The 144,179-nt window shown below is 41.3% G+C and overlaps 3 protein-coding genes across 7 annotated transcripts in view; 2 read left to right on the top strand and 1 right to left on the bottom strand.

Annotated features, from left to right (window-relative positions):
- Positions 1-2,452, top strand: part of MRLN (myoregulin) — a 16,945-nt gene extending 14,493 nt beyond the window's left edge. For both annotated transcript variants that reach the window (XM_027530908.1, XM_027530907.1), the window contains exon 3: positions 2,222-2,452. In XM_027530908.1, coding sequence (XP_027386709.1) covers positions 2,242-2,382 — 141 coding nt within the window. In that variant the 5' untranslated portion in view covers positions 2,222-2,241 and the 3' untranslated portion in view covers positions 2,383-2,452. The remainder of the gene's footprint in view (positions 1-2,221) is intronic.
- A 21,987-nt stretch (positions 2,453-24,439) lies between these two features.
- SLC16A9 (solute carrier family 16 member 9) lies at positions 24,440-110,055 on the top strand. Of its 4 annotated transcripts, none has more exons than XM_027530601.1 (6): positions 24,440-24,944; positions 61,854-62,086; positions 80,000-80,143; positions 99,822-99,917; positions 106,074-106,991; positions 107,926-110,055. In XM_027530601.1, the coding sequence occupies exons 2-6, from the start codon at positions 61,891-61,893 to the stop codon at positions 108,111-108,113; spliced, it is 1,542 nt and encodes a 513-aa protein (XP_027386402.1). In that variant the 5' UTR covers positions 24,440-24,944; positions 61,854-61,890; the 3' UTR covers positions 108,114-110,055. The 4 variants fall into 4 exon arrangements, with proteins under 4 accessions (XP_027386402.1, XP_027386406.1, XP_027386404.1 ...); XM_027530603.1 differs by lacking the exon at positions 24,440-24,944 and adding an exon at positions 25,518-25,596; XM_027530604.1 differs by lacking the exon at positions 24,440-24,944 and adding an exon at positions 60,453-60,763.
- Positions 29,381-31,655, bottom strand: LOC113885336 (zinc finger protein 322-like). The gene has a single exon (XM_027530606.1). It carries the CDS (start codon positions 31,214-31,216, stop codon positions 30,008-30,010), a length of 1,209 nt encoding a protein of 402 aa, XP_027386407.1. The 5' UTR covers positions 31,217-31,655; the 3' UTR covers positions 29,381-30,007.
- Positions 110,056-144,179: the final 34,124 nt, after the last annotated feature.

Here is a 144,179-nt window from a genome sequence, read left to right as displayed (position 1 = left end):
TTGCAAATTCATGTGTTATTCTTACCCCTTGTTTCCCAAACATGGAACAAGGAATTGTTGAACTTAAGGGAAATTCTAGGTGTTTACTTTGCCAATGTGGGCTTCCCTGGTGGCTCAGCAGTAAAGAATCCACCTGCAATGCAGGAGATGCTGGTTCCATCCCTGTTGGGAAGATCCCCTGGAGAAATGGCAATCCTCTGTAGTATTCTTGCCTGGGAAATTCCATGGACAGAGGATCCTGATGGGCTCTCTGTGGTCACAAACCACCACCACCACCATCACCACTTGCCAATGATTGCTGCCAAATTTGGGGCAAATCATCCCCTCCTTTAGGGAGGGGTTAGTTATCACAGAGATAAATCAAGAGGGAGAAGGTATCAATCAAAAGAGGGAGAAGGTATTTGTATACATCTCATTTATCTCCCTGGAGAAGGCAATGGCACCCCACTCCAGTACTCTTGCCTGGAAAATCCCATGGATGGAGGAGCCTGGTAGGCTCCAGTCCATGGGGTTGCTAAGAGTCGGACATGACTGAGTGACTTCATTTTCACTTTTCACTTTCATGCATTGGAGAAGGAAATGGCAACCCACTCTAGTGTTCTCGACTGAAGCGACTTAGCAGCAGCAGCAGCATCTATCTCCCTGTTTCTCTTTCATGTTCTCTCCTAAAACTCTACCTGCCTTTTTGGGCTTGAGCAAAAAATAGCAGAAAATATTTTCCCACCCCAATCTTGCCACTTTTTAAAAGTATTGATGCTCATTTTAAGTTGAGTGTATATAAGGGACTTGGATACAAGGCTTTGAAAATTACTTAACTCATTTGAACTTACATTCCTGGAAAAAGGAGTTGGAAATGGTTCTAAATTCCCTACCTGACAGGCATTCAGTAAAACATTCTAACAGTGTGCTCAACAGACTACAAATTAATACCTTTTGCAATTCCATAATACTTTAAAAAATTCCAGATATTTTTAAAAAAACTGATTAACACAGAAAGTAAATGTTAGTTGCTCAGCAGTATCCAGCTCTTTGCAACCTCATGGACTGTAGCCTGCCAGGCTCCTCTGTCCATGGGATTCTCCAGGCAAGAATACTGGAGTATGTAGCCATTCCCTCCTCCAGGGAATTTTCCTGACCCAGGGATCAAATCCAGGTCTCCTGCATTGCGAAGGGATTCTTTACCATCTGAACACAGAAGTGTGGTGGAAATGAAAATATTTAATGTCTTAATAAGTGACCAAAATAACCAGTCCATTCTAAAGGAGATCAGTCCTGGGTGTTCTTTTGAAGGAATGATGCTAAAGCTGAAACTCCATTACTTTGGCCACCTCATGAGATGAGTTGACTCATTGGAAAAGACTCTGATGCTGGGAGGGATTGGGGGCAGGAGGAGAAGGGGATGACAGAGGATGAGATGGCTGGATGGCATCACTGACTCAATGGACGTGAGTCTGAGTGAACTCCGGGAATTGGTGATGGACAGGGAGGCCTGGAGTGCTGCAATTCATGGGGTCACAAAGAGTTGGACACAAATGAGCGACTGAACTGAACTGAACTGAAAATATAAGAAAGAGGATTTTGAGGAAAGATCAAGGAAATGAAATAAACCTTTTGTTGTTTAATTTTTAAAAATTTTATCACCTGCCTTTTTGCATGACTTCAAATTCTTATTTCCTGGTAATACTGGCTATAGGTTAGAAAAGTGGCAATTTCACTGATTCCATAAAAATGGTTATAAGTGACTTTGCAGAAAAGACTTCAAAAATAAACTGATAATTTATAACATTGGGAAGAGAGTGGTAATTCTGATAGTTCTTAAGCTTTTAAAAAAATTTTTGCTTATTTTTTTTAAAGAAAGAAAGACAAGAGAATTCTCTAGTGGTCCTGTGGTTAGGACTCTATGCATTCACTGCTGCAGCCCAGATTTGATCCCCTCTTGGATCCCACAGGCTTCACAGCTCAGCCAAAAAATAGACAGACAAATAGAAAATTCAATGATTATGACTTAAGATGGTCAGAATTAGTGGATAAAAGTTCGTTAATTCATTAAGGAGAAAAATATTTTAGTTCATTGATTGGTTACTAAAATGTACAAAGTCCTGACTGAAAGACATGTCTTGATCACTGTTTCTTTACTGTGCAAATTATTAGATTGAGTTTAAAAAATCAGGATTACAAATGTGTTTATTTAAGGATATTTTCTCTTTATTTTACTTCTTAGGAAGCAGAAGCATTTTGGATATGACGTGTAAAAATTGGATATTAATTTCTACTACTACCCCCACAAGTCTAGAAGATGAAATTGTGGGAAGACTTCTAAAAATTTTGTTTGTAATCTTTGTTGACTTCCTGTCTATTATATATGTTGTTATAACTTCTTAGAAAACTGATTTCCTTTACTTTACTTGTGAATTTCATATTGAACTCCAGTGAATAAAATTTTATAATTTAATACGTTGAGTGATTTTAATTTGATGACATTTCCAGTTATTCTAGAAGCTAATAAGACATTGCAATAAAAACAACATTGTCTGTTATTTAGAACTTTATGGTTTATAAAACATTCACATAAATTGAAATGGAATTTTTTTTCAAAAATCTATACTACTGTCATAAATTTCTTAATTTATGAATTTAAGAATTTATGAATTTATGAATTTAAGAATCAAAAAATTCTTAATTTTTACCATGATTGATTGATATAGTTAATAGATTGACTACAATGTGTACAATTATGAGTGATTTTTTTTTTATTACGGATGCATGCCTATGTGAAATTTTATATGGTTCTATTTTTAAATTTTTACTTTGTTTTTAAAATTTATTTTATGAAGTGTAGTTGATTTACAGTGTTGAATTAATTTCTACTGTACAGCAAAATGTTAAATTGTACATATATAACATTCTTTTTCATATTCTGTTCCATTATGGATTATCACAGGATATTGAATATAGTTTTTTCTCCTATACAACAGGACCTTGTTGTTTATTATGTGATTCTATTTTTTAACACACCAAACTTAGCATAAGATAATCTCTCCATATGATATGCTAATAGTTTATTCTCATTTTCTTATATATACATTTCATCTGTGTGTAGGTAGATTGTTTTTCTTAATCCCCACAGTTTTATGTTTCTACCAACAAACAAATCTTTAAGTTAGGAATAGAAATGCTTAAAAAGAGATTCTTTTAGGAAAACAGAACTTATAAGAAAGAAGAGAATACAGAATGCAACCTGCGTTGATTTTCTGTTTGGAACTAAATGCTCACAGTATGTCATTTAACATATGACTCCCAGTAATCCTAGGAGGCAAGGGTGTGTTGTCCATTTCACAGATGAGCACGCCGAATACTGGAAGAATTATGCTAGCTGGAGACCATTCCTAGGGAGTGGCAGACCCAGGCCTTGTGCCTTCACAATCCATCATATCATGCTGCCCCCAAAGGTAATAATAATGAAACAAGTGCAATTAAAATACAGTTCAACTTTTTTGACAGTAATGTTTTATTCAAGACCCTATGGGTATATTTTAGTATTGTCCTGATTTATTTTCTTATTCCACATTTAAGAATCTTCTATCAAAAACAGATTAAGTTTACCCTTTTCTCATATCCAACTGAACAATGTGTTCTCTTCCTCTGTTTTTTTGACTCCCTAGTTTTCTGACAGTATTAAACTATAACTTGAATTCTACTCTTTAAGTCTTTGAAAAATGGAGTTCTCTCTGTCCTTTAGACTTTTTAACTTTTTACATTGGACACACACGCTTCACAAAATCCTGATCTCTTCCGTGTGATGAGCATCTTCTCAGCTTTGGTCCAGACATTAGTGCAAGGTTTCATGAGAGACCTAACGAAGTGTGAAAGGAAGCTGAGACCTTTGAGACTTCTTACTTCACTGACTCTTACTTAACCTTTGAGTGGAGTTGTATATTTAACCATAAGCCAAATAGAATCACACTATGAGAGCATTTGCTGTAACAGAATCTCTTTTCCAATGCTATATCATTGGACATCCTTTAGGATATAATGTGGATATGATATGTTTTTTCCCAAGCGCCTCTATTTGGGATTTGTTGGAGCCTTTTATCAGGTTATTGAGTGGAGAGTCGAGTCACTCCCAGGCCTGGGCAATTGCTTCTTGTCCCCGTGTATTTCTAGGCAATCAACGATATGGTTAGAAGCACTGATGCTGAAGGCACACTGCCTGGGTCCAGATCTTGGCTTTATCTCCTACGGTTTAACAACCCTAAGTCTCTGCTTCCTTACCTATTAAAAAAGTGCCTGTGTCATAGGTTTGTCCAGAGGATGGCATGAGATGACAGGTGCAAAGTGCTTAGTTGAAGGCCTGGCATATGAAAAAGGCGCCGTCCACGGAGGACTGGGGTTCTCAGCATCCACAGGTGGTGCTGAGTTCCAGCGAGCCTCCATCACCCTGACTGGTCCACACCTTCCCCTTCCCTTGGAATGACCTTAGGTTAACCAGTCCCGGAGGCCCAAGGATGTGATTCTGTCCCCCGGACCCCTTACACTGTTCTGTAGCCAGTATAACCTGGTTGACCCTATGTGGCTTTTATTTGGTTATTTTGTTCCCTGGCAATGACAACTGGGTATCATAATGTGACTCCAGACAACAAAGGATACTTGATGAATAGCCTTTTAAAAGACTGATTAAATGGCTGATTCTTCTTTAATTGTTTACTTTATATTGGACTATAGTTGATTCATAGTTTTGTGTTTTGGGTGTTTAGCAAAATGATTCAGTTATACATATACATATGTGTATTCTTTTTCAAATTCTTTTTCCCATTTAGGTTATGAAAGAATATTAAGCAGATTTCCCTGTGCTATACAGTAAGTCCTTGTTGGCTATCTATTTTTAAGGTAGTAGTGTATATATGTTAATTCCAAACTCCCAATTTATCACTTCCCTCCAGTAACCATAAATTTGTTTTCTAAGTCTGTGAGTCTGTTTCTGTTTAGTAAATAATTTCATTTGTATAAGAAATCACAGACTTAATTATTATGGCTGTGTAGTTGGAAATAGGTCACTTAACCTTTCAAAAATATTCATTTGGTTTCTTTTTTGGCATGCATGGTGCTGGGTGGCCAGGTCAAAGCAGTGAATAAAACCTAGTTCCTGCTCTCATGGAGCTTGATAGGTTAGTGGTGGAAATTAGTGAATACCCAAATACTACAACTGCCATCGGAGGAGATAGTAGGATGGACACATCTGGGGTGTCATGAAGGGTGTGGGGAAAGATGTTCTGAGGACCTCCAGTAGCAACAAGTCCTGGGAGATTAGGAAACACACAGGATCCTAGTTTTGCCCTTCAATCCCCCAGACCTATTAAATTCAGAATCTGCATTGTAACCAGATCCCCAGAGATTACTAGGCATTTGAGAAATGCTGATGCGGAGGGAAGTTCACGGACTACGTGTTCCTACTGTCTGGCTACTGAACAGTTCTGTGACCTCAGATTACACTGCTTCTCTGGGTCTCCTGTGCTTCCTGTGTCAAAACAGAACCAAGAAAAGATCAAAAGTGGCATTAATATCATTGGCTTTGCATATCACATAGAAACACCATAGTTACTAAATGAACTGGACTGCTATTTGCAGGAAGACATATAACAGAAAGGAGTTCTAGAAATCTAAGATGTTGTTTAAACATCAAGAAGACAGGAGTAGCTCTGTGAAGTAAGGGACCTGTGACTACCTTCAGTAGGATTGGGAAAAGATTGTTTTCCTAAGTGGGGACAATATCCACCCAATATCCATGGCATATTTGTATGTATGCAGTCTGGGTTAGGTAAACAGATAACTGAGTGACAAGCACTGTACAACTGATGAAACATTAGTGATTAAATATTCACTTGAATGAAATGACTTGCAAGAAAACTAAGCCAGAAAGCCTGAGTTTTATGATGGTTATAAATGGATATTTATAAGTTATAATGAGTTATAATGGACAGAAGAACTGTACAAAAAAGATCTTCATCACCCAGATAATCACGATGGTGTGATCACTGACCCAGAGCCAGACATCCTGGAAGGTGAAGTCAAGTGGGCCTTAGAAAGCATCACTACAAACACAGCTAGTGGAGGTCAAAGAATTCCAGTTGAGCTATTCCAAATCCTGAAAGATGATGCTGTGAAAGTGCTACACTCCATATGCCAGCAAATTTGGAAAACTCAGCAGTGGCCACAGGACTGGGAAAGGTCAGTTTTCATTCCAATCCCAAAGAAAGGCAATGCCAAAGAATGCTCAAACTACTGCACAATTGCGCTCATCTCACACGCTAGTAAAGTAATGCTCAAAATTCTCCAAGCCAGGCTTCAGCAATATGTGAACCGTGAACTTTCAGATGTTCAAGCTGGTTTTAGAAAAGGCAGAGGAACCAGAGATCAAATTGCCAACATCTGCTGGATCATGGAAAAAGCAAGAGAGTTCCAGAAAAACATCTACTTCTGCTTTATTGACTATGCCAAAGCCTTTGACTGTGTGGATCACAATAAACTGTGGAAAATTCTGAAAGAGATGGGACTACCAGACCACCTGACCTGCCTCTTGAGAAATTTGTATGCAGGTCAGGAAGCAACAGTTAGAACTGGACATGGAACAACAGACTGGGTCCAAATAGGAAAAGGAGTACATCAAGGCTGTATATTGTCACCCTGTTTATTTAACTTATATGCAGAGTACATCAGGAGAAACGCTAGACTGGAAGAAACACAAGCTGGAATCAAGATTGCTGGGAAAAATATCAATAACCTCAGATATGCAGATGATACCACCCTTATGGCAGAAAGTGAAGAGGAACTAAAGAGCCTCCTGATGAAAGTGAAAGTGGAGAGTGAAAAAGTTGGCTTAAAGCTCAACATTCAGAAAACGAAGATCATGGCATCCGGTCCTATCACTTCATGGGAAGTAGATGGGGAAACAGTGGAAACAGTGTCAGACTTTATTTTTTCTGGGCTCCAAAATCACTATAGATGGTGACTGCAGCCATGAAATTAAAAGACGCTTACTCCTTGGAAGGAAAGTTATGACCAACCTAGATAGCATATTCAAAAGCAGAGACATTACTTTGCCAACAAAGGTTCGTCTAGTCAAGGCTATGGTTTTGCCTGTGGTCATGTATGGATTTGAGAGTTGGACTGTGAAGAAGGCTGAGCACCGAAGAATTGATGCTTTTGAACTGTGGTGTTGGAGAAGACTCTTGAGAGTCCCTTGGGCTGCAAGGAGATCCAACCAGTCCATTCTAAAGGAGATCAGCCCTGGGATTTCTTTGGAAGGAATGATGCTAAAGCTGAAACTCCAGTACTTTGGCCATCTCATGCGAAGAGTTGGCTCACTGGAAAAGACTCTGATGCTGGGAGGGATTGGGGGCAAGAGGAGAAGGGGACAACAGAAGATGAGATGGCTGGATGGCATCACTGACTCGATGGACGTGAGTCTGAGTGAACTCCGGGAGTTGGTGATGGACAGGGAGGCCTGGCGTGCTGCGATTCATAGGGTTGCAAAGAGTCGGGCATGACTGAACGACTGATCTGACCTGATCTCTGGATGAACTGAGTTTTATGATGGTTTTAAATGGATATTTATAAGTTATATCTGAGTTATAATGGATATTTCCTAACTTTGGGGTATGATGTGGATGAACTGCTACTATAAAGACTGAGATCAAATTATATTTTATATTGGAGTAAAGTTAACAATGTTGTGTTAGTTTCCCATATACAGCAAAGTGATTCAATTATATATACACATGTATTAAATATCTATTCTTTTTCAGATTCTATTCCCATTTAGGTTATTACAGAATACTGAGCAGAGTTCTCTGTGCTGTATAGTAGGTCCTTTGAGAGAGAATCGGAAGCATGTGATATGTGTGTGACCACACAGACGTAGGCTGCTGTTCTGGGTGGCTTCTGCATGGCTATCGTTTGCTGTGCTTCCTGTGAGCAGTCCTACTAATGGAGCAAGCTGAAGGCATGCTGCCATATAGGCCACTCTGGGGTCAGCCATGAGCCCAGATTTATTTATAAACCCACAGGAAAGGCCCCAGAGCCATCCACCACCTGATCCGGGACCACAGTGAGGGAAGATTAGTGCAGGAGCAGAGGAAGCCCTTGGTGGCCAACTGGGCTTTCAGTCTCAGCCCTTTGCCCTTTCAGCTTGGACGTGGCTGCAGACTGTTCTCTGAAGAGTCAGTGTCCCGGGACTCCTATCTGAGGTGTGATCTCAAGGTACAGAGCCTGACCTTTCAGGTGTTGCTTACGAAGTTGATTATGACTTGCCCCATGGAGATCATATACTCAATTTTTCTCAAGCATTCACTACCTATCTGGTAGCTCTGTGGGCACAGGGAAATATTTCAGTCCCTGTTCTTGAAGACAAACCTGGCCTCTGTATGGCAACATCGAGTTAATTTTTGGAGGCAGAGTTTTGAGTGAAGTAAAAAAGAATCCCAAAGAAAGGCAATGCCAAATAATGCTCAAACTACTGCGCAATTGTGCTTATCTCACACGCTAGTAAAGTAATGCTCAAAATTCTCCAAGCCAGGCTTCAGCAATAGGTGAACCATGAACTTCCAGATGTTCAAGCTGGTTTTAGAAAATGCAGAGGAACCAGAGATCAAATTGCCAACATCTGCTGGATCATGGAAAAAGCAAGAGAGTTCCAGAAAAACATCTATTTCTACTTTATTGACTATGCCAAAGCCTTTGACTGTGTGGATCACAATAAACTGTGGAAAATTCTGAAAGAGATGGGACTACCAGACCACCTGACCTGCCTCTTGAGAAACCTGTATGCAGGTCAGGAAGCAACAGTTAGAACTGGACATGGAACAACAGACTGGTTCCAAATAGGAAAAGGAGTACGGCAAGGCTATATATTGTCACCCTGTTTATTTAACTTATATGCATAGTACATCATGAGAAATGCTGGGCTGGAGGAAGCACAAGCTGGAATCAAGATTGCTGGGAGAAATATCAATAACCTCAGATATGCAGATGACACCACCCTTATGGCAGAAAGTGAAGAGGAACTCAAAAGCCTCTTGATGAAAGTGAAAGAGGAGAGTGAAAAAGTTGGCTTAAAGCTCAACATTCAGAAAACGAAGATCATGGCATCCGGTCCCATCACTTCATGGGAAGTAGATGGGGAAACAGTGGAAACAGTGGCTGACTTTATATTTTTGGGCTCCAAAATCACTGCAGATGGTGATTGTAGCCATGAAATTAAAGGACGCTTACTCCTTGGAAGGAAAGTTATGACCAACCTAGATAGCATATTCAAAAGCAGCGACATTACTTTGTAAACAAAGGTCCGTCTAGTCAAGGCTATGGTTTTTCCAGTGGTCAGGTATGGATGTGAGAGTTGGACTGTGAAAAAAGCTGAGTGCCGAAGAATTGATGCTTTTGAACTGTGGTGGAGAAGACTCTTGAGAATCCTTGGACTGCAAGGAGATCCAACCAGTCCATCCTAAAGGAGATCAGTCCATCCTAAAGGAGATGCTGGGTGTTCATTGGAAGGATTGATGTTGAAGCTGAAACTCCAATACTTTGGCCACCTGATCTGAAGAGCTGACTCATTTGAAAAGACCCTGATGCTGGGAAAGATTGAGGGCAGGAGGAGAAGGGGATGACAGAGAGTGATATGGTTGGATGGCATCATCAATTCGATGGACATGGGTTTGGGTGAACTCTGAGAGTTGGTGATGGACAGGGAGGCCTGGTGTGCTGCGGTTCATGGGGTCACAAAGAGTCAGAAACGACTGAATGACTGAACTAAACTGAATTGAAAAAAGAATAGCTTTATTGCTTTGCCGGGCAAAGGGAGCCACAGCAGGCTAATGCCCTCATAACTGTGTGTCTCAGCCTGGAGAGTGCGGTGAGGAGTTCCATGGTAATGGTTCAAAGAGGTCGTGATAAGCTTGTGGACATTCTTCTGAGTGGTTAGCGGTGAGTTAAGTAGGAGGGGCGGCGGTTGGGAGGAGCAACCCCACGTCCAAGGAGCCGTGGCTACGTGGGCACAGGAGGGCCTAGAGGAGCTATCCCATGTTGAAGGTCAGGAAGGGCGGCGGTGAGGAGATACCCCTTGTCCAAGGTAAGGAGCAGCGGCTGCGCTTTGCTGGAGCAGCCGTGAAGAGATACCCCATGCCCAAGGTAAGAGAAACCTAAGTAAGATGGTTGGTGTTGCAAGAGGGCATCAGAGGGCAGACACACTGAAACCATACTCACAGAACACTAGTGAATCTAATCACACTAGGACCACAGCCTTGTCTAACTCAATGAAACTAAGCCATGCCCCTGGGGCAACCCAAGATGGGCGGGTCATGGTGGAGAGATCTGATAGAATGTGGCCCACTGGACAAGGGAATGGCAAACCACTTCAGTATTCTTGGCTTAAGAACCCCATGAACAGTATGAAAAGGCAAAACGATAGGATACTGAAAGAGAAATTCCCCAGGTCAGTAGGTGCCCAATATGCTACTGGAGATCAGTGGAGAAATAACTCCAGAATGAAGGGATGGAGTCAAAGCAAAAAGAATACCCAGCTGTGGATGTGACTGGTGATAGAAGCAAGGTCCGATGCTGTAAAGAGCAATATTGCATAGGAACCTGGAATGTCAGGTCCATGAATCAAGGCAAACTGGAAGTGGTCAAACAGGAGATGGCACGAGTGAATGTAGACATTCTAGGAATCAGCGAACTGAAATGGACTGGAATGGGTGCATTTAATTCAGATGACCATTATATCTACTACTGAGGGCAGGAATCCCTCAGAAGAAATGGAGTGGCCATCATGGTCAACAAAAGAGTCCAAAATGCAGTACTTGAATGCAATCTCAAAAACGACAGAATGATCTCTGTTCGTCTCCAAGGCAAACCATTCAATATCACAGTAATCCAAGTCTATGCCCCAACCAGTAATGCTGAAGAAGCCGAAGTTGAACGGTTCTATGAAGACCTACAAGACCTTTTAGAACTAACACCCAAAAAAGATGTCCTTTTCATTATAGGGGACTGGAATGCAAAAGTAGGAAGTCAAGAAACACCTGGAGTAACAGGAAAATTTGGCCTTGGAATACGGAATGAAGCAGGGCAAAGACTAATAGAGTTTTGCCAAGAAAATGCACTGGTCATAACAAACACCCTCTTCCAACAACACAAGAGAAGACTCTATACATGGACATCACCAGATGGTCAACACTGAAATCAGACTGATTATATTCTTTGCAGCCAAAGATGGAGAAGCTCTATACAGTCAGCAAAAACAAGACCGGGAGCTGACTGTGGCTCAGACCACGAACTCCTTATTGCCAAATTCAGACTTAAATTGAAGAAGGTAGGGAAAATCACTAGACCATTCAGGTATGACCTAAATCAAATCCCTTATGATTACACAGTGGAAGTGAGAAATAGATTTAAGGGTCTAGATCTGATAGATAGAGTGCCTGATGAACTATGGAATGAGGTCCGTGACATTGTACAGGAGACAGGGATCAAGAGCATCCCCGTGGAAAAGAAATGCAAAAAAGCAAAATGGCTGTCTGGGGAGGCCTTACAAATAGCTGTGAAAAGAAGAGAAGCAAAAAACAAAGGAGAAAATGAAAGATATAAGCATCTGAATGCAGAGTTTCAAAGAATAGCAAGAAGAGATAAGAAAGCCTTCTTCAGCAATCAATGCAAAGAAATAGAGGAAAACAACAGAATGAGAAAGACTAGAGATCACTTCAAGAAAATTAGAGATATCAAGGGAACATTTCATGCAAAGATTGGCTTGATAAAGGACAGAAATGGTATGGACCTAACAGAAGCAGAAGATATTAAGAAGAGACGGCAAGAATACACAGAAGAACTGTACAAAAAAGATCTTCACGACCCAGATAATCACGATGGTGTGATCACTGACCTAGAGCCAGACATCCTGGAAGGTGAAGTCAAGTGGGCCTTAGAAAGCATCACTGTGAACAAAGCTAGTGGAGGTGATGGATTTCCAGTTGAGCTCTTCCAAATCCTGAAAGATGATGCTGTGAAAGTGCTGCACTCAATATGCCAGCAAATTTGGAAAACTTGGCAGTAGCCACAAGACTGGAAAAGGTCAGTTTTCATTCCAATCCCAAAGAAAGGCAATGCCAAAGAATGCTCAAACTACCGCACAATTGCACTCATCTCACATGCTAGTAAAGTAATGCTCAAAATTCTCCAAGCCAGGCTTCAGCAATAGGTGAACCATGAACTTCCAGATGTTCAAGCTGGTTTTAGAAAATGCAGAGGAACCAGAGATCAAATTGCCAACATCTGCTGGATCATGGAAAAAGCAAGAGAGTTCCAGAAAAACATCTATTTCTACTTTATTGACTATGCCAAAGCCTTTGACTGTGTGGATCACAATAAACTGTGGAAAATTCTGAAAGAGATGGGACTACCAGACCACCTGACCTGCCTCTTGAGAAACCTGTATGCAGGTCAGGAAGCAACAGTTAGAACTGGACATGGAACAACAGACTGGTTCCAAATAGGAAAAGGAGTACGGCAAGGCTATATATTGTCACCCTGTTTATTTAACTTATATGCATAGTACATCATGAGAAATGCTGGGCTGGAGGAAGCACAAGCTGGAATCAAGATTGCTGGGAGAAATATCAATAACCTCAGATATGCAGATGACACCACCCTTATGGCAGAAAGTGAAGAGGAACTAAAGAGCCTCCTGATGAAAGTGAAAGTGGAGAGTGAAAAAGTTGGCTTAAAGCTCAACATTCAGAAAACGAAGATCATGGCATCCGGTCCCATCACTTCATGGGAAGTAGATGGGGAAACAGTGGAAACAGTGTCAGACTTTATTTTTTCTGGGCTCCAAAATCACTGCAGATGGTGGATGCAGCCATGAAATTAAAAGACGCTTACTCCTTGGAAGGAAAGTTATGACCAACCTAGATAGCATATTCAAAAGCAGAGACCTTACTTTGCCAACAAAGGTTCGTCTAGTCAAGGCTATGGTTTTTCCTGTGGTCATGTATGGATGTGAGAGTTGGACTGTGAAGAAGGATGAGCACCGAAGAATTGATGCTTTTGAACTATGGTGTTGGAGAAGACACTTGAGAGTCCCTTGGACTTCAAGGAGATCCAACCTGTCCATTCTGAAGGAGATCAGCCCTGGGATTTCTTTGGAAGGAATGATGCTAAAGCTGAAACTCCAGTACTTTGGCCACCTCATTCGAAGAGTTGACTCATTGGAAAAGACTCTGATGCTGGGAGGGATTGCGGGATTGTGGGCCGGAGGAGAAGGGAATGACAGAGGATGAGATGGCTGGATGGCATCCCTGACTCGATGGACGCGAGTCTCAATGAACTCCAGGAGTTGGTGATGGACAGGGAGGCCTGGCGTGCTGAGATTCATGGGGTCGCAAAGGGTCGGACATGATTGAGCGACTGATCTGATCTGATCTGATCTGATGTTTTCATTTCTCTTGGGTATACATCAATTTGTGAAATTATTGCGTCAGACTGAACTGGACAGAACTGATAACTCTTCCTTTAAACTTTTCAGAAACTGCCAGACTATTTTACAAAGCAGATGCCCCACAAGTATAATCTTTGAGAAGGTTGTCTCCTGATCTCTAAAGGAAAGAGAACATTTTTGTCATCCTGATAATCCTCAGGATTTCAAATATTAAACAGGTAGGTTATGAAATAAAGGCTAAAGATGAAAGTATTTACTCTTTTCCCCTTCATTACAGTTTTAAAACCTTCATCGATTTTCTTTAAATCTCTATTTTATGCTGTCTATCTATCAGAACTCATTATTTGGTCTCCTTAAGTACCAATTCCATATCAAAGAATTCATTACATAAGAAATCTATCACATTTCTTTCAAGTACTGTAGGTCAGATAATACAGATCCAAGTTAATGTGAGTTAATTTTTAATTGATGAAGATTAGGTTTATTCAATTAATTTTCCCTGGATACATACTCTAAGCCAGGTATGTTTGAGATGCTGGATATTTTCTGTGCTGTTTTCAATTCTAGGAGGTTCAACTTCATTCAGTTCAGTTCAGTCACTCAGTTGTGTCCAACTCTTTGCGACCCCATGGACTGAAGCACGCCAGGCTTCCCTGTCCATCACCAACTCCCAGAGCTTACTGAAACTCATGTCCATCAAATCAGTGATGCCATCCAACCATCTCATCCTCTGTCATCCCCTTCTCCTCCTGCCTTCAATCTTTCCCAGCATCAGGGTCTTTTCCAGTGAGTCAGTTCTTCGCATCAGGTGGCCAAAGTATTGGAGTTTCAGCTTTAGCATAAGTCCTTCCAATGAATGTTCAGGACTGATTTCCTTTAGGATCAACTGGTTTGATCTCCTTGCAGTACAAGGGACTCTCAAGAACCTTTTCCAACACCACAGTTCAAAAGCATTAGTTCTTTGTGCTCAGCCGAAGAATCAGACTTCTTTATACTCCAACTCTCATATCCATACATGAGTACTGGGAAAACCATAGCTTTGACTAGACGGACAGACCTTTGTTGGCAAAGTAATGTCTTTGCTTTTTAGTATGCTGTCTAGGTTGGTCATAGCTTTTCTTCCAAGGAGCAAGTGTCTTTTAATTGCATGGCTGCAGTCAGCCATCTGCAGTGATGAAATCAACTTCATTAGACATATGGTTATGGTGCAAATGACTCTTAAATGTCATTTTCCATGAACAGTCTTTTTGCCAGTTGAGTTTTTACCCTTTGATATCTATGCTGCAAACTTCTTATAAAATATGCTCTTTGGCCACACTCAGTAAATCAAACATGTTGTAGATTATAATTATCAGCATGATAGGAGTTCCATTCTGTATTTCTTTTTCCACCCACAGCAACATTCATTTTTTGATTTCTTTGTAGCTATACTGTAACCCTGTCCGCTAAAGAACCTGTTGAAAAATAATCTTGACCAGCCAAAGAAAAGTTGAACTAAGAGTCTTGCCAAAAACGGCATCTGAGTCAAACATCTTCAGTTCATTAAGACCATAGTTGACAGAAGATGGACTCAAGTTGTAGAGAGATTCATGTGATGTGGAGTGAGGCTAACACTTGAGGAGCAATTAGGATCTACTTCTTAAAAAGGATCATTTTCAGACTTTGTTGGTCACTGGACTTTATTGATTTCCTGGGTTGGTTATCATACCTGCCTGTCACTACAGGAGCTCTTCTTGAGTGAATTTTAAGAACTCAAATGTGGGTTTTGATAAGACATCCTTAAAGGATATTATATATGACAACTATCTGTAATCATTGTAAATTTGCGACTAGGTAAAAATTTCCTCTTTTAACTATGTGTAGGGAAGGTAGGATCAGTTTCCCAGTTGAAGTGGGGTCATGAATATAAACATTTATATGACACTTATTATCTGTTAGGAATACTTTATGTGGTTTAATGCACTGATCCTTCTTAACTGTCATACGAGATAGGTATCACTCTCTGCACAGGGAGAAGGAACCTTGTCCAGGTTACAGAGCTAGTCAGTAGTCTGGCTTCAAGTCATGCGCTCATATCCTCTACACTTTCCACCTCATCATTCAACCTCTTGGGGCCTCTGTTTCTTCATCTGAAAAATTATTAGATTAAATGCTACAGCAAGTATGATAGTCTACCTGCTAATCTTCAAGACCTCTTCCAGTTCTTAGACTCTGATTCAAATTCAGCTGTCTCTAAAGAAGCATTCATGACTGTGTGTAACTAAGAGAAATAATGAAGACACAAAGTATGTTGTTGAAATACCCAGGAGCGGCCTTTTTGGCTCTCCAACAGGGTCAGGAGGAGCAGGTTCAATGGAAGGAAATGCCTGCAATTATTATTGTCCATGATATTGAGAGTTAATTCAGCTTTCACTTGGTGAGCTCCAGGGTCTGTTTGATCAATCCAAGCATTTATACTGTGGGTCATACCACACCAGATTTAGAAACGTAGATTTTTCTTTACATACAGACTGATGGCTTTGGTTGTGGATATCTTGTTTGTTGATATTAGTGTTGGCATGTCTCCATCTGAGCCAGCTGTACATCTGGTATTTTATCGATGCTTGCTTGTTGCTGCCAAAGGATCTGGCCCCTTCCTTCTAAGGTCTCTTTAACCTGATAATCAACCCAGATTCTTCTCAGTTAGGATAAGCCTGCAAAACCCTAGCATATACCTTGCAGGCACCACTACTCATTATGTGTGTGTGCGTGTTAGTCACTCAGCTGTGTCCATCTCTTTGCAACCCCATGGACTGTAGCCCACCAGGCTCCTCTATCTATGGGGTTTCCCAGACAAGAATACTGGAGTGGGTTGCCATTCCCTTCTCCAGGGGATCTTCCCAACCCAGGGATCAAACCCAGGTCTCCCACAGTGCAGTCAGATTATTTACTGTCTGGGCCACCAGTGAAGCCCACTACTCACTATACTGATATTGAATGTTTCCTGCTTTTTGTTTCTGTTGCATATATTCACTCATCTATGATCATATTATCCATACCAGAAGTCAGGAGAGTCAGACCAAAGAACTTTGAACCATACCCAACTGCAAAAGGAATGTTAGAGATGTATTTTAACTTGAGGTTTCTTGAAAAATTTTTAATGTTTTATTGGAACAATGAGATACAGTGTTTGAAATTTGGACTATTCTAGAGGATTATGGTTTTTCCAGTAGTCATGTATGGATGTGAGAGTTGAACTATAAAGAAGGCTGAGTGCCAAAGAATTGGTGCTTTTGAACTGTGGTGTTGGAGAGGACTTTTGAGAATCCCATGGACTGCAAGGAGATCCAACCAGTCCATCCTAAAAGAGATCAGTCCTGGGTGTTCATTGGAAGGACTGATGTTGAAGCTGAAGCTCCAATACTTTGGCCACCTGATGTGAAGAACTGACTCATTTGAAAAGATCCTGGTGCTGGGAAAGATTGAAGGTGGGAAAAGGGGACAACAGAGGATGAGATGGCTGGATGGCATCACTGACTTGATGAACATGAGTCTGGGTAGACTCCAGGAGTTGGTGATGGACAGGGAGGCCTGGCGTGCTGCGGTCCATGGGGTCGCAAGAGTTGGACACGACTAAACGACTGAACTGAACTAAGAGGATCCTGCAGTGTGAGGCATACTTCCTTAATTTTACAGCAATTCTTTACAAGCTCTTATGGGAAACCTAGAAGCCATTCCCAACCTTTCTTTCTACTCATCCCTGTATCCATCAATTATGGCACTTAATTTCATAAGTGCATTAAGAATTTCACTTTGAATTCTTAATCTCTCAAATTGGTCCCCTTATTTTGAAATTTTCTAGGTATTAAATTTTCAAATATGTATTTTTGCCTCAGCTATTAAAGCAGACTCTGACTACTTCTCTCCCAATCTGTCTTTTAACATGGTTTCTAAGAGTGATGGTTTTGAAACAAAGCCAACCATATTATTCCAGTGTTTAGAGTCCTTCAATGGTTCCTCTTTGCTTCCTGGAGAACCCCTTCATAATAGAGACACAGAGTCTAACCGACTGAAGAGGACATTTACTATGTTTTGGCTAGGTGGCATTCCAATTTGCTTTTGGAGTGTCCTCTCAAAGTGCCTCCTCTTCCTCTGAGTGATGGTTATATTGCCCACACCAGGCCAGTCACACTCTTTCTTCTGGGACTTAATCTTAACAAAATCCTGTAAGGCTGGAGAAAACAGACAGAGCTCATTCATTGCCTGCTGAGGCAATGTAGCCCCTGCCCTGTAGATCTCCAAGTACACCAGAGTTCTCCCCAGTTCTCTATTTATGTTGTCCTGCCAAGAGATAGGAGCTGTTGCTGATGATCAAAAGGCCTCTTCCTGTTTACCTCCCACTTCCTATAAGTACTCTGACCTTGAATCACTTGTAATTATCCATTGTATTTCCATAGTCCAGGAGCATTTTACACCATTAAGACTTTGTAAGTGTTCTTCCCTCAGTCCTGGAATGTCCCCTTCCCAACTCAAGCAGTGTTTCCTCCTCTCTGCTCTCTTAACAGAGCCTAAGTACCTCAGCTGAGGTACTTAGCACATTCTAGTGATTGTTCACCTGACGCTCTTCCCTCCTAGATTGCAAGACTCTTTGTTTTCATTTACTGCTGGCACAGCATAAATGATTAAGAGTTATTTGGATGAATGAACAAAGAAGAATTGACTGTATAGTTTGGAGTCCCTGTGTGGAGATTTATCTTCCAAGCAACAAGTGAGGCACATTTCCAGAATTCAAGAAATGGCTTGTAAGTTGCAGTTCACAGAATCAACATAAAATGCATGAAACTCCCCATAATCTAAATTGCTGACAAGATTAAGGCACATTGATCAAAGTAGCAATGATAAGGTCACAGTCACGTGATAGATGCAGAGCTCAGTTAAGTGCCTGGTGGGCCTGGACATTCTCCCTTTGCCACTCTCCCCAGCCCAACCCAATGTCACCTTCTTTGCCCTGCTCTGTGCGCCAGAGCCTGACCCTGGGTGGGCAGCATTTTCTGGACTCCCTCAGTTCCTGGCTTCTGCCTGGCTTTGGCCAATGATAGATGCCACCAAGAAATCTGAAAGCAAAGAGAGAGGTGGGAGTATTCTCTCCACATGCACCTGGACTCTCTGTCTCTGGCAATAAAACAAAATCTCTTCCAAATTCCAGCTCCCGCTGGGTCATCCCTGCTTTGCAGGTTCTGCTCTCCCAGGCATTGGTAACACTAGATCTTCCTTTTATTACTTAAAGCCCAGAATCAATAATCACTGCCCACTGTCCAGTCTGGGTGCCTCTTGTTTACTTGTAGGACACACTTTTAGGATTTCATGAGTGAATTTAAATGTGGGAAAGGGTCTTAAACTGTCCTGGAAACATGAGGGAATTTCCTCCTTTTCTTGGTTAATACCTTTATAGAGAGTCAACTATGTCCCAAGCACCATACTTGACCCTTGGCTAGAGTAAGCTGTGAACTAGCAGAGTAAGGGGCCAAGCATGCATCCTGGACTTATCTACCTGTGTTTACCTGTCTCTGCCTCTGCTTTGGTGCCTCACCTTGGGCAGCTCACTTAACCTCAGGGGGCCTTAGTTCCCCAACTATAAAAGGAGTGAAAAGTAGTAGTTGCCCTATGAGATTCAATGAAATGATTGTAATAATTACTTAGAATAGAGTTTGGCAGAGTAAGGCAACTGAAGAATTTCAATTATCTGCTATAGCAAAAATATGCCCATACTTCGAGCATGCATTCATTCCTTTGCTTGTTCGATCCTTTCTTCCTTCAACAAAAGCTCATTAAGTGAAGTTCTGTTCTGCTGCTGCCACTGTGTTCTAGAGAACAGTGATGAACAGGACTCTTCTGGTACCTGCTCTCAGGAGGTTACAGTTTTGCTACACAAACAGACAGTGAGGACATTATAGATGCTGTCAGTCCAACACCTGGAGATACACTGAGGGTTTTGGAAATGGTATGCATAAAGATGTAGGTTCCTTTTGGTTATGGCCTTGAAACCATGCAACACAGGGCAGAAGGATGTAAAGTGGATATATATGTACACATACACACACACAGAAGGCATGCACATTCTATACAATTTTACATTTCTGATTTCCATTTTCATGAAACAGGGTAGTGGTTCAGAGCTTGGATGCCTGGATTTGAACCCCAGCCTACCCATCATTGGGCTTCCCAGGTGGCTCAGTGGTAAAGAATCCACCTGCAATGCAGGAGCTGCAGGAGACGTGGGTTTGATCCCTGGGTGCGAAGATCCCCTGGAGGAGGGGATGGCAACCCACTCCAGTATTCTTGCCTGGAGAATCCCAAGGGCAGAGGAGCCTGGGGGCTACAGTCCATAGGGTCACAAAGAGTCAGACATGACCGAAGTGATTGAGGACTCACACATGTACTGCTGCTGCTGCTGCTGCTGCTAAGTCGCTTCAGTCGTGTCCGACTCTGTGCAACCCCATAGACGGCATTAACTGTGTGATTGGGGGCAAGTTATTTAACTGCTTTCTAGTTCATTTTTATCATTGACAAACTGTGGGTAATCATAAGAGCTCTTCCTTTTTAGGTTTACTGTGAGCCTCAGATGAGTTATTACCATTGAGAAGGCAGTCCTCCATTAGCTCATCCAAGCCTTGATGCCTTTTTCTAAGGTAGATTGGGGAGAGCGCAGGCTTAGCCATCAGCCAGACCAGGGCTTGAATCCGACTCCATCACTTACCTACTGAGTGACTCAGCAAGTAACTTAACAGTTCTGAATTCCAGTTTCCTCATCTACAAAGTGAAGATAAGGATACAAGACTACAATAGATTACTTTGAGGAGTCAATGAGATAGCATAGTTCTTGACAATTACCAGGCACTTAAAGAACAGTATTCACCTCTCTTTCCTCCTTCCTCTAAGATTAAAAATTGTTTAAGCCAGATAAATTATAAAAGAAAAGGCAAGAAAAAGATGAAACAGTACTCTGGAGGATTGCAAGAAAAAAGTGATAATAGTATGTTCTTCAGGTAATTTTTGACATTTGAAATTGTGTCCTTTTCAGTAAAAGCTCTATAAGCATGAGGGGAAGGATTTATCCACTTCTATCTACTTTTTTCTGATCTTTTATCAGTTAGAGCATCAGTCCTCAACTTTTTTGGCACCAGGGACCAGTTTTGTGGAAAACATTTTGTCTACAGACCCTAGGGTCGGGGGATGGTTTCGGGATCTGGTTTCCCAGATCATCAAGCATTAGATTAGATCCTGCTAGAGGGGGAGTGAGTGAAAGGGAGTTAATAGAATGATCTTTAGATCTCTGAGCTATAAACATGCTAAAGTCTATTTGTGTGTGTGTGTTATTTTTATGTGAAAGTGTAGTGTCTATGTAAGTGCTAAGTTGCTCTGTCGTGTCTGACTCTTTGCAACCCTATAGACTGTAGGCTGTCAGGCTTCTCTGTCCATGGGATTCTCCAAGCAAGGATGCTGAAGTGGGTTGCCATGCCCTCCTCCAGGGGATCTTCCCGACCCACGTATTGAACCCGTGTCCCTTGAATCTCTTACGTCTCCTGCGCTGGCATGCAGGTTTTTTACTGCTAGCACCATCTGGGAAGCCCTATGCGGCTGTGCTGTCATTCATAAACAGGGGACGAACAAGATTTACAAAAGAAACCTGCCCTGATGTACTAACATAAGTCGGGAATGGAAGTCCGGTCAGCCAGGCAGGCGGTGGACCTGCGTCTCAGGGGCTACCCTCATCCTAACCCTTCCCTACCCACTGATACCTGCCTCTGCCGGCATCTGTATTTCTGGCTTCCTTGCTGGGCTGATTTTAGGTTAATTTCTCTATCTTACCCTCCAAAAGCTTAAGGCAACAGATAGTCTAAGAACTGGGGAGCTTAGAATATTACACCAACCACAGACTTCTTAACAAATGCTCCGTAAGGACAACACAAGACAACAGATGTCTTCCTTCAGGGCACCACTTCTGTATCATTTTTCCTTAAATGCTTTCCCTTAGGTCTCTTTCTTCCCAAGGGAGGCTCATTTAAATCCAATTTATTTCACGATCCACCTTTTTCTCTCACTCCATCATGTTGAAAGTACACCAACTTCTAGGCCCAAGAGAAACTCAAAGGGCAGGGGCTGCACAGAGCAACAATGTTGAACTTGTCTGACCCTCACCTCTCAAGCAGATCTTGCATCTTTACTTCACTGGGAGTAAAAACTCTGGGTGGTCAGGAGGTCATTTTGGTCTTTACCGACTGAAAGTTTTAGCAAGTAACATCATCCGCAAAATGGAGCTAACATACTTGACCACTTGAGATTGCTTTGAGGAGCAAAGGCAGTAGCACCGTCTCTGTCTGCCAGACCTGTTCCCCACCCCACCACTCTGACCTGGGGTTGATCAGGAACTCATCCCTGGCTTCTCTGGGTCAAAGTCCATTCATAGGTAAAGTGTCGGGTTTGGACTAGATTTTTGAGTTCTCAGTATGTCTAAATGCTCTGCTGAGGTATGACTGAATAATAAACCTTCATCAGTGGCAATTTTCACATTCCAGCCAGGCAATAATCCCTTAAACCAGGTGGCTCCTGCCCCCCACCCCCCACCCCATATCCCCTGGAGCCAGCTTCCATGCTCCCAGTTTGCATTCTGCCCGCTTCATTCACAACATTATGAGTCTGGACCCTCAGCCATTTGAGTTTTTGACTCCTGGGATTCGGTTTTACACTAAAGTTGGAACCATGCTGCATGGAAGAATGAGCTAATTTTTGCTTCTTAGGTGATAGGTGTGGACTGGCTGAGCAGATAGGAGAATGCTGATTACATCCTCTCTTTAAAAGAAATCTGGGAACTTGGTGAAGTGAGAACAGGGACAGAGCAACTTCAGAAGCCAGCTGGTGAACAAAGAAATATTTTTCAAGCAGGGTCTCCTTGTCCCCCAAATATAATTTCATACATTTTGATCGGGCTTCCTTGGTAGCCTAACAACAAAATGCATTGATTGGTTCAACCAACTGTCAAGATGACATTTGCTCTAGTAGTTAGGGGGTATTTGAATCAAAGAAAAAACTTTCTAAAAATACCTTTTATTGAAATATATAGAGAAAAGTACAAAAATTATCAGTGTACAGGTCAACACATTATTACAAAGTGAATGTACTTGAGTGTGGTTGCAAACCAGGTCAAAAATAGAAGAGGATGAGAAGTCCCTATTGGATCCCCTCTCCTCAGAAATAAATTTTTGATGGTGTTGACATCACCACCTCTCCATTTTTCCTTCCAGAAACTTTCTAGGACCACCTTCCTATTATTCTTACTGTTACTCCTCAACTCCCCTCCTTAATCTTTCTTCATCTTTAAAGTGAAAGTTGCTCAGTCATGTCTGATTCATGGTGACCCCATAGACTGTAGCCCACCAGGCTCCCCTGTCCACGGAATTCTCCAGGCAAGAACACCTGTGTGGGTAGCTGTTCCCTTCTCCAAGGGATCTTCCCCACCCAGAAATCAAACCCAGGCCTCCCACATTGCAGGTGGATTCTTTACCATCTGAGCCACCAGGGAAGCCCAAGAATACTAGAGTGGGTAGCCTATCCCTTTTCCAGGGGATCTTCCCGACCCAGCAATCAAACCAGGGTCTCCTGCATTGCAAGCAGATTCTTTACCAGCTGACCTACCAAAGAGGACAAAACAAAGTAATAATTAACCATTAACTAATAACTGGTCATTCTCTTCCCCATTGGGGCTTCCCTTGGTAGCTTGGCTGATAAAGAATCTGCCTGCCATGCATGAGACACAGAAGATGTGGATTTGATCCCTGGGTTGAGAAGATCCCCTGGAGGAGGCCATGGCAACCCACCCCAGTATTCCTGCCTGGAGAATCCCATGGAGAGAAGAACCTCGTGGGCTACAGTCTATGGGGTCACAAAGAGTAGGACAGACTGAAGCAACTTAGCACGCAGGCATGCACTCTTCCCCATGACCTGAATAAAATTCAGTAAACTGCAGGGAAACGAATGGTGTGAGGCAAATAGATGGAATACTATTTTCCTGTCTGTAAGAACATTCACCAACGTGGCCAGGGTCCACAGGTTTTTTTGTTGGAACTTTCATCTCATAGACTCTTTGATGCAGAAAAGATGAAACAGGGAGGCTAAGGAAGCTTATACAGCTTCATTTGGACTTCAGAAACCAACCCTTGGCAAGGTGTAGAGTCTTTGTCTAGGCCAAAACTAGAGCAGATTCAGTGTATAAAGGAAATTTGCATCTCAGTGGTGGATGGTCACAGCCCTCTTTGAGAACCTAGTAGAATGTATGGTGTCCCTTCTCAGAAATACCCATATATACAGGAACACAAAAATTGCACATCGCTTTAGGAGGTTGCCACAGCTGGTAAGCACTAGATACCTACCTATGGACTGGCCCCAGTCTGCTGCGGCGACTGGAAATCAAAGCGCCATGCCTGTTACCTTTTAACTGAAGACAGGAGTGTATCTTCAGTGCAGCGCATCTACCTTATAGACAGAACGTGCTCAGACGCAGCCTCTCTGCTTCAGCACACTTTGTGCACTACAGGGGCGCCCCCCTTTTCCTTGGAACTGTCACAAAGGACAGCACTTGGCATCCTCACTCCTCACTGCCCAGGAGCACCGACTCCTCAAAGTTCTGGTGCCCGTTTCTCTGGGATCGCTGCCAGCTCCGGCTAGGAGGGCGCCCGGCGGCCCAGGAGCCTGGGAGACCCGGGGGGCACTCGCACTCATCTCCACACTCGGGCTCGCTCCAAGTGCGCACGGTCCGGACCCGCCGGCGCGAGCACGCGGTGGGCGGCGGGGGCGCAGCGGCGCCGGGGGACGCGCGAATGTGCGCACCGAGAGGGCGCCTGGCCGGCGGTGCCCAGCTCTCCCGCGGCTTCCGTGGCTCCGGGCCGGGCCGGGGCCGCGGCCCCCACACCGCCCTCCCTCCGCCCGGCCGCACTGGCCGGGCTGGGAGCCGCGAGAGCAAGAGCAGCGCCCCTACCGCCCGCTTTTCCACCTCCATCTCCTCTGCCTCCTCCTCCTTCCCCCAGCCACCCGCTCAGTCACAACCGGTTCAGACTGGCCAGGGTGCCCCGCAAAAGAGAGAGACCGGGGGGAAACCACGAGAAATAACTTCCCAAGGAGAAGGAGGGCGAGAAGGTGGAGCCCACTGGAGGGGCCGGCTCCCTCCCTCCATGTGGCCGCCGCCGCCGCTGCCGCGGGGCTCGGCGCGGGCAGAGGGCGGCGGCTCCCGGGGCAGCCTGTAGCGGGACGAATTGCCCAATACTCCGGCAGGGGCCGGGGCCGGGGCCGAGCCCCCGGATAAATAGCCTCCCGGCAGGCCCGGAGCTGCCGGGGAGAGCGGCGGCCGCGGTTCTCCCCGCACCACCCGCCTGGGCAGTGCGCCCTGTGCTGCGCCCCGGAGACGCCGCTCACTGCGGCCGGTACCCAGGTAAAAAGCTCGAGCTCGCGGGGAGGGTCCGGGGGTCGGCGGTCCCCCGTCTGCCTCCCAGAGGCTAGGAGAAACTCTTCGGTCTCCGAGCGGCCGGAGGCGGCGGGGGTGACGCTGTCATCTGGGGCCAAGCAGCTCGGAGCCGGTTTCTTGTTTGGAGTGTGTGCCGGGGAGCTGAGAGCGTCTTCGGGGTGTTCGCGCCCACCGCGTGACAACTCCCAACCCTTTGGTAGGGTGCTGCCCTGCAGCGGGCCAGTTTCCCCAGCGCTCTGAGGGCGGTATTGTGCACGGAGTTGGACGGGAGAGAGGGAGAAAGGAGGTCCTGTGCCCTCGGATTGAGTTCGGGTTAGAGATCTGCGCCGGGACTGCTGGTGGCAGAGCAGGGTGGGAGTTGGGGGGTAAGCGACTCAGGTGAGCCCCTGTTTCCCAGGGGGCACGAGGCCTCCAAGTGCCCTGGTTGGGAGCTGGTGCACGCAGATGACCCCGGGAGGGTCTCACTGGGGCGCCCAAGGGTTCCAGGCGCGGCGCCAGCTTCAGCACCGCGGGGTCAGCTCGGGCGAGCGCAGGAGGCACGGGCGCCTCGGCCGCCTGGACACAGAGCCGGAACTTGCGAGGACCTGGTGTTTCACGCTCCATCTGTGGCTCACTCTAGGTAACCACCTCTAGCTTCAGGAGCTCCTAGAGGGTTCGGAGAGAAATAATAAACGCTTAAAAACTTGGTCATCAGAAGTAGATCAATGCTTCTTAGGTTGCCATGTCTAATCCAGCCCAAAGCAATCAATACATCCTGGAGGTAGGGTAGGATTTACACTAAATAGACATACTACTTACACAGTAAGTTATTTAATATCTTGTGTTTTTGGATCAGTGTCTTGGGTCACAGTTAGTTTGGATGTATTTTTTTTAATCTTGAATTATCTGGATAGTAGCTCAGGTTGCAGGTGAGTTCCTCCCAGCAAATCCTGTTAATTTGATATGTCCTAACAGTTTATCAGATTTGAGTTGGTTTCAGCTGTGAGAAATTGTTCTGGCTGGTTCAGGCAGAGGACTGAGGAAGCCCGACAAGATTCTGAAGTGAAAGCACCGATTATTCATTTCTAGGATCACACCTTCTTTTTAAATACCTTGTGGATCATAACAGGGTTATCCATGTCATTGCTAGAAAGAAATGTATTTCTTTTCAGGCCCTAGAAGTGGAAATTACATAATAAAATAGCTTAACCTGCAATTTTGCAATAACTCATACTTGTAGCAGCACTGACTGCCCAAGAACACACTTCTCTGTTTCTTCCCTTTTGTGTGTGGGCAAGAGGGGGTAACAAGGACCCTTTTTCTCTGTGGGATGTCTATAGGGAAAGACAAAAGATACGCAGAGGTAGATCAGGACACTGGGAAGCCTTCTCTAGTTTCTGACTGAGACTCTGAAAAGATGGTGGTGATATGTGCATTGATTGGTGTCTGAATCTGTATCAAGGCAGAGCTTGGTGCTTTGGGTGTGGTTCTGGTCATAAAACTAGAGCAAGAGAATGACAATTAGATGTAGTTAGCTTTTCAAGCTTTATTTTCTCACCTCATATTTTGAGCCTGCAATTTTTTTAGTCTTTCTCTTGAGCGAGTCATTACTTGAACTTACTTCATACAATGCAATTGGGTATAGAAAGCCAGTGGGTAGGTACAAAAGAAACAGTGTCTTGCTTGCTTAATTATTGCTTTACGAGAAAGTATCACCTAATGACTTTAATTTTAATTAAAGTTGGCCAGAATGCATATATTTTGAGCTAGCTGGCCTTTTCTTTGGGAGGTTCTTTGTAGACATTCGAGTGTTCCCTGCAGATAATGAGCTTGAAGTGTGACTTAAAACTGAGTTCAAGGAAAGAACACATGACCCCTGCCTTCAAAGCATTTAGTCTGGTGGGAAAGATAGGCCTGTTTATAAATATCTATAATACATGATAGTAAAAATGTAGTCATATGGCAGTGACATCAATAGTGTATGACTGAATGGCAGAGAGGTTCATTCAGGGTTAAGAAATGAGAAAAGTTATGTGGTGGGTGTGGCATCTGAGCTAAGACTTGAAGAAGGAAGAGGATTTCCTTGATGCAAAGGAGGGCTGCTGGAACAAGCATGTTGCATGGAGGTGTGCAAGTCTGGTGTGTTCAAAGGTAGCAGAGCAGTTTGGAATGGCTGGAGTCTGGAATTTTAGATAAGACTGGGAGGTAGAACGGGGCTAGATTATAGAGATGACAAGCCATGGTAAGAAATTAAAGTGTGATTGAACATTATTATTGTATTTATACTAACAGGGTTAACATCCTTCACTGTAGTTTATTCCTTGAAGTTCAATTTTGTGAGCTTCCCCTAATAAGTAAATGAACAAGATCTTAATAGCATTTACTTTCTATAAATGTGAAAAAGTAATGTGTTTTCAAGTAGATTTCAATGCTTTATTCAAATCCAACAATGATTTCCCCTGAATTTGCAATCTTGTGATACAACAACTTTTAGTTTGATTAAAACTTTGGATAGGAAAATACCCCCACTTTCGTGGGTCAATATGCAGAGTAAAGTCACTTTCTGTTCACTGTTTTGATTATTGACAGTAATAATAATTATTATTAATCTTTATTAAACATGACATATTAAGTGAGCTACATACCTTCTTTTATCTAGGGAGACATAATTTTAAACTTATTCTGAGAATTTCTTTTTGGCCTCATTGCACAGCATGTGGGATCTTAGTTCCCTGACCAGGGATCAGTCTGAAGCCCCTGGCATTGGAAGTGCAGTCTTAACCACTGGGCCACCAGGGAAGTCACATTGATCTCTTGATCTTGAGAATTTTAATAAGGTCACTCACCTAAGTCAATGGTGGAACCAGGTATTGAACCCAGGAAGTTTGTCTTGATAGCCCATTCTTTGGGCAGGGGCATAATATATGTTAACTGTTATTCACAGTAATTAGAAATTGGGCCTGCTACCTGTAGGAGAAGTTTTTCTCTGTTTTTCCTTTGCATCCTCATTTCTATCATTTTAATTTTATTTTTTAATTTATATAATTGCCATATAAAATATTACTTTTAGGTGTATAACATGATGATTCTAAATATATATATACTGCAAAATGGTGACACAGTAAGTTTAATTAACATGCACCACCGTAGTTCTAATTTCTTTATGTATCTGATGAGAACTTGAGGATTTCCCTGTAGCTCAAATGGTAAAGAATCTGCCTGCAAAGCAGGAGACCAGGGTTCAATCCCTGGGTCGGAAAGATCCTCTGGAGAAGGGAACGGCAATCCATTCCAGTATTCTCTCCTGGAGAATCCCATGGACAGAGAAGCCTGGTGGTCTACAATTCGTGGGGTTGAAAAGAGTCGGACACTAACACACACAACAGAATGAGAACTTTTAAAATCTACTCTTTTGGCGACTTTCAAATATATACCACAGTATGTTACAGTCACTATACTGTACATTATCTGATTATTTTTACTTTATAGGTTCAGTGATGACCCATATTTCAGTGTTTTAACGCATCTTCAAACTTGTTTCTTAAATTAATCAGTCTATTTTGGGCTGTGCTGGGTCTTCATTGCTGCGTGGGCTTTCTCTAGTTGCAGCAAGCAGGGGCTACTCTCTCGCTGCAGGCTTCTCATTGTCCTGGCTTTTTTTTTTTTACTTATTGCAGAAAAATGGGCAACAGGGGCTTCAGTAGTTTCCGCTTCCCAGGCTCTAGGGTACGGGTTCAATAGTTGTGGCGCATGGGCTTAGTTGCTCCAAAGCATGTGAGATCTTCCAGGATCAGGGATCAAACCTGTGTCTCCTGTATTAGCAGGCAGATTCTTTACCTCTGAGCCACCAAGGAAGCCTCATCTTCAAACTATTATATGATCTTGTGCTTTTATGACCCACTCAAAAGAAACTCTTTTTTTTTTTTCTCAATTACAGTCCTTCCTTTTATTGGAGTTCCAAATTTTAAAAACTGAAAGTAAAGCAATCATTCAGTGGTTCAGATAAAAGAAAAGCATCTTTACCTGAGTTACCCATCAGGCCTACTCTGACCTGCTCTAGTTCTTCCCAGAAAACGTTTCTGGGAATCTAAACAAAACGGTTTGCATGTCGACTCCATTAAAAGTCATCTCTACTACAGGGGTCAACTAACTATGAGAATAGTTCTTCTCATACCTATTAAATGTACACTATCGAGTTAGACCTCTTTAGAGGTCTACAAAATGCTCTCCAGAGTAGTTTCTTTGGGGCCCAATAAGGTAGAGATTTCCTGCAAGGATTTTTTTTCCCCCCAGACTTAGGGTTATTTATAGGGTCTTTCACTTATACAAGTTCCCTGGTGTACAAGAACTGATCATTGACAGAAGTTTTTCTCATTCTGAGAATTCATAAGGTCCTTCATCAGATTTTTTTTTTGGCGGGGGTCGGGGGGTGGGGGGGTGGGGTGGTGGCGTGGGTTGCAAACCCAAGAAAGCTCTCCACTTAATGCTTTTGCCACATTCAAGGCAAATACACAAATTTTCACCTGTATGGCTTCTCTGATAGGTAATAAAGTCACAGTTATGTTAAGAGGCTTTTTTCACAACGGTTGGGGTTTCTTTCCAGTGGGGCTTTCTGATGTCCAATGAGGCATGCATACTGTCTGAAGCACTGTTTCACAGGGCATTAAAAAAATATCATCCTCTGGTCTGAATTCTCTTGGAATGAGGAGAGGTGAGCATTGCTAGATAGCTTTCTCACATTCACTGAACTTGTAAGTTTCCCACCTGTATAAATCCTCTTGTGGGTGATCAGACATGAGCTTGGACTGAGGTTTTCCAAAAACTCAGGGCATTTGTAAGGTTTCTCACTGGAGTGATTGATACGGTTCTATAAAGACAGCTCTCTGGTCAAACCATTTCTCAAGTTCCTACAACAGCAGATTTTCTGGTCCCCAGTAAAGTCTGAGCTCTGAGGAAAGTCTGAGTTTGAGTTCTCCATCTTAAATGAGTTCTCTTACATTGTAAATACATCTTTTTTTTTTTTTTTAATGGTATAACAACTTCTTGTCTGGTCAAGACATCTGTGAGGCTTCTGATACATTGGGAGGGCTGAGCTCAAGACCTTTCTCAGCCACATTACAGATATATGGTTTTTCACCGAAGTGGATTGTCTGATGTTGAAGAAGGGCTGAGCTCTGATGAAAGCTTTTATCACAGACACTGTACTTATAATGCAACTCCTCTGTCTGAGTTCTCATTTTCTGTTGGGCAACGAAGTCCATGCCTAGGAGGAAGCCACTGTCACATGCAGACCACTGATGTGGTTTCTCTTCCATGTGAATTCTTTGATGCACAATAAGGTCTGAACTACAGCTGAAGCTCTTCTCATATTCAAGGCATTTAAAAGTGTGAGTGTGAGTTGCCTGGTGCCTGATCAGGTTGGCACTCCGGGTAAAACTTCTCATACATTCCAAGCATTTATACGGCTTCTCACCTGTGTGGACTCTCTGGTGTACAATAAGGTCTGATTTCTGGCCAAAGCATTTCTCACAGGCACCACACTTATAGGGCTTCTCCCCAGTATGTACTCTTTTATGAACAATGAAGGCTGACCGGTGTCGGTAACTTTTCTCACACTTATTACATTTGTAGGGTCTTTCACCAGTGTGAGTTCTCTGGTGGCTAATAAGATCGGATTTCCCACTAAAAGCTTTTTCACACTCCAGACACTTAAACGGTTTTTCACCTGTGTGAGTTCTTCTATGCCTTATGAGGTTTGTACTTCGGCTGAAGCATTTATCACACTCACTACACAGATATGGTTTCTCGCCTGTATGGCTTCGCTGGTGGACAAGCAGATCAGAGCTCTGACCAAAATTCTTGCCACAGATATCACATGTATAGAATTTTTTACCTGCATGCGTTCTCTGGTGTCCTGAAAGGGCTAAGTGGTGCCAAAAGCTCTTCTCACATTTGCTACATTTATAAGGTTTCTCATAACTGTGGATCCTCTGATGTGAAATAAGATCTGAGCTTTGGATAAAGGTTTTCTCACACATATCACATCTATAAGGTTTCTCCCCACTGTGGGTTCTCTCACACATAATAAGAGCTAAGTTTTCACAAAAGTTTTGCTCACGTTCAAGGCACTCGTATATCTGATCATCTATTTGAGTAATCTCATGCACATGAATAAAAATCTTTTTACCCTTCTGAGGGCATACATGATATATTTTCCTTTTTTGAGTTCTCTGATTATATCTCTCTTCTGAAGTGTACATTTTCTATGGCTCTCTCCTAGGGAGTTTTCCACTGGTCTTCCTGACCCATCATTTTCTTCACAGTCATTTTCTCGATAAGAACTTGAAAGATACATCTGTCTTAGGCCTTTCAGTCATGAGCAGTTCCTCTTTACAAGTTTGCAGCATCACATGCACTCGTTTCTTATGTGGTATTTACAACCCGTAACAAGAAAGACTCAAGACTGTCTTCCTTTTGGCTCCAAAAGGTCTCCAGTCCATAGTTATTAACAATACTCAATTCTTGCCTCTCCTGGGAGGCTGACGAGAGCCAGGAGCATCCTTCTTTGCGCGGCTCGGCGAGGGTAGCTGGGGCCAGGCCATCCAGTGTGCGATTTAAGGGCCAACAAGGCCAGCTAGCTTCCCGAGCCCTTTCAGCCTGGCTGGGAAGCGGCCGGCCTCAAAAGAAACTCTTAAGCTCTTTGAGAAGAGATGGGATATGAGATGAGAAAAACTTTAGTAAATCTCACAGCCTTAAATACAAAGACGCAGTTCAGTTCAGCCGCTCAGTCGTGTCCGACTCTTTGTGACCCCATGAATCGCAGCACGCCAGGGCTCCCTGTCCATCACCAACTCCCTGAGTTCACTCAAATTCATGTTCGTCGAGTTGGTGATGCCATCCAGCCATCTAATCCTCTGTCGTCCCCTTCTCCTCCTGCCCTTAATCCCTCCCAGCATCAGAGTCTTTTCCAATGAGTCAACTCTTCGCATGAGGTGGCCAAAGTACTGGAGTTTCAGCTTTAGCATCATTTCTTCCAAAGAAATCCCAGGGCTGTTCTCCTTCAGAATGGACTGGTTGGATCTCCTTGCAGTCCAAGGGACTCTCAAGAGTCTTCTCCAACACCACAGTTCAAAAGCATCAATTCTTCGGTGCTCAGCCTTCTTCACAGTCCAATTCTCACATCCATACATGACCACTGGAAAAACCATAGCCTTGACTGGACGAACCTTTGTTGGCAAAGTAATATCTTTGCTTTTCAATATACTGTCTAGGATGGTCATAACTTTTCTTCCAAGGAGTAAGTGTCTTTTAATTTCATGGCTGCAGTCACCATCTGCAGTGATTTTGGAGCCCAGAAAAATAAAGTCTGACACTGTTTGCACTGTTTCCCCATCTATTTCCCATGAAGTGGTGGGACTGGATGCCATGATCTTCGTTTTCTAAATGTTGAGTTTTAAGCCAACTATTTTACTCTCCTCTTTCACTTTCATCAAGAGGCTTTTTAGTTCCTCTTCACTTTCTGCTATAAGGGTGGTGTCATCTGCATATCTGAGGTTATTGATATTTCTCCCAACAATCTTGAATCCAGCTTGTGCTTCCTCCAGCCCAGCATTTCTCATGATGTACTCTGCATATATAAGTTAAATAAGCAGGGTGACAATATACAGCCTTGATGAACTCCTTTTCCTATTTGGAACCAGTCTGTTGTTCCATGTCCAGTTCTAACTGTTGCTTACTGACCTGCATACAGATTTCTCAAGAGGCAGGTCAGGTGGTCTGGTATTCCCATCTCTTTCAGAATTTTCCACAGTTTATTGTGATCCACACAGTCAAAGGCTTTGGCGTAGTCAATAAAGCAGAAGTAGATATTTTTCTGGAACTCTCTTGCTTTTTTGATGATCCAGCGGATGTTGGCAATTTGATCTCTGGTTCCTCTGCCTTTTCTAAAACCAGCTTGAACAGAGGAGGAAATTGAGGAATTATTAAGATTAGGGGCAGTAAGTTCTCTAGGTTCTCCCAGGGCTGACTGGCCTCTTAGAGCAGCAGACCAGGGTGGGAAGTGGGGAGAGCACAGGTGAAACTCCAAGGCAAGTCAGCCTTGGTCCTGTGAAAGGGTGAGGAGGGAGTGGAAGGAGCTGGGGAGAACATGCCCATTCATGAGGCCCGGAGCTACCCAGTTCCAGCCAATTGTTATGTAAGAACAAGAGCCCAGTGTTGCCAGATCTTCAAGAGAATCCAGAAATTCAGATTTTGATGGGAAAACATTGGCAATTCATTCAACATGGCTAAAAATAAAAGAAAATAAGAATTGAGCAGGCCAAACAAAACACCTCTAGAGATCAGATTTGGCTTTTTTGCCACTAATTTGCTAGATGACTTCCAAGCTTTCTTCTGGTTTCAGACTTCCATGATCCTACACTCAGTCCATCTGATCTCTAACCCACTTCTTCTGTACTGACACATATTCCAGTACTCACCGGATCTAAAGCATGATAGCTTTGGAAGATCTCTTTGGTGAGTGCTGGACCATGATAGATTTATAAGGCCTTTAAGATCAAAGAATGCCCTTTTTCGATGGCCATGCTGTTGACATAATTCAGAGGCCCCGGCAGTTAATTGCTTGTGTTAATTAGCCCTTTCAGGGACAGTTAGTTTGGTTTAATTCCGGGACCCAGAGCTGTTTCTCTAAATATTTTCCTTCCTGTTCTTTCTTCTCACTCAAACGTAAGAAGATAATGACAGCTGGAAAATAGATCCTGGTTTTCACTTGGACAAGGTGTATTTATAAGCTTAGTTTTTTCTTTTCTTTATTTTTTGCCATGCTACTCAGCTTGCAGGATCTTAGTTCCCTGATTAGGCATGGAACCCAGACCCCTGGTCTTGGAAGCTTGAAGTCCAAACCACTGGATCGCCAGGGAATTCCCAATAGGCTTGTCTTACAGTGCTTAGACAAATCTTCATCATCTTTACCTGAGCAAGAGTCTGCCCTGTAGTCTGTCTCTCTTCTTAATCTGGGGATGTTCTTCAATTGCAACAAGGTGAATAAGTTAAGAGTTTGGCTCTTATGTGTTAATATGGAAGTTTAGGGTTTTTTTTAAAAGCATATTTATATGGATCCCCAAAAATAAAAATGAGAACAAAAGTAGTGGACTTGCATGTGATTCCAATCTCCAGTTCTTTTGAATAACTCATTCCTGGGGGAACAGTACAGTTAAATTCTATAATATAATATTTTTAAAGCAGAGTTTCATGAATGTGATGAGCTAAGATGTATTCTTTGCTTTATGCTAATAAGCTGCTTTACAAACAAGTGGGCCAGCCTCTACCTGAAAAGCTCAGAGCAGATACTGACAACAGGAAGGAAGCATCTGAGTAAAAGAAGCCTGGCGTTTTCAGAGAAATCACAGACCTTACTGTGACTGAGCTGACAGAGAGGACCAGAGGAAGGCTGTCAATGACAGTTGTGAGCCACACTTTGTCCTTGTCCCTGCTCCAGTGGTGAGTTGACCCTCCCTTGCACCTATGGGAGTTTGTCAGCCAATCCTGGATGTTTATCATTTAAAACAAACCTGCAAGAATCAGGTAATTGTCTGATCATTAAAGACATACCATCTGATCTTATACTGGTAACAACTTTAAATTAAAAAAGTCGATTCTATGTTTACCCAAGTATTTGGCTAGCCTTTCAGGTTTAATGATGGAGGCAGGCTCTAAGCCCTTTGGAGGAAGGAACCAGATCCACCTTTTATCCACAACACCTTTCAGATACATTCATTTTCTTCAAAATACATTCATTTTCTTCCAAATACACAAATACCTCCCAAATGTACTCAATTCTTTCTGTTGAATGAAAGCTGTATGGTTAATCATTTTGATATACAGGAGATTTAGGTCAGTAGGCTTTCTATGCATTCATTTATTCATTCATTTCATAAAGACCTGTTGAGCCTTTACTATGTGCCAAGCGCAATTCTTAGTGCTAGGGATGCAGGATAATCTTGTTGGTTACATACCTTAATGAATAATAACATATTGTGATAAATGTTGTAAGAACAAGATTGCCCAAATTATTGTGAAACCTTCGAGAAGGAATGACTAACTGTTGAAGGGTTTGGATGGCATCAAATAAGAGGAGACATTTAGGCTAAGTCAAGAATTGATGCTTTTGAACTGTGGTATTGGAGAAGACTCTTCAAAGTCCCTTGGACTGCAAGGAGATCCAACCAGTCAAAAAAGGATATCAGTCCTGAATATTCATTGGAAGGACTGATGCTGAAACTGAAGCTCCAATACTTTGGCTACCTGATGTGAAGAGCTGACTCCTTGGAAAAGACCGTGATGCTGGGAAAGATTAAAGGCAGGAGGAGAAGGGGATGACAGAGGACGAGATGGTTGGATGGCATCACTGACTCAATGGACATGAGTTTGAGCAAACTCTGGGAGATGGTGAAAGACAGGGAAGCCTGATGTGCTGCAGTCCATGGGGTTGCAAAGAGTTGGACACGCCTGAGCAACTGAACAACTTGAAGCAGGAGTTTCAGAAAGGATTACAGCCTCTCCAGCAGCTGGTGGGGAGTGAAGAGTCTAAGGCATGCAGGAGGAGAGGAGCATGGCTTAAGGGATGAATTGTGACAGTGGTTTGGAGAGCCCAGGTTTTGGTAATCCCGCAGAGGTAGTTGGGGCTGAAGTGTTGCAAATCTTTAGGGAAAATAGAAAGAATCAGGTAGCTAGCTGGGTATTGAAAGATCGAAATACCAAATGTCATACGAACAAAATACATATTTGTAAAACCAGTTTTTATTTTTTATTTATAATTTTTTATAATTAAAAAATTTTATTTATATATTTTTGGTTGTGCTGAGTCTTGTTGCTGCACGGGCTTTTCTCTGCAACTATGCAGACAGCAGGGCTACTCTCTAATTGTGGTGTTTGGGCTTCTCACTGTGGTGGCTTCTCTCGTTGCAGAGCGCAAACTGTAGGGCACATGGGCTTCAGTAGCTCCAGCTCCCAGGCTCTAGAGCACAGGCTCGATAGTTATGGCACACAGGATTAGTTGCTCCATGAAATGTGAGATCTTCCCAGATCAGGAATTGAACCTGTGTCTCCTGCATTGGCAGGTGGCTTCTTTACCCCTGAGCCACCTGGGAAACCCTATTTATAATTTTTGGATCACACTGTTCATTGATGCCTGGCTTGAATCTCCATGAGGGCAGGAATAATCATCTTTGATTTTCTTTTGCACTTAAAAGTTAAACATCACAGTAAGGACATTTTTCTTCTCTGGATGCATAGAAGCCAGGAAACATTGAGTTGAGGAATGATTAGGAAATGAGAAAGTGAAGGGGAGGGAGGTACTCATTCAAGTTTTTCTAAGAAAACCTTTAGAACATGCCACAACAGTAACAGTATTGGTAAACATTTGCTCTGTGCCAAGTATCAACGCCTAGTATTTCATAGAGATTATTTCGTATGTCCCTCATAAAATTCTATGACAAAGGAGTTCTTCCTATCCTATTTTCATTTTATAGATGAAGAAACTGAGGTTTTTTACCTTGCTTAAATTCACATGGCTAATGCTCTGCTATTAATTGTGGTCTAACCTCAACTAGGTACCCAGGTTGAACATGGACCCTTCTGGACTAGGGGCTTTCAGTGTTTTTGACTGTGACTCATAGTGAGATTTATTTTACAGCCTGACCCTGCCAGCAAACACAGGCGCACATGTAAACTGAAGCCAAGTCTCTCAAAGTAGTGCTCAACCCTTAGCAGTGCGCAGGAGGGCTTATATTTGCTACTGTAACCGATGTTATTCTAGTCTGAATTTCAGTTTTTTAAACATTGCTGCTCACAGTGTGCGATTGATTTGACGACCGACGATGTACTACAGAGTTTGGACCACACCCCTCTAGCCCGCTAGCTACTTTATGTTGCTCCCTGAACTATATAGCTTAATATCTTTTTCTGTTAACATCAGCAAACATTTATTCAGTGCCTACTGTTTGCAGAGATGTGGAAGGAACATAAAGAACATATGGTATCCCTTAACCCCAAGGAATTTTCAGTGTAGTGAAGGGAAAGACAATTAATGGCTAATGATAAGGCAGACCAGCAAAAAAAAAAAAAAAAAAAGAAGAAGAAGAAGAGAGGCGCAAGCCATGTAGAATGGCTTGTGGAACATAGGAATAATGATGGATATTGGTGTGTGTGTGTGCTGCAAGAATGTTAAAAGACTTTTATGAAATAAATAGAAATGTCTTTGGTAAAGACTTTTAGGACTTAGGGCCAAAGGAGATCTGAAGACCACAGTATTCTGTGTATTGTTCTCAAAGGTCCTTGAAATGGTCAAGCTATCATTATTATTATGTAGACATTAGTTTGTCCACTATAAGCCCTTGAAGGATGCTAGCATGTCCAGTTATGTTAAAGAGTATCCATTAAAAAAAGTTTAAGATAGCTTCCCAAGGAAAAGAATGCAAACTTACGAACCATTTATGAACCTCCATTAGGTGATCAATCCTAGGGTTAAATGGAGAGAGAGAGCCTTATGTAGAATCTAGCAAAAATTCTGTGGACATTGGAGGTAGAAGGAGGGTTATTAATACTTTTCTAATTTATCTTACGTAGATTAAAAAGATAACATCTGAAAATCCTGGCACTGTGTCTGATACATAGAAAGTGTTCAGTTTAGTTCAGTTCAGTCTCTCAGTCGTGTCCGACTCTTTGTGACCCCGTGAATCGCAGCACGCCAGGCCTCCCTGTCCATCACCATCTCCTGGAGTTCACTCAGACTCACGTCCATCGAGTCGGTGATGCCATCCAGCCATCTCATCCTCTGTCGTCCCCTTCTCCTCCTGCCCCTAATCCCTCCCAGCATCAGAGTCTTTTCCAATGAGTCAACTCTTCACATGAGGTGGCCAAAGTACTGGAGTTTCAGCTTCAGCATCAGTCCTTCCAATGAACACCCAGGACTGATCTCCTTTAGGATGGACTGGTTGGACCTCCTTGCAGTCTAAGGGACTCTCAAGAGTCTTCTCCAACACCACAGTTCAAAAGCATCAATTCTTCAGTGCTCAGCTTTCTTTATAGTCCAACTCTCACATCCATACATGACCACAGGAAAAACCATAGCCTTGACTAGACGAACCTTTGTTGGCAAATTAATGTCTCTGCTTTTGAATATGCTATCTAGGTTGGTCATAACTTTCCTTCCAAGGAGTAAGCATCTTTTAATTTCATGGCTGCAGTCACCATCTGCAGTGATTTTGGAGCCAAGAAAAATAAAAAAAAGTCTGACACTGTTTCCACTGTTTCCCCATCTATTTCCCATGAAGTGATGGGACCAGATGCCATGATCTTCGTTTTCTGAACGTTGAGCTTTAAGCCAACTATTTCACTCTCCTCTTTCACTTTCATCAAGAGACTTTTCAGTTACTCTTCACTTTCTGCCATAAGGGTGGTGTCATCTGCATATCTGAGGTTATTGATATTTCTCCCAGCAATCTTGATTCCAGCTTGTGCTTCCTCCAGCCCAGCGTTTCTCATGATGTAGTCTGCATATAAGTTAAATAAGCAGGGTGAAAATATACAGCCTTGATGTACTCCTTTCCCTATTTGGAACCAGTCTGTTGTTCCATGTCCAGTTCTAACTGTTGCTTCCTGACCTGCATACAGGTTTCTCAAGATGCAGGTCAGGTGGTCTGGTATTCCCATCTCTTTCAGAATTGTCCACAGTTTATTGTGATCCACACAGTCAAAGGCTTTGGCATAGTCAATAAAGCAGAAATAGATGTTAGATCAGTTTAAATAACTAAAATCAGTCAAGTCTTTCAATTTAGGCTTGTCTGGCAAGAGGAGCAATTATGTAAGCTAGTGCAGTGGTCCACTCCTTTCTGTTAGAAGCTTCACATTGAGATCACCTGGAGCCCTTTAGCAATCTGGTCTCAAGCCCAGAGATCCTGTTTTCATGTGTCTAGAGAAGTCTCAGACATTGGTCATTTTTAAGCCCCTAAGGAACAGCCAGGTTTGAAATGAAAATTGTTAGTTGCTCAGTTGTGTCCGACTCTTTGCGACCCCATGGACTGTAGCCCACCAGGCTTCTCTGTTTTTGAGATTCTCCAGTCAAGAATACTGGAGTGGGTAGCTATTCCCTTCTCCAGGGGATCCTCCCGACCTGGGGATCAAACCCTGGTCTCCTGCACTGCAAGCAGATTCTTTACTGTCTGAGCCAACACAGCCAGGTTTGAAATCCCCTGAAAAGTATATGCTTTAATGATTAGAAACATGCTTGTGTGGAGATACAACCTTAAAATTGGGTCCTTTGTTTGCTTTTTTGATGCTCACAGAGTCATCACCTTTTCTTAAGAACTAGTTTAGAAAACAAGATCTTAGGTATCTTTATGGTCACACCTCATGGCTTTCGGGATGTTAGTTCCCTGACTAGGGACTGAACCCTCACCCTTGGCAGGGAAAGTATGGAATCCTCACCACTGAACAACCAGGGTGTCCTCAAGATCTTTGGTACATTTGAAGTCAGAAAGGGGTATCTTTGAACTGGGGAAGAGTAGAAAACTGGGTATGAAGACTGTCAAGGTGAACTTGACTTCCTGCAGTGCTCAGGAGACAAAGGAATTGATTTTGTCCTGTTATCTTTGAGGATACATCTTCACCTCCATTCTACCAACAAGTACCCTGGTAACTGGAGTAGCATGCGGCAAAGAGGTGTGCATAAGTTACATAGCTCCCTGAGTTGATAGGAAAAAGAAGGAAGGACATGAAAGAAAGGAATGAAAGTAAGCCTCTCTTTGACTTCAGTGGCTCTTTGTTTTGTCTTCTTTGGGCTGTGGGTGATCTGATGGCTCTTTGGGACCTAAGAGCAGACTGTCATTGTCACTGGGGTCTTTCCTCACCAAGACTTCTCTCTTCCCTTTTTTTAAAAAAGTTTATTTTATTGAAGTATTGGTGATATAGAGTGTTGTGTTCCTTTCTGTTGTACAGCAAAGTGCTTCAATTATACATATGTATCTATTTTAATTTTTATTTTTGTATTGGTCCATGGGGTCACAAAGAGTCGTATGTGCTGAGCACGCACACACACACACACACACACACACACACACATTTATTTTTGGCTGCACTGGATCTTTGTTGCAGTGCTCGAGCTTCTCATTCTTGTGGCTTCTCTTGTTGCAGAGCGTGGGCTCTAGGCATATGGGCTTCAACATTTAGGGCACAAAGGCTCGGTAGTTACAGCTCCCAGGCTCTAGAGCACAGGCTCAATAGTTGTGACACATGGGCTTAGTTGCTCCATGGCACGTGGGATCTTTCTGGATCAGGGATTGAACCCGTGTCTCCTACATTGGCAGGTGGATTCTTTACCACTGAGCCACCAGGGAAGCCCCTGCCTGGAGATTCTTGAAGCTGCTTTTTCCAGGTCTTTCCCTGCACTGCTCTGCAGCAGCAGGACGGCATTATGGGTGGTGAAGTGATGCTCTAGAGGCAGTGCACCCAGACTTGGCCATCTGGGACAGTGGGAGAGATGGGAAAAGATTCTTCCCTCTTCTATCTGGCAGTGTGTGTGTTTGCCCTCTCTGGAGCCGTCAGGGTGAAATTGCTCCTTCTCTGGCCAGAAACCAGCCAACAGGTTTTGGGCACTTGCCACATCAAAGGGTGGGATTAATAGTGTTGCCACCGCCAGTGGGGACAGCGCCAGATGTCACAAGTGAAGAGGGAGCTTGCAACCATTCATTCCTTCATTTTCCTTCTTCTACACTCCAGGGGGCTTTAGGAAAATGAAAGTCATGCTGTCCTGAGATGGTCCAATTATTCTGCTCTCTTGTTTGGTAAACTTTTGATTCTTTGGAGAGAGATGCTGACTTTTCTATAACTTTCAAGTCACTTAGGTGCATTAGCACGGTAGGCGTGTTTATTTATTTTTTGCATTGTTTGATATACTTTCTTATACCACGTTCTCCTCTTTTCATTAAAAAAAACAGATAAATGGATGTAATCATCTTTTAAATTTTTTATTATAGACAGTGAGCCTCTTCTGCATTTTTTCTGCAAGCATTTATAGAAAATCAAGAAACTAACTTTTGCCATGGTTATCACTGCTGCAAGAATTTTTGCTTTTGTTTCTATTTGAAACCAACGTAGACCTGATGATCAGTAGAGATTTAGGTGTGGGGCTGAGTAAGCTTTGTCTTTGACAGGGTAAATGACAGAGTAGAGTCAAAGGACAGCCAAGTGCTGGATGCTGCATTGGGGTGGTGGGCTCCAGGCAGAGTTTCCACTTGCTCAGTTCACTATCGCCAACTGCTTATCTTCTTCTCTGTCTCCCTTACCTGTGTCTTTCTTCCACTGGGGTGGAAGATGGGACGGTTGGTCAGAAGGTGTTCTGTCCTGTAGGACAGTGATGCTCAGCCTAGCTACACATTAGAGTGGCTGGAAGTGTTAGGCTCCACCCCAGAGCAGGCTGGTGGTGGGACCTGGCATCAGGGATATTTAAAAGCTTCCCAGATAGCTGCAGTCCATGGGGTCGCTGAGAGTCGGATACGACTGAGCGACGTCACTTTCACTTTTCACTTTCATGCATTGGAGAAGGAAATGGCAACCCACTCCAGTGTTCTTGCCTGGAGAATCCCAGGGACGGGGGAGCCTGGTGGGCTGCCGTCTATGGGGTCGCACAGAGTCGGACATGACTGAAGTGACTTAGCAGCAGCAGCAGCAGATGATTTTAGTGTAGTCATGGCCGAGAATCACTGTGGTTGGGCAGCAGTTTTCAGGGTGTATCTGTGGATAACCTGTATCAGAATCATTGAGTGATTTTTTTTTTTTTTTTTGGCTGCACTGCGAGGCTTGAAGGATCTTGGTTCCCTGTCCAGGAACTGAATCTGGGCCCATGGCATTGAAAGCTCTGAGTCCTAACCACTGGAATGCTGGGAGTTCCCCATAGGGTGACTTTTTAAAAATGCAAATTCTGGAATTCCTAAACTTGAAACCAAATCAAGTTTTAACAGGAGTAAACACGGTTTTGAATCATTCCAAATGCAACCTGCCAGTATCCAGATCTTGGTTTCAAGGTCCTTAGTATTAAGAAATAACTAAAGATTAAGAAATAACTAAAGATCAAAAAGTCTTAGAAGCCCTAGAGTGAGAAATGATTCAGTAACTAGTTGATCTTGAATTCTGGTGTGAGTAACTAGGAACTACTTCTGAGAAAGTGGCTATCAAGTCCCCAGAAATCCTTTATAGGAATAAAATCATAGCTAATACTTAGTAAAATGTTTTATTGTGTGCCAGGCACTGAGATTTGAACTTAAAAATTTTTTTATTGGAATATAGTTGATTTACAATGTTGTGTTAGTTTCGGGTATTCAGCAAGGTGAATCAGTTATACATACAGCCACTCTTTTTTTAGATACTGTTCCCATATAGGCTATTACAGAGTATTGAGTAGAGTTCCCTGTGCTATACAATAGGTCCTTATTTTTTATCTATTTTATATATAATACTGTCTATATGTCAATCCCAGTCTCCCAATTCATCCCTTCCCCTCTTCTGCCCGTAACCTTAAGTTTATTTTCTACATCTGTAGCTCTATTTCCATTTTGTGGATAAGTTCATTTGTACTCTTTTTTAACATTCCGCATATAAGTCAACTTTGTACTTTAAACTCATTATTTACCATTTTCAGTTCAGTCACTCAGTTGTGTCCAACTCTTTGTGACCCCATGGACTGCAGCATGCCAGGCCTCCCTGTCCATCACCAACTCCCGGAGTTTACCCAAACTCATGTCCATTGAGTCAATGATGCCATCCAACCATCCCATCCTCTGTCGTCCCCTTCTCCTCCCGCCTTCATTCTTTCCCACCATCAGGGTCTTTTCAAATGAGTCAGTTCTTCAAATCAGGTGGCCAAAGTATTGGAGATTCAGCTTCAGCATTTTACAGATGGGGAAAACTGAGGCTCACAGACATTAAGTACTTAGCTCAAAAACATATGGTAAGTAGTGTAGACTGGATCAGAACCAGATATACATGTGATAACAAAGCTCATATATGGCATCATGGATGACATCACCGATTTGAAGGACTTGAGTTTGAGCATGCTCCGGGAGTTGGTGGTGGACAGGGAAGCCTGGCGTGCTGCAGTCCATGGGGTCGAGAAGAGTTGAACTCGACTGAGTGACTGAGCTGAACTGAATAAAGCTCATGACCTTAACCATTCCTCAGTTCCTTCTGCTGTGCAACCAGATACTGGCAAAACCTCTCTTCCTCTCTACCCTGTCTTTATGGTGAAACTAAGAGGAAAAAAAGGAAGCTATCAAACAACTGAAAGTATTAACTTGCTCCTTATCATTTTCTGTACATTCTTCTATACGTACACAAAGCAGCCAGGGATCACTGACGTTTACTTTAGAAGCCCTGAACCTACATTTTATTTTCATTGCTTGGATTCTTCTTTTATGATGTGTAGTCATTCCTGCACTTGAACTGGAGCTTTGTTACTGCTTTATTTGAGGAGCTACAATGCAAACAGAATAAGCAAAGCATAATCTCCTGATTTTATTGCCCTTGTTTAAACCTGTACCTAGGTTAGAAATCTGGGTGTGATCAGGAGTGAACTTGATGCTCTGACTTAGGAAGTGACCGTGTCTGCATTAGTTAAGTTACATGAAAGAATCATGACCTGGAGGGGTCATCACAGAAAAAAGAAATCTGTGTGTGTGTGTTGGGAGGTGTGTAGGAGGGGAGGGAACCTCACGTTTATGAAAGACCTTAAACAGATATTGTTGATTTTATCTCCAAATCAGGTCATAGAGCAGTCATTGGAACCATATGTGTGTTTATAGCATTAATAATTTGTCTTTATAAAGTCAACTTTACTGAGGTATACTTTATATACAATAAAATCCAACAGGTCTAAGCATACAGTATGATGAATTTTGAGAAATATTGCAAATATTGAGAAATAATGCAAACAGTTGGGGTTTGCATTAATTTTTGACAGCTTTATTAAAACATAATTCACAAACCTTATGATTCACCTATTTAAAGTGTACAAGTTGATGGTTTTCAGTGTATTCACAGACATGTACCACTATCACTGTAATTAATTCTGAAATATTTTCATCAGCCCCCAAAAGAAACCTTATACCTGTCAGCAGTCATTTCTCTTTTTCTCCCGACTCTTTTAGTCCTAGGCAATGACTCACCTACTTTCTGTAGACTTGCCTGTTCTGGAAGGTTCATAGAAATGGGAACCATGTAATATGTAGTCTTTGGTGATTGGCTGCTTTCCCTTAGTTCTTAATACAGTGTTTTTAAGGTTCATACATGTTGTAGCATGTGTAATACTTCATTCCTTGCTGAATAATATCATTGTGTATGGAAATAGACTCACAGAAATGGAGAACTTGTGTTGCCAAGGGTAAGGGTGGGGAAGGGATGGATTGGGAGTTTGGGACTATCTGATGCAAACGATTATACACAGGATGGTAAGCAACAAGGTCCTATTGTATAGCATAGGGAACTATATTCAATACCCTGTAATAACAATAATGGCAAAGAGTATGAAAAAGAATTACACGTATACAGAAATGCTTCATTGTAAAACACTTCATTGTCAACCAACGATACTTCAATAAAATGATTTTTTTTAAATTAAAGAATAAAACAACCTACCTCCTCAGTTAACTTGGAGACCAAAAGCTAAATACAATTTATAGTAAAGAAAAAATTCCATTGTGTAGATATACCACATTTTATTTATTATCAGTTGTTGGATATTCAGGTTGTTTCTACTTTTTTGGCTGATAGCATTGATTTCTTTTAGGATTTTTTTTTATAAGGACCATTTTTAAAGCCTGTTGAATTTGTTACAATATTCTTCTGCTTTATGTTTTGGTTTTTTGGCCGCAAGGCATGTGGACTCTTAGCTCCTGACCAGGAATTGAACTCAGATTGCCTGCAATGGAAGACGAAGTCTGAATCACTAGACCATTAGGGAAGTCCCCTAGCACTGATTTTTAAAGAGTAAACCTTTAATAGATACCTTGATTTTTAAATCCTCATTTAGGCTTTTTTTCCTTCACTAATATGCCAGGAGTATAAAGTAGCTCGGACTTGCCAGGTGGTGCTTGTGTTGAAGAACCTGCCTGCCAGTGCAGGAGACACAAGAGACCTGGGTTCGATCCCTGGATTGGGAAAATCCCCCATGGCAACTCCCATATTCTTGTCTGGAGAATTCATGGATAGAGGAGCCCTGGTGGGCTATAGTCCATAGGGTCACAAAAAGTCAGATACAACTGAAGCAACTGAGCACGCATGCAGGAAGTCCTCCCTTGACTACTGAGACAGTCTGATTAAGGTCGAAACAACTGGATTTACAGTTGTACTAAAATTCTTGTTTGGAGTTAATTCTCTTTTATAGCTATTAATACTGTGGAAAATGCATATAGAATTGTGCTGCTGCTACTGCTAAGTCACTTCAGTCGTGTCCAACTCTGTGCGACCCCATAGACGGCAGCCCACCAGGCTCCCCCATCCCTGGGATTCTCCAGGCAAGAACACTGGAGTGGGTTGCCATTTCCTTCTCCAGTGCATGAAAGTGAAAAGTGAAAGTGAAGTCGCTCAGTCGTGAATGACTCTTAGCGACCCCATGGACTGCAGCCTATCAGGCTCTTCCGTCCATGGGATTTTCCAGGCAAGAGTACTGGAGTGGGGTGCCATTGCCCTCTCCATATAGAATTGTAGATATAGAAATATATATACATATGTATATATGTGCATGTGTGGGCTCAGTCTCTGAGTTGTGTTTGACTCTGTGACCCTATGGATTGTAGCCCGCCAGACTCCTCTGTCCATGGGATTCTCCAGGCAAGAATACTAGAGTGAGTTTCCATTTCCTCCTCTAGGGGATTTTTCTACCTAGGGATCGAACACATGTCTCCTTCGTCTTTTGCACTGCAGGCAGATTCTTTACTGCTGAGCTATCAGGGAAGCCCTAATATATATGTGCCTGTATCTGTATAAAATAAGGATAACTCATATGGTTTTACAAGGAGTTTTAAAGTTAATTTACGAAGACAACATGTAGTTTCTTTTTCTTTTAAAAAATATTGATATATAACAAATTATTTTACTTTAGAAATCATAAACTGTGCTGTTTATGAAATGTCACTGGTAAGTGTCAAAACTGATCCAACGACTATTACTTTTGAAGGACTAACATTGGTGTTCAGTTGGTTCAGTTCAGTTGCTCAGTCGTGTCCGACTCTTTGCAACCCCATGAATCACAGCACGCCAGGCCTCCCTGTCCATCACCCACTCCCGGAGTTCACTCATACTCACGTCCATCGAGTCAGTGATGCCACCCAGCCATCTCATCCTCTGGCATCCCCTTCTCCTCCTGCCCCCAATCCCTCCCAGCATCAGTCTTTTCCAGTGAGTCAACTCTTCGCATGAGATGGCCAAAGTACTGGAGTTTCAGCTTTAGCATCACTCCTTCCAAAGAAATCCCAGGGCTGATCTCCTTTAGAATGGACTGGTTGGATCTCCTTGCAGTCCAAAGGACTCTCAAGAAGTCCAATTTCTCCAACACCACAGTTCAAAAGCATCGATTCTTCGGCGCTCAGCTTTCTTCACAGTCCAGCTCTCACATCCATACATGACCACTGGAAAAAGCATAGCCTTGACTAGACGGACCTTTGTTGGCAAAGTAATGTCTCTGCTTTTCAATATGCTATCTAGGTTGGTCATAACTTTTCTTCCAAGGAGTAAATGTCTTTTAATTTCATGGCTGCAGTCACCATCTGCAGTGATTTTGAAGCCCAAACATTGGTGTTAGGGTTATTCTATTCGAAAATATATAAATCAATACATAGGAAGTTTACGTTTTTGACCCAGAAGAAGCTTACATTATTTTAAAGCTTTATGCTACTCATAAATTATCAAAAATCAGTCATAATAGTTTTGACACTCTTGTAACTGCAGATGTTACACTTCTCACCCCTAAAACACATCATAGAACTAAAGTGCTTGAGAAATAGGAAAGTGAAAGAAGATGTGAAGTGATAGGAGAAGTCAAGAACTAGGTACAGGCATCATTACTTATACATCCTTTTTAAAATTTTTAGATAATAAGACTTTTAAAAATGGAGACAGGGCAGAGATGATGAAGGACAGGGGAGCCTGGCATGCTGCAGTCCATGGGGTTGCAAAGAGTCGGACACGACGGAACAACTGAACTAAAACAAATAGTTGATTTACAATGTTGTATTGGTTTTGGTTGTACAGAAAAGTGATTCAGTTTTATACTGTATATATAATATATATGTATAAAATGTATATATATACACATATAAATATGTATGGAGCATTCAGAGTCAACAAAAGAGTCTGAAATGCAGTGCTTGGGTACAATCTCAAGAACAACAGAATGATCTGGGTTCCTTTCCAAGGCAAACCATTCATCATCATAGTAATCCAAGTCTATGCCCCAACCAGTAATGCTGAAGAAGCTGAAGTTGAATGTCTCTATGAAGACCTACAGCACTTTCACCAACTAACACCAAAAAACAGATGTCCATTTCATCATAGGGGATTAGAATGCAAAAGTAGGAAGTCAAGAGATACCTGGAGTAAAAGGCAAGTTTGGCCTTGGACAAAATGAAGCATGACAAAGGCTAACAGAGTTTTGTCAAGAGAACACACTGGTCATTGCAAACACTCTGTCCCAACAACACAAGAAACAACTCTGCTCATGGACATCACCAGATGGTCAATACCAAAATCAGATTGATTCTATTTTTGCAGCCAAAAATGGAGAAACTCTATACAGTCAGCAAAACACAAGACCCAGAGCTGACTGTAACTCTGACCTTGAGCTCCTTAGCAAAATTCAGGCTTAAATTGAAGAAAGGAGAGAAAGCCACTGGGCCATTCAGGTATATTATACAGTGGAAGTGGCAAATAGATTCAAGGGATTAGATCTTGTAGACAGAGTGCCTGAAGAACTAGTCAGGAGGCAGTGACAAAAACCATCCCAAGGAAAAAGAAATGCAAGAAGGCAAAGTGGTTGTGTGAGGAGGCTTTACAAATAGCTGAGGGAAGAAGAGAAGTGGAAGGCAAGGGGGAAGAACTGAATGCAGAGTTCCAGAGAATAGCAAGGAGGGATTAGAAGGCCTTCTTAAAGGAACAGTGCAAAGAAATAGAGGAAAATAATAGAATGGAAAGACTAGAGATCTCTTCAAGAAAATTGGCAATATCAAGGAAGCATTTCATGTGAGGATGGTCATGATAAAGGACAGAAATGGTCAAGACTTAACAGAAGCTGAAGAGATTAAGAAGTGGCAGAAATACACTAAAGAACTATACAAAAAAGGTCTTAATGACCCAAATAACCATGATGGTGTGGTCATTCACCTACAGCCAGATATCCTGGAGTGTGAATGACGTCAGGTGGGTCTTAGGAAACATTACTACGAACCAAGCTAGGGGAAGTGATGGAATTCCAGCTGAGCTATTTCAAGTCCTTAAAAATGATGTGTTGAAGTGCTGCACTCAATATGCCAGCAAATTTGGAAGACTCAGCAGTGGCCACGGGACTGTAAAAGGTCAGTTTTCATTCCTGTTGCAAAGCAGGGCAATACCAGAGAATGTTCCAGCTATTATTCTTAAGGAGACTGAAATAAAACCAGACCACCTTACCTGTCTCCTGAGAAACCTGTATTCAGGTCAAGAAGCAATGGTTAGAACCCCACATTGAAAAACAGACTGGTTCAAAACTGGGAAAGGAGTATACATCAAGGCTGTATATTGTCACCCTGCTTATTTAACTTATATGCAGAGTACATCATGCGAAATGCCAGGCAGAATGAATCCCAAGCTGGAATCAAGATTGCCAGGAGAAATATCAACAACATCAGATATGCAGATGATATCTTTCTGATGTCTAAAAGTGAAAAGGAACTAAAGATCTTCTTGATGAAAGTGAAAAAGGAGATTGAAAAAGCTGGCTTAAAAGTCAGCATTCAAAAAATTAAGATGATGGCATCCAGTCCCATCGCTTCATGGCAAATTGATGGCGAAAAGTGGAAGCAGTGACAGATTTCATTTTCTTGGTTCAAAAATCACTTTGAATGATGACTGCAGCCATGAAATTAAAAGACACTTACTCTTTGAAAGGAAAACTATGACAAAGCTAGATAGCATGTGACAAAGCAGAGTCATCACTTTGCTGACAAAAGTCCATCTAGTCAAAGCTATGGTTTTTCCAGTAGTCTTGTATGGACGGAATGTTCGGCCATAAAGAAGGTTGAGCATGGAGGAATGGATGCTTTAGAACTGTGGTGCTGGAGAAGACTCTTGAGAGTCCCTTGGACAGCAAGGCGATCAAACCAAGCAATCCTAAAGGAAATCAACCCTGAATATTCATTGGAAGAAGTGATACTGAAGCTGAAGCTCCAATAGTTTGCCCAGTTGATGGGAACAGCCAATGCATTGGAAAAGACCCTGTTGTTGGGAAAGATTGAAGGCAAAAGTAGAAAGATGAAATGTTTAGATAGCTTCACTGACTCTGTGGACATGAATTTGAGCAAACTCTGAGAGAGAGTGAAGGACAGGGTATCCTGATGTACTCCAGTCCATAGGGTCATGACTTAGTGACTGAACAACAACAATGAACTTTAGTATGTACAGTATTCTTGCCTGGAGAATTCCAAGGACGGGGAAGCCTGGTGGGCTGCCGTCTATGGGGTCTCACAGAGTCAGACACGACTAAAGCGACTTAGCAGCAGCAGCAGTATATATTTCTTTGTCTGTATTTTAATAAGCATAATTCACAGTAATTCACAAAGAATTATTTGCTTACTTTCTTTTTTTTATCATAGCACCCAAAGACTGATTTGTTTACCTACGATTTTATTAGAATTCCCAGTTCTCAGAATCCCTTTCTCCCAAACTGTGGTAGCAGGTAATAAATGATGTATGTTTGGGGCAAAGGAACAATGGGGAAAGAACAATATGAACACTAGAACAGCTCTGGCAGAGCAGGTCTGCTCTTGAGTTTATAAAACTTGTTACCTGTATTGGAGTCAGAACTAAAACACAATTTCTAGGAACTTCTAAAAATTTAATTCTTATTGGAGTATGGTTGCTTTACAATGTTGTGTGAATTTCTGCTTTGCAGCAAAATGAATCAGTTATACTCTAGGAGCTTTTGAATGTGTTTTCTTTTGACAGATAAAGATTCACATGTGATAAAATTCACCCACCTACTGTGTACTGTTGAGTGGATCTTATTCAAGAGTTGTGCATACTATACCAAAATCTAATTTTAAAACATTTAAAAATAATTGTAGGACTATGCTGGTGGTTCAGTGGTTAAGACTCTGAGCCCCCACTGTAGGGGATGTGGGTTTGATCCCCGGTCAGGGAGGTTCCATATGACAAAAGGTTCAGCCAATGAATAAATAAAAATAATTGTAAAACATTTTCATCACTCCAAAGAAATCTTGTCCCTTTAACAGTCATTTTCCATTTCCACTCCTCAAACTTTTCCAGAGTGGCCACTGCCTTTGCATCCCCACCAGCAACACGTGATCTACCTCCTTGCCCATCCTTTAGAGCTGCCCACATGACTGTGGCATTAACGTGACTGAGGAAAGGTCATGAAACCCAGGCTAATTCAGACTTTTGACACTCCTCATGGATGGATGCCTAGATGAAGATAAAATCAACCTGGAATAAACTGTTTTCCCCCAGGATGTAGCCCATGATTGTAGGCCCTCAATTAAAATAAAGTAATAATTCAGCACCACATAATTTGGTAGTGATTGAGATTCAAATAAAAATTTGCTGTTTTTGCCTACTTTTGTTCAAGTAGAAAATGTATCTAGGAATCCTTAGACAGATATTTAATGGTAACATTCAAAAAGGAGTTACTAGAGAAAAATTACTGAGGCAGCTATGACTGAAAATAAGACCAAACAGTTGTAAATCACTCTGTATTTGACAAAAAATAGTGTAGAACATTTGTATACATTTCAGGGACAGGAAGCTTCTGTGTCAACATTCAGTGTTCATAAATGTCAAATACTCAATTCTGACATCCCATCCTATATCTGGGAGAATAGAAATTTTCAGCCAGTGTAGAGTTGAAATAACAAAGACTTGGCATCACTTGAACAGAACTGAATTCCATCTAAGATGTTAGAGCTTAAAAGTTTTCCATGAGTGTAATGTAGACTTTCATCAACAGTCCTTTTCATTTTCTGAAGCAAATGTCTTGCAATTTACATAACTCTCCTTTTCCTTTAACAGAACAAACGATAACTTTAGGAGTACATGCTATCCTTTATACTAATGATAATCTAATTTTGTTGAATGGTGTGATTTTATTATGGTGCATTTTATTTATTGTTCTTCTTTCTTGTCCGAGGGAGGTTTATAATAATATGTGGGACAGATATATTTTTAAAGACCAACATTTTTTACTTTATCAGGCATTTTATTTAAATTTTAAAAAGTCATATAATTTTTAAGGATACTTTCCATTTACAGTTATTACAAAATATTGGTTATATTCCCTGTGGTGTACAGTACATCCCTGAGCTTATCTTATACCCAGTTGTTTGTACCTCCTCCCCCCAACCCCTATATTGCCCTCCCTCCCCACTGCTGTTGCTGCTGCTGCTGCTGCTAAGTTGCTTCAGTCGTGTCCGACTCTGTGCGACCCCATAGACGGCAGCCTACCAGGCTCCCCCGTCCCTGGGATTCTCCAGGCAAGAACACTGGAGTGGGTTGCCATTTCCTTCTCCAATGCATGAAAGTGAAAAGTGAAAGGGAAGTCGCTCAGTCATGTCTGACTCTTAGCGACCCCATGGACTGCAGCCTACCAGGCTCCTCCATCCATGGGATTCTCCAGGCAAGAGTCCTGCCCACTGATAAGCACTATTAAAAGTTCTCTGTAGGTCTGCTTCCTTTTGCTGTGTTCACTAGGTGTATTTTTTAGATTCACATGTAAGTGGTATCATATAGTATTTGCCTTTCTCTGTCTGACTTATTTCTCTAAAACATAACACCCTCCAGGTCTATTCATGTCACTGCAAATGGTAAAATTTGGCAGTTTTTTGTTGCTGGATAGTATCTCATTGCATACATACTCCACATCTTCTTTCTCCAATTATCTGTTGATGGACTCTTAATTAGATTACTTCCACACCTTGGCAATTGTGAGTAATGCTGCTCTGAACATTGGGATGCATGTATCTTTTCAAATTAGTGTTTTTGTCTTTTTTGGACATATACCCAATAGTAGAAATGCTGGCTCACATGCTAATCTTATTTTTATTTTTTTGAGAAACCTCAATACTGTTTTCCACAGTGACTGCACCAATTTATGTTCCCACCAACAATGTACAAGGTTTCCTTTCCTCCACATCCTTGTCAACATTGTTATTTGTGTTCTTTTGGATGACAGCTATTCTGACATAAGTGAGGTGATGTTTAATTGTGGTTTTGATTTGCATTTCCCTGATAATTAGCAATATTGAGCACCCCTTCATGTGCCTGTTGGCCATCTGTATTTCCTCTTTGGAAAAATATTTATTTAGTCCTTCTGTCTAGTTTTTAATTGACTTGTTTTATGTTTTTTTTGATGTTGAATTGTATGAGCTGTTTATATATGTTGAATACTAATCCCTGATCTGTCATATCATTTGTAGATATCTTCTCCCATTCAGTAGGTTGATGACTATCTTTAGTGTTATGTTTGGATTTCTTTTTCTTTTTTGTGTGTATATTTATTACAGATTTTTGGTTTGTGGTTACCATGAAGTTTTTAATATAGAAGTCTGTATTTATATGTGCCAGTTTTAAGTTACTGATCTCTTAGTTTCAAATTCATTGTAAAAACCCTGCATTTTTACTCTCCTCTCCTTATAATTACTGTCTTTGATATCATATTTTACTTTTAATTTTTTGTGTATTCCTTAACTGTTTCTTGCGAATATAGATGATTTTTACTACTTTGGTCTTTTAACCTCTCTTGGGATTCCCTGGTGGCTCAGATGGTAAAGAGTCTGCCTGTAATGCAGGAGACCTGGATTTGATCCCTGAGTCAGGAAGATCCCCTGGAGAAGGAAATGGCAACCCGGTCCAGTATTCTTGCCTGGAAAATCCCATGGACGGAGGAGCCTGGCCAACTACAGTCCATGGGTCGCAAAGAGTTGGACTGAGCGACTTCACTTTCACTTTCACTAGATTGTAATGTGTAGATAATTTCCTACCTTTACTGTGTATTTTCCTTCAGTGAGCTTTTTCATTTTGTGATTTTCTTGTTTCTAGTTCAGGCCTTTTCTTTTTCACCTAGAGAAGTTCTATGAACATATGTTGTAAAGCTGGTTTGGTGGTTCTGCACTCTTCTAGCTTTTGCTTGTCTGTAAAATCTTTGATTTCCCTATCAAGTCTTTTCAAATTGTCTTTCAAAATAGCTTCTGATTTTGAGTTTTATAAGATGTCATCAGAGTCTGAAGTTAACACAGGTTAAAAGATTCCAAACTCTCAAAGAGTGTACTAGAATATACAACAATACATGTAGTATATAGAAGCATATTTTCATACAGTTACATGAACAAGAGTCCCAAACTTTGAGTATACTCATGGAACACTAGTCCAAATGTTCTGGTACTTATTGCTCTTGTTTTTTTTTTAATTTGGCTGCACTAAGTTTTAGCTGTGGCATGCAAGCTATTAGTTACAGCATGTAGGGTCTAGTTCCCTGACCAGGGAGTGAACCCCAGGCTCCCTGCATTGGGAGTGGGGAGTCTTAGCTTCTGGGCCACCAGGTAAGTCTTGATCTTGCTATATTTTGGGGGGAAAAAATCCACCATTTAGATTATATAATGGGTTATTAATGCCAGGATTTATTACAAAAAGTGTGGAAAGAATCCTTTCTTGGGGCTCTAAACTCAAGCTTCTTGGGATACTTTGCTCTTAAATTTCAGTGGAAACTGCTGTCTTTCTAATATTTTCCTCTGTAAGCCTTTGAAGATCCACTCTTTTCGCTTTACACCAGAGCTGCTAAGCTTGTTCCTGATTCCAGACCCGTATTTGTCTTGATCCTCTTGCTGAGCCACCCTTTAGTGAGTTTCTACATTATGTTTTAGAACTGACCTGCTTTCCCACTTCCCTAGTTAAGACTCCACCGTCCAGTGCAGGGAGTGTGGGTTTGATCCCTGGTCCAGAGACTAAATTCCCACATGCCGTGCTTCACCCTATGCTGCTGCGGCTCAGTTGTGTCCAACTCTTTGTGACCCCATGGACTGTAGCCCCCCAGGCTCCTCTGCCCATGAAATTTTCCAGGCAAGAATACTGAAATGGGTTGCCATTTCCTACTCCAGGGGATCTTCCTGGCCCGGGGATCAAACCCACATCTCTTGCACCTCCTGCAGGTTGGGTTGGCAGGTGGGTTCTATACCACTAGCATCACCTGGGAGACCATATCGTTGGGAATGGCCAAAAAAAAGAAAAAGAACCATTCATGAGGCCTTCCACTCCCGCTCCTGCCTTGATTGCCTGCATTTCCCTATGACTCCTAAACATTTACTGCCCACCCAACCTCTGTGGCACTTCCCCATATACTCTTGTGGATGCTTCTTACCTTCCTAATGGGCGTATAAGCTCCTAGGTGGCAAGGCCTATGCCTTATATTTCGTCTGAGGTCCCTTGGTATCTATTGCAATATAATTTAAATTGAAAGTGATCAAAAAATTTCTGGAATGAGGATCCCATTTTTATAACACAGCATTTCTGTAAATATTAGGATAAACAGGCCTAGTGGAAATTGCAGTGACTTAATTTTTGGTTACCTTTTATTGGAATATAGCTGCTTTACAGCAAAGTGAATCCACCATATGTATACATAGATTCCCTCCTCTTTGGATTTTCTTCATTTAGTTGCTCCCAGAAAGCACTGAGTAGAGTTCCCTGAGCTATACCATGGGTTCTGATTAGTAATCTATTTTGTACACAGTACAAATAGTGTATATACGACAGTCTCAATCTCCCAATTTGCCCCACCTCCCTTTTCCCTCTCTTGGTGTCCATATGTTTGTTCTGTACATCCGCGTCTCTATTTCTTTTTTTTTTTTTCCACGTCTCTATTTCTGTTTTGCAAATAAAGTTCATCTATACCATTTTTCTAGGTTCCATATGTATGTATTAATATATAATATTTCAATTAATTTAGCTGTTTATTCACAAGAATACCAGGGAAGACATTTTATCATATTGGATCATAAGCTATGAAGAAGAATTAGTAAGATGAAATTTTCAGAAAAAAATGGTAATTCCTATCTATATTTCCTTATTTTGTGGTCATAGACTGTACACCTAAGGTTAACCTTTGACCCAAACAGGATTAAGCTGGGTGTGGATAGTTAAAATAATCAACTTGAAATTACTGCACACTCACAGCACGTTTATTCTGTTGCACTTAAAAGAAACAAATGCCAGCTAACTTGAAATAATTTACTAGGTTAGCTCTGAGAATGAAATGGAAGGCTGGAGGAACCAGGCCTGGGTATCCCTTGGGAGCCAAGGTAGTAGGATTAGACAGAGGCTTTCTTTAATGCACTGCCACTAGGATCAATAAATCCCAGATATTTTTCTTTTATTAGAACTTGCACTCAAGCTCAGGATCCTGGGGAAGAGGTCCTACTGGCCTTGCTTGGTTCAGGTTCTACTTTATAGGTCAAGATCAAAGACCTCTTGATTAACAGTCCCACCAACCATCTATCCATGAGGAAAGACCCCCCAAGTGCTCCAAAGAAAATTGGTTACCATTACAACAAAGAGAAAAGGCTAGTCTAGTTGTGAAGTCACCTTATGGAATATAGAAAATCAGAAAAAGCAGGTGAGAGACATCTAAAGGATAGCAGATTACAGGAGAAAGATGTTGCCCTGACAGAAAATAAAAAACCACTAAATGGTATTTTTCACCATGTTCTGTTCAGACTACCTGTGTCTCAAATTCTGAGACAATGAACAGTCAGAAGCTCTTAGCCAACTCTTTAAAAAACTTGTCATTCTAGTCCCGGTTGATACATATGGGAGCTTTGTATTTCAAAGATTTGCTCTCCCAAACATTTACTGTGACAAGAATTTCTCTGGCTCCTGTCCTATGTGTTGAAATGTCACTCAAGGCAAGGCAAAGCAAAGCAAGGCATGGCCACAGGTATTTGGTGTATAAAGGCATTTCTGTCTACTTCAGTTTGAAAACTTGCAAGGGAGATACTCCTTACCTTTTCACTCCCCTTCCCTTTCCCTCCAGAAAACTCTGACTTTTTTTAAGATCATGCTGCTTTGCCTTTGTAAATGTGTACTTTTCCTGGACACCTGTACCTTGAAGATTTAAATGAAGGACAATCTCTTATACATTAAAAAATTTATTTATTTGTTTATTTATGACCGTGTTGCTCAGAGGGTAGAGCGTCTGCCTGCAATGCAGGAGACCTGGGTTCGATCCCTGGGTCAGGAAGATCCCCTGGAGAAGGAAACAGCAACCCACTCCAGTACTCTTGCCTGGAAAATCCCATGGACAGAGAAGCCTGGTAGGCTACAGTCCATGGGATCGCAAAGAGTCGGACACGACTGAGCGATTGCTTGCTTGCTTGCTTGTGCTGGGTCTTCGTGGCTGCGTGGGCTTTTCTCTAGTTGCAGCAAGCGAGGACTACTCTTGAGTTGTTGTGTGCAGGCTTCTCATTGCAGTGGCTTATCTTGTTCTGGAGCAGGGACTCTCAGGTGCGTGGGCTTCGGTAGCTGTGGCTCCCAGGCTCAAGAGCACAGGCTCAGTACTTTTGGCCCACAGGTTTAGTTGCTCCTTGGCATGTGAAATCTTCCAGGATCAGGGATCAAACCTGTGTCTCCAGCATTTGCAGACAGATTATTTACCACTGAGCCGCCAGGGAAGCCCTGCATTTGGTTTTTTATACAACCTTTTGGCTTCATTAGGTATTTGGTTGTTGAAGTCATACATTACCTGGTTTACGGAATTAAGACTATTTTTTCTTTAAAAGGTACTCTAAATAGGAATTGCAGACACCACTATGTTGTCTCTAGAAGGAACAGAATTTATTATTTACTTTTACAATAGAGTAGGTACTGGAGAGAATAGACTTCTCAGGTAGGGGCATATCTGAATACTTCTAAGGATTTTTATATTTGCAAGTATTCTGTCTGCTAACACAGTCATGTGGTCTGAAAGACTAAATTTTAGACTCTACAGTTTTGTGCACAAATTGTAATATTTCTTGGTTTTCAGTTATGAAATATTGAAAGTTAATTTGTACAAAAAGCTGTGGCAGGTGGTGACGTGATTTTTGCCCAGTACTTTGAATGTCAAAGTGAAGAAATTCACCGAGTCGCAGGTAAATTGATGGGTATAGCTATGGCTCTCTTGAAAAAGAGAAAGTGAAGTCGCTCAGTCGTGTCCAACTCTTTGCGACCCCATGGATTATAGCCTACCAGGCTCCTCTGTCCATAAGATTTTCCAGCCAAGAGTACTGGAGTGGGTTGCCATTTCCTTCTCCAGGGGATCTTCCTGACTCAGGGATCGAACCCAGTTCTCCTGCATTGTAGGCAGAGGCTTTATTGTCTGAGCCACCAGGAAGTCTCTTTTAAGGTAGCCAAATTCCTCACCATATAATTAGGGACATGCATGAATGGAAGAATGATATTCCTACTCTCTTCACCTATTTGTTGATGAAACTACAGCCAAGAGAATGGTTTGGCAAAATCTGTGGATGAAGAAGACTCTTTGAACCTGACTGTGAAACTGGCATGGTGAAGGGAGACAGAAGGTAAAGATGCCTGGGAGGCCCTGTTGAGGGCGGGAAGCTCAGGCCTTGGGCCTCCAAATCCATTACCATATAGACTACTTCAGAATTTATAAAGAATGAATGTTTTCAAATTTTTTTAAAATATAATTTTGATACCAAAACCCAGTCAAAACTAAAAACAAGAGACAAATCTCACTTATGACTTTAACCCTCCCCCAAAGAGACTGACATAATCAAAATAGAGCATGAATCAGGGAAGTTTTAGTCTACTAACTCAAGGATGATTCAATAGTAGAAAATAGAGATTTTATTAAAATTAAAAAGAGAAAAAAATCACAATCATCTCCATATGCACTGGAAATGCATTTGAGAAAAACATAATACACATTCTTTATAATAACACTTGAAAGTAGAAACTTTTGTCCTTAAGTTTGTGGAATATATCTATCTGAGCCTCAGAAGCAATACCATGGCACTTGAAGGCTTTTCCATTAAAGTTAGAAACTGGACAAAGATATATACTCTGATTATTTAATATTATTCTGTATGCCTTGTCTCACACAAAGGCAAAAAAAAGATTAGACATATGAGAATCCAAAGTAAGGGGTTTGTAGATGGCTATATGACTGTATTATATTATCAGTTGTATATACCCAAGAAAATCATCGAAGAATCTAATTCAAACAAAAGATTTTATAGTAAGGTAGTAGAATCCAAAATTAACATACAGATAGTAATAGCTTTTATACATACAAACAGAGGTAAAGAAATAAACCTAATTATAATGTTAGCAAAAAGAATAAACTATATAAAAATAAAAAGAAACATTGAGGAAAACTTTAATAAACACTAGAACACAAAATAGATTGGACAAATGCAAAGATATGAAATGGAAAGTAGACTCAACATCATAAAAGGAATTTTCCCCCTTAAATCAATTTATAATTTAATTCAGTCATAATGAAAGCACTATCAGATGTTAGAATCAAACTGATTCAGAAGTTCATATAAAAAAGTAAACAAACAAGTGAAAGTCTCTCAGTCGTGTCCAGCTCTTTGCAACCCCATGGGCTATACAGTCCATGGAATTCTCCAGACTGGAATACTGGAGTGGGTAGCCTTTCTGTTCTCCAGGGGATCTTCCCAACTCAGGGATCAAACCCAGGTCTCCCACATTGCAGGCAGATTCTTTACCAGCTGAGCCACAAGGGAAGCCCAAGAATACTGGAGTGGGTAGCCTATCTCTTCTCCAACAGATCTTCCTGACCCAGGAATCAAACTGGGGTCTCCTGCATTGCAGGTGGATTCTTTACCAACTGAGCTATGAGGGAAGCCCAAACAAACAAGAGCCAAGACAATATTGAAAAGGTGTGCAGTGATAGACAGGAAAGAAAGTATTTGCACTGAAACTTGAAATATATTAAAAATGCTTAAGGAATAATTCTCTGGTGCTCAAGTGGTTAATTCTTTGCACTGTCACTGCTGTGGGTGCGGGTTCAAGCCCTGGTCAGGAAACTAAGATCCCGCAAGCCACATGGATGGGCCCAAAGAAAGAGAAAGACTTAATAGTTAAACAAATTTGATAATGATGGGTGACTAGACAGATCATTGGAACAGAAAGAAAAATCCAGAAACACCCATATATACCCAAGAATTAGATAAGAATTACAACTGACTTTTCACCTATGAGACAACACATATCATTCAGAGAATGCTGAGAAATGCAAGTTAAAGCCAACAAATTGACAAAAATCCTGAAGTTTCACTGCACACCCAAAGTTGCTGGGGCTCAGATAAATTGGTTAAATCCCTTGAAGTCAATTTGCTAATACTAATTACAATTACAAATCTATATTTGTAGTTGGCTCAGCAATTCTTTTCAGATATGTATAAAGATATATGTGAATGTGAGGTTATTTATTACAGCATTGTTTTTCTTTGGGAGCAGTGGTTAAAGAATTTAGAATTACTGGAACACAACGTAGCTGAAAGAAAGGAGTGAGGATGGTTATTACGCATTGATGTGAAAGATCTTCAAGGTATTTTTCAAGTGAGAAAAAGCAAGACACATACCAATATAAATATAACATGCTATTTTTTGTGTGTCTAAAAAAATTAGAGGGAATCTATATTTGAGTTAGCTTAGACCCGGGTTCGATCCCTGGGTTGGGAAGATCCCCTGGAGAAGGAAATGGCAATCCACTCCAGTACTATTGCCTGGAAAATCCCATAGACAGAGGAGCCTGGTAGGCAACAGTCCATGGGTTCGCAAAGAGTCGGACACGACTTAGCGACAGGGCTATAAGGCTATGTATTTATGTTAATTCTGTGTGAGTGCGTGCTAAGTTGCTTCAGTTCTAGAAAGATACAAGAGAAACAAGAAGCGTTGGTTACCTTTGAAGGGTATGGAAATTAGACAGGAACTAGGTAGAGGGAGACTGTATATCGTCTGTCATTTTTTTTTTTCCATTTTGAACCAAATGAATGTTTTGTTGAAAAGAGGATATCTAAGACTATTTGCTTGTTTTTGCTTGTTATATTCATAAAGAAACTCTTGAAGGGGACTTCCCTGGTAGTCCAGTGGTTAAGAATCTACCTGCCAATGTGGGGGACATGGATTCCATCCCTGATCTGGGAAGATCCCACGTGCCATGGAGCAACTAAGCCCGTGTGCCATAACCACTAAGCCTGTGCTCTAGAGCCGGGGAGCAGGAGCCACAATTACTGCAACCCAAGTCTGGAGCCTGTACTCTGCAGCGAGAGAAGCTCCTGCACTGAGAAGCCTGCGCAAGGAAGACCAAGTGCAAAAAAATAAATGAATATGTTCTTTTGAAAAAAAGGAAACTCTGGAGGGATACTTGAGTTGGTGAACATTGTGCTGTGCTGCCTATCCTCCCTCCAGACCCCCTTTAGGAATGAAAGGTTTCTTGCCCCTGAAACTGAAGGGCTGCTGACAGATGGCTTCAGGTAACAGCCCCCAGGGGTAATGGTTGCCCCTTTTGAACAGAGTCACCACACCCGAGGTCACGCCCCCTTCCCAGGGGACCTGCAATTGGTGAGTTATCAACATGGGGCTGTGAAGGGCCAGCTCCTCTTGCCCCACTCAGGGCAACTCTGAGAGGTCAGCTGGCTTTGGAAATCTCCTTAGCCCTTAACTCGGTATGGTGGCTTGCCTTCTCTTGCTGCTCTCTGTTCTCTTCCATTGAGAACACTTTTAATAAACCTGCTCTTGCTAAGAGTCTTCTTCATGGGGAACTCAACATGCAACAAGAATCCAAAACAGTCATTTCCTGTGGCTGGCTTGGGGTGGGAACCTGGTGAGTGGGGATAAATTTGGGAAGGAGACTTTCCACTCTATGCCTTTTTAAAAAATTTTGAAGTGTAGTTGATTTACAGTGTCATGTTATACAGCACTGTGATTGAGTTGTACATATATTGTGTGTGTGTGTGTGTGTGTATATGTATGTATATATACACCTACATATGTATATACATACACACACATATATATATTCTTTTTAGATTCTTTCCCTTATAGGTTATTACAAAATATTGATTATAGTTCTCCATGCTATACAGTAGGTGCCTGTTGGTTATCTATTTTATATATATGAGTCAGACACAACTGATCGACTTCACTTTCCCTTTTCACTTTCATGCATTAGAGAAGGAAATGGCAACCCACTCCAGTGTTCTTGCCTGGAGAATCCCAGGGATGGGGGAGCCTGGTGGGCTGCTGTCTATGGGGTCCCACAGAGTCGGACACGACTGAAGTGACTTAGCAGTAGCAGCAGTGCATATGTGTTTATTCCGAACTCCTAATGTATCCTTTTTATAATATAAAAAACATTTTTTGGAAACGTGGATATAGTACTTATTCAAATCAGAAATAAAAATTTTAAAGTTAACTTGATATGTCAGTGATCTCTTATCCTTTTCCTTGTGTATTTTTAGGGAACTTTTTAATATTTTAATTTAAGAGGAGCTATTTTAAATCTAAAATACCATGCCTTACCATACTCTAAATATGCTTTTTCTTTTTTCTTTTTTTGCGTAGGACCCAGTGAGAGACGCCTGCTTGACTTCACGTTACAATGGAATTTAAAAAGCCACCCGATGGTGGCTGGGGCTGGGTGATTGTGGTTGTCTCCTTCTTTACTCAGTTTTTGTGTTATGGGTCACCGTTAGCTGTTGGTGTCTTGTACATAGAATGGCTGGACGCCTTTGGTGAAGGAAAAGGAAAAACGGCCTGGATTGGATCCCTTGCAAGTGGAGTTGGCTTGCTTGCGAGTAAGTGGATAACTTTGTGCTTCTCCTCACTCATTAATCGTTTAATTACGTAATTGTTTCCTGGCTCATTAACACTGTACAAGGCATAGGAGGCTACAATTTTTTTTTTAAAGTATAATACCTACTTTTCTGCTTTCACTGAGATTATAAACCTCTCCTTCACTGTTATAGTGTGTCTGACAGTCATGTCTGACTTTTTGCGACTCTATGGACTGTAGCCCACCAGGCTTCTCTGCCCATGGGAATTTCCAGGCCAGAACAGTACAGTGGGTTGCCATTTCCTTCTCCAGGAGATCTTCCTGACCCAGGGACCAAACCCAAGTCTCTCGCATTGCAGACAGATTCTTTAACATCTGAGCTACCAGGGAAGCCCTCACAGTACTAAATCGTGTGAAAATACAGAAATTCCATAAGATATTGAAGAATTCATAACTTTATTCATTTATTTGCTGCTGTGTACTAGGCATTGATGCTGGATATGAAAGGATGAATGGCTAACACATCATTTATTTCTGTCTTAAAGAGGTTCAGTCTAGTAAGACACAAATACTTCCACAAGTAAGAAAGATACAAGGGTGTGAGGACAGTGATCCACGTCTGTCCGATGAATGCTGGTGACCAAAAGGCCAAATGTTTTGCATTAGTCCTGGAAACAGTTCCTCTCTGATTCAGATATACTGTGATCAAATTGCATGTCCTACATTTGTGTCACCTTCTTAAGAAAAATTTGACATGGCAAAGGATAGTCCCATCTCACATTGATGATGCCATTAAGGATTTAAATGCAGTGTTATGTATGTGATGCATTTTGTGTGACCTTTATGTAATGTATCCAGAAGTAATATTCTTGATTAGCACTTACCAAGTATGGTACAATAGTGATTCTTAACATCTTTAGAGAGCATAGTGGAGGGGCTTTTTTTTTTAAGGGTTATATGCACTTCAATTTCTAGAGTTGCAGTTTGAACTCCGCAGTATATTTAGTGATTGTCAGTCTAACTTACTTGGAACTGGTTAAGAACAGACATGCTAAAACGTAGCCCTGGAGTCTCTTTCTGTGCTTTGAACTTGACATGATGATTCATTGAGCAAATCACAATCTGTTCTTATGGGAAAATAAGGACAACGCATGTGGTGATTTATAAGATCTTTTTGCAGCTCTACAATGATTTCCAAAGAAAATGCAATGGCTATTCCTTCTTTTAAATTTGTTGTCTTTCCTGATCACTAAAGGGGACTTCTTAGAACAAAATAAAACATAAACAGTTGCTTCCAACTGATTTATTACCTTGTTAAATTAAAAACAAGACTTGAAAAACAATGCTGGATCATCTGGCCATGTCAGATAAGATAACTAAGCATAACTAAACAAATGAAAATAACACTCGTTATAAGCTTAAGAAAAACAGGAAACATTTGCCAAGATTTGTTTGAAAGAATTTTTCAAAATGTGGGCTGTTTGTAAAGCTGTCAGAGGACAAGTGAATGGTGGTTGATATGTTTGAGAGTATAATTTTTAGAAAATGATCTGGTGAGAAGAGAATTTTTAAATGTTTTCCAATTAGTCATCATTTCTATTAGCAAATTCAAAGTTAAATAGGAATGCAATTACTTGCCTTCCAGCCAGAGTCAAAGGGTAATTGAAATACTACCTCTATTAGCACATACCTGGAGAACAGCTCTTTTTCATGAAGTTTGTCCAGGTAGGACTTGAGGGTTTGAGGGCTCAGGGAAGCTAAGATCATCTTAGGGATGGGTAGGGTGGTCAGAGCTGACGTTGAGATTCTGAACTGTGGCTCTCCACTTTCTGCAGGTTCCCCAGTGAATGATTAGTTTGTCTCAGGGCCACGAGCAGCCCTCTTCACTTATAGGCAGGACCAGATACGTAATTTGCAAGCCCATGTGCGAAATGAAAATTCAGGACCTTCTGTTAAAAAAGTTAAGAATTTCCAGATAGCAAGAGCAGGGCAGCAGACCAAGTGCATGGCCTTTTTTAAAGCCAAGTCCTGTCCCGCTGGTTGGGCTGGAGAGAGAACATCCCACTGAATGTCCAGGGAGTGAACAAGTACTGAGGGAAATGTTGGGCTGAAGTCAGAGTTAGTCTGAGCCCTGGCTCCACTACCCTGTAGCTGAGGGACCACATGCAATTCACTTATCTTCAGTGTCTACAGCTAGATGAGGAGACACTTAGACCAGCTAATCAAAACTTTTGAAGATAAGCGTAGACTGTGGAGACCAGAGGGTTCCAGAATGAGGAAGCAGTGAGAAGAAAATGCTGACAGGACACCTAAGACTTACAGGTGTGTGTGTGTGTGTGTGTGTGCGCGTATGTGTGCATTTGCACGTGCCTGTGTGCACTTTAGTTAGTGGTCACTGAATATCCACGTTGTTGGCCTCTCTTGGCTCTTTATAGCACAAATTAGAGGACAAATCCTGAGAGCTATGGTAATACAATGTGAGCGAGAGGTGTTGAGCAGTGTTTGAGCCACATTCAGCTTCTACTTTGTCTACCACTTTGTCCTACGAAGAAACAAACAGATCGGTACTACCTTGGAAACAGGAAAAGTACACCTCACGATGTTTATCAGTGATTCTTTTTCTTTTAACTCTATTAACTTACTTACTCTTGGCTGTGCCGAGTCTTCGCTGCTGCACATGAGCTTTCTCTAGTTGGTGGAGAGTGGAGACTACTTTCCGACTTCTCATTGCAGTAGCTTCTCTTGCTGCGGAGCTCGGGCTCAGCAGTTGTGGGGCACAGGCTTAGTTGTCCCGTGGAATGTGAGATCTTCCCGGAACAGGGATAGAACCCATGTCCCTTGTCTTGGCAGATGGATTCTGGACCAGTGGACCACCAGGGAAGTCCTATCAGTGATACTAAAATAGGGAGATAATCAGAATCATTGGCAGAAAATTTCAGCATATAAACGCCTAGATTAGACCTTAGGTATTCTAATTCAGTTTATAATGGGGCCCACATACATGATTTTTTTTTCAAGAAGCTTCCAAAGTGATTTTCAAGTTGGAACTACCACTGGCTTAAGCCCTCTCTACTTAGATTTCATTCTGGCACTTTTTTGATGTTTTTCAAATATATGATTGCCGTTGACTTATTTAGAAAGAGAAACACTGTAGGTTTGTGGTTGAATGTGTCACTGTGCTCATTCTGTCTAAATCATGACAAATAAATTGTGTCCAGTGTCTGCAGTCTGGTGTTTGCATCCTTTTTGATAAAAATTAATATAATTTGTACATATATATGTGTGTGTATGCATATATGTATTTATATAAGTACATCTTTGATAGTTGTTCTTCAAATTTAGGAGCATATATGAATTACTTGAGCTTTAAAAAGCCCATTTCTTACTCATCAGTGCTGTGAGGGTGGAGATGGTCCCAAGAATCTTCATTTTTTATCATTAAAAAAATATATATGTATTTATTTATTTATTTGGCTGCTCAGGTATTAGCTGAGGCACACTGGATCTCTGATCTTTGTTGCTACATGTGGGATCTGGTTCCCTGAGCAGGGATCAGGCCTGGGCTCCCTGCGTTGGGAGTGCAGAGTCTTAGCCACTAGACCACTAGGGAAGTCCTAGGAATCTTCATCCTAACTAGCTCCCCAGATGATTCTTCTGCAGCAAGTTATATCATAGCCAAGAAACATGAGTTGTTTTCTCTACCCAGTTTTGTCCAGAGAAGGTCTGGTAGGTGTCATCCTTGACCAATTTTGTGATCCAACCTCTGGAGATGACAGCTGAGCAAGTATATCTACACACGGACATCACCAGATGGCCAACACCAAAATCAGATTGATTATATTCTTTGCCGCCGAAGGTGGAGAAGCTCTATACAGTCAGCAAAAACAAGACCAGGAGCTGACTGTGGCTCAGATCATGAACTCCTTATTGCCAAAATCAGACTTAGATTGAATAAAGTAGGGAAAACCACTAGACCATTCAGGTATGACCTAAATCAAATCCCTTATGACTACACAGTAGAAGTGAGAAAGAGATTTAAGGGACTAGATCTGGTAGACAGAGGACCTGATGAACTATGGACGGAGGTTCGTGACATTGTACAGGAGACAGGGATCAAGACCATCCCCAAGAAAAAGAAATGCAAAAAAGCAAAATGGCTGTCTAAGGGGGCCATACAAATAGCTGTGAAAAGAAGAGAAGTGAAAAGCAAAGGAGAAAAGGAAAGATATAAGCATCTAAATACAGAGTTCCAAAGAATAGCAAGATAAGACAGCCTTCCTCAGCAATCAGTGCAAAGAAATAGAGGAAAACAGTAGAATGGGAAACACTAGAAATCTCTTCAAGAAAATTAGAGATACCAAGGGAACATTTCATGCAAAGATGGGCTCAATAAAGGACAGAAATGATATGGACCTAACAGAAGCCAAGGATATTAAGAAGAGGTGGCAAGAATACACAAAACTATACAAAAAAGATCTTTATGACCCAGATAAATCACGGTGGTATGATCACTCACCTAGAGCCAGACATCCTGGAATGTGAAGTCCAGTGGGCCTTAGGAAGCATCACTACAAACAAAGCTAGTGGAGGTGATGGAATTCCAGTTGAGCTATTCCAAATCCTGAAAGATGATGCTGTGAAAGTGCTACACTCCATATGCCAGCAAATTTGGAAAACTCAGCAGTGGCCACAGGACTGGAAAAGGTCAGTTTTCATTCCAATCCCAAAGAAAGGCAATGCCAAAGAATGCTCAAACTACAGCACAATTGAACTCATCTCACATGCTAGGAAAGTAATGCTCAAAATTCTCCAAGCCAGGCCTCCGCAATACGTGAACTGTGAACTTCCAGATGTTCAAGCTGGTTTTAGAAAATGCAGAGGAACCAGAGATCAAATTGCCAACATCCGCTGGATCATGGAAAAAGCAAGAGAATTCCAGAGAAACATCTGTTTCTTCTTTATTGACTATGCCACAGCCTTTGACTGTGTGGATCACAACAAACTGTGGAAAATTCTGAAAGAGATGGGAATACCAGACCACCTGACCTGCCTCTTGAGAAACCTGTATGCAGGTCAGGAAGGAACAGTTAGAACTGCACATGGAACAACAGACTGGTTCCAAATAGGAAAAAGAGTACATCAAGGCTGTATATTGTCACCCTGATTATTTAACTTATATGCAGAGTACGTCATGAGAAACGCTGGGCTTGAAGAAGCACAGCTGGAATCAGGATTGCCAGGAGAAATATCAATAACCTCAGATATGCAAAGGACATCACCCTTATGGCAGAAAGTGAAGAAGAACTAAAGAGCCTCTTGATGAAAGTGAAAGAGGGGAGTGAAAAAGTTGGCTTAAAGCTCAACATTCAGAAAACTAAGATTATGGCATCCAGTCCCATCACTTCATAGCAAATAGATGGGGAAACAGTGGAAACAGTGGCTGACTTTATTTTTCTGGGCTCCAAAATCATTGCAGATGGTGATTGCAGCCATGAAATTAAAGGACGCTTACTCCTTGAAAGGAAAGTTATGACCAACCTAGATAGCATATTCAAAAGCAGAGACATTACTTTGCCAACAAAGGTCTGTCTAGTCAAGGCTATGGTTTTTCCAGAAGTCATGTATGAATGTGAGACTTGGACTATAAAGAAAGCTGAGCGCTGAAGAATTGATGCTTTTTGAACTGTGGTGTTGGATAAGTCTCTTGAGAGTCCCTTGGATTGCACAGAGATCCAACCAGTCCATCCTAAAGGAGACCAGTCCTGGGTGTTCATTGGAAGGACTAATGTTGAAGCTGAAGCTCCAATACTTTGGCCACCTGATGCGAAGAGCTGACTCATTTGAAAAGACCCTGATGCTGGGAAGGATTGAGGGCAGGAGGAGAAGGGGATGACAGAGGATGAGATGGTTGGATGCCATCACTGACTCAATGGACCTGGGTTTGGGTGGACTCTGAGAGTTGGTGATGGACAGGGAGGCCTGGTGTGCTGTGGTTCATGGGGTTGCAGGGAGTTGGACACGACTGAGCGACTGGACTGAACTGAACTGAAGTATAGCAGGAGTACCTTTGCCAAGCAACATACAAATTCTACTTTTTAGAAAATACTTGTTTAACTGTATTTATCTGGCTGCACCAAGTCTTAATTGTAGCACGTGGAATCTTTAGTTGTAGCGTGTGAACTCTTAGCTGTGGCTTGTGGGATCTAGTTCTGTCACCAAGGATCGAACCTTGGCCCCCCTGTATTGGGAGCATGGAGTCTTAGCCACTGAACCACCAGGGAAGACCCACAAATTCTGTTTTTCATCTGTTTGTCCCTTTAGTTTGGAAAGTGCCCCTTGTGTGTCTGGCAGTCACCTTCGCTTACTTGATCCTCATAACAATACACGGGGTGTGTGTGTGTGTGTGTGTGTGTGTGTGTGAAAATCACTCAGTCATGTCTGACTCTTTGCAACCCCATGGACTATACAGTCCATGGAATTCTCTAGGCGAGAATACTGGACTGGGTAGCCTTCCCGTTCTCCAGGGGATCTTCCCAACCCAGGGATCGAACCCAGGTACAATACACTGAAGTAGGCGTTATTGTCCTTAGGGTTTAGTGACCTGCCCAAGGTGAAGTACACTATCTAAGGGTTTTTTCTGACCTGTTAAGTCTGTTTCTTCATCTTTAAATGGGAGATCATCAAAGTACCTACTTCATAGGATTGCTTTGTAGAAAAACAGAGATGGTGCTTGGCAGCAGAAGACATCTTCTCTGCTATGAGTCGTTTATAATCTCAGGAAAGAGGGGAAAAGAGTAGTGATCCTGAGATATCACCGCAAATACCAAGAATAGCAAGAACAAGACAGTCTGTATGGGCTGGGCAAGGCAGATGGGCAGAGAGAGGGCAGTCTATGCAGAGGCCATGTATGCAGAGCCCTGGTGTCTGCATTGCACGTGACATGGTCTGGTAGAGTAAATTTGGCTGGAGAAGGAGAGATTGTGTTAGGTATGACACAGATGTGTTAGGTATATAACATTGTGTTAGATGGGGGAGCCTGATGGGCTGCCGTCTTTGGGGTTGCACAGAGTCAGACACGACTGAAGCGACTTAGCAGCAGCAGGTATAGCCAATAGGTGTGACAGTTGGTGTCAACTTGGCTAGGCTACATTCTGTGGTTGTTGAAACACTCATGGAGGTGTGGCTGTGAAGGTGTTTTATAGATGTGCTCTAAGTCCATAGTCAGTTGACTCTAAGTCAGAGAGATTATCCTGAATAAACTAGATGGATCTGATTCAATTTGTTGAAAGACTTTATGAGCATAAGGGAGCTTTTCAGAAGAAGAAATTCTGCCTGCGGGCTGTGGCTTCATCCTGTGGGAGAGAGTTCCAACCTGCCCTTACTGATGCCTATCCCGTGGACACCATGCTCGCCTCACCAAGCCCCACAACCACATAAGCCACTTCGTTGCAATAAACCTCCTAACGTACGTCTACTTCTGGTTCAGTTACTCTGGTCAGAATCTGAAGGATACAGAAGGAATGGAAGGTCAGTGAACTAAAGGGCAATCATGGCCTTATGTATACATATTTTGCTGTTGTTGTTGTTGCACTGGATCTTCCTTGCTGCACACAGACTTTCTCTAGTTGCAGAGCTTGGGGGCTACTCTCTAGTTGCCATGCATGGGCTTCTCATTGTAGTGGCTTCTATTGCTGTGGAGCAAAGGCTCTAGGCGTGCAGGCTTCGATAGTTGTGGTTCGTGGGCTCTAGAGCTCAAGGGCTCCAGTAGCTGTGGCACATGGACTTAATTGCTGCTCCATGTGTGGAATGTTCCCGGACCAGGGATCAACCCCATGTCTGCTGCATTAGCAGGCTAATTCTTATCCACTGTACCACTGGGGAGGAAGCCCCTTTATTAATTTTTATTGGAGTATATTTGTATTACAATACTGTGTTAATTTCTGCTCTACATATATACAGTGGAATATTATTCAGTCTTTTATTAAATTGAGAGAAAGCACTCTTTGGTTAGATGTAATTCTTCAAATTCAAGGAGAAGGGTGGGGCCATTTTTCCAACAACAGAGATGCTGATGGAGCAGAGAGATCTTTTGTTCTGCAGTTTTGTACTCCAAATAGATTGAAGAGTCCCTTCCCTCTCATTTTTTGCCTTATGCTATGCTATGCTATGCTATGCTATGCTAAGTCGCTTCAGTCGTGTCCCACTCTGTGCGACCCCATAGACGGTAGCCCACCAGGCTCCGTCGTCCCTGGGATTCTCCAGGCAAGAATACTGGAGTGGGTTGCCATTTCCTTTTCCAGTGCATGAAAAGAGAAAAGTGAAAGTGAAGTTGCTCAGTCATGTCCAACTCCTTAGTTCCTTTAAAGGTCTTCAAATTGCTAAGGAGTCAGTACATCTATCCCTGGGTTAATATAATGAGTCAGTATAGCCAACAGATTTGCTGCCTGAGTTGCAAATGTTGGCAGAGCTGAGTTTGAGTGTATCCATACAATTTTACCCCCAAGTACTGTAGACTCCTTTGTGTAGGGCTGAATTTCTGCCTCCTGTTACATTGGCCCACTCCCAGCGTGCTAGGCGGGTCTACGGTTGATTGGTGCGAATCATGTAGGTTTTACTGACTTGAAAAAAGCAAATGTGTGTAATATGCCAAACCAACCCTCAGGCAAAGGTGATCAGTATACTTGACAGCAAGGATTTGAGTGGGTGTGGCTCCGTAGTGCCTTTCTCTTCCTCAGGAAGATAAACTTAAAATTTCTGGTCTCAGCAAGAATGAGGAAGGAGGAACCTGCATTGTTGGGCTCCCTGCATTGTAAGTGAAGGAATGGGAGTCCTGAACCCAATCAGTCTACTCTGTTAGGGAACCTTTACAGCACTGTGAGCACACAGCCTGGTTATAATTTCATTATACACACACACACACACACACACAAAATGTATGTTCTCAGTTGCTTCAGTCGTGTTCCACTCTTTGTGACCCCATGGACTGTAGCCTGCCAGGCTCCTTTGTCCATGGTATTTTCCTGGCAAGAATACTGGAGTGGATTGCCATGCCCTCCTCCAGGGGATCTTCCCGACCTAGGAATCGAATCCGTATCTCCTACGTTGTAGGCAGATTTTATTGCTGAGCCACCAAGGAAGCCATATATATATATATATATATGTCAAATTTCAACCTGCTATAATTTCATTCTTTTTTTTAAGATTTTTTTTGATGTGGATCATTTTAAAAGACTTTATTGAATTTGTTTCTGTTGTTTGTTGAAGCAATAATAATATTGCTTCTGTTGTTTATGTTCTGGATTTTTAGCCTGGAGGCCTGGGGATCTTAACTGTCCAACCAGAGATCAAACCTGCACCCCCTACATTGGAAGCACAGAACCTTAACCACTGGACCACCAGGGAAGTCCCTATAATTTATTTCTCACTCTAATATGAATAGAGTGAGATATTTCTACGCCCTGTGGCAGGCCGGGCCATCCTACCACTCTGGGGACTCTCTGAATCTTTTTGGGAGAGAGAAGTTCATGGAAGTTGATTTATTTTTCAAAGGAGATAATTCATTTCCCAAAGCTTTCTTACAAAATTTATAAACTGGAAAACTGCATCATGGGTCTGTTGCCTCCACTCAATATAACCATACTTCACAGCCCAGTTCAAGACTCGGTTCGTTGGCCCATGATGATCTCCCTTTTCTGAAATTCCCAAACACGTGATCTGAACCTTTCTTTTGGGACTTCATCACCCACGGCCTTAGGCTTGGACCTTCGTTTGTTTTGCCTTTTGGCCTTGCTTGGAAACTGTGTGTGTTCTCTGTGTCCTTTCCTCCCATGATACGAGACCAGGTGCCATGAGACTGCACACCAGGGCTGTGTGGTCCAGAACAGTAACTCGCCATATGTACCTGTTGGGTACTTACGATGTGGTTATTTCAAGATGAGATGTGATGAAAGTGTCACAAATATATACTGGATTTCAAAGACTTAGTACAAAATAAAGGAGTGTAGAATATCTCTAATGATATTGAAGTGCTGAAGTGATAATGTTTTCGATACAGTCGGTTAGGTAAACTATATTATTGACATCAATTTTACCTCTTTTTCTTTTGCTCATGGAGCTACTAGAAACTTTAACATTCCACGTGTAGCTTCTTATTTTTCTGTTTTGCAGCAGTGCTTCTCTAACGGATGCTTGGTAAATAGTGGGGGAATGGTAATGGTCAAATATTTACTTTTTTGTGTGCTTCACGCAGCCTTAAATTCATGTTACTATTCATAGCAGATTTTAAAATTTTAATCAGTGTATTCTTCCTCCTTTCTAATCTCAACCACCCGCAAAAATTTAACAGTTTCTTCCCACATCACCCTGAAGGGCTAAAGGAAACAATTTCATTCCTTACTAGTAGTTCATTCTGACTTCCTTAAAACAACGCATCCTTCTCATTTTCTAATTCACCCTTGATCATAACAAAACACTTTTTCCACTGGAGTTTTCATTTTCATTTCCCTCTTGACTGAGAATAATATCAATCAGTCGGATCTTCAGATGGCTATGAACACATGGTTTTATATTTTTGTTTCATTTTGTATTTAAGAGGTTGTAAGGCTTCCCTTCGGAGAAGGCAATGGCACCCCTCTCCAGTAGTACTCTTGCCTGGAAAATCCCATGGACGGAAGAGCCTGATAGGCTGCAGTCCATGGGGTCGCTAAGAGTCAGACACGACTGAGCGACTTCACTTTCACTTTTCACTTTGATGCATTGGAGAAGGAAATGGCAACCCACTCCAGTGTTCTTGCCTGGAGAATCCCAGGGACGGGGGAGCCTGGTGTGAGGCCGTGTATGGGGTCGCACAGAGTTGGACACGACTGAAGCGACTTAGCAGCAGCAGCAACAGGGCTTCCCTGGTGGCTTAGATGGTAAAGAACTGCCCACAATGCAGGAGACCTGGGTTTGATTCCTGGGTTGGGAAGATCCCCTGGAGGAGGGCATGGCAACCCACTCCAGTATTCTTGCTTGGAGAATTCCATGGACAGAGGAGGCTGGCAGGCTACAGTCCATGGAGTCACAAAGGGTTGGACATGACTGAGTGACTAAGCACAGCTGTATTAAAACTCATCTGTATCCTCCTTTCATTCTTCATTGCTCACTTTGGTTTATAGGGCTACTCCCTAATATGTAAGTTCTTACCTCTTTTGAAAATTTTATTTATTTTTAATTAGAGGATAATCGCTTTACAATATTGTGTTGGTTTCTGCCATACATCAGCATGAATCAACCATAGGCATACATATGTCCCCTTCCTTTTGAACCTTTTCCCCACCTGCCACTCCTCTAGGTAGTCACAGAGCCCTGGTTTTGAGCTCCCTCTGTCATACAGCAAATTCTTACCTTTTTAGAGGGAAAGTGTCAGCATCGTGCCAAAGATGTTGCCAGGCCACTATGCAAAAGAGTGGAATATCTTTTAGGACCCTGCCTACCAGAATCTCATGGACAGAGGAGCCTCGTGGGCTACAGTCCACGGGGTTGCAAAGAGTCAGACACGACTAAACAACGGGGCATGCATACATGCATACCTCTTACCGCCCCACCTGTCACCTGCTATCCTCAAACCATTCTTCTGTGCTGACTGCCAGCCCTACTACTGAGCATTTTCAGTTCATCTAAGCAATCAAGATTAATTACCCAAACAGAAGGTAGTAATAATGGCTCCTAAACCCCAATACATATAAAACTATGAGTTCAAGAAAATTTTTCATGGGGTCTTCCATAGAGGTCCAGTGGTAAGACTCTGAACTTCCAATGCAGGAGGCATGGGTTTGATCCTTGGTAGGGAAACTAAGATCCCATATGCTGCACGGTATGGCCAAAAAAGAAAAACAAAACCAAAAAAAGAAAAAAGAAAACTTTTCACAAAAGACAAAATGAATATGAAGACAGTGATACATTGTATGTGTTTCCCACTATCGTACTGGCTTCCATTTTACTCTGAAAATATATCCTGCTCACTATTTCCTTATTAAAATATTCCTTCTTCTGCTTTAATGATGAGGCAATGAAAACAGATGGTTATTACATTTTAAAAATGTTTTTATTTGTCAAAGTAAAAAAATCGGCAACCCAATGATGGTGCTCCTCCCTCCCTTTTTTCTAAAATTTTACAGATCCCAAGCAGTGGAATTACTGGTTCACATTACAAGTTAACTGACTTTTGTTCCAAAGGTTCCTTCTGCAAAGTAAAACACTTGAGGCCTCATCAGTCTCCCCTGAGAGTAGTCGTTTGATTTGTTTAGTCTCTTGAATAGAAACTAGTCCAGTGCTGAGGAGTAATCTGTGGTTTATCATCTTGGAGAACTTGCCTGTTACTGTAAAGAGCTAAACACATAAATGTGTCAGGTTTTGTGGGTGTGACTTACTGGTCACTTCCAGTGTACTTTGCCCTAATTGTTATTGATGAAACCTGGGGCTGCTGTGGTTTAAAGCTGTGTAAATCAAGTCTAGAAATACCCTGGTTCTGAGGATGAGAATAAAATAATTTGTTCTAAACCTTTAAGCACTAAAATGAGCATAAATGTCATGTTTTCATCTTCCATAAATTCATTAAGCTACTTAAACTGTGAGATAATACAAAAGTATATTGCTGTTTTTTAAACATATTTCTAGAAAACCATTAAGGTGCCAATGGAAACACTTCTCAGTTGGGAAGAATGTTGGGCTGACTTTGGCCTTAGTTCTGTCATTGATTAGCTATGGATTCTTGGTCAAATCACATGATCCTTCTAAGCTCCAGTTTCATCATTTTACCTTTGGGCCCTTTCCAAGGCCTCTTTCAGCTCTAAAATTCTTTGTCTTTAACCTCTGACATCAAGATTTTTTTTCATTTCACTTAGCAGCAGTTGATGGTGTGAAAGTAGAGAATTTTTTTTCTTCTAGTTTTATGCAGGAATAATTGACATAAAGTGCTGTATAAGTTTAAGGTGTATAGCATGATTTAACTTACATTTATCATGAAACGATTACCACAGTAAGTTTAGTGAACATCCATCATTTCATATATGCACAGCATTAAAGAGATAGAAAACATTTTTTTTCCTATCATTATGTTTTAGTTTCGTGAACATCCAACATTTTATATATGGACAGCTTTAAAGAAGTAGAAAAAATTTTTTTCCTTGCAATGAGAACTGTTAAGGAGAGGATTCACTCTCGTAACAACTTTCATATATAAATACAACAGTGTTAATTATATTTATCATGTTGTACATTTCAACCCTAGTGCTCATTTACCTTATAACTGAAAGTTTGGACCTTTTGACCACTGTCCTCCAGTTCTTCTTCCCTCTACCCTCTACCTCTGGTAACCACATACTTGATTTCTTTTCCTATGAGCTTTTTTGTTGGCTTGTTTGTTTTTGAAGTATAACTGACTTACAGCACCATGTTATTTCTAATACACAGCATAGTGATTTGCTATTTCGATGTGTTTTTAAGTGAGCTTCCCTGGTGGCTCAGGTGGTGAAGAATCCACCTGCAATGCAGGAGACCTGGGTTTGATTCCTGGGTTGGGGTGATCCCCTGGAGGAGGGCATGGCAACCCACTCCAGTATTCTTGCCTGGAGAATCCCCATGGACAGAGGAGCCTGGTGGGCTACAATGCATGAGGTCGAAAAGGGTAGGACACAACTGAGCGACTAAGCACAGCACAGCACATGTTTTAAAATGATCACCATAATAAGCGTAATTACACTCTGTTACCATACTAAGACACTCTATAATTATTGACTGTATTCCCCACGCTCTACATTTCATACCTGTGACTCATTTATTTTGTAACTGGGAGTTTGCATCTCTTAATTTCCCTGATCTAGTTTTCTCTCCCTCTACACCACTCCTCTCTGGCAACCACCAGTTTGTTCTCTGTATCCATGACTGCTTCTGTTTAGATATGTTTGTTCATTTTACTTTTTTAGGTTACACATATAAGTGAAATCATAAAGTATTTATCTTTCTCTGTCTGACTTATTTCACTTAGTATAATACTCTCTAGGTCCATCCATATGGTCACAAATAGTAAGATTTCATTCTTTTTGATGGCTGAGTAACATTCCATTGTATATATGTAAATATATATATACACACACACACACACCCCACATCCATTTATCTATCGATGAGCACTTAAGTTGGTTTCATATCTTGGCTATTGTAAATAATGTTGCACTTAACATGGAGATGCATATATCTTTTTGAATTAGTGTTTTTGTTTTCTTTGAATGAAGACCCAGGAATGAAATTGCTGGATGTTATGGTAGTTCTATTTTTAAGTTTTTGAGGAATCTCCATATTGTTTTGCATTGTGGCTACACCAATTTACATTCTCACCAACGGTGCATGAGGGTTCCCTTTTCTACACATTGTAACCAGCACTTATTTGTTATCTTTTTAATAAAGTCAGTCAGGTATGAGGTGAGAATTTCTTTAAAAACAGTTTCAAATTGCTGTTTTCATTTGTTAAAGAATCTCTGCTTGCTTCTTCCTTAAGCTTAAGTTTTTTCAAAGAATCATGTATTAGACAGCATGATAAAATAATTTATCACAAAATTGATAATAATATCACATATTTTATAAAGTAGTGATTTTTGACTGTACATGCTATGAAATTTATTACCCTTCATCCCACTCCCAGCTTCCCAAACTCTGGGTTTCCTTGTAGAATTCACATGCATTAAGGAGAATAAATTTAAAGACCTACTTTGAGGGTGAAACTTGAAACTTTTCAAGTATGCCAGTTACAATCTCTGTTTCAATTCCATGTGACTGATGAATTTGTAAACACTGACTCTCAATGTCAGTACAATTTGGTAAACAGCAGAAAAGGGTCACGACTTTATCCATTTATGAAATTTGACTCTTAAAATCATTTCTATTTTTGAAGTATCTAAGTGTTTCTTTTTTGGGTATACACATAGCTCAATAGCTCAACTTTCAGATAAAAAGTATGGTCTTTCAAATGGCTTTTCCTCCTAAAACACTGGCATATAATATTCTCTTCTGTCATGTAAATATATCAGTTTTCTTCTCTGTACTGGTTCACAGAAGAGGTCCTGAAATGACCAGGGAGGAATGTGGGATGTCTGTAGGCTTTAAAAGCTGGTAATATCTCAGTGATCATAACCTGGTCTTAAATACGTGCTTAACACATTGTTGACTGGGGGATTTTTGCAGAAACTAATCCCTGTGGCCATAATACACTATATGTATGTCTCCAGTTAATAACGTGTTGAATAAGAATGGGCCTGGTATTGGTAAGCATGGGCCTGGGATCGTCAGATCCTGGTTCCACCACTTATAAGACTGTGGATGGATGACACCATCTCTCCATTTGCGTTTTCTTAAGAACTTTTAAGATACGTACAGAAAAGTGAGCATGTCATAAGAATATAGCTCTGTAATTTTTTTTTTTTACAAACCAGACACACTCATGTAATGAGCACATTCACATCCAGAAACAGGACGTTAGAGCACCTAGAAGTTGGGCTGCGTTCCCTTCTGGATACAGCTCCCTAACTCCTACCAAAGATAACTGCTGTCCTGACTCTGACTAGATTAGTTTTGCCTCTTTTTGTACTGAGAAGGACTAAGTACTGGGACTTCCTTGGCAGGTCCAGTGGTTAAGACTTTGCCTTCTAATGTAGCAAGTGCGGATTCGATCCCTCATTGGCGAGCTAAGATGCCACGTGCCTTGTGGCCAAAAAACCCAAAAAATGTAAAACAGAACAATATTGTAACAAATTCAATAAAGACTTAAAAAATTATCCACATCAAAAAAAATCTTAAAAAGTGCTGAAAATAATTGAAATTACCGAACGTGTACTTTTTTCATGTTGGGTCTTCCACTTCGCATTCATTTGTGAGATTACTCCTGCATTGCTGTTGCTGTGTGTAGCTGTAGATCATTCATTCTCATGGCTTTATCATAGTCCGTTGTTTGAATCTCCTCATACTTTCTACTACTGAAGAACATCTGTATTTGTAGGCACTGGCTACTATGACTGCTGCTGCTGCTGCTAAGTCGCTTCAGTCGTGTCCGATCTGTGCGACCCCAGAGACAGCAGCCCACCAGGTTGCCCCGTCCCTGGGATTCTCCAGGCAAGAACACTGGAGTGGGTTGCCATTTCCTTCTCCAATGCATGAAAGTGAAAAGTGAAAGTGAAGTCACTGAGTTGTGTCCAACTCCTAGCGACCCAATGGACTGCAGCCTACCAGGCTTCTCCGTCCATGGGATTTTCCAGGCAAGAGTACTGGAGTGGGGTGCCATTGCCTTCTCCGGCTACTTTGACTAGTTTTGCCATAACCATTTATGTTTATGACTTTTGGGTGTAGGTAGGTGGCGCTAGTGGTAAAGAACTTGCCTGCCAATTCAGGAAACTAGACACAGGGGTTCCATCCATGGGTCGGAAAGATCCCCTGGAGGAAGACATGGCAACCCACTCCAGTATTCTTGCCTGGAGAATTCCACGGACAGAGAATCCTGGTGGGCTACAGTCTATGGGGTCACAGAGTCAGACACAACTAAAGTGGCTTAGCACGCACACTCACATACCTGGAAGTAGAACTTCTGAGTTGTACGGTGCTATGTTTCGCTTCAGAAGATCATGTCAGCACTGTGGGAGCTGTGATTGCTCTACATTCTTGCCAATACTTACTGTTGTTTATATTTAGCCATCCTGATGAGTATGTGTTTTAAAAATTGGGGATAATAGATTGTACCTTGAAAGGTTGTTGTGAATTCAGTTAAGGTGTTTCTCTTTGCTATCCAATATTAGACTCTTTCTTCGAACCATGGCCATGGACAACCCTTCTGGGCTTCAGTTTCCTTGAGTGTAAATGAGACTGTTGAGCTATAAGTAACCCTTCATGTCCTTTTATTTCTAATAATGCTAAGCTCCGTAGTTGTAGATACTTTGAAGATATGGCACTAGTGAGAACAGATTTCACTATCACTTAAATCTTAGTTCCTGAGCAATTGCCCACCTCTGCATAGGATTGGTCCAAGTGATGGTCCTCTTGCCTGTCAGTGAACAGTGTACTTCCTCCCCCAAATTCCAGGTTGCATGTGGTATGTAGGACATGGTACTGACAAACTCATGCCTGGGTGAGTAAGGTCGAAGCATTGCCACCGCACCCCACCCCCCAAACCCCTGCCAGAATATTCTCTAGGAGGGGAGTAACCTCACTCCTCACTTCGTCTCTCTATAGGGTTGCTATTGACTGCATTGAGTGAATCATCAAGTTTATTTTTGTCATCAATTATATGACTGGTCTTGTGCTGGATAGGAGCTTTGCATAGAAAAGATGTATGGCCTGTCTAGGAGACCAAAATCCTCAGAAGAGTGTGATGGTTAAGATGGTGGGCTCGAGGGACTTCCCTGGTGGTCCAGTGGTTAAGACTCTGTGCTCCCAGTGAGGGGGCGCAGGCTGGATCCCTGGTCAGGGAACTAAGATCTCACATGCCATATGGCATGCTACAAAAAAAAATAATAATAAAACTGGTGGACTCAAAGAGTCAGACAGTCTGGGTTTTTATTTCTTTATCACTACTCTGTGGCTGCTGCTGTTACCCTCATTGAGAATTTAATAAAGTCTGACTCCAGAACCCCAGTTTCTTAACTATATGACCTTACTCTTCTGCAAGTTTAATTTCCTTATCAAAAAAAAAAAAATGAGGATAACAAAAACACCTAGCTCCCAGGAATGCGGTGAAGTGAGATTGTTTATGTGAAGTAGCAGAGTGTCCAACCCATAGTGAATATGCAGTGGCTTATTGTTATTTTGTTGTTTTATGATGGAAAGAATCATTTTAAAGTTCCCATGGGATGGATAATAGGATTGTGGAGAGAGGTTGCTGTTAAATAAGTGAAGGTTTCGTTTATGATTTTAGGTCCTGTCTGCAGCGTGTGTGTCTCATCTTTTGGAGCGAGAGCCGTGACAATCTTCAGTGGCTTCCTGGTGGCAGGAGGCCTGATGTTGAGCAGTTTTGCCCCCAATATCTACTTTCTGTTTTTTTCCTATGGCATTGTTGTAGGTAAGAAATCTGGTCACTATGACGCTTTTCTAAGCTTTGAGAGTTAAATATCGTTTTAATGAATGACGTTAATGTAAGGAGTGAAAATGCTCAGGAATAATTCACTTTCAACCACCACTTCGCCAAAAATTGTTGCTTTAATGAAATGCCCACCCAGTGAATTACAGTATTTCAAGGGATAAGTGTGTTTTAACAACGCACATTATGTTTTCTTGCAAGGCATGGGAAGGGTTTTTTAAATTTTAGCACTCGTCTCTCTAGCACAACAAAGGAAAAGAGAGAGGAAAGAGTGAAACTTAGGTGTCACTGACACCTGCCACTTCTCACTGATGTGGGAAGTGGTCCCTTTCATATCGGTTGGTTGAACAGGGTTGTGTTGAACTGTTTGTGTTCTAAACATCCTGCTGTTCCGCAGTAGCTGTCACCAGGGCCTCAATCACAAGGTCATAGCAGAAGTAAAAAGTCGATTTTCAAGTACATCAGAATAATGATTGTTTTTGTGGAAGATAAGGCATGAGCAGATAAAACCGAGTGGTTGATGATGATCTTGGTTATAGGAGAGGAAGGGGTACAGGACTCAGGGCCTGAGAACACTGACAGTTTTGGGGGAAATACTTTTGTGATGTATTGTACTTGTTGTATTCTGTGTTAAACATCACCAGACTCATGATTCCTAGGAGCTGTTGGCAGGGAATTTTTTAAAAACACCAGCTTTCCAAGTTTCTTCTGAATATCTGAAAGACTTAATTACTTTTCCTTCTAAATATTAAAAATGTATTTTGTAAATCAAATACACTTTCAAATGTATCGTTTCTGTAAATCCAAATGTTCAGCTATTAGATTTTTTTTAAAAACAATACACCAGTGTTATATAAATTGGAGGGGAATCGTAGTTGAAATATAGTGTAGGCAGAAGTTCTAGTTTTTCATATTAAGTTTGAACAAATAGAAATGTGTATTAGTCACGTAGAAATATTTTATTATTCATTTATTTCTTATTTTTGGCCATGCCACACAGCCAGCACATTCTTAGTCTCCTGACCAGGGATGGAACCTGGGTTCTTACCAGTAAAAGCGCAGAGTCCTAACCACTGGACCACCAGGGAATTCCTTAAATATTATATTTTAGATTGTAAAAATATTATGCCCACTCTTATTATCTAGTAAAATGTAATTGAATATTTGTTTAAGTAATGAAATGGTTAAGAGTTATATTTGAGTTATAATCAGAGGAACATAAGTTATACATCTATAGGAAGATTGACATTTTCCAAATGAAATTCCAGCAAAAGGCTAACCAACCTCAAACATTTGATGTAAAGAATGGGTTATTCCTGATTAACATGTTTTTGCTTTACTGTCAGAAAAGTTACAACACATTTGATTAATCTATGTTGAGAGCCTGTTTTCTAGACAGGAGTTCTATAGTGCCATCTATATGACATTGGTTCAGAAGTGGTGCCAAAATTCTTAGAACACAGCGTATTTGGGTGGAGGAAGATGTGCCTGCCAATGCTGACACAGCTAATTAATAGGAGAGGCTGCAAGGGAATAGACTGGAACAGGGGGAGGATCTCATCACTACATGTGGCAGCAAAGGAAAGAGCACAGCTGGGCCGGACATGACCCACACAGGGACTGTAGTTAAGGATTTTGGTGTATAAGACTTCAGAGACAAATTCCAGCAAGATGGCTGGTTTGAGTCAAACCTGAAAGAACCTAATTTTGTTGACAACCAATATTCTTCTTTTTCACATAGGAATATTTCCCTAATAATAAATGATGGAAATAATAACCTCTAATATCTGAGTTCATACTGTGTGTTCAGCTCTGTGCTTTATATGCTTCCCTGGTGACTCAGTGGTAAAGAATCTGCCTGCCAAGCAGGAGATAGGGTTAGATTCCTGGGTCAGGAAGATGCCCTGGAGAAGGAAATGGCAACCCACTCCAATGGTTTTGCCTGGGAAATCCCATGAACAGAGGAACCTGGCAGGCTCCACGGGGTCACAGAGAGTCAGACATGACTTAGTGACAAACAACAACACCAACAGCTGTACGCTAAGCTCTGTGCTTTATATGATCTCATTCAGTCTTCATATGAACACATTTTACAGACAGGGAAAGTGAAGCTCAATGAAGTGAGATTACTAACTAAAGCTGCAAAGCTGGGAGACTTGGGGTTAAATCCATTCCGTCTGACATCAGGTCCTAACCTCTTCTACATGTTTGTAATTGTTTTTAATGCTTTTAGAACTCTTAAAGTTTATTTTGAATTTAACTCCATACTCAGATTCTACTCAGATCATAATCTAAATAAGTAGGTTACTTGTTAGTTCTTTGAGAACAGGTTATATATGTGATATTTTATATTACCTAATCACTATAGTGTTTATATTACAGTTTAAACCTGTACATGCAAATATGATTATCTCTGGTGTAAAATTTGAAAATATTCATTGAATAGTCATCTTGAATTCTTTTCTAAAATCATGAAAATAAAAATATTGCTATTTGTGCATGGACATTTGATTACTCCTTGTAGGACAAACCCCTTTTAACATAGAAAATTAAATCATTATGTTATTGGTATGATTTGGGCATTTTCTCCAAAATTTTGGACTAAGCATTTAAAATTTCGTGGGGTTTTATGTCTCACATGATTTCAGAGTTAAGGTATAGCCTTTGTGAGTACATATCCAAAGTTGTCACTGACTTAAAAAAAATGATCTAAAGTGGGTGATACCATAGTATTTGTATTACCATAGATAAAAATGAATTTTTAAAAAGAAAAAATGTGAGTGCAGATTGTCCAAGATTTTATGTGCATTTGATTGTTGGAAGCATATCTAAGGGTATATAGAAAGACAGAGACAAAATTAAGTAACCCCTATAATTAAATTTCAAATTTTCTGTGGCAATGGAAAGGGCTTTATCAACCAGTACAACTGATTTTGATTTGGCTAATGGTGTTGTAACCTTTCAGTAGCTAATCCTGTTCCCTCTCCTCCGTGAATCCATGATCTTCTATTCATTAGATAGGATTTGATACTTTTCTTGATTTATTCTGGGATTCCCTGATGGCACAGACAGTAAAGAGTCTGCCTGTAATGCAGGAGACCCGGTTTGATTCCTGAGTCAGGAAGATCCCCTGGAGAAGGAAATGGCAACCAAGTCCAGTATTCTTGCCTGGAAAGTCCCATGGACAGAGGAGCCTGGCCAACTACAGTCCATAGGTCGCAAAGAGTCAGGCACGACTGAGCGACTTCACTTTCACTTTTTGATTTAGCCTGCTGGCTGCTGCTGGTGGTTGACTTGCAGATCTTCCACATGGCTTTCTCCACTATGGTAACTTTTACTCCCCTGGGCAAAGAGCAATGTAGAAAGAAGGTTATGCCAAATATCATGTACATGGGCTTCTCACGTGGCACCAGTGGTAAAGGGCCGCCTGCCAATGCAGGAAACACGAGAGACTCAGTTTCAGTCTCTGGGTCAGGAATCCCCCGGAGTAGGAAATGGGAACCTACTCCAGTATTCTTGCCTGGAAAATTCCAGTGACAGAGAAGCTTGGCGGGCTGCAGTTCATAGGCTTGCAGAGTCGAACATGACTGAGCTCCCTCAAGTGCCCACACTGCTGTTGAACCTATAAGCACCTTAGTGCTCCAATTAAATATTGGGAACTGGGTAAATAACTGTATGATGTGCCCATGGACTCAGTGGACTCACTGTGAGCAAGACCAGGGCCATGATCCCATATATTCCCTGGCTCCCATGAGATCCCACTCTAAGGGGAGGCCATGTAAGTGCCCCAGGCCCCTAGCTAACAGTGCCATTTCCTGTATCCTACCCTGCTCAAAGGCGTCCCACTTTCTCTAGTGTATGATATCTAAATAAGTGATTGTAGTTCTCTTTGGGGAATGATCCAAGATGTTATTATCTATATATTTGTCATAGTGTGTTTTGCAATGTCTTTCCTTCTGGAATCCTGGCCTCTCCTTCATGTAATGGAACCTGGGGCAGAAAACACGTCTATGGGGACTTCTCTGGCACTCCAGGGATTAAGACTCTGCACTTCCATTGCAGAAGGACAGAGTTCAATCCCTGTCCAGGGAACTAAGATCCTACATGCAGCATGGCCAAAACATAAAAACAAAAACAGTCACAAGTCTGATTAAAAAAAGAGCAAAACAAGCTATGTCTGAAGATTGTATATGACTCTGATTTGGCAGCAGATTCTGAATCTCTGTGGCTAGGAGAAAATTATAAGCTCAGGGAGAGAGCACTGAGCTTTGGGTCAGGAGATACAGGTTCTGTGAGTTTGTGCAAAGCCCTTGATCTCCAATAGTGACTGTCTCCTCATCTGTGAAGGCAAACTAAGAAACCTGCATCACACAGGTCTTGTAAGGACTAGGAGAAATCAGGCAAAATAAAAATAAGATATATAAGAGTGTTGAGTTGGATTTCAACAGCAAAAAGTCAGTTGAATTTTCATTTCAATAATTATTTTGTAATTTCCATTTTAAATAATTAAAATTTTTTCAAGTTTTAATTTCAATAATTAAAAAGTCACTCACTGTAGTAATAATTGGACCTCTTTGCTGGCAGATTATTAACAGTTCATATCATGATTGACTTCTTTGTGGTTTTATTTTGTCAGTAAGCTCAGAGTATAGGGCTCATAGAATATTCGTGGGATAAAGAAATGGGAATTTAATGAACAATGACACTTTCATCTGTTCCCATTGAAAGCAGAGTATCCAGTTGAAAAGGAAGTGACAGGAAATTATAACACAGTCTAAACTTACAAGTTGAGACTGCGTATTATGAATTCTTTTGAAAAAACAAGAAAGATTCAGTCTGACGATAACATATATTGAGCACCCATTCTGTGCAGTATTCTAAGCATTTTCCTTCATCTGGAATGAACTAGATGGTCTCTTGAGAAAGCAGTATGGCATACACAGGAGCAAGCAGTAACAAGCAGGCTCTGGGGTTGGACCATGCGGGTTAATCTTATCTTACTCACTTGCTAGCTGCATGGACGACAGACAAGTTGCATATTGTTTTCTCATTTTTTGAACGGAATATATCAATAGTATCTACCTTAGAAGGTTTTGTGGATGGATGAGTATTTTGCCAAAAGTTTTCACTTTCGTCTCAGGTTCAAAGGATTTGTTAACAAATAAGCCACTCGTTATATACAAATAAGTAATACAAATATTTATTAGAATTATCTAGCTCACTTTCAATATACTAAGATTAAAAGAAAAGAGAAATAGAGCAGAGGATACATCACCAAATTAAATTTTGACCAACATCCAGAGTTAATCAGCGCTGAGAAGTACCGTGCCACTGCACATCTGGAGTCCCATTGGGAAAGGGTCTCAGGCAGCGCATCCACTCCGTGGGTGAGACTTCAAAGATTGCAGTTTGGGGTTCCTGCTTATAATCCCAGGATGGTAGCAAACTGATATCATCCTTAATCTGTGACCAAATTGCAGCTCTGGTTTTCTGTAAGTGCTATTTGTTTTGTTATGTAAAACTTGGAATGTAGGTAAGCCTGGGGCTTGGTTAGCCAGGCCCCCTCCAGGGGTTCAACAATCGCAGGATTTCTCCCCCATCTTATCTATGGTGCTGCAAGTCCTGCACTCACAGCAGGCAGTCACTCACAGTCACTCTCAGGTAGGACAGTATCCAGGTAGGTTAGAAGCAAGGTCAGAGGCCTGCTCTGCCTTGTCTCTGAAACCTAAACAAGACTATTTTTTAAATTTCCCTAACAATGAGTTTTCCAAATTTGCTGGCATATTGAGTGCAGCACTTTCAGGATTTGAAATAGCTCAACTGGAATTCCGTCACCTCCACTAGCTTTGTTCGTAGTGTTGCTTTCTAAGGCCCACTTGACTTCACATTCCAGGATGTCTGGCTCTAGGTCAGTGATCACACCATCGTGATTATCTGGGTTGTGAAGATCTTTTTTATACAGTTCTTCTGTTTATTCTTGACACCTCTTCTTAATATCTTTTGCTTCTGTTAGGTCCATCCCATTTCTGTCCTTTATCGAGCCCATTTTTGCATGAAATGTTCCCTTGGTATCTCTAATTTTCTTGAAGAGATCTCTAGTCTTCCCCATTCTGTTGTTTTCCTCTATTTCCTTGCACTGATTGCTGAGGAAGGCTTTCTTATCTCTCCTTGCTATTCTTTGGAACTCTGCATTCTAATGGGAATATTTTTCCTTTTCTCCTTTGCTTTTCACTTCTCTTCTTTTCATAGCTATTTGTATGGCCTCCTCTGACAGCCATTTTGCTTTTTTGCATTTCTTTTCCATGGGGATGGTCTTGATCCCTGTCTTCTGTACAATGTCACGGACCTCAGTCCATAGTTCATCAGGTATTCTTTCTATCAGATCTAGTCCCTTAAATCTATTTCTCACTTCCACTGTAAAATCATAAGGGATTTGATTTAGGTCATACCTGAATGGTCTAGTGGTTTTCCCTACTTTCTTCAACTGAAGTCTGAATTTGGCAATAAGGAGTTCATGATCTGAGCCACAGTCAGCTCCCGGTCTTGTTTTTGCTGACTGTATAGAGCTTCTCCATCTTTGGCTGCAAAGAATACAATCAATCTGATTTTGGTGTTGACCCTCTGATGATGTCCATGTGTAGAGTCCTCTCTTGTGTTGTTAGAAGAGGGTGTTTTCTATGACCAGTGCATTCTCTTGGCAAAACTCTCTTAGCCTTTGCCCTGCTTCATTCATTTGAGAATGCTCAAACTACTGCACAGTTGCACTCATCTCACATGCTAGTAAAGTAATGCTCAAAATTCTCCAAGCCAGGCTTCAGCAATACATGAACCGTGAACTTCCAGATGTTCAAGCTGGTTTTAGAAAAGGCAGAGGAAGCAGAGATCAAATTGCCAACATCTGCTGGATCATGGAAAAAGCAAGAGAGTTCCAGAGAAACATCTATTTCTGCTTTATTGACTATGCCAAAGCCTTTGACTGTGTGGATCACAATGAACTGTGGAAAATTCTGAAAGAGGTGGGCATACCAGACTACCTGACCTGCCTCTTGAGAAACCTGTATGCAGGTCAGGAAGCAACAGTTAGAACTGCACATGGAACAGCAGACTGGTTCCAAATAGGAAAAGGAGTATGTCAAGGCTGTATATAGTCACCCTGCTTATTTAACTTATGTGCAGAGTACATCATGAGAAATGCTGGACTGGAAGAAGCACAAGCTGGAATCAAGATTGCCGGGAGAAATATCAACAACCTCAGATATGCAGATGACACCACCCTTATGGCAGAAAGTGAAGAGGAACTCAAAAGCCTCTTGATGAAAGTGAAAGAGAAGAGTGAAAAAGTTGGCTCTAAGCTCAACATTCAGAAAACGAAGATCATGGCATCCGGTCCTATCACTTCATGGGAAATAGATGGGGAAACAGTGGAAACAGTGTCAGACTTTATTTTTGGGGGCTCCAAAATCATTGCAGATGGTGATTGCAGCCATGAAATTAAAAAGCGCTTACTCCTTAGAAGGAAAGTTATGACCAACCTAGAGAGCATATTACAAATCAGAGACATTACTTTGCCAAAAAAGGTCCGACTAGTCAAGGCTATGGTTTTTCCTGTCGTCATGTATGGATGTGAGAGTTGGACTGTGAAGAAAGCTGAGCATCGAAGAATTGATGCTTTTGAACTGTGGTGTTGGAGAAGACTCTTGAGAGTCCCTTGGATTGCAAGGAGATCCAACCAGTCCATCCTAAAGGAGACCAGTCCTGGGTGTTCATTGGAAGGACTGATGCTGAGGCTGAAACTCCAATACTGTGGCCACCTCACGTGAAGAGGTGACTTATTAGAAAAGACCCTGATGCTGGGAGGCATTGGGGGCAGGAGGAGAAGGGGACGACAGAGGATGAGATGGCTGGATGGCATCACCGACTCGATGCACATGAGTTTGGGTGAACTCCGGGAGTTGGTGATGGACAGGGAGGCCTGCAGTGCTGCGATTCATGGGGTCGCAAAGAGTCAGACGCAACTGAGTGACTGAACTGAACTGAACTGAACAATGAGTTAATGAAATAAGTATTGGTTAGCATAACCATCCTTATCAGTTTTGTGACCTTGGAAAATTATCTAACCTCTCTGAGCAGTTCCGTTTGTATTTCTTAAGAAATGAGACTAACAAGACTTCTCAGAGTTACTGTGACTATTCATGAAATAAGGTGTGTAGAGAGGCACAAAGGTGTTTAATGCATACTTGTTCTGTTTTCCTTATATTCCTTTCTAAGGAAAGACCTTTCTAAGACCTCTTAGTTTAAGACCACAGCAGTAGATTTTTGCAACTGAAGAAGCTCTATTGAATCAGAAATATTTGTATAACAGATTAAATAATATGAAGAAATTAATGTTATGTAGAAGGAAATGGCAACCCACTCCAGCGTACTTGCCTGGAGAATCCCAGGGATGGAGGAGCCTGGTGGGCTGCCCTCTCTGGGGTCGCACAGAGTCGGACACGACTGAAGCGACTTAGCAGCAATAGCAGCAGCAGCAGCAGTATGTTTATAATGTAAAACATCAAAAATAATACTGATGTGTATTAGTTAGCATAATTCTGTTTTACCATTTAAAAAAAATACCGTTTTGAAAATAGAAGATTCTCTTGTTTGGTGTTTGTAGCTGGAATAAAATGACAGCTTGCTTGGTTTTCAAGTGGCTCTATGTCACACTGCCAACAAACCCAGTAATTCAGGCTCCTGTTTTCTCAATAACTTTCCTAAAATCAGGAAAATCAGGGACTTCCCTGGAGGCACTCTATGCTTCCAGTGCAGGGGATGCAGGTTCCATCCGTGGTCGGGGAGCTAAGATCCCACAGGCAGTGCAGCCAAAAAACATAAAACAGAAGCAATACTGTAAGAAATTCATTACAGACTTTAAAAATGGTCTTCAAAAAAAAAAAAAAAATTAGAAAAAAGAAAGTGTAGTGGGAGATGGGGAGGAGTGGGAGCAGGGACCGCAATATTCCATTAATGAATTGCTCAAGCTTCTTCCCAATTAATTTTCTTTGCTTTTCTGAAAAGCACAGCTGAAAAAATCAATTTCTTGCAGTCTCTTTTCTTTATATTATACTGATACTTGGCTACCCGATTACTGTTTTCTTAATAATATCTTCTCGATTTTGGAAAAATTCAATTTTCTCTTCCTTCATTTTCTTGGTCATATCTTCATGGTCCATTGAGCTTGAGGAGGGCATAGCCCACATTCATAGACAATCTCATTCCCCTCTAGGGATGGCAAATTAGGTAAAGGTCATTTTCTGGATATTCACTTTAGCAGTTAGACTTTTATAAGCCTTTTTTGGTTTGTTTTTAATGGTTATGCCATTAAAGATCTCCTTTTGTCTCTCATGGATGTTCAGTTATAATAAGGAACTCTGATTTTCTAATTAGTCTGAGGCTATATAGCTATGTAATTCCATAATACTCAGGTGAAAACTAAAAAAATATATATGTATAATGTCTATTTCAGGATATTTTATTATAGTCCAAGCACAGATATGAAAATATTTTACATTTTTTAAATGTCTCTTAATTTTGCAACTATCCTATGAGATTGTTTTAAAGATAAGGAAACTGAAAGTCACACAGCCAGTTAAGTGTTAGAGTTGAGATTTGAGTCTATACCTGCTTGATCCCAAACCTGTGCTTTTGACCAGCTAATGTTATGTTCAGAGTACTCATGTTAAGCATATAAAGTTTGTGCTTTAATCAAGTCAGTGTCAAAACCACATGCCTGTATAAAACCATGCCAATCAGAAAGCTAGGCAGTTGCTTAAACTTTTAACTTTTTCTCTGCAGATGTTTTAGGCTAGAAGCATAACCAGTAATTATATTTGGATGCTCTAAACTTATCTTTTTTAGCATCTGAAGGTCCATTCTCACAGATTCATTTCTAAAAGTAAGTATTTCTGGAATTCTGTATGCAATTGCCTATCTTAACCTTTGATCAAGATGATAAATCCTACTGGCTCAGCTATTTTAAGAGGTGCTCAGGTGCTTGTTTCAGAACATGGAGAGGGGGCATTCTCCCAAATGACCAAGAGACAAGTCCTTACACATGGTGACCAGCTGTTCTAGTTTGCCCAGGATGAAGGGTTTTCCAGGATATCAGACTTCTAGTGGCCAAGCTGAGAAAGTCTTAGGGGCTACCCCTGACCCTTGTTTCATATGTAGAATCTGGATTCTCTAACTTGACCCTCGTCACTTTTGAAGATTGCTGTATTAAAATGAACTAGTACTAAACCATTTCCTTTTTGTAAAGATAATACTGCAGGGAGAAATTTTCATATGTAAGTACAGGGGCTCGATAGATGTCCGTTAAGTTAGGTATATACAAAGATATGCATATAATGAAAGAATAGTTTAAAATAATTCATAAACAATTTTCAAACTGTGTGCACAATTTCCAATATTTTGTTGCTTGTCCTCCTAAAATAAATGAAAATTCCATTCAGTTATATAGTCTTGTGATATACATATCTCTTATCAGTTTAATTGGTCTGGGTGTTTTTTAGTTGTAGATAAGGACTAAGAAAACTGAAGGGGACTTCCCTGGTGGTGTAGTGGCTAAGACTCAGTGCTCCCAATGCAAGGAGATGAGGTTTGATCCCTGGTCAAAAATCTAGATCCCAAGTGCTGCAACTAAGACCCAGCACAACTAAATAAATAAATACAAAATTTTTTTTTTAATTTAAGAAAAATGAGAAAATGAGGCTGTTTAGTAAGATTTGCTCAGACCATCACACCATAATTCATACAAGTTGTAAATCCTTTTTTCAAACCATATAATTCTAATTCTATATTTCTAATGATTCTATCCTGTTACATGAATTATTGTGAAATAAAATAATCTTTAATATTTTTTAAGCTAAGATGTATTTTCTGGCCTAACTTAAAAAAATCAACACAATTTAGTTGGAAAGCAGACATCAGTTCAGTTCAGTTCAGTCGCTCAGTCGTGTCCGACTCTTTGCGACCCCATGAATCACAGCACGCCAGGCCTCCCTGTCCATCACCAACTTCCAGAGTTCACTCAGACTCACGTCCATCGAGTCAGTGATGCCATCCGGCCACCTCATCCTCTGTGGTCCCCTTCTCCTCCTGCCCCCAATCCCTCCCAGCATCAGAGTCTTTTCCAATGAGTCAACTCTTTGCATGAGGTGGCCAAAGTACTGGAGTTTCAGCTTCAGCATCATTCCCTTCAAAGAAATCCCAGGGCTGATCTCCTTCAGAATGGACTGGTTGGATCTCCTTGCAGTCCAAGGGACTCTCAAGAGTCTTCTCCAACACCACAGTTCAGAAGCATCAATTCTTCAGTGCTCAGCCTTCTTCACAGTCCAACTCTCACATCCACACATGAGATACTTTAAAATATATATATATTCACACACAAGCATGCATGTATGTAGTTTGTGTATGTTTGTTATATGAATAGAGAAAATGAGACAAAGAGAGGAAGAGAAAAATGCAAGAAAGAGTGACAGCCAGAGTAAGAATAGACAGAAATGGTTGAAATTAGCCAATGTAACTTAAAATTGGGAATTCAAATAAGGTTGATGGGAAAAAGAAGAAGAATAACTTTAACACTGTGCCAGGCTCAGACCTGGAACCAGAAGGCTCAAATGATTAAGACACAGCCTGCCCTCAGGTAGTGGCTTGGCTCATTGTCTAGTTGGGGGATGAGACTTGTAAATATGTAACTCGTAACATAGTAAAATTACGTGCAGTAATAAAATGAAAGCAACATTCAGTGCAGGTATAGTATGTCATGGGGTGGGGGCATAGAAGAAGGCTTCGTGCAGGAATTGGTGCTTGAGCTAAGTCTTCAAGGGCAGGTGGGATGTGATCAGGGGGCACAAGTTGGAGGAGTGAGGGTGGTGGGAGGACATTCCAGGAGCTCAAATGCTCAGGGGCATGAGATATAGTGGTCTTTGTTGGGATATTTGTTTAAGGAACACACAGATCGTGAGTGGACTTGCAAATAGGTCAAAGCTTTGTTTGCTTTATAAATAAGATCGTCTATACCAATTTTTTCAGATTCCATATAGATCCAATAATATATGGTATTTGTATTTCCCTTTCTGACTTTAGTCTGTATGACAGTATCGAGGTCTATCCACATTGCTTCAAATGATAGAAATAAAGAGACAGACAAGAATAAGCATAGAAATACCAAGGCGGAAAGAGGGTGTGGGGTGAATTGGGAGACTGGGATTGACATATATACATTACTATGAATAAAATAGATAACAAATGGGAACCTACTTTATAGCACAGGAAACTCTACTCATTGCTTTGTGGTGACCTAAAATGGGAAGGAAATCCAAAAAAAGAGGGGATATATGTATATGTATAGCTGATTCACTTTGCTGTACAGCAGAAACTAACACAGGCTTCCCTGGTGGCTTAAACAATAAAGAATCTGCCTGCAGTGCAGGAGACATTGGTTCAATCCCTGGGTCCAGAAGACCCCCTGGAGATATTCCAATTCTAAAATTTAAAACCTAAAATAAAAATATAAAAAATAAATTTAAAAAAAAGCTTGATTTGTAGCAGATACCTGATGATGAAGGGTCCTAATGCAGGAGAGTGATGTGATGAGAACTGTATGATAATTAGAAGGTAGATTGGTGGACAAAGTACTGGAGGCTGAGACAGCAATGAGGAGGCCATTTGTTCAGAAGAGAAAAGATCTGGAGGAGATGAATTGAGGCAGTGGCGGTCCACAGAGTGGGAGGTTGATAATTTAGGCAGTGGGTGTGATAAAGAACTTGATATCTGGGGGAGGAGATGAAGGAAAAAAGGCCTCTGAGGTTATGGTCTACCCAGAGTTACGTGAAATAAACATAAGGTATGGAAAAGAAATGTAAGAACATGTAAATATGTTTCAGTTCAGTTCAGTTCAGTCACTCAGTTGTGTCCGACTCTTTGCAACCCCATGGACTGCAGCACACCAGGTTTCCCTGTCCATCACCAACTCCTAGAGCTTGCTCACACACATGTCCATTGAGTCAGTGATGCCATCCAACCATGGCATCCTCTTTCATCCCCTTCTCCTCCTGCCTTCAATCTTTCCCAGCATCAGGGTCTTCTCCAAGGAGTCAGTTCTTCACATCAGGTGGCCAAAGTATTGGAGCTTCAGCTTCAGCATCAGTCCTTCCAGTGAATATTCAGGACTGATTTCTTTTACGATTGACTGCATCTCCTTGCAGTGCAAGGGACTCTAAAGAGTCTTCTCCAACACCACAGGTCAAAAGCATCAATTCTTTGGTGCTCAGCTTGCTTTATGGTCCAACTCTCACATCCATCCATGACTACTGGAAAAACCATAGCTTTGACTAGACAGACCTTTGTTGGCAAAGTAATGTCTCTGCTTTGTAATATGCTGTCTAGGTTGGTCATAGCTTTTCTTCCAAGGAGCGAGCATCTTTTAATTTCATGGCTGCAGTCACCGTCTGCAGTGATTTTGGAGCCCCCCAAAATAAAGTCTCTCACTGTTTCCATTGTTTCCCCATCTACTTGCCATTAAGTGATGGGAATAGATTCCATGATCTTAGTTTTCTGAATGTTGAGTTTTAAGCCTACTTTTCCACTCTCCTCTTTCATTTTGATCAAGAGGCTCTTTAGTTCTTTGCTTTCTGTCATAAGGGTGGTGTAATCTGTATATCTAAAATTATTGATATTTCTCCTGGCAGTCTTGATTCCAGCTTGTGCTTCATCCAGCCTGCCATTTCTCATGATATACTCTGCACAGAAGTTAAATAAGCAGGGTGACAATATACAGCCTTGACATACTCCTTCCCAATTTGGAACCAGTGTGTTGTTTCATGTCTGGTTCTAACTGTGGTTTCTTGACCTGCGGACGGATTTCTCAGGAGGCAGATAAGATGGTCTGGTATTCCCATCTCTTGAAGAACTTTCCACAGTTTTCTGTGATCCACTCAGTCAAAGGCTTTGGCATAGTCAATAAAGCAGAAGTAGGTGTTTTTCTACAACTTTCTTGCTTTTTTGATGATCCAACAGATGTTGGCATTTTGATCTCTGGTTCCTCTGCCTTTTTAAATCCAGCTTGAACATCTAGAAGTTCATGGTTCATGGACTGTTGATACCTTGCTTGGAGAATTTTGGGCATTATTTTGCTAGCGTGCGAGATGAGTGCAATTGAGCAATAGTTTGAACATTCTTTGGCATTGCCTTTCTTTGGGTTTGGAATGAAAACTGATCTTTTCCAGTCCTGTGGCCACCGCTGAATTTTCCGAATTTGCTGGCATATTGAATGCAGGATTTTAATAGCATCATCTTTTAGGATCTGAAATAGCTCAACTGGAATTCCATTACCTCCCCTAGCTTTGTTTGTAGTGATGCTTCCTAAGGCCCACTTGACTTCACCTTCCAGGATGTCTGGCTCTAGGTGAGTGATCACACCATCATGGTTATCTGGGTCATGAAGATCTTTTTTGTACAGTTCTTCTGTGTATTCTTGCCACCTATATTTATGTTTAGTTTCACTATATAAGTAAAATATAGCAATTATATTTTACTAATGATTATGCTTTGAATTGTTAGTAGTATAGATATTTCATTAAAAAAATTATTATGCTATACTGGAGGTCGATGCTCAACATTTTTTCACTGGTCACAGTCTAATCAGAAATGATTTGAGACCAAGAAAGGCTTTATCTTTATGAATTTATTCTTTTCATTAGAGCATAGTTGATTTATAATCTTGTGTTAGTTTCAGATATACAGCAAAGTGAATCAGTTATACATATACATATATCCACTCTTTTTTAGATTCTGTTCCCGTATAGGCTGTTACAGAATACTGAGTAGTATTCCCTGTGCTATACAGGAGATCCTTATAAATTATCTATTTTATATATAGTAGTGTATATATGTCAATATTGATTTCCCAATTTATCCCTCACTCCCCAAGGAAGGCTTTAAGGCAGCGGTTTATTCTTCAGACTCAGTCTATTCTTCAGACTCTTTACACTCTTTTATTTAGAACCCCAGTTCAGTTCAGTTCAGTCGCCCAGTCATGTCCGACTCTGCGACCCCATGAACCACAGCATGCCAGGTCTCCCTGTCCATCACCAACTGCTGGAGTCCACCCAAACCCAAGGAACCTTTAATTATGTGGATTATACTTATTTAGACTTATTTTGTCTGGGGTGGTTGCCATGCCCTCTTCAAGGGGATCTTTCCTACCCAGGGACTGAACCCGCATCTCCTGTGTCTCCTGCATTGCAAGTGGATTCTTTACCCACTGGGAATTCTTTACCTGGGAAAAGTCACGTTCTTTACCTGAGCCAGGGACTTCCCTGGCTCAGACGGTAAAAGCATCTGCCCACAATGGGGGAGACCCGGGTTCGATCCCTGGGTCGGGAAGATCCCCTGGAGAAGGAAATGGCAACCCACTCCAGTACTCTTGCCTGGAAAATCCCATGGACTGGGAAGCCTGGTAGGCCACAGTCCGTGGGGTCACAAAGAGTCAGACACGACTGAGTGACTTCACTTTCATTTTCAGACTTATTTTGTTTCTGTATTAGCAGTTGAGAAATTTAAAAGTATTTGTTTAGTAATTCATTTAAAGATAATAATAACAAATCCAGTATATTTTAGCATAAATAACATGTGCTATGCTATGTTCAGTTGCTTCAGTCATGTCTTGACTCTTTGTGACCTTATGGACTATAGCTTGCCAGGTTCCCTTGTCCATGGAATTCTCCAGGCAAGGATGCTGGAGTGGTTGCCATGCCCTCTTCCAGGGGATCTTTCCTACCCAGGGACTGAACTCGCATCTCCTGCGTCTCCTGCATTGCAAGTGGATTCTTTACCCACTGGGAATTCTTTACCTGGGAAAAGTCATGTTCTTTACCTGGGAAAGGCATCAATAACATACTTATTACAAAAACCAATTCTATTTTTCCAGAACAAAACAAAGTTTAATGAGAAGAATGGCATTGTTTTACATTTTTGCAAATCTCTTTAACATCTGGTTTCATGGAAGGAATCTGGATTATCTGATCTGTTCAGTACTCAAATCTGTTGTAATATGTTTTTTTTTTTAATTGAAGTGTGTGAATAAAATCTCACCCAAAGGTGTAATTGAAAAAGGGAGAGGTATATAATACTCTCCTCACGTCACTGTATATACTTTTCTTTGATCCTATTCAAAAACTTGATATATGATAGTTTTCCAAGGGTTAATTGCAATATGGGAATTGAAACCACATCAGTATACTTTTCATGCTCTGTAATATTAAATCAATTTATTTAAATCTGTAACTTTGACTAGGTCAGCATTCAAGTCTGATTTTGTAACATTGTGAATTTGATATGTGAAAAATATTGGTTCTCTGAGTTAGGCAGGAACTTTTAAATGTTCACACATTTTATTAAACAACAGCTAAAAAATCACTTCTGTTAGTATCACCAATAGGCTTGTCAGGCGAGTGTATGCTCCTTGGTTCTGTCTCGTCACAACAAAGATTTGGAGTGACGGACATTAAAGCCCTCTACGTGTCACAGCTCTCGGGTCTTGGACAGACTGTGTTATAGCTCTCAGGTCTCGAATGGACCGTGTTATAGCTCTTAGACAAATCAGTGTTACAGCTCCATGTTACAGCTCTATTTTATTTAGATAATAGCAGGAAAATCCATCCTTGAGGCGTGAGGGCATGTCAACCCAAAGACACGAAGAGGAGAGCTCCGCAGCGCACAGGAGAGAGACCCCCAGCCCTTTGGCTCCTTTTTTTGTATGTTTTTTCTCCCCGCCCCGGGCCTGCCCTATGTAAATTGGGCTAGCCAGGAGTGTTGTTTGTTCTACCTGAGGTCCTCACTCCGGTCCTCGGACCTTCCTTTGTTCTATTTTCGCAGGCTTTTCTCTTCCTTGTCTTTTAGCCACCGCCATTCTGGACTCCTGTTTCCTATTCTAAGTACCTAACAGGCTCATCAGAAAATATTTATGTTTTGGGAAATTGTCAAATCATGGTGTTGGATACAAGTTTCCAAAAATTCTAATTTTTACTGGAAAATTCTAATTTTATCATTGGTAACCATTATTGTCAATTATTTTCCTTGCTTGTTTTCAAGAAAATGTCTGCCCAACATATAAGTCTGAGTAACCATAGTTTGTCTGTCAGACATTCTTTCAAATACATGCAGGGTTACGTGGAAAATTTGGCTACTTTAGCTGGCTACTAAAACAGTTGAGTAAGTGCTTTTTCTTGCCTCAATTGTTACAATTCAGATGAAGCATTTAAAAAAATTTTGTTTGTTTTTACTGTGAATGAGTGATGATGAAGCATATAAGATAAGAAGCTGGGTACCAATACCTTGATTTGTACTAAGGCTCTTCCAGTTTTACTCACCATCTCTTTTGTAACAATAACATAAATGTGAACACAGTGGAAAAAAGCCAAAAATATGTTAGTATCATTATGAAAATAGTTCTGACTTCATGCACTCCGAGAAAGACCTTGAGGGCTATCTCCTTAATAATTGATGGTTTAAGGTCATCCTAATCCTGATCTGGGAAAGTGTCCTGTCACCTTCTGTGTTTTGAAAAGTTTAGAGAAAAAGCATTTAAAATTTCTGCTATGTTAAAAAAAAGTGAGGTGATCTTATCTGAAACCCATGACCTTGAAATAATTTTTTAAAATTTCTTTCTTTTTAGTCTAAGGGAAAACATTTAAAAGTTACTGTTTTAACTTTTGTGGCATTGGCAAACAGAAATGTCCCTTTTATGGAGCCCTGACAACCAAATTACCCAAAAGTAAATTCATTCCCTCTCCAAAGCTTTTTGAATTACAATTTTAATTAAGGGTGGCATTTTTTTGGTTTCACAAAATTGATTGTTCAGGAACAGGTCTTATTTTATTGAAATATATTATATGTGATAATGATAAGTATATAAGTCAATCCAAGTCATGTTTTAGTTTATGAGATATAGTATCTCTTCCCTTAAATCATACAAAAGGGTGCTGTATTTGAAAAATTTAATAATATTTAAAGTGTAATTATTTTAATCTACCTTGTTTCTTTAAGAGTATTTTTTAATACAGTCATGGATGATCATCTAAGTCTTTAGTTGTCTTAAGTGCTAATTTCATAAAATGTTTATGCAGCATATTTGTTAAACTCATGTATTCTTTCTAATCATAGTCCAGGTGGCAATCGAAAGTAATGAAACTGACTTTAATAACCCACCTAATGAGTCATGGTTAAAATTAGTTTTTAGACAGTGGCTTTTATGTTGTTTATAGAGTGACCCTCAAGAACGGATGATATTGCAGAAAGAGGGCACATGTTATAAGTTAGAAGTCAAGAGGAATGCTTTATGGAAACCAAAACTGGGGTTATTAGATCCTTAATAGGGAGAAAAAGATTAAGCTAACAGACAAGAGCCTTAAATGTTGCCCTAGGGTCTAAAGAAAGGGATATTGGGTTGTAAGGTATTTTTTTCCTAACCATAAAAGAATTTCAAATTCACAGAGAAATAAAGAATAGTATAGCAAGCAACCATAATGCTTAAATGTAACTGTTGTTAATATATTATTATATTTTCTTCCTCTTTTTTTCAAAGAGATTTTAAACTAAAGACATGACATTTTATTCCTATATAAAACCATTTACATCTGTAAAAGATTAAAACTTACAAATACACATTTTACAGTGGTGGGATGATCTGAGAGCCCCAGAAGGCCTTTGTTTTGTAGACTGGATGTGTCAAGCTGTGAAGTCTAGCAAAAGAGCTTGGAATGATGAAGGGGATTTTATAAAATTGTTTAGAGGACTTAGAGGAGGAAGAGCTGAGGGTAAACATGTGGAAGAGAGCCAGAGATAGTTAATGGAGAATTTTGGTTAAATTTTGCTATTTGGTGTGTGATTTAACAATTTTCTCTCTCCAGAATGTCTTAAATTACATTTACATTACTCCTTTGTGCTTTAGAAATTGGATTTTTTTGACCCTGACCTTAAGGGTGGGTGGGAGTGAAAACTGAGGCTGGCCAAAATGTATTCATTGGAGCTGCACTGCTAACATCAGAGGGATCTAGGAACACATACTTTGAAGAGTTTTAGCCAATCAGTAACAGAATGTCCTATAGAGTTATTTATTTATTTTACAAATACATTTTTTTATTGGAGTATAATTGCTTTACAATGTTGTGTTAGTTTTTGCTATACAACAGTGTGAATCAGCTATATGTATACATCCCCCCTCACTTAAGATATATATAATTACATGTATATCCCCTCCTCTTAAGCCTCCCTCCCACCCTGCCATCCCACACATCTAGATCATTGCAGAGCGCTGAGCTGAGCTCCTGTGCTATATAACAGTGTCCCGTTAGCTATCTATTGGTAGTGTATATACATCAGTACTAATCTGTCCATTCGTCCCACCTTTCCCACCCCTTGTCCACAGGTCTGTTCTTTACATCTCCATCTCGTTTCCCTCCCTGCACATTGGTTCACCAGTCCCAATTCTCTAGATTCCGTATATATGCGTTAATGTACAATGCTTGTTTCTCTCAGAGTTATTTAATTATCCCTCTTTGTTTCTTGCATTGAAATAATATAGTCTGCCTTCATTTATGCAATGTCTTCTTGTGTGTAGGTCTCGGATGTGGTTTATTATACACTGCAACGGTGACCATCACGTGCCAGTATTTTGACAGCCGTCGTGGCCTTGCCCTTGGCTTGATTTCAACAGGTACATTTTCAACATAAGTACAGCACTGCCGCTGTTCAGCCTTGTAATCAAAGTTAAAAGTTACCGAGCACCCCCCAGCTACCACTCAGGAGCACAACTTTTTTTGTGTGTGTTTTTTTTTTTTTTTTACTCTAATCCTAGAAGGAAATTATTTTCCACTGTAACTATGGGTATAGCTTTCACAACACCCTGCTGCTGCTGCTAAGTCGCTTCGGTCGTGTCCAACTCTGTGTGACCCCATAGATGGAAGCCCACTAGGCTCCCCCGTCCCTGGAATTCTCCAGGCAAGAACACTGGAGTGGGTTGCCATTTCCTTCTCCAATACATGAAAGTGAAAAGTGAAAGGGAAGTCGTTCAGTCGTGTCCGACTCTTAGTGACCCCATGGACTGCAGCCTATCAGGCTCCTCCGTCCATGGGATTTTCCAGGCAAGAGTACTGGAGTGGGTGCCATTGCCTTCTCCATCAAAATACCCTAAAGATACATATATAAAAAAAGCTAGGGCATTAGATGTCCAATATAACATAGGAAAAGAAAACTTACGGGTCCAATAATTTGAGCATCACATCCTGGTGAGAGCCTTGCTAAAAGAAGCAGAGAGCACTTAAGTAAAGCACCTGAACCCTGAGCAAGACAGGAGAAATGAAGGAAAATGGAGATCCTTTAGGCCACTGTCAAGAAGACCAATGCTGACACCTCTCCAACTCCATTTATTGTGGAACTTAGTTTTTCTAAAGTACTGATTTGTGAATACATCCAACTAGTCTATGTGCATATCCAAACGACAGACTGTTTATCCTTATTATTCCTTTAATAATCAAGACCATCACTGGGCTGGGGGCAGAGTGTAAGTATAAAACCTTCTGGACTTCAAGTCTCTGATATTTTTGAGTGGTGTTTTATTTTTCAGATGTATTTTTTTTCCTAAGCCATTTAGAGAACTTATCAAAATTTCTGTGGCCAATATTTTATGGGTTTGTTTAGGAGATAAAGTGTCCAGGCTTACTGAAACTTGTGCGTTTACATTGCTACTTGCTAATTGGTGGCTGCTCCTGAGGGGTCACACTTTCTGATAAGCTGAATTACTTCAGTAGTGTATCTGGCAACAGGATCCAAACTAATGTTTTGTTCCCGAGGCCAGTGCAGCAAAGTGACTCCAGATCAGATTCAATTAAGCTGGATATTTCCCCGAGGTGGTTTTAGAAAGCTTTACCAGGTAAGAAATGTGAATCATGGCCCAGGAGGAGAGAGGACCAGGGTCTGAGGGCATGGTTAAGGTAGAACTGAGAGAAGAAAGAGAAAAAACAAAAAGATGGAGAATCCAGAGCAGTTCAATAGCAGTTTAAAGAACTGACAGCATCTTCCACAAGTGTGGGAAGGACTGTGAGACAGGCATGGCACCTTCAAGGACAATAGGTCTTACCTATACTGTATTTTTTTTTGGCCATGCAGCATGCGGGATCTTCCCTAACTAGGGATCAAACCTGTGCCCCCTAGCATTGGGAGTTTGGACTCTTAACCACTGGACCACCAGGGAAATCCCACCTATACGGTATTTTTGTTTTGTAATGTAGTGGCAAACCCAGACCCTGAAGCCAAATCACCTGGTTTTGAATCCTCTGTCACTCAGTAGCTGCCTGTTGACAACAAGTAACCTAACTGCTCTGTGAAATTAACTGTTAAGCCTCAGTTTTCTGAACTGTAAAATGAGGATAATAATAGTTCCCATCTATTGGACTCCTCCACCCTGTACAGCCTGTATTTGCCCAGCTTCATGACTGAAGAAAGACCCCAGTGACATGTGAGTAGGTATAAGTGAAGCAGGCACTGGTCAAGCAGGGGATGTACAGAGAGCAAGAGAACAGCCACTTTGAGTGACCTGAGCATACACCATCCCACTGGGGTATTAGGAATATTAAAGGAACATATGCATAAGGCACATGGCAAGGGCTGTAAAAGTGTTAGCTGTTTAAAAAAAAAAAAAGTGGTAGCTGTTAAAACTATCACCTAGGTTTCCCTTAACATCCAGATTTATCTGGGATGAAGGTGTTAGAAATCGTATGCTGAGAGAGTTGCTCTTGCTTTCCATTCCGTCTAAAGAGGATAAGGGCCTGGACCTTAGCACACTGAACCAAAATGGACTGACTGTGGACAATCCAGATTTGGCAGAATTAGGGAGTTTTCCGGAGAAGGCAATGGCAACCCACTCCAGTACTCTTGCCTGGAAAATCCCATGGACGGAGGGGCCTGGTAGGCTGCAGTCCATGGGGTCGCTAGGAGTCGGACATGACTGAATGACTTCACTTTCACTTTTCACTTTCATGCATTGGAGAAGGAAATGGCAACCCACTCCAGTGTTCTTGCCTTGAGAATCCCAGGGACGGAGAGCCTGGTGGGCTGCTGTCTATGGGGTCGCACAGAGTCGGATACGACTGAAGCGACTTAGCAGCAGCAGCAGCAGCAGCAGCAGCAGCAGCAGGGAGTTTTCAGTTACAACACATAGGAAGCCAGGTGAGGCAGAAATCAGGGAGTAGTATGAATCCACTGTCTTAGTCTGTTCAGGCTGCTCTAAAGTATCTTAGACTGAGTGGTTTATAAACAACAGAAATGTATGTCTCAGAGTTCTGAGACTGGCAGTCTGAGATCAGGGTGTCAAGGTTAGCTGGGTTGGGCTCTGGTGAGAGCCTTCTCCTTGGTTGCAGACTGTCATCTTCTTCCTTTGTCCTCATATTACAGAAAAGGGAGATCTCTGGGGTTCTCCTTAATAAGTGCATTCATTCCATTCATGGGGGCTCCACCCTTTGACCTAATCACCTCCCAAAGTCCATACCTACTAATTCCATCATGTTGGGGGTTAAGATTTCAACTAACAAATTTTGGAGAGACACAAACATTCAGTCTATAGTATCTACCATCAGTGAAAGAGGTGACAAGAAAAATAAAACTCACAGTAGAAATTTTTAAAAATTGAAAAAGAACCCCAAATCAAAATAACTGAATTAATGTGACTTAGTTTAAATATTGTGACCTAGATGAAAGAAAGAAACATGGGCATAAAATGGGAATAGTCTTACTCCCTAGTGAACAGGGGTTGATAAACTAATGCCCATGGACCCAGTCTGATCTACTAAGTGTTTTTTGGACAGGTCATGCATAAAGAATGGTTTTTACGTTTTTTATTGGTTGAAAAAAGAATATTTCATGGCACATGAAAATTTTATGTAAAATTAAAATTTCAGTGTCTATAAATAAAGCTTTATTGAAACAGTCATACTCATTCCTTCACTATTCTTCTCTGGCTGCTATCGTGTTTCAAGGGCAGAGTTGAGCATTTGTGACAGAGCTTGGATGGCCCACTGTGAGTTAATTATTTCCTCTCTAGCCCTTTTATAGAAAAGTCTATTGACCCCTGGTCTTGAAGAAGAGTTCATCAAGATGTACGCGTGTATCTTACCATTTCAGGTTCCCTGAACATCAAATTCATATTTTGCCTCTTTGTGATCATGTATACTATAGACATTATGGAGAAGGCAATGGCACCCCACTCCAGTACTCTTGCCTGGAAAATCCCATGGATGGAGGAGCCTGGTAGGCTGCAGTCCATGGGGTCACTAAAAGTCGGATACGAACTGAGCGACTTCACTTTCACTTTTCACTTTCATGCACTGGAGAAGGAAATGGCAACCCACTCCAGTGTTCTTGCCTGGAGAATCCCAGGGACGGGGGAACCTGGTGGGCTGCCGCCTCTGGGGTTGCTGAAGCAACTTAGCAGAAGCAGCATACTATAGACATGCATGGAAGCATAATTAGTGCTTTATTTCACTTTTTCCTTTACATTGATGATTCTAAAATTGGGATTTTCTTTTTAAAGATTAAAAATTATAGTTTTACAGTTTACACAGTTCCACAAGAGAGCTCTAATTACTCTTCATTGCCCTGAAAGAATTTCTGCATTTTGTTTTTTGGCTGTGACACATGGCTTGTGAGATCTTAGTTCCCTGACGAAGGATTGAACCCAGGCCCTTGGCAGTGAGAGCATAGAGTCCTAACCACTGGACCACCAGAGTATTCCCTGCCGTATCTTCCTAATCCATGACTACATTCTCATGGGATGTGGGCTGAAAACACTAGTGTCCAAAGTGGAATTTTATTTTGGTGCCCTGTCATACACTTAGCATATCATAGGTTTTTGATAAACCACCTATTGAAGTGATTTGATATGCTTCCCTTAATATTTCATAATGTTGATAGATAAACTTGGTGAGCAATGGGGAATTGTTTACTTTCTCAAGATCAAAATATTTAACTTTCAAAACATCAAGAATATTTTAAAGTAATTATATGATACTTTGTTAGAATTTCTACAAAGAAATGGTGTTCGAGAAAATATGAATTAATAGTAAATGGATGCTAATCCACTATGGAAGTACATGAAATATACTTTTCAGTTCTTTCCATTTGTTTTCTGAAGTGCTTTTAACCTTTGAAGTATGTGCCACTTTTAAAAAGAGAAGGAAGGATTCAACTTGTCTACTTTTATTACTTAATAGTCAGCACAGGGATATTTCCTAAGTAGCCACAAAAAGATACTGTATTAACTGCCATTACACTAATGTGAACTATTGATTAATGTTTGTAAGCAAAGTTTTTTTCTTTCGGGATGAAGGAGTTAATTTTAAATATGTTAGGAAGGGACAACTGTGGTACCGTTTTTTTTTAAATAATTCTAAGAGTCATTTGGTTATTTGTAATTTTTACAATAAGCTTGGCATCCTGTTGGGATTATGATGTAATTTAGTATACACCATTTAAAAAGTATGATTAACCTCTTTAGACTATTTTTTTTTAAATTACAGATCACTTTCTTTCCTATTTTTTTTTTGAGTTGACATTTCTCAATGATATTTAAATGTTAAAATACTCATTAACAACTTGAAATCAGAACCACATAAGAACACTTCAAATTAAATGGGCTGATGTAATTTGCCATTCCAGTGTGGTTCATGTGATCTACTAAAAAAGGGTGTATTTACAGTGTTGCACAAATGTACAAGCAGGCATACTTTGTAATTTTAATATCCTATCGAAGTTCACTTTACTTTCTCATAGTTTATTAATATCAATCATTCATTCTGATGATTAGCAATGGATTTGAGCTTTCCTTGTGTCTCAGATGGTAAAGAATTAGTCTGCAATGCTGGAGACCCAGGTTCGATCCCTGGGTTGGGAAGATCCCCTGGAGAAGGAAATTGCAACCCACTCCAGTATTCTTGCCTCAAGAATGCCATGGACAGAGGAGCCTGGCAGGCTCCATGGGTTTGCAAAGAGTCAGACAAGACTGAGTGACTAACACACTTGAGTTATCAAACCACTATAAATATCCTACAACTAAAATATTAATATATTCTTCATCTCAAAAAATAAAATATGAAAACTTTTCTTTTCCAAAAGGAATACATATAAAGCATGTAAGTACTAAAAATGTGGTTGTATAAGGTATTTGTTAAGAACATAGGTTCCTGGGGTCAGACTGAATGTGAATCCTACTTACGCCACTTGTAGCTTTCTGATTTGTGGCAAATTTCTCAACCTTTCTAGCCCGAGGTCACTTCAAGTGTACACTGGGAATAATAATAGCATATACCCAATAGGAGGGGCTTCCCAGGTGGCGCTAGAGGTAAAGAACCCACCTGACAATGCAGGAGACACAGGAGATGTGGGTTTCATCCCTGGGTGGGAAGATCCCCTGGAGAAGGAAATGACAACCCACTCCAGTATTCTTGTCTGAAAACTTCCATGGACAGATGAGCCTTGTGGGCTACAGTTCATAGTCACAGAGAGTCAGACATGACTGAGCAAGCACAAGCACTCACACGCACCCAATAGGATTATTGTAAGGAAACATTGTTGTGCCATGTAAAGTATTTAACACAGTGTCTGAACTGCAAATGCTAATTTTAAAAATAGATCGATCAGTGTTACTATTGTTGAGGTCATCATGGTCATCATCTTCAGTTTTCTTGTTGTGATTTTAATATGAAGACAGACTCATGAATGCCAGTGTGAAAAAGAAATTGAACTGTAGTACTAATAATGCTTGTTCTGAGAGTCCTGATGATAAGAGGTTAAGATTAAACAGTTCCCATTTCCTTTTTAGGTTCAAGTGTTGGACTTTTTATATATGCTGCTTTGCAGAGACTGTTGATTGAGTTCTACGGACTGGATGGATGCCTGCTGATTGTGGGTGCTTTAGCTTTAAATATATTAGCCTGTGGCAGTCTGATGAGACCCCTCCAGTCCTCTGATTTCCCTTTACCTGAGAAAACAGCTCTGGAAAATGTACCAGATAGGTACTCGATTTACAAAGAAAAAGAAAAGGACCCAGAAGAAAACATAAACATGCTTGAAAAGAGCTACATTGGGGAGGAAACATGCAAGAGCACCTTAGCCAATGGTGACTGGAAATCAGAGAGTCTGCTTCATAAAAACCCAACAACGATGTCACGCACAAAAGAGACTGAAACCTACAAGAAGAAAGTTGCAGAACGAACATATTTTTGCAAACAGCTTGCCAAGAGGAAATGGCAGTTATATAAAAACTATTGTGGAGAAACTGTGGCTCTTTTTAAAAACAAAGTATTTTCAGCACTCTTCATTGCCATCTTTCTCTTTGACATCGGAGGGTTTCCACCTTCGTTACTTATGGAAGACGTGGCAAGAAGTTCAAATGTGAAAGAAGAGGAGTTTATTATGCCTCTTATTTCTATTATTGGCATTATGACAGCAGTTGGTAAACTCATTTTAGGGATACTGGCTGACTTCAAGTGGATTAATACCTTATATCTCTATGTAGCTACCTTAATAATCATGAGCCTGGCCTTGTGTGCAATTCCATTTGCCAAAAGTTATGTTACGTTGGCACTACTTTCTGGGATCCTAGGGTTTCTTACTGGTAATTGGTCCATCTTTCCTTATGTGACCACGAAGACAGTGGGAATTGAAAAATTAGCCCACGCCTATGGGATATTAATGTTCTTTGCTGGACTTGGAAATAGCCTTGGACCACCAATTGTTGGTAAGATATTTATCTTATAGTAAGCCCATTTTTCGGAGAAGGTGATGGCACCCCACTCCAGTACTCTTGCCTGGAAAATCCCATGGGCGGAGGAGCCTGGTAGGCTGCAGTCCATGGGGTCGCTAAGAGTTGGACACGACTGGGCGACTTCACTTTCACTTTTCACTTTCATGCATTGGAGAAGGAAATGATAACCCACTCCAGTGTTCTTGCCTGGAGAATCCCAGGGACAGCGAAGCCTGGTGGGCTGCCGTCTATGGGGTCGCACAGAGTCGGACACGACTGAAGCAACTTAGCAGCAGCAGCAGCAGCAGCAGCAGCAAGCCCATTTTACTGTTCTTCTTTGCAATGTCTCTGAATACAGGAATTGCTTTTGTAATAATAGCACAGATTTATACAAAATAAATCTGCTTGGAATGCCTCTGGATCATGATTTATTCAGAATCACTTTGCTGTAGTTGGAAAAGCCAATACACTTGCTCAGGAATTTGTGTTTATTCTTCATTTGGGAGAAACCCAAAATGCTGCTTAGTCTTGTCCAATTATTTAAGAAATTCTCCTCTAACTCCCATTAGGCCACTTTGGGAGTAGAGCTGGGTAATTTATATCCTAATCCAAACTGTATATAAATTTTTTAATTAACTTTTTTATTAGGTTATAGTTGATTTACAATGTTGCGTTAGTTTCTGCTGTACAGCAAAGTGAGTCAGCTATACATATATCTACTTTTTTAGATTCTTTTCCCATGTAAGTCATTACAGAGTATTGAATAGAGTTCCCTGTGCTATTAAGTAGGTTCTTATTAGTTCTCTATTCTATATATATAGTAGTGTGTGTATGTCAGTCCCACGAACTGTATATAAACTGATGAGATTAGAGTATTCCTATACGTACTATGTCTATCAAACTCACTTTTTTCTTACTCTCTTTTCAGGTTGGTTTTATGACTGGACCCAGACGTATGACATTGCATTTTATTTTAGTGGTCTCTGCGTCCTGCTGGGAGGTTTTATTCTGCTGCTGGCAGCCTTGCCTTCCTGGGATACATGCAAAAAGCAACTCCCCAAGCCAGCTCCCACAACCTTTTTATACAAAGTTGCCTCTAATTCCTCTAACGTTTAGAGGAATATTGGAAGGCGCTAAAGACTGTTTTCACACAGCGAAATTTCACTGTGTCTGATCTGAATGATTTTTTTTTTACATATCCTTTATGTACTGTATATGTAGACTCGATCTCCTATATTTTTTCTTTTTTCCCCCCTTTTTCCAAAAAGTTGGACTACTCTGTTTTACTACTATTCATGAGTTCTGGACATTGTGAACATTTTGGCCAGCCTCAGAAGGCTTTCTCTGTGTAAAGAAATATCATTTCTCTGCCGACTCCATTAGTTCCTTTGCAGGGCAGCCAGAGGAGACTCTGGCTATTTTAAACTGATGCAAGCAGCGTGATGAGTTATGTGTGAAGGCCGCCAGGGACTAAAACACTCTCTTCTCTCTGTTAGACTCACTAGTACATAGAAGACTTCGAGCCAGTCAGGAAATGAAAGTGGTTCCTAAAACAGCGTTAAGAATTGCCGTGGCACCAACTGGTCATTTTTTAAAAACATGATTTTTAAATTACCATCCCCCATTTTCATGATTCTGTTTACCTTGATGAAGCACTGCATGTTTGGTGCCCACCAAGGACACGTCCTTCCAATTCCTAAGGTGTTTGCTGAGATCCAGGCAGTCTCCAAACAAAGGGGTCGTCACCATAGCCTTTCTTCCTGGTTGGTCACTGGAACCTCACTCACTTTTGTCAGCAGCCACTCAGTGATGTTTTCCAAGAAGTGCTGACTTTACCTGTTTCCAAATTGGAAATGCATATTTAAAGCATTCCTTCTGGCAAATGGGAAACATCCATTTGCTTCGGGCACAGTGGGGATGAATTGCCAGTCTTTGCATATCTTCTCAGTGAGGCATTTATTTGCAACTATCAGATTTTACTGCTATCCAATTTTAATTCAAGGGCAGAACTAAAAAGTGTGTGGGTGGTGTGTGTGTGCATGCATGTGAGCATTGTGCTCTGTGTCTGTGCACTCTATGGAAAGGGAAAGGGGGAATAAGATATTGATACCCTCACCCACCTTTATTCAATTGTAAGAAAAATATTCTAGGAAGGAAATCAACATTTAATAAATTGACTTTTTTCTAAAGAAATGTTTTTTTAAACTTTGCTATGCATCAGAGTCTTCTATAGATCCTTTTTAAAATGTAGTTGTCTGAGTACCACTGGTAGAGATTTTAATTATGTACATCTAGGCTGTGGGCTAAGCATCTATATTTTTAATAAACTCTTCAAGTGATTCTGAGAGCACAGCCTGAATTGAGAATGACTGCTATAAGACTGGCAATAGAGAAACAGTTTTTTCTCTTAAAAAAATAAAACCAGTAAACCATTGAGGTGAGGGTTTTTTAATAAATAGCCAAGTTTGGGTCTTTAAATAGGAGGCACTCTGCCCATTGTGCCAAAATTGTCTTTTCATTTCTTTTGAAATAGGTAAGGTTATTTTATACGTCTATGTTGCCTTTCTTCGAAGGCGCCTGAAGCACTTTATAAGCTTGAATCCCCACAACACCTCAGTGAGGTCAGTAAATAGTGCTTTTCTAGGCAGGAAACCTGGAGTTGTGGGAACTTCATACCTGAGTGAATCCTACTCAGTAACCCAATCGTGGGGCTCCAAAGCGCCTTGGACTTCTGCTCCATATTCCGACTTCTGGAAAGTTTTCTGTACCTCATTCTTTAGTCACTGTCAGGGTAGTAAGTAAAATAAGCAACATTCAAAAAAAAAAATTAACTGAAATGTTTTTGTGATAAAAGTTTTTTTTGCCAATATCATGTTCAGGAAATCCTATAACCTTTTTTTATTTTTTTAAATTTTTATGGCATCCCCACATTCATCAACGTTGATACCTGTCCAAATGCGTCATTACCGTGTCTACTAATATCATCCAATGTGTGCATTATCCATTGTCTTAGGAATAAATTTTAAGTTACAATAAAATTTTTTTTGTTTGTTTTTTATCATTGTGGTTGCTTTTTCTCTTCTTAGCCGCCATACCCCCAGCACTGAATTACAGTCACATTTGAATGTAAAAATACAAATTCTCTGATTTCACTTCAGATCCAGAATCTGGTGATTTAGACATTAGCATATTCAAAATCACTTCATGGCTAATAGATGGGGGAAAAGTTGAAACAGTGGCAGACTTTATTTTCGTGAGCTCCAAAATCACTGTGGACAGTGACTGCAGCCATGAGATTAAAAGATGCTTGCTCCTTGGAAGAAAAGCCATGACAAACCTAGACAGTGTATTAAAAAGCAGAGAGGTCACTTTGCCAAAAATGGTCCATATAGTCAAAGCATGAGTTTTCCAGTAGTCATGTACAGATGTGAGAGTTGGACCATAAAGAAGGGTGAGTGCTGAAGAATTGATGCTTTTGAACTGTGGTTCTGGAGAAGACTCTTGAGAGTCCCTGGCACTGCGTGGAGATCAAACTAGTCAATCCTAAAGGACATCAACCCTGAATACTCATTGGAAGGACTGATGCTGAAGCTGAAGCTCCAATACTTTGGCCACTTGATGGGAAGAGCTGACTCACTGGAAAAGATCCTGATGCTGGGAAAGATTGAGGGCAGGAGGAGAAGGGGATACAGAGGATGAGATGGTTGGATGGTATCACTGACTCAGTGGATGTGAGTTTGAGCAAACTCCAGGAGTAGTATAGGACAAGGAAGCCTGGCGTGCTGCAGTCCCTGGGGTCGCAAAGAGTTGGACGTGACTTAGCAACTGAATAACAAAATTATTTTGATCATTAGTTTCCAAAAAAGCTAAAATGTCATTCCTACAGAATCCTTTTGAGGAAAGGGGAATGGACTCCCTTTTGGAATTCTTAATATTGATCTTGCTAATCCTTAATGGAATTCTTGGTATGTTCCAAGCACATTATGTTATTCATCCCTCATAATAGCCCTGTGACATGGGGATTCTGACCTTCTTTGTATGGTATAAAACATAGTTGTCATGGTACAAACGATGTACAGAAGTCATTTTCAAAAGCAAAATGAGAAATATTTCTAGTAAGCCCTTTGATTCCTAACATGGCTAGGATAATAGGGCCTAGCTGGGAAGATTGCTGTAAAGCCAGTCCTGTAGTGAATAGATGAATCATGTTTATGAAGACAATTATTCATGACTTGCCTATTTCCCGAGTATTTAAAAACACCATTTAATAAAATTTTATTGATTAGAATATGATCTTTCTTTTGTGACTCGGAAGATATTTCCTGACATTTCAAGTGCCTAGGGTTGATTTTGGGAAATGTATGAAATAAGAAAGTTTGTTAGGGACCCTCTTCCCTGACTTGAACAGCTCCTCATTCTCCTTTCTGCTTCCTGCCTCTCTCTTTCTCTCTCTCTCTCTCTCTCTCATGAGCCTCCTAGGAGCCAGTTGATGATCTAATTTTCTCTAGGGTGACTAGGTCTTCAGAGGAGAAGTTTCAGCCACCAACTTTTAAAGGCTTCATGAGGAACAAGCCCAAGAATCAGGAGTTCCAGAGGTCATGATCGAGCAGGATGGCAGTTTTCTTGTGCTGGCTGAAAAGTCCTGTGACCTGAGATAGCCTCAACTTCTAGCAATCATCATAGGATTATCTCAACCCAGGATGTTACGGGAAATGAAGAACTTTGTTTTGAATAAAAGAATGGCTCCTTTTTTCTTTGACTTGGACACAGTATTATATTGAACATGTAAAATACACAATTTACATGAACAGTGCTGTACAATTCTTCTTTTGTTAGTAAGAATCTTGGGACCTTTTGTGCTACCATCAATTGTGTCTGAAGAATGTCAGTAAGATGCCTCTTTGAGTAAGGAGTTTAACCACAATCAGTTAAAGATCCGAGATCTATAAATCATACATGGATAATATTTGGGACGATGGTGTACATACTTATTAAGGTTGTGATTCCAGTTCCTGTGGCTGGGTGATTGTGAGCAAATTATTTAACCTCTGAAAGCCCATCCCCCTATATGTATAACTGGCCTATGTTCATAAATATTAGCTATTATTATTTTTGTTATAGTCCTTACTCTTGAGTGTGTGGCTTCTAAGTACTGGGGCAAGTATCGAGTATTCCCGGGCATAGGAGTGGGATAAATGTATTGAAGGGTCTCATTTAGGAGAATAAACCTTCGGTTATCTACAACTTGTACAACTGTCACAGTTCTTGCCCTCCCCCAAGCATGTTCTTCTCAAAATCTTTTATCCTTAGGGATTCATGACTCAGCACATTTTTCTGAAATTGCCATTCAGAAGCTTTGACACAGAACGGAACAAAACACACGCTGTTCTTGCACAAATCACATAGAATCCACTTTGTAAACTGGGAATTTGAACTTTTTTTTTTTTCCCTTAAGAACTCATCACCCAAGCTGCTTGGAAGGCGGGACTGAAACTGGGCAGAAAGCAAAAGGCTCCCGTTTGTTTATTGAGCGCTAATTGGCTTCAGCTCAGAGCCTTTACCTCTCTGCCTGCCCAGTATGCCTTTGAGATTTACCCTTGAGGGAGTGCAATTCCTTGCCAGGTCCTCTGGGATTCTGTTCCTAACAGGTCTCAGTCACATTAGTAGCTTTTTGCTACATACATTCCTTGTTTCATAAAATTATTTACTTTTGTCTCCCTTCAAAAATAAAAAAACGTACTTTTAAAAATGTTGTCAGTTTCCTCTAAGTGATAGTCTAAAACTTTCGGTAAACATCACGTTTTCAAAAACGAATAAAGAACTGTGGTTAAGGTGTTGAATTGCCATAGGTCACCTTAAAACTACATAGCCACAGAGCTATGCCTGTTTTTTCCTTCCTGGGAATCATTCCCAGTGTGATAAGACGAATTATTATTTTGGATCTGGATTCCCAAACATCTACAGTTTTCAGAGGCAGTTTCTAAGACTAGTCCAGATAACTCTAACACCTAAGGGGACCAGGTGGGACTGGTTTGATCAATCTCCAGGGAAGGATGGAACAGGTTCAGCAACTCATTTGCAAATAGCCACTAAGGCTGCTGGGAAGCTGCCATTTTGGAGTCCTGGGAAAGGTTAAGCGAGAATAAGAACCAGGTGGAGGAATCATTTGAAACCAGTGAGAGGGCCATGGTACACACAGAGCCAGGATGAGCTCAGGTCCCTGGACAGAACTATAAGTACAGTATAGGTTTGTTCCCATGAAATGGGAACGTTCACTGTCCAAGACTGAAAAGAACTGTAACTTCCGAGGGGCATTTTAGCAGTCACCAGCTGAGGGGAGTAAGAGGAAAAGAGCTCTGTCTTTGCCTTGTTCTCAAAGCCCTGGGAAGCGGTGTGAACCAAGGAAAGGTAAACAGAAGCAGCAAAGAACCTGAGCAGTCAGCTTTGATGTGACTAGGAAGGGATGTGCCTAAGAAATGTGAGAGAAAGCGTGTGTGTTTGTGTGTAGCCACGCAGGCACGCATGCGCACGTGCGTATGTGCTTGCGTGCCTGCGTGTGGTGCATGCGTGCGTGCGTGCGTGAAAGAGAGGTTGAGAGAGACAGGGAGGGATGGGTCTTCGTTACCTCAGCCTACAGCCCACCATGAAATTTCTCAGGAAGATCTTGTTTCAGGACCTGGAGCCTCCCAGTCTTTCCAGAAAGACCTGAAGATTGAAGACCTCTGGGTTGTTTCTAGGCAAGAGGAAGATTCTTTTTAGCTGGGCTTCTTCAGGAAGTTCAAGATATTGATAGATTTTCTCTGTGGGTCATTGACTTTGCCTTAGGAGGAGTTGCCTCACCCCACCTTCAGGGGATCTTCAGGAAGGGCGTGGGCTCTGGGTAACAGCAGAGACAGTGGCTCAGCGCCTAGTGAGCTAGGACTGGTCTGTGAGTAGGCGCATCCTCCCAGGGCATCTGCTGAAACTCTGATGGCAGTGGTAACTCCCCAGGTCCTGGTAAGCTAACCATTGGATATAGGTGGTAATAAGAAAATAGCTTGGCATGGGGGAGGAAGCATGGGATCTGGAGTCCCGCAGAGCAGGCTTTTACTTCCGAGCTCCTCCAGTTACCACCTCTCTAGATGGGTACTCTTTGGTTTGTTAAGCTTTCTGAGCTCAGCTTTTGTTACTGGTGAACTGTACTTTCGGAAGGTTTAGACATAATAGATGCAAAATGTCCAGTGTGTAATTGTTTCTAAAAAAGAAATTATTTTTAATCCCTGCTCCCACTTTTCTCTTAAAGGAAACCTCAGTATCATAAAAATAAGTATAGGGTAAAGTAGTAGATACACAATATACAGTAGATTGAATTCTAAGCGATTGTTCTGCAAAACAGTTTTGTGTGTGATGGTGGGACCATCGTTTTTATAGTAGTAGGGGACAGTGTATTACTACTAGATTTTGCCCTGCTGCTGCTAAGTCGCTTCAGTCGTGTCCGACTCTGTGCGACCCCATAGACGGCAGCCCACCAGGCTCCCCGGTCCCTGGGATTCTCCAGGCAAGAGTACTGGAGTGGGGTGCCATTGCCTTCTCCGAGGTTTTGCCCCAGATGCTAGGAACACAGGAATAATTAAGAAAGCTTCTTGCCCTGAGGAGTTAATGGTTTAATAGGAACAACTAATATACAATTAAGTATAAATGCAGAAGCCACTTTTAAGAACTTGTTAATTTATGTATCCATTCAACAAATTTTTATTTAGCACTCATTGTGTGCTGAGTATGCAGGGCTTCCCAGGTGGCGCTAGTGGTAAAGAACCCGCCTGACAATGCAGGTTAGACGTAAGAGACGATGGATCGATCCCTGAGTTGGGAACATTCCCTGGAGAAAGGACTGGCAGTCCACTCCAGTATTCTTCCCTGGAGAATCCCAACGACAGAGGAACCTGGCGGGCTACAGTCCATAGGGTCGCACAACTGTTGGACACGACCGAAGCAACTTAGTACAGCATAGCGTGCTGAGTATGCAGACGTTGAAATAATGGTGAGGAACAAGACAGACATAGCCTTGTGTTCACAATTATTTCTTAGAACACAAAGTAGATCCCATGTCAACACAGTATTGTGAAGCAGTTGCCCTTCAATTAAAAATAAATTGTAAGAAAAGTAGATTCCGTGGTATCAATATTCTAACCAGTGCTTGTGCTGTAAGGTCAGTTCTCTCTCTGATATGTGTCTAGGGGAAGAAAAAGGTATCTGTGTTTGTTCTGCTGTGTCACTTCAGTGTCTCTGCAGGACCTTGGCACTCATTGCCTTGGGGGCCAGGATTGGTTGCTAAGGGCCCACAGCTGAGTCGTGCTCTGGGCACTGCCTTCAGCTGAAGGAATTACCTCCCTCCTTAGGGGAAGCTGACTTCCCTGGTGGCTCAGACAGTAAAGCGTCTGCCTACAGTGCAGGAGACCCGGGTTCACTGGGTCAGGAAGATCCCTTGGAGGAGGAAATGACAATCCACTCCAGTACTCTTGCCTGGAAAATCCCGTGGACGGAGGAGCCTGGTAGGCTACAGTCCATGGGGTCGCAAAGAGTCAGACGTGACTGAGTGACTTCATTTTCACTTTAGGGGAAGCTGAACTCCAGTAACCCTGGCCTCAATGACTAATGAATGGCTTCGTTGACTCTATTGGGATAACTCTGAAGTGCTAGCCTCTCTCTAGGGTTTTCTGAAAGAACTGAGTCCTCTGTTGCAATTGCATCACAGCTCAACTTTTTCTACTGCCCAATCCTGTTTTCCCTGTTCTCTGGAAGGTGCTTTTCTACATGCCAGTCAACATCCTGCATACAAACTCCATTGCATAGTCAGCTTTTCACCAGGAAACCTGACTGAAGATACCCGTGATTCCAGTACAGTGAGAGAATGCCCTGCTTACAGGGTCATCAGAGCAGAGGGAGAAGGGAGACATCCTTCTTGGGGGCCTATATGTGCCTAGTATTGTTGCAGATACTTCACAACCAAATCTTGACCTGTTTAAGTTCCTAGGACTTTGGCAAAGATCAAGTATTAGCAGGCAAAGCCTGCTGCTTAACTATCAAGATGCCACAAAGATGCTTTTTGTTTTTCCTAATTTATGTATTTGGCTGCACTGGGTCTTAGTTTTGGCACACGTGATCTTCATTTGCAGCATGTGAGCTCCTAGTTGGGGCACGTGGGGTCTAGTTCCTTGACCAGGGATTGAACCTGGACCCTCTGTGTTGGGAGCACAGAGTCAGCCACTGTACCACCAGGGAAGTCCCGGCACAAACATGCCTTTTAACTTGGTACATTGAGGGCCCATGTTTCTTGTGGCAGATTCAGATTCTTCATTTTTTATTCACCCAACCCACATTAACCGAGCACCTACTATGTGTCAGATACTCTCCCAGAGACCAAGGATGTAACTGTGAGCAAGGTAGACAAGGTTCCCAACCTCTCTGAGCTTGTCAGAGCCCTGGAGCTAGTTGCATCAGAAGCCTCAGGTATTACGGGAAGCTCTAGGTGGGCTGGCTCTTGAGCATTGTCCCATTTTAGTCAATTGAGTCGCTACGATTCCCAAAAGAATGGATATCTGGGCCAAAATGCCAATTTATTAATTTGTATGAGAACTTTCCAGTTCACTTACTAGTCACCCTTTCCCGGTAGGTAAGTCCGGGGGGAAGCCAAGTACTAATCAGAAGGTGTTTGAGGTTCCTGGGATCAGGGCCATGGTGGCTCATTGAGTGACAGGTGTGTTTTTAACAGCATCATGAGAGGACAGCCTGATTCTGCTTTCACCTCTCTAAGCACTGCCTCTGGACAGTGCTTGTTGGGCACAGATGCTATTTGCCTCCATGGCAACAGCACTATGGCTGACCAATCAGTGTTCTCTCCTCTGATGTGTTAATACCTTTAGTCAGGTTACAGCCAAGTGCTGCTGGTCAGAGCCACTGTGCAAATGTCTGCTCAGAGGCATGATGTTTGATTCATATTGCTCAGAGGACAGTCTACTTGGGCAATACACAACTTTTACTGAGGGAGCCACCATCACCAAGGACAGTTGCAGAAACCGAGGAATCAAGGAAATCAAGCCGTGTGCTTCAGGCAGAGGCCCAGCTCCTATCTACTGACAAAGGTGGGGAGGTGAGGGTACATTCAGATGTGATCTGACCCACCCCTCTGACCTCACAGAAGAAAACACCATGGGCCAGAAAGAGACAGGTCCCGAACAGAACTCTCCTTCCTCACTCTTTATACCTAGAAATTCATGACATCACTCCCTTCCCTTGAAAATAAACATGTATTTAATATGTAGCAAGAATGTCATGATTAGTAAGAACCTTTTTTGTTGTCCAATATGGTAGTCACTGGCGAATGTAGCTAGTCAGCTCTTGAGATGTGTGAAATTAAGGCACCAGTTAATAATTTAAAACATTGAGTATATATTTGATGATTATTTGATAATTAGATAATATTTGGCTATATTAGGTTAAATACATTGTTAAACTAATTACATATGTTTCTTTTTATGTTTTTAATGTGGCTGTGAGAAATTTTAAGATTACACATATGGCTCATATTATATATTTACTGGGCAGTACTATTCTAGATGCTATCATCTAAAAGCATATTTCACAATTTTAAAGAAGATGGTAAATAATCTGCCTGCAATGCAGGAGACCTGGGTTTGATCCCTGGGTTGGGAAGATCCTCTGGAGAAGAGAATAGCAACCCCCTCCAGTATTCTTGACTGGAGAATTCCATGGACAGAGGAGCCTAGCAGGCTACAATCCATGGGGTCACAAAGAGTTGGGCACAACTGAGTGACTAACACTTTCACTTTTTTTCATCACATTATATTAGGTTGATATAAATCTTCAGTCTCTCTTAAGATTTTTCTTTAATTTACATATTTTGTTGCTATGAACCTTAAGATTTTTCTTCAATTATTTGGTAAATAAATCAGATTTATTTGGCCTGTAGAGTTTCCCATATTCCTGATCTTGTTGATTGCACCCTCCTTGTTTCATTTAATATATTCTTTTGTAGCTTGATACCTGGAAACTGGGAGTTATATCTAGAGGCTTGGTCACATTGAGATTTGATTTTTCAGGGAAGAAAAATTCATTGGTGGTGTGTACTTCCGTCTAAATATCTGGTTGCCTCAATTTTTTGGTGTTAAGATTGAGCTGTGCATTCAGCATGATTATCCATTGTACATTTCCCCATAATATTTTCTTCATATAATGGTTTTTGTACTTTTTTATGGTCATTGCTTATGCTCATTATTTCACTAGAGGTTGCAAAATGGTGAATATTCTTTGATTCCTTCTTTTGTTAGCTGACATCCCTCTATAAAGAGATGATTTCCCCTTGTCAAATTATCAACTTCCTCAAGGAGCAGCAGATACAAGAAAGGTAAGATACATACTTGATTCTTTGTCTTTATTTATCAGTTGCAGAAAGATAGGTTGGCTTTCTGGAATCCTCCAAATGTCCCCAGTGAGTTCCCCTGCCCTGCCTTGAGGGAAGACTGCATTATGAACTCATAGATTTAAATTTTCAGGGGTAGTAGATTTCCAGCAGTTGCAGAGTTTTCTTTTTTGATGCTCAAATTTTCTTATCAAGTTGCCTCCTGAGTCCCACTGATAAAAATTCAGTAGTCTTTATTAGTTTCTTTACTTTTTGACATGCCACAATATTTTAGGCTGATCTTTCACATTTTCTGCCCCAGATCTGGAATTAGTCATTCCAAGGAGTCCTGTGGGGTGGTTTTCAGACCACAGTCTTGGCAGTAGGAATGTTCATCAGTAGTGGGTTGAAAATTGTTTCTACAAAATAATATATTTATTTTTCAATAGAAAGTGCATCATGAGTTAATAATAGCTCTTATTTAAATTGAGGATCACATATTTTTGCCCGATTTCATTGATTTTATTTTTTTGTTGAATTATAGTTAATTTCCAATGTTTAATTTCTGCTGTTCAGCAAAGTGACTCAGTTATATACATATCTACATTCTTTTTTAAATATTCTTTTCCATTATGGTTTAGCATAGGATATTGAATATGGTTTTCTGTACTATACAGGAGGACCTTGTTTATCCATTCTGTGGATAAAAGCTTACCTTTGCTAATCCCAACCTCCCAATGCACCCCTCCCCCAACTCCTTGCCCCTTGCTAACCACAAGTCTGTTCTCTGTGTCCGTGATTCTGTTTCTGCTTCATAACTAGGTTCATTTGTGTTTTAGATTTCACATATAAGTGATATCATATGATGTTTATCTTTCTCACTTCACCTAGTATGATAATCTCTAGTTGTATCCATGTTGCTCAAATGGCATTATTTTATTCATTTTTATGGCTGAGTAGTGAAAATTCTGACTTTCTAATGATAGAATTTATTATATCTTAGCATGTATATATTATTTTAAAAATAATGATAAAACTATCATTGTGAATTACATGATTACTGAAAACACTTTAAGATTGCTTTGTACCTCTTTTTGTCCTTAGGGTAACCTAATCGGGATGTGAAATCAGATTGCTGTGTTTTAGTCCCTTGAGATAATCCCTCTGCGTGTGATTAAGTGACAACTAGTTACTAGGTTTGTGCAGTACTATTAATAATGGGTGTTTCTCCTATTGTGAGTCAAGTTGAACATCTTTTTGTATGTGTAGGAGACATTTGAATTTCTTTGTGAACTCTGTTTTCCTATAGAGTTACTGGCCTTTTTATTCTTTATTTTCTGAAACTTTTTATATTTGAGGGCTGTTTGCACTTTGTACTGTAAGCTGAAAGTGATTTTTCCCCACTTTGTTATTTGTCTCCTTACTTTGTTCATGACACCTTTGCTATGTTGAAGCTTTTAAATGTTTGTGTTTGATTCATTTTTTTATTGGATATTCTCAAATTGATTTTAACTAAGAATTTGTATGTTTTAGATATTAACTATATGCATGTTTTAGATTTTTATTTACTTATTTTTGTAATTATAATATAAAGTTTATGTGTCATGGTCTGAATATTATGAATATTTCTGTTTATGCCTTATGAGTTTTGTGTCATGCTTAGGAAGGCCTTCTCAACTTCGAGATGGTTTTTAAAAATGTATCAATATTTTTGACTATAGACTGTAGAATGTCAAATTAAAGGTTGTGCATATGTGAAGAATATTTATTTTGCACAGCAAAATAAAGATCTGGCACTAGGAAAGTCAGAGCATTAATTTTGTAGCCTAACAATGTCATCAGGGACTCAGTCTTTACATCTTTTTGTTTTGCAATCTTGAGCGCAATAGTTTATCCTCGTAGGCTGAATCTTCTGGCCTCAGAGAGCCACCACTGTTCCAGGTATCACATGCAAACAATTACAGACATAGGGAAAGGAGGTACCTCCTCAGATTTCAGGTTTTGAGAATATGAAAATCATTCTCAAGAAGCCCTGTGGCAAGTCTTAAGTCTAAATTGTGTCCTATGCACATTTCCAGCGTAATCACTGGCATTGGAATTTAAATTGGCAAAATGACTTAATGAAGATTTAACCCTGGGACTTGAGAAGAGCCTAAGGCAAATGATCATGAGCAAGAAAGAAGGAAGGAATCATTTGTGTGGTTTTGCAGATTTACTCTGCAAAACCAGATTTACTTCTAATATATGAATCTTTGATCCACCTAAAATATATGTTGGTATAAATGAGCTAGGATTAAGCTTATTATTTTTTCCTTGAACAACTAGTTAAGTGTCTGACTTGTTAAATAATTTATGTTTTTAATCAGCTATCTTATGACAGTTTCTAAGAGGAAACATTGAGGAAAATGTGCTGACACTATGAGAATTTGGGGTCAAGGATTTTCAGTCCACGATTTCATATAAAACTTCGTGAGACAGCACTTTCAAATCACTTTCTCACATGTACGAAATCCATGGTGTAGGAACCTGATTTAGGATATTCTCTCTCCATCTAAAATCTAGATAGACAATATGGAATACAACTTAAAAATCTGAAATCGTCTGCTAAGGAGTCACATGCTATACTAGCTTCAGAATAATCGAATGCTTAGATGTGTGTGTGTTAAGTTGCTTCAGTCGTGTCTGACTCTTTGCGACCCTATGGACTGTAGCCTGCCAGGCTCCTCTGTCCAAGGGATTCTCTTATTTGTTATAAAACAAACTAAATGGCCACTCTGTGTCTGCCATATGCCGTATTTACACATACGGTGGAAAAAAGAGTAAGAGGGATGAGAGTGGTTTTAAATACAGTTGTTAGGGAAGATTCCACTAGGAGGTGACATTTGAGTAGAGACATTAGGCAGAACAAGCTGTACGGCTATCTAGGGAGAAATCAGCCTGGGTGAAGGAACAAAGTGCTGAGGCCCTTAGGCAGGACTCTTCTCAGGACTGATGGGTGGAATAGGTGAGTTGAAGAGGTAAAGAAAGAAAGTGGAGTCGCTCAGTTGTGTCCGACTCTTTGTGACTCCATGGAGCCTACCAGGCTCCTCCATCCATGGGATTTTCCAGGCAAGAGTACTGGAGTGGGCTGCCATTTCCTTCTCCAGGGGATCTTCCCGACCCAGGGATCGAACCCAGGTCTCCCGCGTTGTAGACAGACACTTTACTGTCTGAGCCACCAGGGAAGTTGAATTGAAGAGGAGATGAGATCAAAGAAGTGAAGGAACTTACAGGCTTTCTTCTAGGGCCTTATAGACTGTTGTAAGGATGTTGGCTTTTCATATTGTCTTCTAGTCTGTGACATGCCTTTTCATCTCTTAGCAGTGTGTTCCAAGAGCCGAAGATTTAATAAAAATCACTTTTTTCTCTTAAAAAAAGGATATTGTCTTCTTCTCTCAATGAGGTTGCAGCAACACTAGTGATGAGGGATAGAGAGGGAGAAAGGAAAGGAAGGGAGGGAGGAAGGTAGGGAAAAAGGAAGGGATAAATCTGAATAATCTTTTCAGAGGATCATCCTGGTTCCTGTGTTGAGAATGGACTGTGGGGAGTCAAGGGCAGGAAGCCAAGAGATGAGGTAGGAAGCTGTTGTAGTGATTCGGTTGAGAAGTGACGTGGAACAGATGAGAGGTGTTGCGAAGGAACCAGATTCTGGTTTTACTCTGAAGTTAGAGCTAAGAAGATCTGTTGATGGATTTGGTATGAGGTATGATAGAGAGGAAGAGAGAGGCAAGGATGATGTAGAGGCTTTTTGCTTCAGTAGCCAAAAGGATGGAGTTACTGTTTGCAGAGGTGTTTTGTAGGCTGTGAAATAAGCATTCTTCTCTGGACGTGTCAGGCTTGAGAAAACTACTCTGCACTCATGTGGAGCTGCTGAGCAGGCAGTTGGATGGAAAGACACAAAGTTTAGGGTCATGTTTGTGCATTTGGAGTAAAGCCATGAGTCATGAGGAGATTTTTAGGGGAATGAGTGTAGATAGAGCAAGGAGTGGGTCTGGATATTCCATGATTTAAAAATTTGGAAGGTAAGATGGAACCAACAAAGGAGGCTGAAAAGGAGCAATTTCTGTAAAACAAGAGGTTTTACAGAAGAGAGAACAATGTCCCCTAAACTAGGATGTGATTTAAGGAGGAGGGAGTGATCAACTGTGTTAAATGATGCTGATGCATTGCTTGCTTGAGTGGCATGGAGATCCTTTGGTACTCTTTTTTAAAAATTTATTTTATTGAGGTATAGTTGACTTGCGACATTGTGTTAGTGTCTGCCACACAGCAGAGCGATTCAGTTATATGCATATATTCTTTTTCACATTTTTCCATTATGGTTTATCATAGGATATTGAATATAGTTCCCTGTGCTGTTTAGTAGGACTTTGTTGTTTACCCATCCTATATATGATAGTTTGCATCTGCCAATCCCAAACTCCCAACCTGCCCTCTCCCCCTCCCTCCACCTTGGCAACCACAAGTCTGTTCTGAATGTCTGTGAGTGTATCTCTGTTTTGTGGATAAGTTCGTTTATGTCATGTTTTAGATTCCACATATAAGCGCTATCATATGGTATTCGTATTTCTCCTTTTGACTTGTTTCGCTTAGTATGATAATCTCTGGGTCCATCTGTGTTGCTACAAATGGCATTATTTCTTCTTTTTTATGACCAAGTAGTATTCCATTGTATGTATGTATCACTTCTCCTTTTCCATTCATGGATGCTTAGGTCGTTTCCATGTCCTGGCTATTATAAGTAGTGCTGCAATGAACATAGGGGTGTATGTATCTTTTCACATTATAATTTTGTCCAGATACATGCCCAGGAGTGGGCTTGCTGGACCATATGGCAGTTCTATTTTTAGTTTTTGAGGAACCTCCATACTGTTTTCCATAGTGGCTGCACCAATTTACATTCCCAGACCCTTTGGTGGTCTTGATAACTCATTTGGAGAAGCAGTCAGAGAATGGGTGATGGGAGATCATGAGTATAAATGACTCTTAAGGAGATTTATTCTTATGTATGGTGAATAATCTTTGTGATCCCATGGACTACAGCCCACCAGGCTTCTCTGTCCCTGGAATTCTCCAGGCAGGAATACTAGAGTGGGTTGCCATTCTCTTCTTCAGGGGATCTTCCCAACCCTGGGTCTTCTGCACTGCAGGCAGATTGTTTCCCAACTGAGCCACCAAGGAAGCCTGAAGTGACTTGGGCCTGGTGTTAATTAGCCCCAAATTACTGTTTTTGTCCCTCTGTGAGCCTTCAAGACAGGGCCAATTAGTTTTGCTTTGTTTTGTGGCCAAAAACAAATTCCTGACTTTGATCATACATGTTAGTCACCTCTGGGGATAACATGAGAGAGCTGTGCACAAACCATTACAAACTCATCCACAGTTCTGGAGAACCAGCTTGAAGTGTCTGTCTGACTAATGAGTGGCTGCTGGCCTTCTCTGCTCTGAAAGTTCTCTCTACAACGTGAAGTAAACTGGGGCAAATCATCCTGCCTGGGCCTGCTGAACGGCAGGTGCCCTGGATGAGGGTAGAAAATAGTAGCCCCCTTTGATTGTACAGCACTGCCTGGTTTATAGACTGCTTTCCTATCCAGTATCTCATTGGATCCTCATAAAAGCCGTGTGATGTCGCCCAGGCAGATGATGCTCTCAGCATCTCACAGAGGAGGAAACCGAGGACTCCACTTCAGTGACTGAGGGTTGCTCTAGAGCACAGAGCTGGGAGTAGCACCTAGGACTTCTGACTGTTTCGTTCAGTCAGATTCCACTGGCCACATCAGCACTATTGTACTTGGGTGGAGTGATCAGAACCTAGATCTGCTTCCCTGTGTCGTGTGCTCCTGGTAAGAGGAAGGGAAAGAAGGGCAGCACGCAGCTTTTACTGTGGTCCTTGAACAGCCTGAGGCTTCCCTGCCCCGCCTTGGTTTCTGACAGTCATCAGCTCTAAGCTCTGCTCTCTTCTCTTGGGCTCTTCTAGGTTAGATTGTCTGTTTTCCGCTGGTTGTGTCTCAGCGTTTGATGGGCTTTGACAAGCCTCTCAGATTGTGCTGGATGATTCCACTTCTGTTAAAATCAAACGTAGCTCCTTTTAAAAGCAAGAGATTAAAGCATTAGATAAAATGACAGGAGGCCCTTCATTTTATGTTCCTGAAATTAGATAACTTTTCTTCCATTTTCCAAGAATGTTCCAGAACTAATTTTAGAGAGTGTAATTTACATATCAGTGTCCCCAGTCAAAACAAATGAAATGCAGCTATATATTATGCTTGGATAGGAGGGCATTAAAGGGGGAAGTTTGGAGCTGAGGTGGTGGAATTGATGAAGCTGAATTTTTTCTGCCATGGATCATGCCTCCTTTAAGATGTTGTTATTTAAAAAGGCATCATTGTGAGATTGCTAGTATCGTCAAGCAGCAAACCCATATAGAGTGTGAGAGAATGCGTAGAATGTGGGGCACTGGTCTGATCACTAATTACACAGTATGGTGCATTTACGCATGCCAGGTTTCATTATTCCAGCTGAACTTCCCGTTTTCTGGCTCTAGACACTTGATGGAATTACTAAGTGGATCTGAACTCTGAGAGGAGAGAGAACAGATGGAAATTCCCTCACTCATCACACTCAACACGTGGCCTTGAGGCCACAGTCAGCATCACAGGTCAGTCTACATGAAGGAAAGACAAAAAGATGCTGGGAAAAATGGCTGGCAAATCTGTGCTTGTCTTACTGGGTTCTCCCTGCAGGCCAGTAATAAGGATGTATCCAAAAAAGTCATGTGGGGCAGGTGAGGAAGGAGAAGGGTAAGAGGTAGATAGATGTACTTGGGAGATCTCTGATCCAACCGGCTGCCTTGAAAGTTGTGAACACATGTGGTACTGATATGACCACTCTCATATACTCACGACAACAGATAATGAAGTAAACTATTCATGGAGGCAATATCTATCACAATTAAAAGGTACATACTCTTTGATCCAGTAGTTTCACTACGAGGTATTTTTCCTTTTCTTGTTGGTGTGTACAAAAGCTCATTGCAGAATTGTTTGCAAGAGCAAAGCTGGAATTAGCCTCAGTGTCTAAGAAGTTGGTAATTGCGTTATATTCTGTTGAAGCAGTGAATCACAGTGTGGCCATTTGATAATTATAGTCTGAGATGGAATGTGTTTCAAGGCATATTAAATGAAAGTGTGAGTCTGTGTGTGTGAGTAGAGGCAGGGGTTTCATGTATTGTAGGTGTGTTGGCCAGGATCCCATCGGGAAACAAAAATTTCCCCAGCTGGTTGTTGAGACTGTAATGAATGGACTGTGTATAGAGGTATGGGCGGAGGCACTTAGACACCAGCACCAGTGGGAGAAGCCACTGCCTCCTTATAATGGAAACTGAGTCTCTCCACCCAGGTCTCCTTTCTAGGGCTGATGCACCTGTTCCCAGGGGCTGGGAATACCAACTGCTGTTGGCTCGCAGCTCTCTGCTCACTTGGTTGCCTTCAGCCATCACAAGGGACAGCCTCTTTCAGGTTTCTCTCCCGGGGATGGCCATGGCCAATGACTGTCTGATGCAGGCCTACAAAAGCCCAACCCCCTTTTCTCAATTTGGGACATTTCTGAAGGACCACCACAGTTCCAGAGCTCCCTGTAGCATCATTGGAGATCTCATTGAACTGTATTTCATGTTAACTTCTTCTGGCCAGTCCTGCTTTCTTCCTTTCCTTACAGTTATGTCTCCTAAGATGCTCCTCATTAAGCTATGCGCATGTATCTCTCCATGTCAGTCTGTTTCCAGGAAACCTAGATTAAGGTACATCCTTGGAGCTAAAGGGGCTGAATGCTGGAGCCTGGAGTGTGGGTTGCATGTTGGTGTGGAGGTGTGCAGCTACCATCAGGGACAGGGGGCCAGAACAGGGAAAGAAGCGATACGCAAACCTCTCTCTCTTTCCATCCTCCAGCTTCCTTCCTTCTGTGCCAGTCATTAGAGACTCAACTGGAAACCAGCCAGCAAGGGAGACTGGGTAATGAAGTACGCAGGGGCCACCTCTTGGGGGCAGATAGGATGTAAAATGGCTTGAGACTGGGAGTGGCAAATGGAGAATAAGTAGCACAGTTGTGTAGTCGCCAAGTTGTGTCCGATTTTTGCCACCCCATGGACTGTAGCCTACCAGGCTCCTCAGTCCATAGGATATCCCAGGCAAGAATACTGGAGTGGGTTTCCATTTCCTTCTCCAGGGGATCTTCCCAACCCAGGGATTGAACCCATGTCTCCTGCATTGGCAGGTGGATTCTTAAATGCTGAGACACCTGGGAATCCCAAGTAGCACAGTATCTTTCATTTATATAAATGGGAGGAATATGTGGATATATACATATATGCAGGAATATATATATTCATAATATATATGCATATAATTCATGTATATACATAAGACATGCTTCTTATGCATACATTTCTGGAATGATCTAGAATAAGATGTAGTGACTATTTCTGAAGGTTAGGGCTACTGTGCAACTAGGATGTGAAGGAGACTTGTCCTTCATTCTTTTCTGACCATTTGAAAATCTTTTATGTGTGTGCACGTGTATTTAATACTGTATTTGGAAAAAGTTTAAAGTATTGAACTTCTTGTAGGGAATTAAGAGATTGGAGTTGGTTCCTTCTTTTGTGGATGGTTATAATGGTTACTAGGTGCTTTATATTTATTGCATGTGTGAGTTCAAAGAGGAGAGATCTTTGCCCTCCAGGAATTTACAGCCTAGGGTAGTGTAGATGATGACAGTAATACAGTGGTGTTGCCAAAAGGGGGACCCCTTCTAGGGCCTAAGAGTGGGCTCTTGTCTAACAGTGGAAAATGAGTTGTCTGAGGAGACACATACTGACAAAGCAAAAGACTTTATTGGGAAGGGGTGCAGGGTCATATGGTTTGAGAAAGGTCTCTAGAGCAGCCACCTGTTCTTGGGATATTGTGTCCTGAGTTGGATCCTTTCTTTGCTTCTTACTGTGTGAACAATTCCAAAGTCAGCCTCTCTGGGCCTCTGTGCTGTGAAGGTTAGATTGAAGTGGTGTGTGCTGGGGCTGCTAAGTCGCTCCAGTCGTGTCCGACTCTGTGTGACCCCATAGACGGCAGCCCACCAGGCTCCTCCGTCCCTGGGATTCTATGTACCTTGATAAGCTTTCTTTTTCTTCCCTTCTTCTGTACCTTTCACCAGTTGGTGACCATAACTGTCTTTCTCGTTCACAATTGATTGGCAGGTATCACGCTCATCAAACAGCCCCCAGTCAGCCACATGAATTCAAAGAAGAGTCGTCAGGTGTTAACTTGACCCCACACCTGCAAGGTGGTACCCTTCCCCTCCTTCAGCACAGAGTCTCATCCTCTCCACATCACTTGTGTAGAGAGATGCTGCTGAGACTTACCTTTCTGCCAGGCATAGTTTTGTGTAGTCCCTTCTTGGCTAATCCATACTTCCCATGTATGAGGAGTAGCATTTTGTAGTGATTAAGAACATGGACTTTGAATTTCGATACACCTCAGCACTGATCTGCTGCCTGATATTAAGCAAGTTGCTTAACCCCTCTGAGCGTCTGTTTCCTCCTTTGTAAAGTAGGGATAAATGAAAGTACTCATCCCTTTGGAATGATGATTGAGGTAAGGTTTGGAAATACGTTAGCAGGGATCTTGGGACCTCATGAGCACTTGATAAAGGGTAATAACTGTGAGGCTGGCCACAGCTGGGGTCCTATCTGGAAGGCACGATGTTCTTCCTCTCCACAATACTGAAAGCCTCACTGTGCTTGCCAGGTGTGGGGCCTCTGAGTCTCTGAGAGGTGCTTCTGTCTCCCCGAGGGGGCAGAGTAATCCAGTCTTTTCAAGCTGACAAGGGATTCATCACTGGGGAGCAAGGGCAGAATCTCTGTTCTTTCAAAGATCTAGGTTAACATGGCTTCATTTCTAAGACCTTTTGCTGCAAGGATTATTTCAAATTTACAGTCTGAGAAGTGAAAACTTAACTGTCCTGTGTCCTGGAAATTTTGAGTCCAGTGACAGCTTGGAGATATTACCAAACGGGACTTGCGTCCATTGGCTGACATGCAGCAAAGCCAGTCTGCTGACAACAGGTGTGGGGATGGAAAGTACAGTGTTTATCGCATGTGCCGAGTGAGGGGGTGGGAGATGAGCCTCAGGTCTACTCCACTTGGTCTTGGAGCGAGGAGTTTTTTTTTTAAGGGAGAAGAATATGGAGGCTGGGATTAATCATTGTGACATTTCTGTGACATTTCTTAATCGTGGTTTCAGGAGTCAGGATGTCTCTGGTTTAGGATTCTCTGGCTAGGTGGTCCATCACTCGTGGGCCTGTTAGCTCGTCTTGCCCTGTAGAAGGGACCTGAGTTTGTTAATGATGATGTCTGTAATAGCAACTTCAGTATATTAATGATGTTATCGGCAACCAACAATTTCAGTCATCTAACTCTTGATTAGTGCTCAGCGCAGGATTGAGGATAAGAATGGGAATAAGCTTTTGGATAGAGACATTAATCATAAACTCGGTTTTAGAGGGACTTGGTTTCAGAGAGACAACTATAGGTGAGAAACTGAACAGGGATTTGAAGAATCAGATTGAGACCTTGAAGTACAGACTAAAAGTGACTCTGTCATCTTATTCTATGAGGATTTTCAACACGACAAACTGGTAGATTCTTTCTTCACCTTGCAAACCCTTCAGAGATTTCCCACTCCTCGTTTTTCCCAAGAAGCATAACCCCAAGGGGGAAACTGACCTTGAAATCTCTTAGGGAGAAGTCAGCCTCCTTTCTGGATGTGGAGACTGATCTGAGGACCACCGTGTGGCCTCCTGATGCTGCTCAAGAGTCTTCCCATTTCTTACTTTCACCAACATATATGCAAAGAACATACGTGTGACATACATCTATGCATTTACTCCTGGTACTGAGAACATGGAATAAAAGGCTGGTTAAGACTTGCTCTGCCACCCATGAGCTCACGTTCTACTTAGGGAAATCAGCATATAAACAGAGCGCAAATTGAGAAAAATCACGATGGAGCTAAGTGCAAGCTTTATAGGTGTGGGTGAGATGCAAAATGTTTGACAGGCAGAGTCACTGTGAAGTCTGCATTTCTCACCAACAACCAAGGCAGGATGACTAGGTGGAGGCCAGATGGACACGGGGCATTGGTCTGCAGGGGGCTAGCACCACCCCCAGGAGTGTCAACTCTCTTGTGGATCCAGGGTTGATCTGGGATTGCTGGGATGGACACAAGTTAATGAGGGGCTTATCACAAGCTGGCTGGGTGGCAGGCACTGCAAGACTGAGGGACTTGAGCAGCCAAGGCAGTGAGAACTCAAGGAGGAATTGGGGGACAAGGGCAGGGTTACCATTCCACTGATATTTCAGTATTTTACAAACAATACGGTTGTACAAGTGCCTCGCTCCTAGTGTTAATTGCTTGCTGGTATCTGACCCTTTGCAACCTCATGGACTGTACCCTGCCAGTCTCCTCTGTCCATGGAATTCTCCAGGCAACAATACTGGAGTGAGTTGCCATTTCCTTCTCCAGGGGATTTTCCCAACCCAGATATTGAACCCGGGTCTCCTGCATTGCAGGCAGATTCTTTACCATCTGAGCCACTAGGGAAGCTCTTGCTTATAGAGCAGCAATATGCAGTAGAAATACAATGAGAAGCACATATGTAATTCACAGTTTTTTTTAGGAACTAAATGGGAAATTAATTTTAATATTTGATTTCATTCAGTGGATCCAAAATGCTATCATTTCGAAATGTAACTAATACACAGTGTGCTTAATGAGATGGTTTGCATTTTTTTTTTTTTTGAAATCTAGTGTATATTTGGAAACTGCAGCCCTTCTCAGTTCAGAAAGTACCCAGTGGGCACACGTGGGTACTGTATGACAGCACAGGTCTAGAAAGACTGTGAGGAAAGCTGTTTTCTTTCTCTCTCTCCGCTTCCTGGATTGTGGGGGAGGTGACCTCCCAGTTGTCTATGATTTTCTGCAGGGTCTTCCCAGGGTTTTTTCCCCATCGTTCAGCTCACCTATATGCGCACACATCCCTTAACAGGTGTAGAATTTATGACAAGAGACTTGGTGGCTTTTTCAGTTCGGAGCTCAATTACATTAATTACCTGCCCCATTGCTTAGTGCTGGCTTCATTAACAAACCAGAGCATGACTTAATTGCTCTTTAAGCTTTGCATTTTCAGATGTCATTTACCTGCAGCCTGAAACTTGGGCACCTGTGGATTTAGAAGTCTAACTGGGAATTTGCTGCATGCTGAGACCTTCCTTGCTAGGCCTCCTGAGCTGGTGTCCTTCTTTTCAGTTCCACCACCTCAGATGAGTTGTTTGCTTTCCTTTTTCCCCACTGCTCCTAGCAGGTGACGCCCAAAGCTTCAGAAGCATTTCCTGTGTTTCAGCGCCACCTTGTGGTTTAGAGGAAAAAGTCCTGAAGTAGGCCGCATCCATCTTGGGATCCTTGAGCATAATTAACAGCCTTGAAGGGCCATCTGGCTTTTGTTGTCTCCTTGAGTCTGAGAGGAAATGAGATTTGTTATTGGATATGGAACATCTCCTACAGGCTAACTGCCTGCTGAGAAATCAGGCAGTGTAGTGGGTCCAATCTGAACTACACAGAGTCACACAGAAACATAAATCCCGGCTGCTACTGTTCTATTATTTAAATTGAATTGTGTCCACATTTCACAGATGACTTGGCTTAGCCAGGGAACTTGGCATCTCCAGCTGCTGTTACTGTAAAATGTTGAGCTCATGTTTTCAGTTGCTCCAAGTCAGGAGTTAGGCCCTGGCCGTTGATGATACACCCTGGAAACTGCATTTACTCGACCTGCAGATGAATTTTACTAAGACTTGTGGGTTTGGCCAGGACTGGTTGAAAATAAATGGCACTAGAAAACAGAAAGATGGGGTAGAAGCCTAGCCTCCATAACCTCACTTATTCCCTATTATCTGGCACCCATACTCCTTTATCCCTGTATCATTTACTTCTGGCAGAAAGGTATGGCCATTTGCAATTTCCTTACTGGTTCAGAGAGAGACAATTGATTGCCTGTGGTCACACCATTAGTCTCTGGCAGATTCTTCCTGAGTAACTTACCACTCTTAATGATTGACTGCTTCATCCCACAGATTTCTGTCAAAAATAAGTCCTCAGATTTTTTTTTTTTTTGCAGAGATATGCTCATACTAAAGAGCAATAAATACAGTCGGTATCCAGAGGCCCCAGTCTCCAAACACCAAAGCCTTAGGGACACATTTAACTGTTGTCACCCATTCAAATCCAAACTCTATTCTTCATTAGCTGTGTAACTTGGGCGGAATGTTTACTGGTGAGATTTCTGTGTCTCAATTTCCTCTTCCCATTAAATGAATTTATGAACATGTAAAGGCCTTTACTTGGACCTGCTAAGAATTCACTGATGTTGATAACTAGGGCTAGGACCGAGATGAGATAAGTGAGGTACAAAATGACTCTGAAAGTGGGTGCCTGATGATGGTGATGAAGCTCATAGTGACATGGTGTTTGCCTTAGTCAGTCTGGGCCACTGTATCTAAGGACCACAGACCGGGTGGTTTATAAACAAGAAAAATTTATTTTTTGTGGTTCTGGAGACTGGAAGTCTGAGATCAGCGTCTGTCTGGTTTGTGGATGTCTTGTTGGATCCTTTTAGGGAGGGAGAGATGGCTCTCCCTCTTTATATGGACATTAATCCCAACATGGAGGTTCCACCCTCACGACCCAGTCACCTCCCGAAGGCCCCACCTCCTCATACCATCACATTGGGGTGATGGTATGAGGGTTTCAGCATATGGATTTGGGGAAGACATGCTCAGAGGAAGGCACAAACATGCTCGGAGGAAGGCACAGTGTGAGGCAGACCGTCAGTACGCTAATCGAGGATCAGACTTGGTGCCATTCACGTCACGCCAAGATATTTCCAGCCTCCTGATGCACCTTGAATCCGTTCAACCCTTCAGACTGAGCCTCTATTGTACAGGGACAGTTAAACAACACTGTAAGACAGCAACAAAGACAGATCCAAATCCAGAAGTGGGGGGGAGGGCATTTCCCAGGATATTTGGGGCCATCTATTTCATGTCAGCTAAGTTAAACGAGACTGAAGGGAAAAAGGAAAAGATGCAGTGAATCATCCTGGATTAGATATTGGTTTGAAAAAGCTGGCTAAAGGAAATTTTGGGGTCAGTTCAGAAAATTTGAATGTTATCTGGATTTTAGCTGATATAATAAAGATTGTTCATTGAAAAAATAGATAATAGTGTATAGTCTCATGTCAGCTAAAACATGCCAACAAATATGTGTAGAAAATGACCCCAAATGACTTGCCCTAAGGTGTAATAGGGGTGATCTCTGCATGGTAAAAATGTGATGTTTTTAAGTTTTTCTTGTTTGCTTTTTATTATTTTCCACTATGCATAGGTCATATTTCTGTAAATAACAAGTTGTTTTTAAAAATTATTAAACAAAATTGTTAAAAGAAGAATTTTTAAAATTCTTTAAGGCAAAACCAGAATTTAAAAAAATTTTTTTAAATAATAAGTCCTTTAAAATAAGAGGATGAAGAAGCCTTGCCTGTTTAATTCTTGATTTTGCTGAAATCTGGCTTGATCTGGAAAAGTAGCTATGAAAACTAGCTCTATTCTTTATTCTCACTGCCCTTTTCCCTTTAGGAGCAATCACTGAAACTGCTGGAAGTGGCCGCCCTAAATATTTTCTGTGACTGTCATGCAGTTGTAATCAATCTAGCTACTTCCACCCAGCAAAGGCATTTTCTCAGTAGGGTTCTTGGGACATATTTTAAAGCTTAAGAACATCCAGGGCAAGGTATGTTGAATGCTTTTGCTTTTAACAGCTGGAAAGAACTGCTTCTCTATATCCCTGCCCGAGAAAAACTGAGATCCTGATTAAGGAAATGATTACTCCAGGACAGACAACTGGTTAGAGGATGGGAACACAGGCTTCCTGACGCCTGAGCCTCGGTTTTCTTCTTCCAGTAATTTGTCATATATTTACTTATCATCTCTTCTTTGTGGGTGTGAGGGGTATGGTGAAGCAGGCGCCCCTCCTGCCCACAGTCCCGACCCGCTCTTAGTGCTTTGTTTCTTGGAGGAATGCCCTCCTCTGGTTCAAAAGATCCTTGTCTTTTGGGTAATGATCTGAAAATCCAAATGTGCTTATATGAATTTTCACGTGAGAAATAAGAGATTCTTAGTTCAACAGCAAAATTCAATGGCAGGGGCAAGAGTTTTGCCCCTTCCTCCATTTGCTGGGAAAGTCTACAATCTGATGGTTATAGGTGAGAGAATAGAGGAGAACGAGTTCTCTGCAAAATCAGGGCCTCTGTCCGAACCACAGTGTATCTGCCAGAAAATGTTCTCTGTTGCCTTGTCTGATACTCAGATGGTGCTCTTAAGAGATTTAGGGACTCATTCTTCTGTCGACTGGTCATTTTGCAAGTATTTCTTAAATGACTCCTGCAGGCAGAAGCCACAAGTCAGGTGTGGCTGGAATGAGAAAGGTTGGACTCAGCATTTAAATTTGGATCTTTTCTATTTTTCATAGTGAGAGAACCATCCCCAGAGGGATGAAGCTGGTCATGGAAACAGATTGTTCCAAAAAGCAACATCCATTGTTTCAGCATCAGAGGCAGGACCTGAATTCTCACTCCTATTTTCCTTGGGAAGACTGCATTTTATCGCTTTGTTAAAGTGTATTCCCTTGTTTATTTACAATAAATATCCATAAATTCATACTGATCTGAGTGAAGGATTGAATAAATTACGATATGAGGACAAAGAGGCAAGTCTCTGCAGAAGGATTCCAAATAATCTATAGAGATTGTCGTTGATGTTGTTTAGTGGCTAAGTAGTGTCTGACTGTTTTGTGACCCCATGGACCGTAGCCCTCCAGGATCCTCTGTCCATGGAATTTCCCAGGCAAGAATATTGGAGTGGATAGCCATTTCCTTCTCCAGGGGCTCTTCCTGACCCAGGGATCAAACCCTCATCTCCTGTATTGGCAGGTGGGTTCTTTCCCGTCAGGCACCTGAGAAGCCTGATTTATGGAGATACTCCCCCCTCAATGAGGCGAAGTCTAGCATCCTCCTCTTTAACTGCAGACTCTGCCTGGTAACTTCCTTACAAAGTGAACAGTATGGAAAGGGAGAGGGAAAGAAAAGAGTAATTGTACAGTGGAGAAACCTAACAAATACTACTAATTTATCCAGATGATCAAGTCAACATCAGTATATGTCATGCTAATACTTTGTACCCTTGATACAGTGTAATGAAAATGTTACTTTACTTCTGAGATCCTCCTCAGCCAAACCCCATAACCCTAGTTGAATCATGAGAAAAACTTTATACAAATTCTGATAGTGGGACATCCTACAACATAACCTGACCATTACTCCTCAAAACTGACAAGGTCATCAAAACTAAGGAAATTCTAAAAAATTGTTACAACCTAGAGGAGCCTAAGGAAATACAATGTAATTTGGTATCTTGGATGTGATCCTGGAATAGAAAAAGAGCATTAGATAAAAACCTAAGGAAGTCTGAATATACTATATCCTAAAGGAAATCAACCTTGAATATTCATTCAAAGGATGATGGTAAAGTTGAAGCTCCAATGCTTTGGCCATCTGATGTGAAGAGCCAACTTATTGGAAAAGACCCTGATAGCTGGGAAGGATTGAGAGCAGAGGAGAAGGGGGCAACAGAGGATTAGATGGTTGGGTGGCATCACTGACTCAGTGAACATGAATTTGAACACACTCGGGAAGATAGTGAAGGACAGGGAAGCCTGGAATGCTGCAGTCCATGGGGCCACAAAGAGTTGGAGATGACTTAGCAACTGAACAACAGCAACAATAATGTCTCGGTATTGGTTTATCAATTATAACAAACGTAACTACCCTAACGTTAAGTGTTTATAGAGAAAGCTGGGTCTGGGGTAGGTGTGTGAGAACTCTCTGTATTATTATTGTTTCAATCTTTTTTTTTGGTAAATTTGAAACTACTAAAAAAAACTTAAAAAAAAATACATTCTCTACCAAGTAGGTTTGGGGAGATCTTGTATTAGACCTTATAGGTGAACAAGTGTTCTGGAATAGACACTAAATACTTTGGTGGCCTCAGAACACTGTGTATGGCAGCACAGTGACTTTTTAATGGTTCTTTCTTTAGAAGATTAGCTTTATGGATGAAATACACATAATCTAAATAGTGCATATGAAAACAATGTGCTTATGTATAATTTATTTTTAAATAGTTTTTTTCTAATTGCAAAGGTAATATATATTTATCTTAGAAAATATGAAAAATATAAAAAAGCTCAAACTGCATTAAAGATATTTGATATCTTCAAGAGCTGCAGCTCTTTCCATGGGTGATTGCCCACTGAAGTAGCTGTTCCATGAGTCTTTTCTCAAAGGTTAGGGCTGATAGGCCCTCCAGCAGAGAAGGCCCGAGGGCCCTCTGTCCTCTTACCTTGCTCTCATTGTCACACCCCCAGATCAGGGGGAAATTGTTCATTAAATTGTCTGCGGTTAATTTCTCTCCAGAGCTGAGAAGGTCAGGAATTAACAACATGATTGGCATTTGCCCTGTCTAGCAAGTAGAGTGTGTGAAAATTATAGTAAATCAGTTATTATCACACATTGTGCTAGAGCCCTGTGCTTATTTGGCTACTTTTTTTTAAAAGGTAGTCTTTCTCATTCAGAGTTCTTGTAGGAAAACCAGAGAGTATATTGAGAGATTCAAATAGGGTTATGGATAGGAAAGGAGTTTTAAAAAAATTCAATGTGAAGGATGCATTCGTTTCTATTTTCCTATTTTTACTACCTCTCTCAGGGGTCTTGTGAGAAGAATCAGATAGTATATCGTTTAGGCTTTGAGAGTCATGTGGTGTTTGTTATAACTGTTCAGTTTTGTGGCATGAGATCACTCATAGACAATACAAATGAACATGGCAGGTTTCCAGTTAAACTTTATTGATAAAAACAGATGATGGGCTGGATTTGGACAGAGGGTCATAGTTTGCCTGGTCCTGATGGGCACACTTAGGGCCTGATCTATATCCAGCTTTGTGTGCTCTTCTGGACAAATCGGGTTTGGTGGCTGTAACGCATGGGGTGATGCCTGATGTGGTGAATGGGAATGGTATGGACATGGAGATGGGGAATGTCGTTATCACTCAAGTGGGGAAACGAACCCAGAGCCTCAAGACTGCTCTGTAAGAGGATGCCTTTGTGAGGTGGCTGTCAGAAGCACAAGACTCCAACCCTTCCCAAAGCCTGACTTTCCTCTTGGGATCTCTTCCAACTCCCACTGCTGTTGCCATGCTCTCCATCTTCTTTTTAGAATTCCAGCCCACTGTGGACAACTGATCCTTCTGTTTATTTTCTCACAATACCTGCAAGATATAGCTGGGACAGTCTGAAGACTTCTCTAGAGGCTGGGGGGTAATATGGGAGAAACATGTTACAGAGAGCACTTTGAGATCTGCACCCTACAGCATGCCTAATTGGTGCTTAGCCATGGGCATTTCTGCACAGTTCTAACCTGGGGGCTCCAGAAAAAGAAATCCAGGAAATGATTCTTTTATTTCTTCACCCAGTTCTTCCTCTGCTTTTATTTGTTTTGAAATTGTCATTTTGACATAATGGTAAGGGGAGTGGTGGCTGCAGTGATGAGGGAGATTAGGCAAGAATCATCAGATGTGTATATATATACCCAAATCTCCCCAGGTAACACCATCATGTCTGCTTTTCACCCCATGAAGTCCTAGCACTGAGGCCCTCAGGAAGCTGGTGCCAAGGTAGGAAAAATCTGAAACTGGCCTTGACTTGTTATTACTTGGGAGTGGCATAGAAACATGTGTATGTATTTGTTTGCTGATTTATTTTTAGGGATGAATAACCTTTTAATATGACGGTAAGTATTTGCTACTTACTGTTTGACAAAGATATCTGAAGTTCTTTTCTTTTTTTCTTCTGTACCATCTGCTTCAAAATTTTAGACCCATTACAGGCATTATCCAAAAAAAAAAAAAAAAGAAATAAGAAAAAAGGAAAAAAAATTCTAGATCTTCAGAGACCCTGTATGGTGACTTACAGGTTTGATTCCCTTTGTGATAGTCATTTTAAATGTTGCCTGTTTATATGGTCATGCAAATCTTTGTCCTGTTTCAAACTTTAGAATTTGTTTTAAAGATCATATTATATCAATCATCTCTTGCCTTGTAAGTTTCTAAGCTTTTCTTACCCTAAAATATTTGCTAAAAACTATTTTAATCAAAACCTTCTCTTGAAAGAATAATTTAAAAGGATTTCTACCAGATTCTCTTTTCATTGCCTGTATTGACTGGGGATAGCCTTCCCCTTTTCCAAAGTTCCTTTAAAACCTACCTGTTTTAAAGGTATAAGCAAGAGGTACTGGGAATCGAGGTCCCTATGTTATAAGGTGTCCCCCAAGATTCCAAACATTGTGACTCAGGGTTCAAGAGAGAAGAAATTAGTGTCAGCCAGCCATGGCTCAGAATGTGAACACAGCAACAGTAATTGCAAGATAAAGTCATGGTTTGGCATTTTTAAAGCTCATAACCTTTTTGTCCAGATAAAAACCCAAGATGAAGAAAAACACTGAGGCCATGTCAGCATGTGCTTCCTCCGCTTTATAATTCATGCTGTGCTCTTGTTGAAAGTAGAGTTAAATCAGTGCAACGCATCCAGCAAGCAAATGTTCCTCTAATGATACAGTCAATGGGAATGAATTCAAGTTTTATTTTGACTGAAGAGGGAGGGAGTTCCTGGGAAAAGTCTGCTCTCCTAGGATGTCAACGTTGTGTGTGAGGGATGAAATCTGCTAGGAGATCTGAGAGGCTCTGGCATCGGGACATTTTGCTGTTTAAACAGATGTCTAAAGCTTCGTAAGTATGATTGAGGTCCTCCATCTATTTGTTAAAAAGACAGGTTGGATCATGGCATATGATTCAGTAGGAGAAATATGAGAAAAGTTTTTCTTGCCTGCTGTAAAGTTAAATAAGATATTTAACTTTAAGGAGTTAGTAAGGAGGGGCATTCTAAATACTGATGTTTTAAAGGAAATTATGTTTGTGTTGTCTTATTACTAGAGGTGAAATCTAGCCTAGACTAGAAAGAAGTGAAACCAGACACAGCCTGTAGGGCTCCTAACTGCCGTGTAAGGTCATTTGCACTATTCTCTGTAGACTCTTGAACCGAGAGTTTCATGTGGACATGAAAAACTGTAAGTTCTTGTTGGAGAGCCAAATATGTTTTAATTCACTGCTGGGTCTCATTGCTTTATTTACGTAAAAGAAAGAAATGATCAACTTTGGCATCAAAATGTAAATAAGCTTCCCATCCATCATTTTGTGAAGGTAAAACTACATTTTAAGTAACATGAGTAAACATAAAATTTGCTATATGACATAATCCAATTCCACTGTATTAAAAATTTTAACTTTTTGTTTTGAGGTAATTGTAGATACATGTGTACTTGTAGAGAGAATGCCAGAAAAAAAAAAAGAGAATTCCAGAAAAACTTTATTGATTATGCCAGAACCTTTGTGTGGATCACAACAAACTGTGGAAAATTCTTCAAGAGATGGGAATACCAGACAACCATACCTGCCTCCTGAGAAATCTGTATGCAGGTCAAGAAGCAATAGTTAGAACTGGACATGGAACAACAGACTGGCTCCAAATCGGGAAAGATATACAGATGACACCACCCTTATGGTGGAAAGTGAAGAGGAACTAAACAGCGTCTTGATCAAAGTGAAAGAGGAAAGTGAAAAAGCTGGCTTAAAACTCAACATTCAGAAAACTAAGATCATGGCATCTGGTCCCATCACTTCATGGTGAATAGGTGGGGAAACAGTGGAAACAGTGACAGACTTTATTTTCTTGGGCTCCAAAATCACTGCAGATGGTGACTGCAGCCATGAAATAAAAGATGCTTTCTCCTTGGAAGAAAAAGTATGCTCAACCTAGACAGCATATTAAAAAGCAGAGACATTACTTTTGCTGACAAAGGTCCATCTAGTCAAAGCTATGATTTTTCCAGTAGCCATGTATGGATGTGAGAGTTAGACTATAAAGAAAGCTGAGTGCCGAAGAATTGATGCTTTTGAACTGTGGTGTTGGAGAAGACTCTTGAGAGTCCTTTGGACTGCAAGGAGATCAAACCAGTCACTGGTAAAGGAAGTCAGTCCTGAATGTTCATTGGAAGGACTGATGCTGAAGCTGAAGCTCCAATACTGTGGCTACCTGATGCGAAGAACTGACTCCTTGGAGAAGACCTTGATGCTGGGAAAGATTGAAGGCAGGAGGAGAAGGGGGTGACAGAGGGTGAGATGGTTGGTTGGCATCACCGACTTGATGGACATGAGTTTGTTCAAGCTCTGGGAGTTGGTGATGGACAGAGAAGCCTGGCATGCTGCAGTCCATGCGGTTGCAAAGAGTCGGACACAGCTGAGCAACTGAACTGACGTACTCATAGGAAATATCACAGAGAGGCCATATACCCATCACTCAGCTTCTCCCCATGGTAACATCTTACATAATTTATAGTACAATATCATAACCAGGAAATGAACATTGATATGCACTATTGACCTTATTCAGATTTCAACAGTTTTACATGTACTCGTGTGTGTGTGTGCGTGTGTGTATTCAGTTCCATGCGGTTTTATCACATGTGTGTAATGGTGGGACTGCCACCACATCCAGCATAGAGAACAGGTCCATCACACCACTCTGCTTCCTGCCCTACTCCATAACTCAGGTTACCACTAATCTGTTCTTTATCTCTGAAATTTTATTATTTCGAGAATACTATATAGATAGACTCCTACAGTATATAAGTTCTTGAGTTTTTTTTTTTTTTTCAGTTCTATCATAAGTCTCTTGAGATCCTTTCAGGTTTTTACCTGTATCAGTAGTCATTCCTTTTTATTGCTGAGTATTAAGGCACTAGAAATGGCAGGAACATTTAGAAGTACCTCAACATATCTGGTGGAAAAGGCAAAGGCAACCCACTCCAGTACTCTTGCCTGGAAAATCCCATGGATGGAGAAGCCTGGTAGGCTGCAGTCCATGGGGTTGAGAAGAGTCAGACACGACTGAGCGACTTCACTTTCACTTTCATTATTCCATCATATGGATAAACCACCACTTGTTTATTTCTGATTGAAAAGCATTTGGATTGCTTCCACTTTGGTGATATTATGAGTAAAGTTTTTTTGGATATTTGTGTACACATTTTTGTGTGAATATAACTTTTCATTACTCTGAGATAAATGCCTAGTAATAACTGCTGGATAACATGGTAAGTGCCCAAGGATAACTGCTGGATCAAATGGTAAGCACATGCTACTTTTTGTAAAAAATTACCCTCCTCTTCTCCAGAGAGGCTGTACTATTTTACATTCCTACCAGCAGTGTATGAGTGATCCACATTCTCCACATTGTCGTCAGCATTTGGGGTTATCACTATTTTTTACTTTAGCTATTTTGGGAGGTGTGTAATGATAGCTCATTGGGGTTTTAATTTGCATTTCCCTAGTGGCTAATGGCGGAGAAGGCAATGGCACCCCACTCCAGTACTCTTGCCTGGAAAATCCCATGGACGGAGGAGCCTGGTAGGCTGTAGTCCATGGGGTCGCAAAGAGTCGGACACGACTGAGCGTGTTCACTCAGTGAAGTGTTCACTTCACTTTCACTTTTCACTTTCATGCATTGGAGAAGAAAATGGCAACCGACTCCGGTGTTCTTGCCTGGAGAATCCCAGGGATGGGGGAGCCTGGTGGGCTGCCGTCTATGGGGTTGCACAGAGTAGGACACGACTGAAGCGACTTAGCAGCAGCAGCAGCAGTGGCTAATGGGGCTGAACATTGTTTCGTGTGCTTATTTGCCATCTGTTTATCCTCTTCAGTGAAATGTCTGTTCATGTCTTTTGCCAATTTTCTAGATATTTATTTCTGTTTTTTTTTTTTTAACTGAGTTTTAAGTGTTCTTCATGTATTCTAGATACAAGTCCTTTGTCAAATATGTGGTTTGCAAATATTTTCTTCCAGCTTATAGCTTATCTTTTCATCTTCATAGGATATTTTACAGAGCAGAAGTTTTTTTTTTTTTTCTTTTGATGAAGTTTTTTTTTCAATTTTTAAATCAATTTTTCCTCTTATGGATATGTTTTGATATCACACTTTATTTTTATCCCCGTCTTTTTTCTTGAGTTACGTGTATTTGCAGCTAAAAGGAAAACTTTGAGTAAGGCATTGTTGTGAGTTACCTGTGTTTCCATACTTTCAGCAATTTACACATGTTGGGTAGATTTAGATTATTTGCTTTATAGGAGCTGAGCAGTGCAGGTAATGAGTGGATTCTGGAAAGTACAAATTACATTTATTGAGACATTTTCCTCCTTGTTCTCACAACTGATATTCTTTCTCAGGCTTTTTAGCAGTCCTGGTTTTGGGGATTGCACTAGTTGGTCTGTGCTCCAAGCTACAAACCTAGGAGATGTACAAAGGCTGTTTTATCTTGTAGTAAGGAGTCTCTGTAGCATAGGGGAAAGTGCACGCATAGAATTACATGCCCAAAGGCAGTCATGCCCAAACTTGAATCTTCCAAGCTGTGTGGTTTCTCCATGCTTTTTCTCACCAGGAAAGTGGGGATAACAATCTTCACTACTGCATAAAGTTGCTGTGAGAAGAAAAGGAAGTCGTAATGTATGCAAGGCATATTACAGAGGATCTGATATGCAAATGTGCTAAATGAATTACTTGTTATGACATAACCTTTCCTTTCTGCATGCATTCCTGTTCAGATTATTTCCATCTAAAGTGAAAATTTCAAAGTTCCATAGCTGCTACCAGTCGTTTATCGAGGAGAACATGGAGATCTAAAGGAAAAAGCTCCGCCTGCATTTGGTCCCTTGAGGAGGAGATGAACAAATGAATTTACACATGAGAGAGGAGTGAATCTACTTTGCTTATTTACAGAAGGGATGTTATCCAGTAACTACCTCTTCCTTTGCAATTGTTTAGCAGAATATACATCCCTAACAAGTGTGTACCCCTCAAAAACAAATCTGAGATACGAATTGAAGTTTATTTGGAGTATGATCAAAGCAAACACTTTGGAGGATTAGGCAAATGAAAGAAGGAAGTGAAAGTGAAGTTGCTCAGTTGTATCAGACTCTTTGCGACCCCTGTGGACTGTAGCCTACCAGGCTCCTCTGTCCATGGGATTTTCCAGGCAATAGTACTGGAGTGGATTGCCATTTCCTTCTCCAGGGGATCTTCTCAAACCAGGGATTGAACCCGGGTCTCCCACACTGTAGACAGACACTTCACCGTCCGGAAGGGTCACCCAAAAAGGATGTGTTATCAACAGGATACCACCCGAGGCAGTAGGAGTTTAATTCCTCAGAGAAGTCTGTGAGCTGGTGGAGAAGCTGGGACTCAGAGTTATCTCACTGGAGGAAGGAGGGATATAGGTATTTGTCTGCCAGTTCCCCTTGGTATTGGAAGATGGGTGCTCCAGGGTGGGTTGGTTAATTCCCTGGCACGTCCCACATCTCTGCAGAGTAGAAAAAGCCCTCAGGCAGGGTGCTGACAGTTGAGTGAAAGAAATGGCTGATTCATGTCAATGTATGGCAAAACCCACCACAATATTGTAAAGTAATTAGCCTCCAATTCTAATATATAAATTAGAAAAAAAGAAATGATGTCAAGGGGGTGCAGCAAGGCCTTGATGGTTTCTGCTACAGTCAGTTCTTTGCCTCTCAGGTGTCCCATTTTAACTTTATCTCATACTGTTTCTTCAAGTTTGAGGCCGGTCACTAGGAGTCAGTGGACAAGCTGTGGTCCCTGCTGTTGCCCTTGGTTTCAAGGACATAACTGCTATTTATCATCTCCTTCCTTCATCGTGCACTCTAGATCTCCCTTAGCCAGCACTTGAGAACATGGAGGTTGCTTAGAGAGTTGGGGAACCCACACCTTCATTTCCTAGAGTCTGGGCCCCTGGTTAGAGTCTTAGTGCTTCAGTAGTTAAAACAGCTTGTTTACACTTCCTGGACAGCATGGACATATCAAGAGGGACTCTGATGAATTCTCTGGGTTCTAGACCTATTCTTTCATGCACCATTATGTAGCAACAACCCCAGCTATTTATAATTATCAGAGACAGTGAGCTCTGATGATGTAGACACTCTTTTCTTGACCTGCTCAGGAAAAGAGAGTTTGGTGGAACCTTTACTGTTTCTTCTGGTAGAAGCCTTCCCATCACCATTGGCCCATCCACATTCTTACTCACAGACCTAAACTAACGTGGGAGTTTTATCTAGGATAAGGATATCATCTTAATTACACATTTGGGAATGGAGACGACAATCCACTGAGAGACAGACTCGAGCCAGTTCTCCATTTGTCACCTAGTTTCCTCTTCGCTGCCTCCTCCCTACTAGGGGGTCATTTGGTGATTCACTCAGACCCAGTACCAAACAGTCTTTGAATGATCTGGTCACTCTCTTCTCCTCAGTGTACAGTTATGTGGGTAAATGGCTATAGGTCCTTTTGGGATAGGATTAGGGGAACTCTTCTTGTGTGCTTGCTCTGGTTTTGCAGGTCAAATGCCTTTAGTGGCTTCAA

The sequence above is a fragment of the Bos indicus x Bos taurus genome, chromosome 28 (genome assembly GCF_003369695.1).
Source record: "Bos indicus x Bos taurus breed Angus x Brahman F1 hybrid chromosome 28, Bos_hybrid_MaternalHap_v2.0, whole genome shotgun sequence".
Taxonomy (NCBI): Eukaryota; Metazoa; Chordata; class Mammalia; order Artiodactyla; family Bovidae; genus Bos; species Bos indicus x Bos taurus.
Note: the sequence above shows the minus strand (reverse complement) of the source record. Positions and strands in the feature narration are given on the sequence as shown.

Bases quoted from the DNA above. Each gene is read 5' to 3' on its own strand.
- LOC113885336 (XM_027530606.1), bottom strand. From the start codon at position 31,216: ATGTACACTTCAGAAGAGAGATATAATCAGAGAACTCAAAAAAGGAAA.
- SLC16A9 (XM_027530601.1), top strand. From the start codon at position 61,891: ATGGAATTTAAAAAGCCACCCGATGGTGGCTGGGGCTGGGTGATTGTG. The intron at 62,087-79,999 runs GTAAGTGGATAA...TTATGATTTTAG, and splicing joins TGGAGTTGGCTTGCTTGCGA to GTCCTGTCTGCAGCGTGTGT. The intron at 99,918-106,073 runs GTACATTTTCAA...TTTCCTTTTTAG, and splicing joins CCTTGGCTTGATTTCAACAG to GTTCAAGTGTTGGACTTTTT.